The 144,179-nt window shown below is 45.0% G+C and overlaps 1 protein-coding gene across 1 annotated transcript; it reads left to right on the top strand.

Moving 5' to 3' along the window:
- The first annotated feature begins 34,928 nt into the window (after window positions 1-34,928).
- On the top strand, window positions 34,929-136,261 carry MAGT1 (magnesium transporter 1). Its single transcript, XM_069211073.1, has 10 exons — window positions 34,929-35,105; window positions 48,143-48,312; window positions 55,033-55,150; window positions 67,732-67,872; window positions 71,548-71,688; window positions 95,918-96,007; window positions 101,188-101,251; window positions 109,655-109,729; window positions 113,447-113,537; window positions 134,384-136,261. Exons 1-10 carry the CDS (start codon window positions 35,013-35,015, stop codon window positions 134,397-134,399), a joined length of 999 nt encoding a protein of 332 aa, XP_069067174.1. The 5' UTR covers window positions 34,929-35,012; the 3' UTR covers window positions 134,400-136,261.
- Window positions 136,262-144,179: the final 7,918 nt, after the last annotated feature.

Below are 144,179 nucleotides of genomic sequence, written 5' to 3'. Positions count from 1 at the left end.
ACTTAGGCAACTCTGCCTGCATGAAGACAAAAAATGTTGGAGAGCTTCTACCAAGCAAGTCTACAAATGGGGTGATAAATCTGGCAAGTTGCTTTATTGGCTGGTGACCCATGATTTGTTATACTGAGCGGTCCCGTGAGTGGTTGCACCAGATGGCACAGTCGCCAAGAAGGCTGCATCTATTACTTCCACTTATGCAGAATATTATCAGAACCTATTTACCAGACGCTTCAAGCCTGAGAGGGAATCCCACTGACCCCTCATAGCGGACATCCCATTGCCGATTGTTTCCAGGTCTGACAGACGCAGCCTAGACCACCCTACAGACAGTGAAGAGTTGGAGAAGGCCTTAAAGGATATGAATCCAGGTAAGTCAATGGGCCCTGATGGTTTCCCCTGGAGTACTACCAGGAATTATCTAAGCACATCTCAAGCCCCTTACTTTTCATGTTCAAGGAAACCATCCATAAGGGGAGTTTCACCCTGGACTTGGACTTTGTACACTAATGAAATCCTTCATAAGGAGGGGAAACCACTCAAAAACTGCTCCTGCTATCACCCCATTTACCTTGACAAATGCTGAATTGAAACTTTATGCTAAAATACTAGCCAAAAGACTACTCATGGTCCTCACAACACCTGCCCACCCTGACCAGTGCAGATTCATCCCCCGCCACAGTACATGACACTGCATTCAGAGAGTGCAGGCGGCACTGGCGCACAGACATCGACTAGCTGACCAATCTGCACTAGTGCTTATTGACTTTGAGCAAGCCTTCATGTCCCTCGATTGTGACTTCCTTGTGAGGATGCTTGAATGCTTTGGATTTGGACCACTCTTTCTTGTTATGTTTGAGTACTTTAGTCCCACCCTAGGGTGCAAGTCAGGGTTAATGGAGTATTGTCAAACCCCTTCTCAGTACATAAGGGGCACCCAGCAGGGCGTTACACCGGAGGGATGGTAAAGATGACTACATTGCCCTTTACGCAGACGTCATCCTACTATTTCTCGCACAACCTGCAGAAACTGGTCCAGAACTCCCTACACATTATACACCAATATGGGCAAGAATCAGAACTATGGGTAAATTTGGCCATGTCCCTTCTAGTGCCTTTGCCTGAGGATACGGGTGTATTAAACTGGTAAGACAGACTTTCAACCTGCAAACTTAGCTTCTAATGACTAGGCATCCATTCTTCTCTCCTGTTGGGCTTATCATTAAATATCATCCTCAAACTGTTGGTCTCCCAGTTGACCTGTGAACTCTCAAAATGGAAGAGCCTCCCTCTTAACATCATGGGAAGAGCGGCTCTGTTTAACGTGATGACAATACTGTTTTCTGTACGTGTTTCAGAATTTCACACTACTGATCTCTCAAATGGAAACGAAATTCTGAGCATTCCTATTGGTGAACCAAACCCCCCATATCGCATTTCACAGATGTGTGCGATCCACTTACGACGGGGGGTTGAGGGTGGTTGACCTACGTAGGTACTACTGTGCCTCGCAGCTCCTTTTCCTATATGTCTGGCTAAATGGGGGCTGGTCGGACTCCGCCTTCCACTTGGAAACCATCTCATTGGGATGTGATAGCATTATAGAGATGCTGTACAGATCGCCAATCCCCATCACACTACGGGTTAGGACCAAGGCGGTGCTCCTTGCCTGGAGGACGGCTCAGTCTTGGATAGAGTGGGAACGTAAGCTCACTCTGGAGACTTCCCAACCTCCCACGCCTACCTCCGTGCAGGGGTAGTGCTCTCAAACCAGTGGTGGGTTTGGAGGTCTTTGGAGGTTGGTATCAAATAGGAATGTCTACACTGGGGGATGTGTGGAGCGGGGTCTACCATGAAGTCATTTGTGGAACTGCTGGTAGAATTTCAGCTTCACACATTGTAGGAGGCTGGCCTGGCTTGTAGTGGGTACCAGAGGTATTTACACCTTGTGCCAGGTCCAGTTATCCCTTATTAGTGTAGAAGAGGTGTTTCTAGCAGCTTAGGCTGATAGAAGGTAGCTATGGCAAAGCAGCTTAGGCTGAACTAGGAGACATGTAAAGCTCCTACTATACCACTGGTGTCATATGCACAATATCATAAGAAAACACAATACACAGATATACTAAAAATAAAGGTACTTTATGTTTATGACAATATGCCAAAAGTATCTCAGTGAGTATCCTCAGTATGAGGATAAGATATATACACAAGATATATGTACACAAACCAAAATTATGCAGATAATAGCAAAAGGAAGTAATGCCAGCAACGTAAAGTTACAGTAGATTGCAATAGAAGCACATAGGTATAGGGGAAAGACAAACCGTATACTCCAAAAGTGGAATGTGAACCACGAATGGACCCCAAACCTATGTGAGCTTGTAGAGGGTCGCGGGGACTGTAAGAAAACAGTGAGGGTTAGAAAAATAGCACACCCGAGACCCTGAAAGGTAGGTGTAAAGTGCACCTACTACCCCCAGAGAGCACAGAAGTCGTGATAGTAGGATTCTGCAGGAAGAACAAACACCAGCAATGCAACAACAGTGGATTTCCGGACCTGAGTACCTGTAAGACAAGGGGACCAAGTCCAAGAGTCGCAACAGTGTCGAGAGTGGGCAGGAGCCCAGGAAATACCAGCTGAGGGTGCAAGGAAGCTGCCACCGGATGGAAGAAGCTTGGTGTTTTGCAAGAACGAAGAGGACTAGGAACTTCCCCTTTGGAGAATGGATGTCCCACGTCGTGAAGAAGCTTGCAGAGGTGTTCCCACGCAGAAAGACCGCAAACAAGGCTTGCTAGCTGCAAGGGTCGCGGTTAGGGTTTTTGGATGCTGATGTGGCTCAGGAGGGACCAGGATGTTGCCACTTGGGTGAGGAGACAGAGGGGGTGCCCAGCAAGTCAGGGAGCCCTCACAGAAGCAGGCAGCACCCGCAGAAGTACCTGAACAGGCACTTGGAAGAAGAGTGAACCGGAGTCCACGCGAAGTCACAAAAGGGAGTACCACGACGCCGGAGGACAACTCAGAAGGTTGTGCACTGCAGGTTAGAGTGTCGGGGACCCAGGCTTGGCTGTGTACGAAGGAAATCCTGGAAGAGTGCACAGGAGCCGGAGCAGCTGCAAATCACACGGTACCCAGCAATGCAGTCTAGCGTGGGGAGGCAAGGACTTACCTCCACCAAACTTGGACTGAAGAGTCACTGGACTGTGGGAGTCACTTGGACAGAGTTGCTGAGTTCCAGGGACCACGCTCGTCGTGCTGAGAGGGGACCCAGAGGACCGGTGATGCAGTCTTTTGTTGCCTGCGGTTGCAGGGGGAAGATTCCGTCGACCCACAGGAGATTTCTTCAGAGCTCCTGGTGCAGAGAGGAGGCAGGCTACCCCCAGAGCATGCACCACCTGGAAACAGTTGAGAAAGCTGGCAGGATGAAGCGATACAAGGTTGCTAGTAGTCGTCTTGCTACTTTGTTGCGGTTTTGCAGGCGTCCTGAGCAGTCAGTGGTCGATCCTTTGGCAGAAGGTGAAGAGGGAGATGCAGAGGAACTCTGGTGAGCTCTTGCATTCGTTATCTGGTGAGCTCCCCAAAGCAGAGACCCTAAATTGCCAGAAAAGGAGGTTTGGCTACCTAGGAAGGAGGATTGGCTACCAAGAGAGGTAAGAGCCTATCAGAAGGAGCCTCTGACGTTACCTGCTGGCACTGGCCACTCAGAGCAGTCCAGTGTGCCACAAACACCTCTGTTTCCAAGATGGCAGAGGTCTGGGACACACTGGAGGAGCTCTGGGCACCTCCCCTGGGAGGTGCAGGTCAGGGGAGTGGTCACTCCCCTTTCCTTTGGCCAGTTTCGCGCCAGAGCAGGGCTGGGGGATCCCTGAACCTGTGTAGACTGGCTTATGCAGAGATGGGCACCATCTGTGCCCATCAAAGCATTTCCAGAGGCTGGGGGAGGCTACTCCTCCCCAGCCTTCACACCTATTTCCAAAGGAAGAGGGTGTTACACCCTCTCTCAGAGGAAGTCCTTTGTTCTGCCTTCCTGGGCCAGGGCTGCCTGGACCCCAGGAGGGCAGAAACCTGTCTGAGGGGTTGGCAGCAGCAGCAGCTGCAGTGGAGACCCCGGAAAGGCAGTTTGGCAGTACCCGGGTTCTGTGCTAGAGACTCGGGGGATCATGGAATTGTCCCCCCAATGCCAGAATGGCATTGGGGTAACAATTCCATGATCTTAGACATGTTACATGGCCATGTTCGGAGTTACCATTGTGATGCTGTACATAGGTAGTGACCTTTGTACAGTGCACGTGTGTAATGGTGTCCCCGCACTCACAAAGTCCGGGGAATTTGCCCTGAACGATGTGGGGGCCCCTTGGCTAGTTCCAGGGTGCCCTCACACTAAGTAACTTTGCACCCAACCTTCACCAGTTGAAGGTTAGACATATAGGTGACTTATAAGTTACTTAAGTGCAGTGGTAAATGGCTGTGAAATAACGTGGACATTATTTCACGCAGGCTGCACTGGCAGGCCTGTGTAAGAATTGTCAGAGCTCCCTATGGGTGGCAAAAGAAATGCTGCAGCCCATAGGGATCTCCTGGAACCCCAATACCCTGGGTACCTCAGTACCATATACTGGGGAATTATATGGGTGTACCAGTATGCCAATGTGAATTGGTAAATTTAGTCACTAGCCTGTTAGTGACAAATTTAGAAAGCAGAGAGAGCATAACCACTGAGGTTCTGGTTAGCAGAGCCTCAGTGAGACAGTTAGGCATCACACAGGGAACACATACAGGGCACATACTTATGAGCACTGGGGCCCTGCCTGGCAGGGTCTCAGTGACACATAGACTGAAACAACATATATACAGTGAAATATGGGGGTAACATGCCAGGCAAGATGGTACTTTCCTACACACATATTAGGGTTTCGGTTTCTGCAGCTTCGTCACGCCTTACACTCACACAAGGGAGCTTTGGGGGAGGTGCCAGATGTTCAGCTCAGTGGGTCTACTTGGGAAAGTAAGCATTTCATGTATTTACAAATTCTTAATGAACCCGAACTCTTCTTGTCACTAAAATAGAAGTGGGGAAAAATGAGTGGACTCGTTAGACAACAGTGATTGGAGGACGTCAAAATGGCACCACGCACACTGTCCATATTCTCCCGCCTTTGGGTCATACAGCTAAAACATTTGCACATTGCGTACACGATGCCCCTGAAGGTGTGCAAGGACACAGAGACGACCATCCTCCACTTGATTGAAATGCCCAAGGCCGATGGGGATTACATCCACGTAGTTTGGTCATGTCCAAAGATCGCAAGGTATTGGTTGGCCATTTTTTCAACCCTATCACATGCACTGGGAAAGCAAATTACACCCACACCCCGTATTACACTGTGGGGAATACTGGAGGACATGGAGGCGACCACACTTTGGTGGGTCTGAGTACTTTGCTTGCAAAATGAGAGAGTGCTCGCTGCTGAAGCTCTCCAGATCCACGGTGGCGAGATAGCGCGCCGCCCTGCCCGGAGTGTGACGGTGGAGGAGTCTGTCTACAAAGCAAGAGGCTGCCCCAGAAAGCACAGCACAGTTTGGGGCAAATGGTGGAGTCTCTATGGACGGTGGGGTAACAGTCTGGTACGGACACCTGGTTGTCAGAGTGCTAATGCTGCATTATACTTGGATACACCCAAAGCTTGCATGGATGTGTTTGTCATGAAAGCCATAAAACGAATGCAGTTGTTTTATTAAAAAAAAGGATGACAATGCGGGTGGGGTCTCTAAAAGGGGCATGGCCAAAGAAGGAACAAGGGATTCTTTCGAAGAGACACGGCATATGTATTTCAAGGTGTTGCTTAAAATCTGTAAACTGAAATCTTGTGCTTCGGGCAGCACAACAGCTGGACAGGATTTCGGTGATTCTCTATGAGTTTTCCATTATTACATCGAGAATATGACATAATAATGACATATGAGTAAAATACGTCAGACACATTGGCCTTTCCATTACTTGTTAGCAATATCAAATAAACGAGCAACAATGACTTTGTTATGAATAGTTAGGCCTGAAAATGTTTCAATTCTGAAAATATGAGACTGAATCAAATATTACTAAGGTTTGTATAACGGGTATTGTTCTTCAGAGTGGCCCAGTCATCCCGTTCTCCTCGCCACATGCATCTATTCTGCAGTCTCTCACTCTGTCAGACAATTTCGCCCATTTCCTCCAAAAATCTTTTTAAATCCTGCCTCTGATTTATACCTTTCCTCTTCAGCATCGTCTTCTCATTCTCTCTTTCTGTATGTACTTCCTTTCATCCCCCTACTTAACCATCCTGTCCAACACACTCGGCCTACCCACTCAACTGTAAGCACTGAATTTTTCCTTTTAGCTCTGTATTTTGACAGCTCTGTATCACCTTCACACACTTTCCTATAGCATCAAAATTACAGGTGGCATCAGGATTAACACCTGGCTCATTTTTTACCTGCCTAAACTGCATCATTAAGCCTAGACCAGTAAAAGTGTTGGGAAAAGCGGTGAAATCTGGTATTTTCTTTCTTTTGAGAAAAAACGATAACAGCAATCCCATTAAGTAATCGGTTAAAAAGTATTTGAGAGATGTGCATGTCATTTCAGAATGATCATAGAGCAAACGAGGGATAATTGATGTGTTAGAAAACAATCTTGACAATCGTACACTGCTTCTTTTTCGCTTACCAGCTCTTGGCTGTTACGTTATTTTCCAATAAGACAAGTGGAAACCCTAATTGGTACATATATGAACACTGCTCTGTCTGCTCTGCAGACGCGTGTAGTTTGATCAATTTCATGACCCACAAGCAGGAACTGTGAGATACTGGCCCTGCCTTCAGGCTTAGTGCCAGAGCTTTCAGTTGTGCCTGTCTGGAGCACCGACCCACAACCTGAACACAAACAGACTCCAGTAGGAGAATTAGGGCCTCATTTAGAGATGGCGGAGGGGTTACTCTGTCATAAGCGTGACGCATATCCGGTCCGCTGCGTTACAATTTCCATAGGATAGAATGGACTCGTAATACGGCGGATAGGATATCCGTAACGTTCGTGACGGAGTAACCCCATCCGCCAAACGCTAAATCAGACCCTTAGTTAACAGCTTGCACAACATTCATATGTTGCATGAAAAAAACTACAGACACACGTCTGGAAAAGGCAAATATTGTTAGAGAACATACGATGAAGTAAAATGTGAAACGCAAAGAGGGGCAGATTCTATGACAGGGCCGGAGGCTCAGATTATGTGTTTTTTCCTTTACTGCAAAATACAGCAGCCAGTCAAAATATTTCAACCTATAAACTACATTTCCCATGAACACTGGATCATGTCATACCACAGTCCATCAATCATAATGAAAGCACCCCTCCAATGCATCAGACACCATCCTGCTGCCTCTTTCTTTGGGTAATCACTTCTCTGTAAAACGTCTTCTTAAAGTCTCAACTTCCAAAGAACACCAGAATCATACAACTCTGTCCAAAACAGTGATGATCCTGCAGCCTCAGGACCATTCACTTTGCTCCAGCTCTCTAATGCCAGAACGCCAAGACTGGAAACTCCAGATCATTGGGGTTGATTGCCATCCAATCTGTCTCCTCACCTCTTCTTCTGTTTGTTTCCTGAAATGGAGACCAAAACGTAGCTCTTGCCACAAATCAGTCTATCCATCACCTGTCGATTCCACCAACCTGAAATGCAGGAACTGCAGGAGTGAAGATGATCCAGCCAATCCCTCCATTAACAACCCTCAACATACTTGTAGCACAAATGCTGGCAATTGTTCTCAGAGGGAAAGGTGGTAGGGAAGGGAGAATGATGAGAGAATAGAAGACAGAACCTTCAGCCTCTTTTCACAGCTGGGCAATGTTTTTTTACTTGCAAAATGCTAGTCTCTTTCTGGAGATTTTCACATGAAATCACCCAATTGCAGTTACTCAAAAAACAATCATATATGCTTAAGCCTCAATCCGGAACACGCTTACCTTAAGGCAAATGCTGCTGTTTTCTAATGCTGGACAAGTTTACTGCACTTGCCAATTCCTACTTTCAGTTGTGATCTGCAGTTTTAAAGTCCATGTTCAGCTCGAGCCCACGAGTGAAGCCCCACAGACAAACTCCCTCAACAAAGCCAAGGCTCCAATTGAGCTGTGCGAACAAAAGAAATGCAAGCAGCTCCTGTTCCCCTCCCTGAATGTCTCTCAGCCCTTGAGCTGACATGTCGAAGGCTTAGTGCCCTGACCCACTCCATCCGTTCGTTTGCCCTCTGCAGGAACAGCACCCAGAAGATGAGGAGCCAGAGACAAGGCAATTCAAAGGACAGAGGGGAGGCATCCACATGGGACGGGACAGAAAACAGGACCCTACCGGAGGGAAGACTCAGAGCCAAGCATGGCTGAGAGCATAGGTGCAGCTTGTATGCAAAGCCATGCCCAAGATGGCCACCAAGTCTTGCATGATCTGCCAAATCTTGCAGGATTTTGGAAGAACGCGTGGGACTGCAGAGGAAAGGCCATGCATGGAAGGGCATGGGAGGGAAAGGGGAAATTGATGGTAAGACTGCCGCTGTATCCTTGGTTTCACTAAGGACATGAGCATGATACTGACTGTGTCCAAAATATAGAAACCTGAGAACCATTATTCTGGTTGTGGAGGGTAAATGTTTGCAATAGGATATAGGAACTGCTGCAAAAGGGTACGATAGGGTTACCTTGGGAACTTTTACCCTATTGGACAAGCATTACTCCCACTGACAGGCTAGTGCCAGTCATAATTGTGGCACCCCTGGGTACCCTTTTCAGAACACTACTGGAGCTGAGGAAGACAGAAAAAAGACTGCACCTGCTGTTGGGATGTGAGGAAGTCAACATATTCACCGGGACTCCATCCAATGGCTATGGGGCTTTGTGAAACCTATCTCCACCAGAGTCTGTTGCCTTGTCTCGCTGAGGATTTTTGACTTACATTTTAGAGACTAAGGGGGTTATTACAACTTTGGAGGAGGTGTTAATCCGACCCAAAAGTGACGGTAAAATGACGGATATACCACCAGCCGTATTACGAGTCCATTATATCCTATGGAACTCGTAATACGGCTGGTGGTATATCCATCACTTTACCGTCACTTTTGGGATGGATTAACACCTCCTCCAAAGTTGTAATAACCCCCTAAGTCAGAAAATAAAATCTTCCAATCGAACAAACCTGGTCTCTGTATCCAACATCACGGTCTGCTTTAACTCCCGCCCAGGTACTAGTCAAGCAAAACCAGAAGACCATGGGTAGACCTTAAATCTTTTTGGTGCTATTTTTATTATAAATGTTTTAAAAAGCATATCTCTGGTTCCCCTTATTTTTTGTCCTTTTAATGTCTTTTTGTTCAATAAAATATTCTCTATTGTTATAAATTGGAGTGGAGTTTTTACTGTGTTGTCTTTTTGACTTTTTGACTCTTTTGGTGCTTCTAAATGTTTCAAACATTTTCTTAAATTAAGTCTGTTTGATCTGTTCCTTAGCTACCAGGGGTTGAGCTCAGGCTTAAATTACTGAAAACATTACTGGACCTAACAAGAATAGTGCCATTATTACATGTGGTAGGCTATCACCCCTCCCAACTAATAATCTGCTTTCACCTAGAAGGTTTGGAAAATCTAATTCTACTCATCATTTTTCAAACCAGTGGAAGTTCCTAACTAGTTTGCAATAAATAGGGGCATGCCCTCCCGAGAAGGCAGAACAGGCGTTATTCACTGACAGGCCTGACACTATGTGGCTAACTCATATACAAAATGTAAAAACAAGTGGAATTCTGTCTCCAAGGCATCCACACTTCGTTTGTTTCACCAACTAACCCATCATTTGCAGGCAGGAGAATACTGTGTGCTGGATGACTAATATAAAATGTACCCTGGTGCAAAAGTCCTGGCATTTGCTATTGTCTTCCCAAATGCAAGAGCCATAAGTCTCCAGTACCCTGACTGCAATAGTGGGTCTACCTGACCCAATGGGACCTCAAAAAGATTCAGAAAAAACATAATTCCCCATAGAGAATCACAAACCAAGAGTACCAGATACCAAGGTTCTGCTCTCCACAACGGAGTCACCAGAATCAACTCCACCTCTGTCTCGGTACGTGAGCTGTGACCCTTGGAATCAGCAGGAAAGAAGGAAAAGCATAATGAAGGTCTCCAAACCAATCCTTCAGAAATGCATCTACGGTCACCATTGGTTTTGGCCTGTAATTGAAGCAGTCCTCCAGTTGCCTGTTCAAACTGGATGTAAGCATGTCCACCCTGCACGGACCCCACATCCGATTCAGTGATTGAAACACTTGAGGATGCAATTTCCATTCGGTATCATCTGTCAAATCCCTGGGATTCCAATTGATTATGAGATTCTGTTGTCCCCGAATGTACTCTGCCACCACTAAATTGTAATGTTGAAGGCACAAGTGGCAAAAGTCCTGTGCCACTGAGTTTGTTGCTGTATCGTATAGCAGAGATGTTGTCCATCCTCAAGAGAATACAACTCACTTTCTGAGGTGATAGGGTTCTGATGGTGAAAGAACCTGTCAAAAGGTCAAACCAGTTCATATGAAGGTTCAATTCCGCATTCGATTATCTGCTACCTGTGGACACTGAACCGCAATGTGCTCCCAGTCCCATCTACTAGCATCTGATTCAATTATTATCTCTGGCTAAAAGTAAAAAATGGTTCTGACTTCCACATGTTCCAGCCACCACACCACCTCCGTAGCGGCTTTGATTCACAGATGTACCTAATCTGCATAAGAAAGACCCCTTAGAAGGTGGTAGGTCCTTAACCATTGAAGGGGCCGATAGTGCAGGGGCCCTGGGAAGATTACATAGATCAGTGATGCCAAGAGGGTCACAATCCTGGCGAACAATCTCAAGTATAAACTCTGACTGGTCAATGCTGACCTCAATTCTCTTTTAATTCTCCTTATCTTATGAAGTGGGAGCTGCAGTTGAGCCTTCACTGAATCTACCTCAAACCCCGTAAACACAATATTTTTTCATCAGAATCAATACTGATTTTGTGAAGTTGATCACGAAGCCCAATTCTCGTGACAAGTGGATTATCTGGGATTAGTGCAGCCTCACTTAGTCCTGCTCTTGGGCTAGAACAATCAGATTGCCCATATAGACTATGCCTCATACTATCCTGGTTTGGATAGATTCTACCACTGGCTTCCTAAGTTTTGGAAAGCACCATGGCCCGATAAAAGGCCAAAAATTAAGACTTGAATGACATACTATTGATTTCCCCATGGGAACTGAAAGAAGAGTCTGAGTGCAAAAATCGGAATGGGAATGTAGGCATCTTTCATAACCAACCTGACCATCCAATTGTGCTATTTGATATGGGCCCTCAGAAGATGGATACCCTCCATCTTGAAGTGTCTGTATAAAATGCAACCATTAAACTCTTGCAGGTTCAGTACTACCCCGAAACCTCCTCCTTTTATACTTACAAATAAGATATTGCTGACAAACACCCTGGGATGAGGATCAGTATGACATATTGCATCCTTGGTCCAAAAATACAAAATGTCTGAATCTATAAAACTCTGCTCATGAAGGGATAAATGTAACTGTGTGGATTGCACTTGTTACCCTGGGGTGCCATGTAACTTGAGTTTGAAACCCTGAACAGTTTCTAACACACAAGCATACTGCATCATCAACTGCCAGGTCCCTACAAAATGTCACCCCCTGCCCTCCAAAATCACACTCCACCTAGGGATCGTTTTTACCTGCAAATCATGAGCCAAAACATCCCTTGGACAGTTCCTTGTAGCCTCCTCTGTGATTGTACTACTGAAGATCAATATAAATAATATTGACATACAAGAATATTGAGGACAGACTATTGAAGGACATAATATCAAAAGGTCAGTGCATATAGAGAAGTATAGATTTACTATTCCTAACTCCACACTGAAGTACCTTGAAGAGATATGTACCATGTATGTAAATATATGTGGAGTTAGGCGTGGAAAATCTAGACTTACTTAACTGTCAATAGTTTTTTAAATATTTTGTCCTCAATATTTAGTACCCTCAATATTCTGCCTTCGATATTTAGGATTCACATCCTCCTTTGTGGAATCTGCTGTGGCCTTCTCTGTTCCTGGAGGGGAAAAATGTCCCTCCACATGCACTGTCATAACAACTTGCCCTTCTGAGGGAATGAAAAACTCTGTGGAGGTCTTGGAAGAATTGGAGGCCTGATGATCACATCCTGTTTGTCCGGCCCGTCCAACAAGTACAGGATGGAATGTCTTTTTTAAAGCCATCTCTGGTTTATCTTATCAAGTGCTGTAAATGTGGTAACAAATTTACCTAAATCTTTCACAAACGGGTCTCCAAATAGCATACCGTCAGCTGCAGGACCTGTCGCCAGGGATGCCAACTCTGTGATCTTGGGATCAGTACCCATTAATATAGATTGTCTGTGCTCTGCTAAAATGGCGCAATTGTCATTGACAAGCTGAAAAATGGCCCTTTGTGTCCATCTGGCCAATGTATCAGGGTCTAATGGTAAACCGGATTCCTTCAGTTGAAAGGTTAGTTCTACATTTTTCAGCAAGTCTCAACAAATTCAGAGGGTTGTGCTGAAATGCCTGTCAGAACCTATTGATCCCCTTCTTGGGATCTCTAGTGAATTTGTGCACGTAAGTGACAATACTAGGATCAATATCCAGTGTGTTGGCTCCATTGCCCTGCAAAACAGACCTGAAGCTCTCTGCTGAGAGGTGACTGCGCACCACCTTGCCAAAGCTTTTGCGTAATCTGGCCTGAACATATTCTCCTACCTCAGATGCTGGAACCCAATCTGAGGACCTGGGATGGATGATATTGTCTGGATCAAAAGATAACTCCACAGAGTGTCTTCTGGGTGCATTTAGCAGGTGCATTTGCATGTATTCTCCTCTTCTTTTTCCACTGGATCAGCAACTCTTAGGATGAGTTTGAATGAGTGGGCTAATAAGAGCTATTATCAGTGTCATTCAGTTAAGTCAGGGTGAGTGACCCTGAAAGGCCTTGAGGGGGTGCCAAGGTCATGTAGTTGTGATTTGCAAGATATGTCTGAGACTGTTTTCCCAATGTCTCAAAATGAGGCCAATTTGTTGATTTTGCCTTGGCTTTAGAAGGCTTTCGTTCTGAGGCATTCTTCTCTGGGTCTGCAGGGGCTGGAGCATCTTCAGCCTCTTGAGTGTGTGCACACCACTTCAGCTGGTTTGTAAATGGTTTAAGGGCCACTGCCAACTGCCTGTTAACTGAGTGTTGGATAGAACTGAGATTTTATTAAAGTGCAGTTCATGGTATTTTTGTGGTGCTGTGTGCATTATAACGTTGCCTGGTTACTTCAGAAAAATGTACTTTGTGCCTTTGTGTCACAGGTAGCTGCAGCGCGATAGGCTTCGCCCTGAGCGCAGATTCATTTTTTATCACAGTCGGGTCCACCAGAGGGCTCTCTTTCACGCTGCCTCAGAGGCTTGTAACGCGTAGATCGAAATAAATCAAGTTGCGCAGGTAAGCAACTTTCCATCGGCTTTGTGATATGCGTTAAGGGGCAGGAGGTCTTTGGTAAAGGTGAGCATAGCTTCTTAACCCGTTCCAACCATCGCATGACACTGTGATAGCGGTACGTTTAGGCACGATCTCTGGCCCGTCCCCGCATTACCGCCTCAGGCAAGTTTTTTCTTCACAGGGGCAATTTAGGGCTGGCCAGAGTACAAACAAGGGGGCTGCCTGATTTAACTACAAGGCGTTTTTGTGTTTTTAAAGTTCATTCCTCATCTGTGTGTGCTCACACCTTCTAGACTATGCAGTCTCTACAAGACCATGAATATTCCCCACTATGACTATGGAGGAGGACCCCTCTCAGTGCTGTCTTCTGGCTGAACTGGACACTCTTCGGTCTCAGGCCATGGCTAAAGCGCTGGCCCCCTTACAAGAGAGTGTGGCCACGTTGACAGCCCAGGTCTTGACGGGCTGTCATGTTTGGGGATATGGGAGCTGGCCTAGCGGCATCAACTCAGTAATATCAGAAACGTAACGTGGGGCACCTGGAAGGCTTTGAGCATCTCACTGAAGCCTTCCATAAGAGTGTGCGAACGTTAAAACATGCACTATACTGGGGGATGAATGGCCGGGGAGATTGGCGACGAGGTCGCTCTCATGACGAACCCTGATGCAGGGTTGCCCTTTCAGGGAGAGGGTTACACAGGCGAGGATGCGTCCTCAGATAAGGACCGAGACATCACTCATGGTCTGGAGAATTTCAGGTGCAGAGGGGAAGACAATAGACATTTGGAAGGGGCTGAAAGATTCATCCAGAAGGTATGGGCCCCAGGGACTACTAAAAGATAAAGGTCCACCTTTAAACATTGGGTTCCTTGGTGTGTGGCGGAACACCTGTGTAGGAAGTTGGCTCTGGTTAGCAGGATCTCAGCACACTTTCAATCAAAACTTAGCATCAGCAAAGGCAAAAAGATAGAGGGTATCCATGCCAAGGAGGCATTTCCTTACACAACCCCCCTCCCCCCCAAACGAAAGAGGATGAGACTAACCTTTCCCAAGAGAGTCTTAATTTTCTAAGTGGAAGAACCTGGAAAGGCCATCAGCATTGGCATGGGCAGTCCCAGGTCTGTGTTCCACTACAAAGTCCATTCCCTGTAGGGATATGGACCACCTCAACAGTTTAGGATTTTCTCCTTTCATTTGCATTAGCCATCTGAGAGGTCTGTGGTCAGTTTGAACTATGAAGTGAGTACCAAATAGGTATGGTCTCAACTTCTTCAGGGACCAGACCACAGCAAAGGCCTCCCTCTCAATGGCACTCCAACGCTGCTCCCTGGGGAGTAACCTCCTGCTAATAAAGCAACGGGCTGGTAAAGGTCATCATCATTTGTTTGGGACAGGACTGCTCCTATCCCATGTTCAGAGGCATCTGACTGCACAATGAACTCCGTGGAGTAATCTGGAGCTTTCAAAACTGGTGCTGTACACATTGCTTGCTTCAGGGTGACAAAGGCCTTTTGACAGTCCATGGTCCAGTTCACTTTCTTGGGCATTTTCTTGGAGGTAAGTTCTGTGAGGGGTGTCACTACCGATCCATAACCCTTCACAAATCTCCTATAGTACCCAGTCAAGCCAAGGAATGCCCTGACTTGAGTCTGGGTTTTTGGAGCTACCCAGTCTGGATCTTGGGTTGGAGTGGCTGAACTTGGCCTCCACCTACAAGGTGACCCAAGTAAACCACTGTACCCTGCCCTATCTGATATTTAGATGCCTTGCTAGAGAGGCCTGCTGCTTGCAGGGCCTGCAAAACCTTCCTCAGGTGGACCAGGTTATCCTGCCAGCTGGAGCTAAAGACAGCAATATCATCAAGATAAGCTGCACTAAAGGACTCCAAGCCAGCAAGGACTTGATTAACCAAACGTTGGAAGGTAGCAGGGGCATTCTTTAAGCCAAAGGGCATCACAGTAAACTGGTAGTGCCCATCAGGTGTGGAGAATGCTGTTTTCTATTTTGCTCCTGGTGCCATTTTTATTTGCCAGTACCCTGCAGTTAAGTCAAAGGTACTTAAGTATTTGGCAGCACCCAATTTGTCAATTAATTCATCTGCCCTTGGAATGGGGTGAGCATCTGTCTTGGTGACAGAGTTAAGCCCTTTGTAGTCCACACAAAACCTCATCTCTCTCTTGCCATCTTTGGTGTGAGGTTTGGGGACCAAGACCACTGGGCTAGCCCAGGGAATATCAGAGTGCTCAATCACTCCCAACTCCAGCATCTTGTGGATCTCCACTTTGATGCTTTCTTTAACTTGATCAGACTGTCTAAATATTTTGTTTTTGACAGGCATGCTGTCTCCTGTCCACATCATGGGTACACAGGTGTGTCTGACCAGGGGTTAAAGAAAAGAGTTCAGCAAACTGCTGGAGGACTTGTCTGCAGTCAGCCTGCTGTTGGCCAGAGAGGGTGTCTGAGTAGATCACTCCATCTACTGTGGTCAGTGGACAGGAGATCAGGGAAAGGCTCACTCTCTGCTTCCTGGTCCTCATCTGTAACCATTAACAAGTTTACATCTGCCCTATCATAAAAGAGTTTGAGGCGGTTAACATGGATCACCCTCTTGGGGGTCCTGCTAGTGCCTAGGTCCACCAGGTAGGTGACCTGACTCTTCTTTTCTAGCACTGGGTAAGGGCCACTCCATTTGTCCTAGGGTGCCCTGGGAGCCACAGGCTCCAGAACCCTGACTTTCTGCCCTGGCTGAAACTCAACCATAGCAGCCTTTTGGTCATACCACATCTTCTGGAGCTGTTGGCTGGCCTCAAGGTTTTTACTTGCCTTTTCCATGTACTCTGCATCCTTGAACGTAGGCCTAGTACATAGTCCACCACATCTTGTTTAGGCTCATGGAGAGGTCTCTCCCAGCCTTCTTTTACAAGGGCTAGTGGTCCCCTAACAAGATGGCCAAACAGAACTTCAAAGGGGGAAAACCCCACTCCCTTCTGAGGCACCTCTCTGTAGGCGAAAAGCAGGCATGGCAAGAGGACATCCCATCTCCTTTTGAGTTATTCAGTGAGCCCCATGATCATGCCCTTCAATGTCTTGTTAAATCTCTCAATAAGACCATTGGTTTGTGGATGGTATGGTGTGGTGAATTTGTAAGTCACCCCACACTCATTCCACATATGTTTTAGGTAAGCTGACATGAAGTTGGTACCTCTGTCAGAAACTACCTCCTTAGGAAAGCCCACTCTGGTAAAAATACCAATGAGTGCCTTGGCTACCGCAGGGGCAGTAGTGGACCTAAGGGGAATTGCTTCAGGGTACCTAGTAGCATGATCCACTACTACTAGGATATACTGATTCCCTGATGCTGTGGGAGGTTCAAGTGGGCCCACTATATCCACTCCCACTCTTTCAAAGGGGACCCCCACCACTGGAAGTGGAATGAGGGGGGCCTTTGGGTGGCCACCTGTCTTACCACTGGCTTGACAGGTGACACAGGAGGTGCAAACCTCCTTTACCTTCTGGGACATATTGGGCCAATAGAAATGGTTGACTAACCTCTCCCATGTCTTGGTTTGTTCCAAATGCCCAGCAAGGGGAATTTCATGGGCTAAGGTCAGAATGAACTCCCTAAACTCCTGAGGCAATACCGCTCTCCTAATGGCACCAGGTTTGGAACCTCTTGCCTCAGTGTAAAGGAGTCCATCTTCCCAATAGACCCTGTGTGTTCCACTGACATTTCCTTGTTCTTGCTCAGCTGCTTGCTGTCTTAGACCTTCAAGAGAGGGACAAGTTTCTTGCCCCTTGCACAGCTGCTCCCTTGAGGGCCCCCCTGGGCCCAAGAGCTCAACCTGGTAAGGTCCCAGCTCCATGGACTCAGTTCCCTCAGGGGACAGAACTTCTTCCTGGGAAGAGAAGTTCTGTTTCTTGTTTTGTGCTGAAGCTGGTTCCCCAGTCTTCTTTCCTTTTCTCTTGGAAGGTTGGGCCATTATTCCAGACTCCAACATTTCTTTTTCACCCTGAGCCCTGCACTGTCCCCTTGTCTTGACACACACCAGTACAGGGATACCCAGCATGGCTGCATGGGTTTTGAGTTCTACCTCAGCCCATGCTGAGGACTCCAGATCATTTCCCAGCAGACATTCTACTGGTATAGCAAAAGAGACTACCACCTGTTTCAGGCCAGTGACCCCTCCCCATTCTAAAGTTACCATTGCCATGGGATGGACTTTAGTCTGATTGTCAGCATTGGTGACTGGATATGTCTGTCCAGCCAGGTATTGTCCTGGGGAAACCAGTTTGTCTGTCACCATAGTGACACTGCCACCTGTATCCCTCAGGGCTTCTATTCTACTCCCATTAATTAAGAGCTGCTGCCTGTATTTTTGCAAGTTAAGCGGCCAGGCAGCAAGTGTGGCTAGGTCTACCCCACCCTCTGAGACTAATGTAGCTTCAGTGTGAACCCTGATTTGCTCTGGGCACACTGTTGATCCCACCTGGAGACTGGCTATTCCAGTGCTAACTGGAGTGGTATTTGCTGTGGAACCTTTCTTGGGACAGGCCTTGTCTCCAGTTTGGTGTCCATGCTGAGTACAGATCCGACACCAGGCCTTTTTAGGATCAAAGCTTTTACCCTTATACCTAAATGAGGATTGTGAAGAGGCTTTGGACCCCCCATCCTGAGCAGGTTTTTGGGGCCCTGTAGAAGACTCTTTACTTTTTCCCTTGGTTGTCTCAACACTCTTCCCCTGGGAGGCTTTGTGACCCCTTTCTTTTGGTCATCCCCTGTGGAAGGCTTGGTCACCCTTGTCTTGGCCCAGTGGTCTACCTTCTTTCCCAATTCTTGGGGAGAAATTGGACCTAGGTCTACCAGATGCTGATGCAGTTTATCATTGAAACAATTACTTAAAAGATGTTCTTTCATAAACAAGTTATACAGCCCATCATAATCATTGACATCACTGCCATCTAACCAATCCAACCATCTAGTGTTTTGACTGAGAAGTCAACAAAATCAACCCAGGTCTGGTTCGAGGATTTTTGAGCCCCCCTGAACCTAATCCTGTACTCCTCAGTTGAGAATCCAAAGCCCTCAATCAGGGTAGCCTTCGTGAGATCATAGGATTCTGCATCCTTACCAGAGAGTGTGAGGAGTCTATCCCTACACTTTCCAGTGAACATTTCCCAAAAGAGAACACCCCAGTGAGATGTGTTTACTTTTCTGGTTGCACAAGCCCTCTCAAAAGCTGTGAACTACTTGGTGATGTCATCACCATTTTTCATATTTTGTACAATCTCTTTGGGGATTTTTACCATGTCAGTATTTTCTCTGACCCTAGCTATGTTGCAGCCACCATTGATTGGAGCTAAACCCATCTCTTGTCTTTCTCTCTCTATGGCTAGGAGCTGTCTCTCCAAAGCCAATCTTTTGGCCATCCTGGCTAACAGGAGGTCATCTTCATTGAGGCTGCTCTCAATGCTTCCAGAGTTACTTGTCTCCCCTGTGGAAGAACCAGTATCTCTGACTATCACTTGTGGAGTCAGGGTTTGAGGGACCCTGTTCTCCCTAGCTAGGACAGGAGGGAGGGAATCATCCTCCTGGTCACTAGCTTCCCCCTCTGTAGGATTATCCTCAGTGGGGTGGCCCTTTGCAAACTCTGCCAAAAGCTCCTGGAGCTTAACTTTGGTAGGGTTGGACTCAGTTTTTATATTTTTTAGTTTACAGAGAGTCCTTAGCTCTGACATCCCTAGATGCAGGTAAGGGGTGAGGTTGAGTTCCACCACCATCTCATCTGTGCTAGACATTATTTCTCTAAAAGTTGGGATAACTTTTTAAGAATCTAAAAACTACATCTAGAACTTAAATCCAAACTTTTACAAACTAAAAGAAATGCTAACAGGGACTTACACAATCCCCTAGCAGGAGTTTTAAAAATTTAGAAAAATAGCTCAAATTTAAAAAATCAGTTTCTAATGACAATTTTTGGAATCAAGTCATGTGATCGGGTATTGGCTGAGTAGTCCAGCAAATGCAAAGTCTTAGACCCCACTGCTGATCCACCAATGTAGGAAGTTGGCTCTGTATATACTATTTCAAAGTAAGAAATAGTGTGCACAGAGTCCAAGGCTTCCCCTTAGAGGTAAGATAATGGCAAAATTAGATAATTCTAATGTTCTATTTTGTGGTAGTGTGGTCGAGCAGTAGGCTTATCAGAGGGAAGTGTTTAGCAGTGTTGTACCAACACAGGCAATAAATGAGGAACACACACTCAACGACTTACTCCAGACCAATAGGTTTTTATATAGAAAAATATATTTTCTTAGTTTATTTTAAGAACCACAAGTTCAAGATTTGAAGTAAATACATAAAATGCAAGGTACTCCACACAGGTAAGTTAGGAACTTTGAATCAGAGCAATATCAAATACAGTCTTTGTTAAAATGGCAATAAGCTATTTTAAAAGTGGACACAGAGCAAAAATCAACAGTTCCTGGGGGAGGTAAGTAAAGGTTAGATTGTGAGGTAAGAGACGCTTACAAGTCTCAGTTCCTGGGCATTGGCAGTCCACCATTGGGGGTTCAGGGCAACCCCAAAGTTACCAAACCAGAGGCTCAGGGCCGGTCAAGTGCAAAGGTCAAAGAGGTGCCCAAAACACATAGGCGCCTATGGAGAACACGGGGTGCTCAGTCTGCAGGCAGGTAAGTACCCGCGTGCTCGGGGGCAGACCAGGGGGGTTTTGTAGAGCACTGGGGGGGGGGGACACAAGTAGGCACACAAAACACACCCTCAGTGGCACAGGGGCGGCCGGGTGCAGTGTGCAAAGCAGGCGTCAGGTTTTAGATAGGAAACAATGGAGGGACCAGGGGGTCACTCTAGCGGTGCAGGCAGGCACAGGGGGGGCTTCTCGGGACAGCCACCACCTGGGTTAAGGAGAGGGTTGCCAGGGGGTCACTCCTGCACTGAGGTCTGGTTCCTTAAGGTCCTGGGGACTGCGGTTGCATTGCTTATTCCAGGCGTCGGGTCCCTTGTTACAGGCAGTCGCGGTCAGGAGGAGCCTCTGGATTCTCTCTGCAGGCGTCGCTGTGGGGATCCAGGGGGTCGTCTCGGGCTACTCACGGGGTCGCAGTTGCCAGGGAGTCCTCCCTGTGGTGTTTGTTCTCTGGATCTCGAGCCGGGGGCGTTGGTTGCAGAGTGTGAAGTCTCACACTTGTGGCGGGAAGAATGAGTTCTTTGAAAGTTGCTTCTTTGTTGCAAAGATGTAGCTGGTGTTGAGCAGAGCCGCTGCTCACAGGAGTTTCTTGGTCCTGGGGGTCAGGGCAGTCCTCTGAGGCTTCAGAGGTCGCTGGTCCCTGTTGGATGCATCACTGGTTGCAGATTTTCGACTCTGGAGACAGGCCAGTAGGGCTGGGGCCAAAGCAGTTGTAGTCGTCCGTTGTCTCTGCAGGCTTGTAGGTCAGCAGTCCTTCTTTGTAGTTCAGGTCGCAGGAATATGATTTCCTGGGTTCTGGGGTGCCCCTAAATACTAGATTTAGGGGTGTGTTTAGGTCTGGGAGGGCAGTAGCCAATGGCTACTGTCCTGGAGGGTGGCTACACCCTCTTTGTGCCTGTGGGGTGGAGGGCACATCCCTAATCCTATTAAGGGAATCCTCCAAAAATAAGATGGAGGATTTCTAAAGGCAGGGGTCACCTCAACTCAGGGCACCTTAGGGGCTGTCCTGACTAGTGGGTGACTCCTCCTTGTTTTCCTAATTATCTCCTCCAGCCTTGCCACCAAAAGTGGGGGTAGTGGCCTGGGGGGCGGACATCTCCACTAGCTGGGATGCCCTCGGGCGCTGTAACAAAGGGGGTGAGCCTTTGAGGCTCACCGCTAAGTGTTACAGTTCCTGCAGAGGGAGGTATGAAGCACGTCCACCCAGTGCAGGCTTTGTTCCTGGCCACAGAGTGACAAAGGCACTCTCCCCATGTGGCTAGCAACTCGTCTGGTTGTGGCAGGCTGGCAGAAACTGGTCAGCCCCACACTAGAAGTTGGATTGGTATTCAGGGGGCATCTCTAAGATACCCTCTGGGTGCATGTTACAATAAATTGCACACTGGCATCAGTGTGCGTTTATTGTGCTGAGACGTTTGATACCAATCTTCCCAGATTTCAGTGTTGCCTTTATGGAACTGTGGAGGTCGTGTTTGACAAACTCCCAGACCATATACTCTTATGGCTACCCTGCAGTTACAATGTCTAAGGTTTTGCTTAGACACTGTAGGGGCATAGTGTTCATGCATATATGCCCTCACCTGTGGTATAGTGCACCCTGCCTTAGGGCTGTAAGTCCTGCTAGAGGGGTGACTTACGTATGACACAGGCAGTGTGAGGTTGGCATGGCACTCTGAGGGGAGTGCCATGTCGACTTAGTCATTTTCTCCCCACCAGCACACACAAGCTGTGAGGCAGTGTGCATGTGCTGAGTGTGGGCTCCCCAGGGTGGCATAAGACATGCTGCAGCCTTTAGAGACCTTCCCTGGCATCAGGGCCCTTGGTACCAGGGGTACCAGTTACAAGGGACTTATCTGAGTGCCAGGGCTTTGCCAATTGTGGACACAAAGGTACAGTTTAGGGAAATAACACTGGTTCTGGGGCCTGGTTAGCAGCATCCCAGCACACTTTCAATCAAAACTTAGCATCAGCAAAGACAAAAAGTTAGGGGGTAACCATGCCAAGGAGGCATTTCCTTACAACCTGTATCCCATGGGATCCCAGGTTACAGATATCTTAAATTTCTTGGCAGAATTGGCTGAGTCTGGCTAATCCTACTGCCCAATAAACTCTTTTAGGTCGCCAATATTGGCGAGTCACCATCCTTTTCACAACACACCGGTGGAGAGCATCCTTGAGTTCGCAAGCTGCTTAAGGGATTGAGGATGTTTAGACCCCCTGAACATAGATACTCTGGTGTAGGAAAGTACCATCTTACCTGGCATGTTACCCCCATTTTTTCACTGTATATATGTTGTTTTAGTTGTATGTGTCACTGGGACCCTGCTAGTCAGGGCCCCAGTGCTCATAAGTGTGCCTGAATGTGTTACCTGTGTTATGACTAACTGTCTCACTGAGGATCTGCTAACCAGAACCTCAGTGGTTATGCTCTCTCATTACTTTCAAATTGTCACTAACAGGCTAGTGACCAATTTTACCAATTTACATTGGCTTACTGGAACACCCTTATAATTCCCTAGTATATGGTACTGAGGTACCCAGGGTATTGGGGTTCCAGGAGATACCTATGGGCTGCAGCATTTCTTTTGCCACCCATAGGGAGCTCTGACAATTCTTACACAGGCCTGCCACTGCAGCCTGAGTGAAATAACGTCCACGTTATTTCACAGCCATTTTACACTGCACTTAAGTAACTTATAAGTCACCTATATGTCTAACCTTTACCTGGTAAAGGTTAGGTGCAAAGTTACTTAGTGTGAGGGCACCCTGGCACTAGCCAAGGTGCCCCCACATTGTTCAGGGCAAATTCCCCGGACTTTGTGAGTGCGGGGACACCATTACACGCGTGCACTACATATAGGTCACAACCTATATGTAGCTTCACAATGGTAACTCCGAATATGGCCATGTAACATGTCTATGATCATGGAATTGCCCAACCTATGCCATCCTGGCATAGTTGGCACAATCCCATGATCCCAGTGGTCTGTAGCACAGACCCTGGTACTGCCAAACTGCCTTTCCCGGGGTTTCACTGCAGCTGCTGCTGCTGCCAACCCCTCAGACAGGCATCTGCCCTCCTGGGGTCCAGCCAGGCCTGGCCCAGGATGGCAGAACAAAGGACTTCCTCTGAGAGAGGGTGTTACACCCTCTCCCTTTGGAAAATGGTGTGAAGGCAGGGGAGGAGTAGCCTCCCCCAGCCTCTGGAAATGCTTTCATGGGCACATTTGGTGCCCATTTCTGCATAAGCCAGTCTACACCGGTTCAGGGACCCCTTAGCCCTGCTCTGGCGCGAAACTGGACAAAGGGAAGGGGAGTGACCACTCCCCTGACCTGTACCTCCCCTGGGAGGTGCCCAGAGCTCCTCCAGTGTGCTCCAGACCTCTGCCATCTTGGAAACAGAGGTGCTGCTGGCACACTGGACTGCTCTGAATGGCCAGTGCCATCAGGTGACGTCAGAGACTCCTCCTGATAGGCTCCTTCAGGTGTTGCTAGCCTATCCTCTCTCCTAGGTAGCCAAACCCTCTTTTCTGGCTATTTAGGGTCTCTGTCTCTTGGGATTCCTTAGATAACGAATGCAAGAGCTCATCCGAGTTCCTCTGCATCTCTCTCTTCACCTTCTGCCAAGGAATCGACTGCTGACCGCGCTGGAAGCCTGCAAAACTGCAACATAGTAGCAAAGACGACTACTGCAACTCTGTAACGCTGATCCTGCCACCTTCTCAACTGTTTTCCTGGTGGTGCATGCTGTGGGGGTAGTCTGCCTCCTCTCTGCACTAGAAGCTCTGAAGAAATCTCCTGTGGGTCGATGGAATCATCCCCCTGCAACCGCAGGCACCAAAGAACTGCATCACCGGTACCTTGGGTCTCCTCTCAGCACGACGAGCGAGGTCCCTTGAATCCAGCAACTCTGTCCAAGTGACTCCCACAGTCCAGTGACTCTTCAGTCCAAGTTTGGTGGAGGTAAGTCCTTGCCTCCCCACGCCAGACTGCATTGTTGGAAACCGCGACTTTTGCAGCTACTCCAGCCTCCGTGCACTTCCGGCGGAAATCCTTTGTGCACAGTCCAGCCTGGGTCCACGGCACTCTAACCTGCATTGCACGACCTTCTAAGTTGTTCTCCGGCGACGTGGGACTCCTTTGTGCGACTTCGGGTGAGCACCGTTTCACGCATCCTCGTAGTGCCTGTTTCTGGCACTTCTCCGGGTGCTGCCTGCTGCTGAGAGGGCTCCTTGTCTTGCTCGACGCCCCCTCTGTCCCCTGACGCAATTTGCGACATCCTGGTCCCTCCTGGGCCACAGCAGCATCCAAAAACCCTTACCGCACGATTTGCAGCTAGCAAGGCTTGTTGGCGGTCTTTCGGCGGGAAAACACTTCTGCACGACTCTCCACGGCGTGAGGGATCCGTCCTCCAAAGGGGAAGTTTCTAGCCCTTGTCGTTCTTGCAGAAACCTACGCTTCTACTGTCCAGTAGCAGCATCTTTGCACCCACAGCTGGCATTTCCTGGGCATCTGCCCATCTCCGACTTGCTTGTGACTTTTGGACTTGGTCCCCTTGTTCCACAGGTACCCTCGACTGGAAATCCATCGTTGTTGCATTGTTGGTTTGTGTCTTTCCTGCAGAATTCCCCTATCACGACTTCTATGTCCTTTGGGGAACTTTAGTGCACTTTGCACTCACTTTTCAGTGTCTTGGGGTGGGCTATTTTTCTAACCCTTACTATTTTCTAATAGTCCCAGCGACCCTCTACAAGGTCACATAGGTTTGGGGTCCATTCGTGGTTCGCATTCCACTTTTGGAGTATATGGTTTGTGTTGCCCCTATCCCTATGTGTCTCCATTGCATCCTATTGTAACTATACATTGTTTGCACTGTTTTCTAATACTATTACTGCATATTTTGGTATTGTGTACATATATCTTGTGTATATTTACTATCCTCATACTGAGGGTACTCACTGAGATACTTTTGGCATATTGTCATAAAAATAAAGTACCTTTATTTTTAGTATGACTGTGTATTGTGTTTTCTTATGATATTGTGCATATGACACTAAGTGGTACTGTAGGAGCTTCACTCGTCTCCTAGTTCAGCCTAAGCTGCTCTGCTAAGCTACCATTATCTATCAGCCTATGCTGCTAGACACCCTATACACTAATAAGGGATAACTGGGCCTGGTGCAAGGTGCAAGTACCCCTAGGTACTCACTACAAGCCAGTCCAGCCTCCTACATTGGTTGTGCAGCGGTGGGATAAGTGCTTTGAGACTACTTACCACGCTTGTCATTGTACTTTTCATAAGAGAAAAATATACAAAACAAGTTCAGTGTATGTACACATAACTAAAAAGTTTTGCATTTCCTCTTTTCACTCTTTTCTAAAGTGCTGAAAAGTACTTCTAAAACTTTCAAAAAGTTCTAAAAAGTTTAAAAAGTTTTTTTTCTGTCTTTCTAAAAGCTCTAAAAACTTTTTCTCACTTTTTCTATCACTTTAACTCTCTCTAAAAATGTCTGGCACAGGCCAAAATGTTGATCTGTCCAAACTTGCATATGATCACCTTAGCTGGAAAGGAGCAAGGAGTCTCTGCATAGAGAGAGGTTTGAGTGTAGGGAAGAATCCTTCCTTGGAATTATTGCTTAACATGCTTAGAGAACAAGATAAGGCCACAAGGGCCCCATCTGTTGAAAAAGCAGCTAATGGTTCCCAATCTGATCCAGGGACTCCCCTAGAAAGAGATTCAGGAAAGAAACTTCCTAGCCTGCCCATTACTAGACAGTCTAGCATAGTTGGTACAGATGCTGGGTCACATCATACAGATGATGTGCTCTCACATTACACTGTTAGCCAAGCTGTTAGGGTGCCTTCTGTAAGGGACAGGTCTCCTTCTGTCCATTCTCGCCATACTTCTGTGTCTAGGAATGTCCCTCCCACCCACCCTGATGACAGATTGTTAGAAAGGGAGCTCAATAGATTGAGAGTGGAACAAACCAGACTGAAGCTCAAGAAGCAACAGCTGGATTTGGATAGACAGTCCTTAGAAGTAGAGAAGGAGAGACAGAAACTGGGTTTAGAAACCCATGGTGGCAGCAGCAGTATTCCCAATAGTCATCCTGCAAAAGAGCATGATTCCAGGAATCTGCACAAGATAGTTCCCCCTTATAAGGAGGGGGATGACATTAACAAGTGGTTTGCTGCACTTGAGAGGGCCTGTGTTGTACAGGATGTCCCTCAAAGGCAGTGGGCTGCTATCCTATGGCTATCATTTAGTGGAAAGGGTAGGGATAGGCTCCTTACTGTGAAAGAAAGTGATGCCAATAATTTTACAGTTCTTAAGAATGCACTCCTGGATGGTTATGGCTTAACCACTGAACAATACAGGATAAAGTTCAGAGAGACCAAAAAGGAGTCTTCACAAGACTGGGTTGATTTCATTGACCATTCAGTGAAGGCTTTGGAGGGGTGGTTACATGGCAGTAAAGTTACTGATTATGACAGCCTGTATAACTTGATCCTGAGAGAGCATATTCTTAATAATTGTGTGTCTGATTTGTTGCACCAGTACTTGGTGGACTCTGATCTGATCTCTCCCCAAGAATTGGGAAAGAAGGCAGACAAATGGGTCAGAACAAGGGTGAACAGAAAAGTTCATACAGGGGGTGACAAAGATGGCAACAAGAAGAAGGATGGTAAGTCTTCTGACAAGGGTGGGGACAAATCTAAAAATGAGTCTTCATCAGGCCCACAAAAACACTCTGGTGGGGGTGGTGGGCCCAAATCCTCTTCAAATCAAAACAAAGAAAAGAAACCATGGTGCTATTTATGTAAAATAAAAGGCCATTGGACAACAGATCCCAGTTGTCCAAAGAAAAGCACCAAGCCTCCTACCACTACAACCCCTACTGCTACACCTAGTGTCCCTACTAATAGCAGTGGTGGTGGGAGCAAACCTACTAATAGCCAATCCAAGGGAGTAGCTGGGCTCACTTTTGGTAATTTAGTTGGGGTTGATCTGATTAGGGAGACCACAGAGGCTGTGTTAGTCTCTGAGGGGGCTATTGATTTAGCCACGTTAGTTGCTTGTCCCCTTAATATGGATAAGTACAAGCAGCTACCCCTAATAAATGGTGTTGAGGTTCAGGCCTACAGGGACACTGGAGCCAGTGTAACTATGGTGATAGAGAAACTGGTTCACCCTGAACAACACCTACTTGGTCACCAGTACCAAGTAACCGATGCTCACAACAACACACTTAGCCACCCCATGGCTGTTGTAAATCTCAACTGGGGGGGGGGGTTACTGGTCCAAAGAAAGTTGTGGTAGCTTCAGATTTACCTGTAGACTGTCTATTAGGGAATGATTTGGAGACATCAGCTTGGTCAGATGTGGAGTTAGAGGCCCATGCAGCAATGCTGGGCATCCCAGGGCATATTTTTTCTTTAACCAGGGCTCAGGCCAAAAAGCAAAAAGGACAGGGAAGCTTGGATCCTGGAACAATGGACCAAGTGCTCCCTAAAGCTAGGGCTAGTAGAAGTAAAGCACTTCCTACTATCCCTCCCTCTACAGTGGATTCTACTTCTGAGGAAGAAGAATTTCCACCCTGTGCAGAACCTACACCAGAAGAGCTGGAAGCAGACACTGCTGAGCTTTTGGGTGAAGGGGGGCCTGCCAGGGAGGAGCTGAGTGTGGCACAGCATACCTGTCCCACACTAGAGGGTCTAAGACAGCAAGCTGTCAAACATGCTAATGGGGATGTCAGTGACTCTCACAGAGTTTACTGGGAGGACAACCTCTTGTACACTGAAGCAAGGGATCCTAAACCTGGAACTGCCAGGAGGTTAGTGATTCCTCAGGAGTACAGAAAGTTCCTCCTATCTCTAGCCCACGACATTCCCCTAGCTGGACATCTGGGACAAATGAAAACTTGGGACAGGCTTGTTCCCTTGTTTCATTGGCCTAGAATGTCTGAGGACACAAAAGAATTTTGTAAGTCCTGTGAAACCTGTCAAGCCAGTGGCAAGACAGGTGGCACCCCAAAGGCACCCCTTATTCCACTGCCTGTGGTTGGGGTTCCCTTTGAAAGGGTAGGGGTTGACATAGTTGGTCCCCTTGACCCTCCTACTGCTTCAGGCAATAGGTTTATCTTGGTGGTAGTGGACCATGCCACAAGATATCCTGAAGCAATTCCTTTAAGGACCACTACAGCACCTGCAGTGGCAAAGGCCCTCCTGGGAATATTTTCCAGGGTGGGCTTCCCAAAGGAAGTAGTATCAGACAGGGGAAGCAATTTCATGTCTGCTTACTTAAAGGCCATGTGGAAGGAGTGTGGTGTAACTTACAAGTTCACTACACCCTATCATCCACAAACAAATGGACTGGTGGAGAGATTTAACAAAACTCTCAAAGGCATGATTATGGGACTCCCTGAAAAACTCCGCAGGAGATGGGATATCCTTTTACCATGCCTACTTTTTGCCTACAGGGAGGTACCCCAGAAAGGAGTGGGCTTCAGCCCCTTTGAACTCCTCTTTGGACACCCTGTTAGGGGTCCACTAACACTTGTCAAGGAGGGTTGGGAACAACCTTTAAAAGCTCCAAAACAAGATATAGTGGATTATGTACTTGGCCTCAGATCAAGGATGGCTGAGTATATGAAAAAGGCCAGTAAAAACATTCAGGCCAGCCAAGAGCTCCAGAAGCAATGGCATGATCAGAAGGCAGTTTTGGTTCAGTACCAACCAGGGCAGAAAGTATGGGTCTTGGAGCCTGTGGCCCCAAGAGCACTCCAAGATAAATGGAGTGGACCCCACATAATTGTTGAAAAGAAGGGTGAAGTCACCTACTTAGTTGACTTAGGCACTGCCAGGAGTCCCCTTAGGATGCTCCATGTCAATCGCCTGAAACTCTACTATGACAGGGCTGATCTCACCCTGCTCATGGCAACTGATGAGGGACAGGAAGAAGACAGTGATCCTCTACCTGTTCTCTTCTCTTCCACAGAACAAGATGCTCTTGTGGAAGGTGTAGTTTTGGCTGATTGTCTTACTGCTGAGCAGAAAGACAATTGCATAAATCTCCTGGGCCAGTTTTCTGAACTCTTCTCTACTGTGCCAGGTACCACTTCTTGGTGTGAGCACACTATAGATACTGGAGACAGCTTGCCTGTCAAAAGTAAGATCTATAGGCAGCCTGACCATGTCAGAGACTGCATAAAGCAAGAGGTGCAGAAAATGTTAGAACTGGGAGTGGTTGAGCACTCTGAAAGTCCATGGGCCTCTCCTGTGGTACTTGTACCAAAACCTCATTCCAAGGATGGAAAGAAGGAAATGCGGTTTTGTGTAGATTATAGAGGTCTCAACCAGGTAACCAAAACTGATGCTCACCCTATACCCAGGGCAGATGAGCTCATAGATACACTGGCATCTGCCAAGTATCTAAGCACTTTTGATTTGACTGCAGGGTATTGGCAGATCAAATTATCAGAAGATGCTAAACCTAAAACTGCATTTTTAACCATTGGAGGCCATTACCAATTCACAGTAATGCCTTTTGGATTGAAAAATGCACCTGCCACTTTTCAAAGGTTGGTGAACACAGTCCTGCAAGGGCTGGAAGCTTTTAGTGCAGCATATTTGGACGATATAGCTGTCTTTAGCTCCAGTTGGGATGATCACCTGGTCCACCTATGGAAAGTTTTAGAGGCCCTGCAAAAGGCAGGCCTCACTATCAAGGTATTTCTAATGTTCTATTTTGTGGTAGTGTGGTCTAGCAGTAGGCTTATCAGAGGGAAGTGTTTAGCAGTGTTGTACCAACACAGGCAATAAATGAGGAACACACACTCAACGACTTACTCCAGACCAATAGGTTTTTATATAGAAAAATATATTTTCTCAGTTTATTTTAAGAACCACAAGTTCAAGATTTGAAGTAAATACATAAAATGCAAGGTACTCCACACAGGTAAGTTAGGAACTTTGAATCAGAGCAATATCAAATACAGTCTTTGTTAAAATGGCAATAAGCTATTTTAAAAGTGGACACAGAGCAAAAATCAACAGTTCCTGGGGGAGGTAAGTAAAGGTTAGATTGTGAGGTAAGAGACGCTTACAAGTCTTAGTTCCTGGGCATTGGCAGTCCACCATTGGGGGTTCAGGGCAACCCCAAAGTTACCAAACCAGAGGCTCAGGGCCGGTCAAGTGCAAAGGTCAAAGAGGTGCCCAAAACACATAGGCGCCTATGGAGAACATGGGGTGCTCAGTCTGCCAGCAGGTAAGTACCCGCGTGCTCGGGGGGCAGACCAGGGGGGTTTTGTAGAGCACTGGGGGGGGGACACAAGTAGGCACACAAAACACACCCTCAGTGGCACAGGGGCGGCCGGGTGCAGTGTACAAAGCAGGCGTCACGTTTTAGATAGGAAACAATGGAGGGACCAGGGGGTCACTCTAGCGGTGCAGGCAGGCACAGGGGGGCCTTCTCGGGACAGCCACCACCTGGGTTAAGGAGAGGGTTGCCAGGGGGTCACTCCTGCACTGAGGTCTGGTTCCTTAAGGTCCTGGGGGCTGCGGTTGCATTGCTTATTCCAGGCGTCGGGTCCCTTGTTACAGGCAGTCGCGGTCAGGAGGAGCCTCTGGATTCTCTCTGCAGGCGTCGCTGTGGGGATCCAGGGGGACGTCTCGGGCTACTCACGGGGTCGCAGTTGCCGGGGAGTCCTCCCTGTGGTGTTTGTTCTCTGGATCTCGAGCCGGGGACGTTGGTTGCAGAGTGTGAAGTCTCACACTTCCGGCGGGAAGAATGAGTTCTTTGAAAGTTGCTTCTTTGTTGCAAAGATGTAGCTGGTGTTGAGCAGAGCTGCTGCTCACAGGAGTTTCTTGGTCCTGGGGGTCAGGGCAGTCCTCTGAGGCTTCAGAGGTCGCGGGTCCCTGTTGGATGCATCACTGGTTGCAGGTTTTCGACTCTGGAGACAGGCCAGTAGGGCTGGGGCCAAAGCAGTTGTAGTCTTCCGTTGTCTCTGCAGGCTTGTAGGTCAGCAGTCCTTCTTTGTAGTTCAGGTCGCAGGAATATGATTTCCTGGGTTCTGGGGTTCCCCTAAATACTAGATTTAGGGGTGTGTTTAGGTCTGGGAGGGCAGTAGCCAATGGCTACTGTCCTGGAGGGTGGCTACACCCTCTTTGTGCCTGTGGGGTGGAGGGCACATCCCTAATCCTATTAAGGGAATCCTCCAAAAATAAAATGGAGGATTTCTAAAGGCAGGGGTCACCTCAACTCAGGGCACCTTAGGGGCTGTCCTGACTGGTGGGTGACTCCTCCTTGTTTTCCTAATTATCTAATTTTCCTAATTATCTCCTCCAGCCTTGCCACCAAAAGTGGGGGTAGTGGCCTGGGGGGCGGACATCTCCACTAGCTGGGATGCCCTCGGGCGCTGTAACAAAGGGGGTGAGCCTTAGTAACTAAGTGTTACAGTTCCTGCAGAGGGAGGTATGAAGCACGTCCACCCAGTGCAGGCTTTGTTCCTGGCCACAGAGTGACAAAGGCACTCTCCCCATGTGGCCAGCAACTTGTCTGGTTGTGGCAGGCTGGCAGAAACTGGTCAGCCCCACACTAGAAGTTGGATTGGTATTCAGGGGGCATCTCTAAGATACCCTCTGGGTGCATGTTACAATAAATTGCACACTGGCATCAGTGTGCGTTTATTGTGCTGAGACGTTTGATACCAATCTTCCCAGATTTCAGTGTTGCCTTTATGGAACTGTGGAGGTCGTGTTTGACAAACTCCCAGACCATATACTCTTATGGCTACCCTGCACTTACAATGTCTAAGGTTTTGCTTAGACACTGTAGGGGCATAGTGTTCATGCATATATGCCCTCACCTGTGGTATAGTGCACCCTGCCTTAGGGCTGTAAGTCCTGCTAGAGGGGTGACTTACGTATGACACAGGCAGTGTGAGGTTGGCATGGCACTCTGAGGGGAGTGCCATGTCGACTTAGTCATTTTCTCCCCACCAGCACACACAAGCTGTGAGGAAGTGTGCATGTGCTGAGTGAGGGCTCCCCAGGGTGGCATAAGACATGCTGCAGCCCTTAGAGACCTTCCCTGGCATCAGGGCCCTTGGTACCAGGGGTACCAGTTACAAGGGACTTATCTGAGTGCCAGGGCTTTGCCAATTGTGGACACAAAGGTACAGTTTAGGGAAATAACACTGGTGCTGGGGCCTGGTTAGCAGCATCCCAGCACACTTTCAATCAAAACTTAGCATCAGCAAAGACAAAAAGTTAGGGGGTAACCATGCCAAGGAGGCATTTCCTTACAACCTGTATCCCATGGGAGCCCAGGTTACAGATATCTTAAATTTCTTGGCAGAATTGGCTGAGTCTGGCTTATCCTACTGCCCAATAAACTCTTTTAGGGCGCCAATATTGGCGAGTCACCATCCTTTTCACAACACACCGGTGGAGAGCATCCTTGAGTTCGCAAGCTGCTTAAGGGATTGAGGATGTTTAGACCCCCTGAACATAGATACTCTGGTATCTGGGATGTTAACATAGTCTTACGCTTCTTGTCTTCGTAGCAGGATAACCAATACCACTCAAGAAAGGAGATCTCAGCAAAATTAGCTAGGCTGCTGTGCCTCATATCCTATAAAGGGGTAGCTGTAGACATTACAGCTAGAGTGTTTACACCGGAAGGAGTTACTTTTACAATATCTAGGAGAACCAAATGCAATACCAGGTCAGTTACGTACCCAGCTTTTGAGAGTTCGCCTAAGCTGTGTGTGGTCAGGTGCCTTAAGGCTTATGGGGAAATGCCGACCACCGGGGAGAGACAACTGTTAATTTTCATCAAGAAGCCATTTAAAGCAGTATCCTCCCCTTCTATTGCAAGGTGGATTATGACAGAGGCAGGAATCAATGTACAGGTCTTTAGGGCACAATTCACAAGAGGAGCCATAGCTTCAAAGGTCATACAGGTGAGTGGCAGATTGGAGGACATTATGAATTCAGCTGACTGGTCATACGAATCTACTTTTTAATGGTTTTATTTTAAACTGATCCACGAAGGAGCTGTTTTGGTGGTAAGTAAACTTTGAACATGCATAATCCTTGCCTCCGGTCCTGACATACAATGAGAAATTTCCTAGATATCATGAAGGAAAGTTTCAATTCTATTAAGGACACAGAGGCAAGGATTAACCCACCCGAAACAGTGTAGGTGTCCCCCCTCCAGGATGGAGAACATAGTAAGGACAAGTTTTAAGAGGTGGTATTGTGTTTTGATATACTTTTATAATGTACTCATCATTGTATACTGTTCCTATTTTAAACAGACTGCTACGAGTCTTTTGCATGAATTATTTCAGGACTATAAACTGTTCTTATAATACGAAGGTTAATGGATGATGTTATGAGTTACAAGCAGTCTTGGGTAGTAAATAAGAATGAGAGAGGTTTCAACAAATTACGTTGTTCTTCATAGGAGCCGATACCATGGCGAACTGATGGTGCTTGAACTTAACTAACCACAGTGAAGTCGAGGAGGGACTCGGAGAGCGGGTGATATACTCTCTTCTCTGGCTGTCAGATTCCTTCTGACAGCGGTGTGCGGTAGCCTCATTACTCCATATGCATTTTGGACTTGTTGGTTTTGTTTGCTTGTTGATCTGTGACTCTTTGTCACAGTTGAAGTTGGTTCACATTGTCAATTCTGCAATCAGGGGATATATATGAACGAGACTGATATAGGATTGGACATTAGTTACCATGGATACTGTTGTTATGCACCATGGGATATGTAGTGTTCTGTTTTTTTTCTTACATTGAAATTTTAACTGGCTAATTAATTAAAGTGAAGCAAGAAATGCATAATCCTCGCCTCTGTGTCCTTAATAGAATGAAAACTTTCCTTCTGGATGGCTAGGAAGTTTCTTAATATAACGCCATCCCATACAATGCCCCACCACCACCCCGGAAATTATTTTTTTAAATCCCCTTCCTGCTTTGGAAAAAGTAGCATATATAATATGGGTACCGAAGCCAAGCACTGACAGTTATACACCTCAGACAGCTCGATCCGGCTTAGTTTTTCCAGCTGTCAAACTACAACTCGACCCCGCCCCGGAAGTAGAGCGACCAATCATACTTTAACAGCAAGACAGGTCCTAAACGGTGGAAATCTGACCAATGGGACTCTCGCGACCCAGAACAAGGCGTCGTTGTACCAGGAACATCCCCGGCAATGGACATAGAAAGGGGATGCGTGTGCTCAGAATCTCCTGTCAACAAAACGGCCATGCTGAAACACTCATTTTTAAATCGTGTGAACGCATAAACTAAGGGTCTCCAAAGCACAGCACATAAATAGAGTGATAAACCTATACTGTTTTGGCGGCGTTTTCTACAAATATAAACTAGATAAATAAAACTCTGTAAGGTATGTTACAGACCTGTCCTAAGTTAACCACTTTCTTTAGACGCAGCAACACAAAATATACAAATTGATGAAAAACAATCATCCTTACTCCATGTACCATCTTCGAACTGCGGTGACATTACTTTTAGCAGAAGAGCAGCAGTTGAATATCAAATCTTCGAGTGCCGGCTTCTTCTTTTATTTCCATAGTTATTGGATACCCCAAACTGCGCCTGCGCAGCCGGCTTTTCTTGACGTCGCATGATGTCCTGCTCGGGAGGTGTGTCTTTTGCAATGGTGTGAAGTTTTGATCCTGGGTATACACGGAAGATGGCCGCCATGAGGTTCTTGCTGCCGGTGCTTGGCGTTCTGCTGTTGGTGTGCTGCAGCCTGCCACCCTCCAGTGGACAGAAGAAGAAAGAGGTGGGTGAGGAGCGGGATACGGCCTCCTGGCACTGAGATCTGACAGCTCGGGACCCGGAAGTGCTGGTCTCAATGCACTTTGTTAATGCAAGATGCTGCAGGGCACTTGCTGGCGTGAGTGATCTCTGTGGTGCGCCCCTAATAAGACCTCTTGGGTGATCACAACATGAGGAGCTCCATTGCTCTGGCTAGCAGATGGGCTGTCTGCACTGATTGTATGCTGGCAGCAGCGTCGTGCTTGCTATGTGATACATAGTAGCGCTCCCAATTATATTTAACAATTATGTGATTTTTAGTTTTTGCCCCATTAAAACCTGTTTCACTGTAATGCAGGGTAATGGATAAATACATTTCATGTAAGAGATGTCCTTAGTCCCCTTCCTAGATGTCCTCAAATGTCACTTTTTGCCACCAGTATCGTCGTTCATTTGTCCTTGCAAGAGTTAAGTGTGAGCCAGGCTTTATATAATGCTTGCCTTGATCGGGATGTTGCAAGATTGTCTATCCTACCAATAAAACGTGTCTGGTGTGGTACAAACTGGCGCCTTTGTGCACATTTGCATTGTCCAGTTTGGCAGAGGCTAGAGTTTTACCTGCTGAATTGCTTTAGTAGGTGGGCTCTGAAACTCGCATGCGTGGATGGTGTTTATCGTGACTGTGCTATGGTCTGAGCGAAAATAATTGATATTTTACATACGGCTCCTCATGGTTTTCCAAACTTGTCATTGTAGGTTTGCACTACACACTTGCAGGCTTGGCGTGTAGATACGGCAACGTGCTTTTAGTTGAATTACGTACCATATTTATCTCTGTCTGGTTGTTGTATAGTGCTGTGTTGGATGTTCCACTGAGGGGGGGTCAAACTCCTAACCAACTATTTTCCAGTACCCTTGTGCACATCATAATGCTGTGAGTTATGTTTAATGTGTACTGTTGTAGGCTAATGTGCAATTATTATTTGCTCCTGATATACGTTTGAGTTGGCAAATGCTTAGTCAGGTTGGAGTTCAGCTGTGTGCGCAGTAGTGCTAACATTGTGTCAAACGTGTATTATTAAGTTGGTGTTTGAATATAACTTGTTCTGGATGTTTAGCCGAGGTGGCAAACGCCCATCCAACTACATGGTTTAAAGTTTCATTGTGAGCACAAAGCGGTGCAACTCTACAGCCGCAGATTCATAGTGCAGTCATTTTGGTCAGGCCTAAAACATTACAAACCTTATCCGAGTAAGTAACATGAAGTTGGTCGCCCTTCTTTTAACTAAAAGGTGCAAAGTACAGAAACTCTACAAATGGGTCCAGCCCGCCGGAAAGTAGTGCTCAAAACCGAGACTGGCGTTATTTCTTCCTAGCAGGAGCTCTGCTTCAGATGCTCTTCATACATTGCATGGGCTCCCTGTTCAGAAAAAGATCTTGTTCAAAATACTTCTGCTCGTGAAGAGAGCTTAAGAGTGCCCCTAAATACCTCAGTGAACGGGTTTCCCTCGTCATTCGCATTCATTCAAAACTCGAGGTACAGCTGCCCTGTTGTGCTTCTCTCTGAAAGTGGCGTTTTTGAACATTCTTGATGGTAAGTACGTATAAAAGTTGCACTACGGACTGTAAAGATATAAATGCAGCAAAGCCGTACTAGACTTGTGAGTGGGTGTCACTGCAGCTTGATTCAGACATGCAGAAGAGTACGTTGAATTATTTTTTATGTGCGATGCGTTTGCTACTGGTTATTGTACGGTTCTGCAAACCGACGTGTACTGGCGGGTCGAAGGTCTCATGTAGCTCTGTGAACTGTGACTTAATTTCTCCCTGTTGGCCCTTCTTTAGACTTCAGTTATGAACCTGGTGGCGCGTTTCACGTGTTTACTTGATTTGCAATTCATAGTTGAGTTTTAGGCTGGGCTAACATTGCATCCTACCCGAAGTGTACACTTACTCGTAGACAAAGGTAATTGTTTCCCCCCACAATTAAGTTTTGCAGAGACTGATGCTTGGTGGCAAGTGGTAATCAATTGCTGGGTTACATGCTCTTTTCCTTGAACAGTCATCGAGTCTTCTGACTCTTGTTGTGGAATCTTATCAGCCTTCCATAACTGGGACAATTTTTTTCCTTTTGTGTCTCTCGAAGGGAGGGAGAGAAGGCAGGCGATGGAACGATTTGTATGTATTTTTCGGCAATAATATGGCTAGTGTCCTTTTAGAGGACTGTGTCTCTGATCCAAAATGGGGGTTACACTGAAGTGAGGGCAATCCTTTCTGGCTTCTTCTTCCCACCTCCTCATAATGTGGCTCTGACCTGGCGTTGCCTTTGTGTTTCAATGCCTACCTCGGACATCCTAGTACAAGTACCCCAAGCCTTCCCAGTAGTAGATCATCTGGTGCTATGTGTAGACCCATGTGTTTTCCCACCCCAAAAATGTTGCTGTCAAAAGTAAAGCTTAATGGATCTACCCAGCAAATTACTTAAGTTTTGTGGATCCAGTACGCCTCCTGGGCCTTTTAGTGGTTGTCTTGAACATCCTTCCCGCTTACTGTGAAAAAAGCACGAGAATATGTCATTTGCTTGATTGGGCGGCTCCTTGAATTTCAGAGTTAATCTGATGATTAAGCCGCCAATGCCTACAACTTTGTCTGTACGTGCACTCCTGAGAAAATATTTTAGTTAGCCTTTAACTTCAGGATACGTTATCTAATTGTTATCATAGGAACCCAGACCCCAAAGGCCCAATTAGAATGGCAGAACGTTATGGTGCACTGTACAGCTGTGTTGATACAACGGTTTAGCACTTTTGCCACGTTTTTGGAGGCATTGGTTTCAAGGGATTTGCAGGAACGAAAGATACATTTCTTTGCCCAAAATAATCCAATAATAAGGGCCTTTACCAAATTAAAAAAATATTTATAGTAGGCCTTGATTTGAGTTTTTAAATCCCACATACTTACTTTCCATTCCCTTGACATAAAATCGCTTTGTGCGCTCAATTTCTGATGTTCACACTTTTTATAATATGTGAATGCTTGGGAGTAAATATGTAAGCTAGAGTCAACCCATGCTCAGAGCTACGTTCTTGCTGCCAAGATGCATATAAAGAGGAATACCTATCTAACGTATTGCTTCGGATAATGACCACCACCATTGGTCTTTAGACCTATCCCTCCTTGTAACACACACCATCCGTGATGTGCTTCAAGTATTTGCTTAAAATGGCAGCATAAGCTGCACATCACGTGAACCTGCCCTATCACCATCCCAGACGATATTGCTTAGATATGTATTGTTGCGTGAGGTCCCTGGAATGTTCCTCTCTGTGCTTCCGAGTACGTCACTCTTTCCCCTTTACAGTAGCCATTGGTGGTAAGTAGCATTAACTTTGCTGGGTGATAGTCAGGGCGAGAGTAAGTTTACTCAATCAAACTGCTAATTGCATGCAAGGATGCCTTTTTTCTATGCTGTCTACAGAAGAAACTGCTTCGGTAGAAAGTGAAGAATGGGAGACTACCATAGCTGGAATGTGAACAAAAAATAAGTTTTTTTTTCAAAACAAAATTCATACCACTCTCAAGTTTCATTAAGCAAGAAAGCAATAACACCCACTGAGTCTGACCCTCATCTATGCGTTTTTGGACGGTCCTCCACTTTTCCTACCCCTGCCCTCTTCCCAAGAACAGTTTGGGGAAAATCGTCACAAATAGCTGACCCAGACAATCTATTGGTATTAAAGTTCTTCTCCAGACGAGTAAATTACTCTTTCCATGCTAAACACCTCCATTGGCTTAATTCCTCCCGCTAATGTCGCCCCTCCCCATTAGCTCACCACCCTCCCTTGCTTCAAATCTTACTTCACCCTCCTTTCTTGTTTTGTAGCTTTTTATAATCGCCCACACCAACCCTTTTATATCTTTGGCTCATCCATTACCCTAGCCCGTCGTTCTCTTTTAGAAAATATTATACCTACCCCCCATGTCTCCACAATGGTGTCAGAACCATGTCACATTATTTCAACCTGTGTACAGGTGAATTCATGTTGTATGATAAGTCTTTCACCAAACAGCCATTCATTGGTCTATGGCAATTTCTTTTATCATATTGACTTTCTTGTTCTCTGTGAGGTGTCTTTGTGTGACCTTATGTTGTTTATATGTACATCGTGCTGGCACTCTTCCTTTGCACTTGGATTCTATGAAATGCAAACATTCAATTGTCGCATTTGTACTCGCTTTCAGAAATTCAGAAAGACACACAAAACTGAATTAACTCCACTTTTAAAACTGAGGAATAATACAGGTAAACAATAAGGAAGGTGTTAATGCTTTTGAGAATACCTTTGTAGAAGAGATGTCCTAAAGACAATTGGAAATAATATGACATGCATTTGCTAAGTTTACCCATAGGTGATATAGACAGAGTCTGTGTAGGGAAGGGGGCTGTCAGAACAAGGTTCAGAAGGCCACTGTGTAAGTAGGAGATACTGGGCCCTGCTGTGGTGGCTGAGGCCTTTTACTCCGATGCCCCGAGTCTGCCCAACTATGGATCCTGCTCAGCTGTGCCAAGGACCCCTTCTACACCTGACTCTAAGGTAGCGTCTGAGGAGCAGTCACAGTTCCTTTAGGGGGAAGCACAGATAGAGATGAGTAAACGTGCAAGCAGCGCAAACAATAAACAAATGCCCAAAGACTTGTTTTTATACAAAAATAAGTATTTTAATTCTAATTCTACCCATGCAAAGATAAACCACATTCAAGAGCAATATTCCAATCCCCCTTGAGTTGAGGTCGGGGCTCTAGTAGTTGTCAGGCCACTCCCTTTCCCACTAAGTCTGGTGCAACGGGTTTAGTGTATTCCCCATTCACTGATGGTCGCATCCAGGGAATGTGAACTATTAGGCCATACTTGAGTTCTCTCCTCTGACTCCTTTTGGAAATTCATCATAAGAGTCTATGAGGCTGTAGCACCGGTGGCGGTGTGTTCCCCAGGTCCTCAAAGGGCAAGTTCATGGTTTACCCACTCTGGCAGTATGGAATCCTTCAGAAGCACAGCAAGGTACTGCTCTGGATCGGCATAGTTGGACTGCATATGGTCATAAGCAGCAGCACCCGGCATGCGCAGGTTTTCTCATCGGAGCCATGCTGCCGGCTGATTCTAGTGATCGGTGTTGTTCCTGTTCCAGTGATCGCACATTAAGTCATATTTCCGTTCGTGTTGGAGGAGGGAGGGGGGGAAGGTTGGAGCTTGTGGTTAATCTCTGTGCTCTGGCGATATCCTTTGATCCTCGGTCCTCCTTCGGTGCAGTTCACAGAATGCGGGTTGGACCCACCTTGGTCACAGCAGCAGTTTCTCGGTCCCAGGCGACAACACAAACCGTTTGTGTCCGCGTCTGCCGGCTCTTCTTGGCATATGGCATGGCAAGGGATTGCCACCATGGCACTCATAAGTCTGGTCACACTGTCCGGTGTTGTTCACTGAAACCACCTCTCTGGCACATGAGGCCAACTACCACAAGGTCGTGCAGGCCTGGGCCCATCCACACAAACCTCGCCCGCCTGGCTCAGTCCACAGCAGCCACTCCTAACACACAGGTTTCGCCGAAACAATCCAACACAGGGCTACAGTCTTTCAGGTGTCAGTGCAGATTCCTTGCACAGGGAGTCCTCACAGTAGGACTTCTCCCTGGAACTTGCTCCTTTCAATACTCTCCTCTTCCTCACAGGAAACAAGCAGGCACCAGTGCTGCAGGCTCTAGGGCAGGTGATTCTGGTTTCCCTGGGTGATGTTATCTTACCCAGCAGGGAGACTAGCAGGCCTGGGCCACCAGTCCCGGTCACAGGCAGAAGTCTTGCAGAGCTTCCCTTCTTCACACAGCCTGAATGGCTGCTGAGCAGAGGACAAAGTTTGGGGTCTCAAGCTCATCTTCTTATAGTCATTTTCCAGACACAAAATGCAATTTAGTGTCGGAGTCTTTGAGGTTTTATGTTGGGTTTTGTTTATTTGAAATGGTCATCTTTCCTCTTTCTTCTTCTTCCTGAAAAATGTCTGTCATAGCAGGCAGGACTCTGAAGCTGATTAACCCACAATAAGATTCCTGGGTGTGGCCAGAGCTCAAACCTGGATGTCAACCACAGCAATATGTGCATCAAAAGGCGAATCTGGTGCTCCCAGTACTACTCTTCACGATTCCCTTACCAGCCCCATCTCTCTCTTCTTGAGAAGTGTCTAGCCCCTTACTTGTGATCTATCACTGATTCAAGCAGCCCTTTGAAATGCACACAGAGAGCCTGGCTCTCCCATTCTCCAGTGCAAGTGCATGTCCCTCGCAGCATACAGCAATACTGCAGTACACAAATCTGTCTGGGGAGATTGCTCCACTCATGTTTTCCACTTGGCAGTCCTGGGCTTCCCTAAATGGAACCCAAGGTCCTTCATGTAGCGTACCAGTGCAGACACACTTGCACACAGTGTATATCCACAGCACATGTACTGCACAGCACTGTTTTCCTCATGTTTTATGCCACCACAAGACCATGGAGCAAACGTATTCACTTTGCGCACACTGTTCAGTATCGCAGCCTTTCTGTATTGTACAATAGTGTGTTATTTCGAAAACACACACTGCCAGCATGAACACCCATACCATGCTCATGCTGTGCCACACTTAAACCCTTGTGTGATATACTTTTTTTCAAGCACACAAGCACCCAGCACGTTTCCACCATGCACGCCCTTCCACATCTACCTAATGTAGGCCAGGCGTGAGTAAAGGACACATGAGTGGAACTTTTAAAGTGACCAAGAGTGACTAAGGTCACACAGCAGCAATGGATCGACGCCCTCGGCACCTCACAGCCCAGCGTCACCACCAACTTGGATCAGGTAGTACAGAACTTTAATGACTGGATCATCAGCGGGGCCGACCTGGTCGCCCCAACCAAACCAGCCAAGGCCCACAGAACCACCAAAAAAGTCAGCTGGCACACCCTAGAACTCAGCACATCAAAACACAGGTGCAAACAACTAGAGAGAAGACGGCGCACCAGCAAGAACCATGCTGACCGAGTCACCTTGAAAATAGTCCTCAACGACTACCCCCGCCAGGTCAAAGCTGCAAAAAAAAAAGGCCCTGACCTGCTGGATACAGAACAGCGCCAAACAAACCAAGGAACTCTTCACCGTCGTCAGAGAGTTTGCCTGCACATCAGCCATCTAAAACTCCCCCATCCCTCCACAAGAACTCTGTGAAGCCCTCGCCGACCACTTCCACAACAAGATAGGAATGATCTATAGTAACTTCGATTCCCCAACCCTCTGTCCTCCCTAGTATCTCATCAGCCTCCACGCCAACCACGTGCTCCCCGCATGGGGCCAACGCCGTACACCAAACACAATCATTTTCATGAACCTCCATTGCCTCCACAGGATCTTCAACCGCAGAAAAAACAAGATCACCACCATCTTCAACACCTCGTTATCCACTGCCACTTTTCCAGAAGCCTCAAAACATGCAGAGATCAGGCCCTTCCTCAAGAAGCCCTCTGCAGTCCCCACTGAGCTCCAGAATTACCGCCCAATCTCTCTGCTCCCATTCCCCACTAAAGTCCTGGAGAATGCCATCAACCTCCAACTCACTAAACACCTGGAGAGAAACAACCTGCTAGATCCTTCCAGTCAGGCTTCAGAGCCAATCACAACACTGAGATAGCTTCAATTACCGCAACAGATAACATCCGTGCCCTGCTTAATAGAGGAGAAGCGGCCGCTCTGAACCTGCTTGTCCTCTCTGCCGCCTTCGATACTGTCTCCCACCACACACTGATTAGCCAACTACACCAGATTGGGATCACAGACAATGCACTCAGATGGATGGCATCCTTTATCACGGGATGCACCCAGAGAGTTTGCACCCTCACCTCTCATGTCAAGCACACCTTCTGTAGCATCGCCCAAGGCTCCACCTTAATCCCAACACTCTTTTAATGTCTACATGACACCACTCGCAGACATTGTGAGATCTCACAACATCAATATCATCTCTTACACTGATGACATGCAGCTCATACTCTCGCTCTCAACAGACACCACCAAGACAAAGGCCAACTTCCACAACTGTATGAAGAATGTTTCCACCTGGATGAAGGACAACTGCCTGACGCTCAATACTGACAAAACAGAGGTTCTGATCTTCGGCAAACACTCAAACCTCTAGAATGATTCCTGGTGGCCGGCAGAGCTCGGACCCACCCCACACCGAAAGATCACACCTGTAACCTCAGCATCATTCTTGACAGTGAACTCTCCATGAAATGCAGGTCAGTGCCGTTTCCTCAGAATGCTTCCAAATGCTCCACAGGATCTTTAGGTGGCTCCCCATCGGCACAAGGAAGACAGTGACTTATGCCCTCATCACCAGTTGACTGGACTACGGCAACACATTCTACACAGGTGCCACCACCGAAGTCATGCAAAGACTCCAGACGATCCAGAACGCAGCTGCCAGACTGATCCTCAACCTGCCCAAGAGAACCCACATCACCCAGCACCTGAAGGACCTCCATTGGCTCCCGATCCAGAAAAGATGCCAATTCAAGCTACTGATCCAGGACTACAAAGCCTAATATAACCAAGGATCTGCCTACCTGAACTACCTCATTCACCTCCACCAACCGACCAGGAACCTCTGCTTGGCACACATCACCCTCAAAGATACCACTCATCCGACGCTGCCTCACCAGAGGACACTCCTTCTCCCACCTCTGTGCCAAAGCCTGTAAACCCCTCCACCTCTGCGCTCCATCCTTGCTGACCCACTTTTTGTTTTTGAATAAACACCTGCAGCAAGCGCCTGGATACCCACTCGGGTGACAAGCCTCTCTATACAAATAACACCTGATTGATTTTAAAAAGGGAAGTGAGCCTGTAGGCCTCACTCCAGTGACACAGGGTAAAAAGGTACTGTTCACTACACGGTATGCTGCTAACACCACACTTGTGCTGCTTAACTCCTGGTGAAGGTATAATATATCACAAGGACAAGTCTGTATGCCCACGACGACCAGGCTGAGGAATAATTATATGCACAGAGTCCACTGTGAGTCTCTTTTCAAAAGGAGTATCCCTGCTGTGTATATCTGGGGACATCTACAATGAATGTATTATTTAGGCAACCTAGTGGTATGTTCACAACTGGGATGTATACACAAATAACATAATCGGAGGGATTTTGAAAAGAGACCCATGGTGGACTCTGAAAATAAATCCTGGTATAGGCAGTAGCCTTCCACTACTATGAGGGCAGCATGTTGGACGTCCCTCCAAGTCCACAATCCATGAGACAGGCCTATGTCATGGCAAACACACATGATCCGTGTTCGCCTATGACAATAACATCAGCATTAGGGATCAAGACAAAAGCGCATTTGGGCACTCAGGGCTGTCAAGAGCGATCAAGCCCAATAGTTTTGGGACTGAAAAAGCTAATGGCGCCATAACTACAATTCAAGCTAGCATAAAAAGGCAATACAGAAATACATTACACGCTTGGAAGGGAAACAGAAACAAGTTACTTTAGTCATGATAGAGGGATTTCTTAGAATGAACAGGCTTCCTGTGCTGTCACATGATACAGTACTGAGTTTGAGTTAGGACTTCAGAATAAACAAATAATTGAAGAAATCAAGGATTTGCAAAGGGGAAGGGTCCGAGAGGAGATGGCCTCCAGGTGGATTTTAATTATGCTTACACAGGTCAGCTGTCAGACATTATTATTGAAGATATATGGGGACGCTACATCACATTACACGGAACGCTCCCAGACATTAGAGAGGCCAATAAAATAATGATGCTTAGAACAGAGAAGGACCACTGGACTGAACTTATGATTGGCCATTATCAATGATTAATTCAGACACTGAAAAACTGAGCAAGGCACTGACCTAGGCTCCTTACAGTGATAAGCTGACTTGTATATGAGGACCAGTGTGGCCTCCTACCTGGGTATAGATTCCTCTTGAACCCAAGGAGGCTTAGGCATGCATAAAATGCCACCACTCAGTTGAAAGATAATTGGGTACTGTTTAGGCTTCACACAAAGAAAGCCTTTGACACCCTCTTGATTGTGTACCTTGTCTTTGACCCTAATGACATGGGCTCAGTGCTCCTGCTCTATGCTGAGCCAATGGTGTAGGTAAGGTTGGAGGGGCTGGTATCGGAGGGATAGAAATTAGAGAGAGGATCAGAGAGGATGGCCATTTTTCCCCCTGCCGTTTGCTCTCTCAGTGGAGCTTTTGGCAATGACTCGGAGGTCCTTATGCCAGTGGGACATCAGGTTGGCGGTGTTGTCCACACACTGTCATTGTAAGTGGACGATACGCTTGTGCATCCCAGAAGACCCACAGACTCTTTGCCAATCCTGCAGCAACTGGACAAATTTGATACTGTTTCTAGTCTGCAGACCACCCGGTAGAAAAACAGGCTTTGGGGAGTATGGTGGGCATGGCAGTAAATAATTGGCCAGACTTAGGTCTTAACTGGCAGTCAGAAAAGTTTTTATAGATACTGGTAGCACATTCAGTACAAATACAGTATGTGCTGAGTGCTTGAGAATCTGGCTAATTCAGTGTGGTTCTGGAACGTCTTGCCACTTTCCATGATGAGGAGAATTACAGTTGGCAAAATAATCTTCTGCCAGCAATGCCATTATTTTTCCTGGAACTCGCTGTGTCCTTTAAACAGGTCAACATTTGAAGAACCGGATAATCTGTGATATCCCTGGTTTGGGCAGGTAAACACTTAGGGTTAGCTTAGAGGCAATCAGGCTGGACTGGGGGACGGGTGGAGTACAAATGCAGGATCTGAAACTATATTATATAGCCTCTCGATTGGAGCATGCATTGAGATAGGTAGAGGTTGATGCTAATGGGGAAGAGCGGTTAGTAGTAGATACCTGGGATGGTAAGACTGTAGTAGAACTTCTAATCATAGATAGGGCCATCCTGGGCCACCACACATCCATCGTATGGCAGACGGGGGGCCAGCTTAGGTGGCTGCTGTAAGGAGGGCTCTTCAACAACCCCCTTTTGTCAGTCCCTTAGAAATTTGGTCTTTATGGCCTTTCAGACATAAGCCGTGACACATGCCTAGGTGGCAAGAAGGGATGTAGTACACTGAGTGACCAAGGCTTTTTCATAACATTTGCAGAACACAAGAAACATTCAGGGTCAGGCTGGACCAATTCCTCCAGCACACCAGACTGTCCAGAATAGCCAGGGAGACATGAACTGATTTCCCAAAGGTCTTGATAGAGTTAGGCGGGAGTAGAGGCTGGTCTTGCTTTGTAAATGACCTTGAAGGTAAATAAAAAGAGTACACCTCTAAAAGTGAGGAAGCAATCGCATGGTGGCCTACAGCAAGCCATCCTCTCAAAAAATGGGGCATGGTATGCTCATAAGTAAAATAAATAAAAAAAACACGGAGCAATGCTAGATTAAGGTTAACATATTTATAATACCTGCTCTGCACTTATGACACAGCAAAAGCTTAATGGGATAAACTCATAGAGGACCTTTACGTGTCCAAGGCGCACAGTGTTCAGCCTCCTTTTTTTATATAAGACGTGGTCCTGTGGTGTGATAAGTGATTATTTGAATGCCTGGAATGCACGGTGCTCATCCAAATAAATAGAATTTGTTTGAGGTATGGATTGCTCTTTAGACTTCTCTCCCTCAGGACTAACGGCTGCAACATTGTATTTCCAAGTATGCAAAATCTGTAGCCTTATGTTTTGCAAATTTGCAATGTTTACCACAGATTATACAAAATTATAAATCGAGATCTTAAAAAAATGCATTTGTAGTTTTGTACCACATTTTTACCGTATTTGCTTTTAGGTCTAAGAAGAATGTTGGCTGCAAAGGGAAATAATAGACAAAAGTACCAAAGCTCAAGTCGTCTGTGATGCCACTTGAAATTAGGAAGTGAAAAATTACATGTAATGAACAGATACCCACTTAAAACCGTATGTTGTGTCTGACCCTTCAAATCTCTTACCCAGTGTAGGTCAGCAGCCCAGGGTAGAGGGGCCGTGTAAACGTGTCCTTGCCTCCCTCAGCCCTACCCTAAAAGTACCTGGCATCCTGCCAACCACCCTACTACCCCCTGGCAAACGTTCCCTTCACCCCTAATAAAACAAACATGCCTGGCATCCTATAACCCTCCCACAACACCCTTGGGGGGACACTATTCTTCCCTGACCAATCAAAAACACACTTGAAAGCATTCACCAATTTAGGAGAATACTTCCTAACAGCCAGTCCAAAAAATATATATAGTCTGTGTTGTGCGACCCTCCCTCATCAGTACACTCCTCCCATCCTCCTCCCCTATCCGAAAAACGGTACCTGGCAATATGTCATGCTCCCTTACCGTTCTCTGCACCTCGTCCACCCTGCACAGACCATTCTGTGAAAGCTGCCACTGTGCTGACCGCCTTTGTGTGAGAAGTGCTTGTCAAGATGGCCTTCTCATCCCATGGAGTGCACAGACCTGCAGCTGACAGCACAGCAGTCGTGGCATAGGGGCACCGCCTATGATGACCCTGCTCCATCGGTTCTCTATACAGAATAGGAGTAGCAGAGGATCAGCGCCCGCCGGAGCATCATCTTAATATTTGGCGTTCCATGATTCAACATCAGAACAGTGAAGAATTAAACTTCTTTTCTTCACTGCACTGACACCCCTGGAGTGTGTTAGTGGGTTTTTAACCTATCACTTACAATGATGGTTGTCAGCGAGAGACATACACACAGTAATATTTTGGACGTTGAGAGAAAAGAAAGTGAAGGAGAAGCCAATCAGTAATGTACCGGGTGCAGGACCACAAATGCAGTCAGGACCAGGCACACTTGTGGCATTCAGTAGCAAAGCACTGCAGTCCCATCACATACTGGACATCCTGTGTGGTATTGGAAAAAGTCATACTTAATATAGCCTCTCCGTCTATGGCAAGTTAGATTTTTATATGCATATTATTTTAACACTGTTGTATTTGTTTTCAGATGGTATTATCAGAAAAAGTTGGACAGCTGATGGAGTGGGCAAGCAAGCGAGCGGTCATTCGAATCAATGGAGATAAGTTCCGGCGCCTGGTGAAAGCACCACCAAGGAATTACTCTGTCATTGTCATGTTCACTGCTCTGCAGGCCCACAGACAGTGTGCTGTTTGCAAGTAAGAAACCCAACAATACCCATAACCCTCAATTGAGTTGTATCATTTAACCAACTGGCTTACTTAACTGTCTGGCAGATGTTTTATCACATAGCGGACTGACCATGTGGCTCCACTCGAAGTCACCTCTTACATTGCTTGGCTCGATTAGGTAGATTTCAGCTTGGGTGTTGAAAGGAATTTGTGGAATTCTGACAAAATGCTTTGCGTTTTATAAAAACATTTGGATGGATCTTTGTTCAGGAAAGACTTAGGTTATTTAAGCCTCTGCAGTTAGGCTAACTACCAGCTGGGGCGGTAGAGGCAACACTTTCACCACCACATTTACAGATATCTGCCAGGCTAATTTATGTATTTATTGATTTATTTTAACCAAAACTGCTTTCACTGACATGGCGATTAGTAGTTTATGCGGAAGCTTGCAATACAAGTTGATCTGCTGTTCTGGTACACTTTTTGTTTTCCAAACACAAATCTTCAAAGAAGTGGGTTTATTGTGGAAAAGAAAAAAATACAGTGTTCCTGATGCGCTGGGAGATCTGTCCCAGTGAATAGGGAGCATTGCTTATCCTGCAAAATGCTGCAATGCTGTCACAGACAATGCAAACCATGGCTGACTTAGCCTTGGAAGTCCTCCCTTATGGAGTCATCTGGTGGTTTTGCTGTCACCAGAAAGTTACTGATGGTGGAGTTGACCATCACAAACACAGCACCTCCAGGAAACGGAGAGGTTGGTGATATATGGATAGCAGCCAATTTTTGGCAAAAGCTTAATAACCACTAAGTGTAAACAGGAATGCTTTTTTTCTGCTCCTACAATGTAATATTGTCTCTAGGAGGAGGAGGTTAAGGTTGCATGAAATTTAACTTTAAAAAGTGGATTTTTTGTTTTAAAGGCCCCAAACTCTACACAGAGAACCAGACATCTCAAAATTTGATTTGCTAATTCGTTTTGAATATATTTTCATTGGTAGCGTCTATTTCTTTGAGGTTAGTGAAATATTTAAAGAGTTAACATGTTCCATAATTCATAATATTTATAAAATGCATTAGCCTGCAAATTAAAACTATGAAGACAGCAGCCATCACCTGTTCTGCTGAAGCTTCGTCTTCAAGGCTGTGAGTAACACAAGGGTACCTAATACTTCAAATATCGATAGGCATTTGAACCATGAAGATCACTGTAGAAAACCATCATATTTCCTAGAGGGTCTCATCGTTATTTCACCTTGTAAATTGATTCCTATCCTTAGGTCAGTAGCAGCTCTGTCTGACGCAGCATTTCATCATAATTATGATCATGCCAAATGTAATAATTTCCACTGTACTTACGTAATCACTACTGTTTGTAAACCACGTTTTCCATAAGGAACAGTGGACTAAGGTAATTCTGTAAAAGGGGTCCTTAATACTGATCCGCCCTCCAACACCGATGTCAGGCCATGTGCTGTTTGTGGTAAGTAAACAATAGAGATCGTCGCCCAAAACACAAAAATACATTCATATTTCATAAATATGAATGTAATAAAACCTTAAAACGTGTTTTGGTTTTTTATGTTCATAATTGTGTTTTTATTACTATTTTGAACAAAAAGAGCTAATGTTATAGTATGTTTTACCCTCTTTTACATTTTCTAACAATGTTAAAATACATTATCGGTTCCAAAATGTGTTAAAAGCATCTGGATTTGAGTATTTGAGCATGTTAATATAGTAACATGCCCCAACATGGGCCCTTGGAATGTGGAAAGTGGTGTTCTTACTTTTTGTGCAAAGCATTTAGAATATGTTCGCTACGCAAAATTGCCACAAGGTTGTTGTTGTTTTGCTTGCGCTGAAGGGAAATTTTCAGTTTCTGTGCTGCCCCATATATTTACTAGCTGCAGTTAGGAGATCATTTTCTTTGGTTGCAGATTGGCCTTGCTCAGGCCCTGATTTCTGCACCGAGTTCAGAATTACCTTGCATCAGCGTACCTGGTTTCTTCATATAAAACCATTGTGTTCGGCTGAATGCTGCTAAAGTTCCGAGCGAGAAGGCCCTCACCAACTCCACAGAAATGCTGTGGAGAAATGAATATAATCTCCATAATTAGAGGGGGCAGAGACAGGTTGTGTAACATTCTGCCTTTTGGGACATTTAACTGAGTACCTGTCAGTCCACAACTGATATACAGGAGGTACTACTACATGTCATGCACCAGATCTAGACTAATCAGTTAGGGACGTTTTATGAAAAATATCTTATTTATCATTATGGTGAGATTCCTAATTTATATGACTTATTTTAGGTTAGCCAATAATAGACATTAATTGTTATAACATACTCAAGTTTGTATGTGTGCTGATTCTTTGTGGTTCGTGGCAGAGTCCATGTCCTACAAGAATATAAGACCCGGGTGGGCAGCCTCTGTCTGTTTTCCGGTTTTCCACTGAGGCAAGAACAGGCTTTGGAGGGTAAGGGAGACTACTAGGATCTGACCCTCAGTTAACAGAGGTTTCTTACTGCTTTGGAATGTTATTATCAAGCATTCCCTGCTCCAGAACGCTCCACCGCACCAGACGTCGCCTTCATCACTGAGACCTGGATGAACGCCTCCTCGGCCCCCGACATCGCCATAGCCATCCCCGCAGGCTACAAGATTTCCAGGAAAGACCGCACCAACCAAGTAGGAGGAGGAATCGCCATCGTCTTCAAGGACTCCATCAACGTCACCACCTCCACCGAAGACACCCCCCTCGCCGCCGAACACCTGCACTTCCAGATCTGCACAGACCCCAGGACCACCCTCAGAGGATCTCTCATCTACCGTCCCCCCCGGACCGCGCGCCCTCTTCAGCGACTCCATCACCGACTTCATCTCCCCGCACGCCCTTGCGTCGCCGGACTACATCCTCCTCGGCGACCTCAACTTCCATCTGGAACAGAACAACAACCCCAACACCACCGCCCTGCTCGACAACCTCGCCAACCTCGGTCTCAAGCAACTGGTGAACACCCCCTCCCACATCGCCGGACACACGCTCAACCCCATCTTCTCCGCCAGCAACCACGTATCCTTCAGCCACTCCTCCGCTCTACATTGGACCGACCACAGATGTGTCCACTTCACCTTCCGACGCGAGACTCGCCACCTCCGCACACAACCCATCCCACATCGACAGTGGAACAAAATCCCAGAAGAACAGCTTCTCTCCACTCTCATCGACAACCAACCCACCTTCTCCTCCTACCCCAACGGCGCAGCCCTCAGCCTCACGAAGTGGATCACCAACTGCGCAGACAACCTCGCTCCCCTCAGACACCTCCCAAGACAGACCAACACCAAAAAACCTCTCTGGTTCCCTGACACCCTTAAGGAATCAAAGAAAACCTGCCGCACTCTCGAGAAAGCCTGGCGTAAGGACCACACCGCAGATAACATGACTGCCCTCAAGAACGCTACCCGCTAACACCACCACCTGATCCGCGCCGCCAAAAGGAATTTCTTCACAGACAGACTGGACAAAAACAGCCACAACAGCAGAGAACTCTTCAACATCGTAAAAGAGCTCTCCAACCCCAACGCCATCACACCCTCACAAGACCTTTGCAACTCCCTCGCCACCTTCTTCCATCGTAAGATCACCGACCTACACGACAGCTTCGGACACCAGACCCAGCCGACCACCACAGAACCCACAACCCCAGCCATCACCCTCAACGCCTGGACCCACATCAACACAGAAAGAGACCAAAGCCACCATGAACTCCATCCACTCCGGGGCCCCCTGGGGCCCCTGCCCACACTTTATCTTCAACAAAGCCGACGACATCATCGCCCACCTCCAGACCATCATCAACAGCTCCTTTTCATCTGCTACCTTCCCCGAGAGCTGGAAACACGCTGAAGTCAACGCCCTACTAAAGAAACCTACGGCTGACCCAAGCGACCTGAAGAACTTCCGCCCCATCTCGCTCCTCCCCTTCCCTGCCAAAGTCATAGAGAAGACCGTCAACAAGCAGCTTACCAACTTCCTTGAAGACAACAACCTTCTCGACCCCTCTCAGTCCGGATTCCGAGCCAACCACAGCACAGAAACTGCCCTCATCTCAGTCACAGACGACATCAGAACCCTGATGGATAACGGAGAAACAGTCGCCCTCATCCTCCTCGACCTCTCGGCTGCCTTCAACACCGTCTGCCACCGCACCCTAATATCCCGCCTCCGCTCCACCGGGATCCAAGGACAGGCCCTAGACTGGATCACCTCCTTCCTTTACAACTGCTCCCAAAGAGTCTACCTCCCACCTTTCCGCTCAAACCCCACCGAGATCATCTGCGGCGTCCCACAAGGCTCCTCGCTCAGCCCGACTCTCTTCAATGTCTACATGAGCCCCCTCGCCGACATCGTACGCAAACACAGCATCATCATCACCTCCTACGCCACGACACCCAGCTGATACTTTCCCTCACCAAGGACCCCACCAGCGCCAAGACCAACCTGCAAGACGGAATGAAAGACGTCGCAGACTGGATGAAACTAAGCCGTCTGAAACTGAACTCCGACAAAACGGAAGTCCTCATCCTCGGAAACACCCCGACCTCCTGGGATGACTCCTGGTGGCCCACGGCCCTTGGCACCGCACCGACCCCCTCAGACCACGCACGCAACCTCGGTTTCATCCTGGACCCACTTCTCACCATGACCAAACAAGTCAACGCCGTATCATCCTCCTGCTTCTTCACCCTCCGCATGCTCCGGAAGATCTTCCGTTGGATCCCCGCCGACACCAGAAAGACCGTGACCCTCGTCACGAGCCGCCTGGACTACGGCAACACCCTATACGCAGGAACCACCGCTAAACTCCAGAAACGTCTGCAACGAATTCAAAACGCCTCCGCCCGCCTCATCCTCAACATACCCTGCAACAGCCACATCTCCGCACACCTGAGACACCTGCACTGGCTTCCCGTCAGCAAAAGGATCACCTTCCGACTCCTCACCCACGCACACAAAGCACTCCACAACAAGGGACCCGAATACCTCAACCGCCGCCTCAGCTTCTACGCTCTCACCCGTCTTCTCCGCTCCACCAGCCCCGCTCTCGCCGCCGTCCCTCGAATCCGCCGCTCCACGGCGGGTGGGAGGTCCTTCTCCTACCTGGCGGCCAAGACTTGGAACACCCTCCCCACCATCCTCAGGACCACCCAGGACCACTCCGCATTCCGGAGACTACTCAAGACCTGGCTTTTCGAGCAGCAGTAACCCCTTCCCCCTAGCGCCTTGAGACCCGCACGGGTGAGTAGCGCGCTTTATAAATGTTTATGATTTGATTTGATTTGATTTGCACTTGTAGGGTAGTTTCTTAGGTAGTCTTCTCCAATTTCTCGTGGGAGTAGAAGGGCTTCTTGGTACATTACCCAGCTTTCCCGGACTCCTTGAGCAGGATGTCAAGACCCCAGCTCCTGGCCCCAGAGCACTACGTAATCTAAAAAGAAAGTTGTCCTCCCAAGCCTTCTCTAGTGTCTTGTGGTGGCTTGGCTGTAGAATCAGGCCTTTAGCTTAAATGAGATGGTGTGAATATTAAGACCTGTAACAATATCACACAGTTATCACAGCTGCAAAAAAGATGGAGTGTCCTACCAAATAGTTATTATGTGTGTAATAATATAAAGCACAACACTAAAATTTGACCTTAAATAAAATCACTAGTGAAACACAGTATCAACACTGGACACCCAGAATATACTAAATATATAATGTCCATGATTGCTCTTCTGTCCCAAACACTGTGCTGCTCGTACATACGTGTGAGCAGTGAAGGCCATGATCGTGTTCTCCTTCACCCTTCAAATCAGTTCATTCTACTAAGCGGTTTGCAATCCCTGTTAAATTTAACACAACACTACCAATGTAAAGTATGGAATCTGTGAGCAAAGATCGTAAGGTTCTAGTGCAGTAACATCAATTGTCTTCGTGTTTGCTGTGAAAAACACTTGATCACTCGGCTTTGTCTCCTGGTTTATGGTTAAACAGTAGCTTTTAAAGTATAAAACAAAGATAGTAGTGACTCCGTTCCAGCTATTCCATCAATGATGCACGTGTCTTTTTTATTGAGAACGCATCTTAACCTTCTGGGAGGGTTAGTGGGGGATTTAGAGCGTGCATACAAACACAAGGAACACATCTAGCTTTTAGATCTGGCTAGTGATAACCTTCTTAAAGCACAACCAACTCTCCTGTCAGCACAGTTCTTCTATCAGCTAATTCTTCAAGTTTTTAATTAAAGTAGCATAAACCTTGTGTTTGCAAAGGAACATGCCCAGTGACCTAGTAGTTGCTTGCCCCTGTAGTAATAGATTTTTCTATACAAGAGCTCAAACACACTCAAAACATCTGCTTCTGGTGGGTTTGTAATACATTTTAAGAAAAGTTAAGATGGCTCTAGCAATAGTCATTTTAACATTCTTAAATAAGTATGTTGAACATCCAGCAGTGCATCTGCTGTGTGTTATTTTGCTAAAGGAATATTGCTGGAAATCCATGACAAGCAAATGGAATATTGTTCTTCAAGGTAATGCATGCATGGTATAAAATATACTGTACATCACAGAACCTCATGATTTTAACTGCTGAAGTAGGCCTAGATCAGGTTTAAGAGATTGAGTAAAAATCGAAATGTATTCATGATTGCCGTTTGAGATGTAGCTTTATTGATGGTGTCTTTCATTTCTTAAGGCAGGCCGATGAAGAATTCCAGATTTTGGCAAACTCCTGGAGATACTCAAGTGCGTTTACAAATAAGGTTTTTTTTGCTATGGTGGATTTCGATGAAGGATCAGATGTTTTTCAGATGGTAAGGCATAATCTTTTGTATTTATCACTCAGGCCGTTTTGGAAATATTGTTTAATTCTGGTTGTGTAAATGTAAACGATGACTTTTAAGAACTTTCTCCTGTAGCCTTGTGTGTTTTTTAAACAAGTTCACGACGGACGCTTATGTCTTCAGGTACATCTAATTGGCCATCTCTCTGTATCAGAGTTGGATGTTGTAGTTGGTGAATTTTACGCTGGAGTCCTATCTTTCCATAGCACATAGAACCTACTTGTCAGTTATACTGACAGTGGTTGGTTGTAGTCAGATCTTGACTTACCTTATAACTGCTACCCCTGAGCTGTTGTACAAGATCTTTATTCAAGGTTGTTATGAGATGACCCAGTGTTGAACCAGCTCAATTGATCAAATTGCCAATGTCACTGGAGGAGATTTTTTTTTTTAAAGATCTAGAAAGGCAGTAAAGGTTGCCTGATTCTTCAAATGGAGTGAAACATTTGTCTGATTGTTTGAATACTAGACTATTTAAGGGTAACGGTGCTGTAAAAATCGTTTTTCACTGTACTTTTTTAAAGTGTTTTGCAAGTACAAATCTACATATGTTGCAGAATGGCAAGATTTTGATACACCAAGCTGTGAAACCAATGAGCGTCTTCACCCAGCCCAAGTCTCTAACCCAATGGAAGAGGAAATTACTACTGGTAGAATAAACCTTGGGAAAATAGAGGTTAGGGAAGAGAGAGAGAGACACAATGCTTTCTGGTGATGGAATATTTACAACTATCTTTCTTGCACAGGACAGGACTTTAGCGCAAAAGTATGCTGGTCTTCGCACTAAAGTAGATGTAAATAATTACTAACAGACCAACAACATTCAACGGAATGGCAATAAAGCAACCAGAATACCGCTTATCAATCTCCAAAGGAGCTAGACTGTTGATGAACAATTTTCAGAGCCTTTTCAGCATCGCAGAAACGTAGTAAACAGCAGCAGCTGAAAGCTGGTAAACACAGTAAAAGCGAACAAAGGCTTCAAACAAGAATACAACAGTGAGAGGTAAAGTATAGGAAACTGGGAGTAAACAAAAGCAGGAATCAAAAGGGAGAAACAAAATTAACATGCAGGAAGCAGAGACCATGTCGAGTTAAAGCGATGCAGATCACCAGTGTAAGTATGCAAAGCTTTTCAAGGTGAAGAACTCGTGGCGAAAAGGCTTTTTGGGCTGCAGGTACCCAAAATACCTTGGAATTGTAACCAGGAAGTGTTTGCTCATGGGAAGATTAGCTGTCTAACCTTTAAGAGGTTTGATAACTTTCCATCTGCTTGACTCCCAAACCCTCCAGTCTCTCCCCTTAAGGGTGTAATGATGCTGTGGGTTATAACCAGAGAGTGTGCTTATTTCCTTCCATCAAATTTTATTTTCCTTTTTTTTCCTTTTTGCCTTTTATTCACATCTTGATGTCAGTTAAGCCAGTTTCTTTAATTTGTTGAAGGATTACTTTAAGCTTTAGATTTTTCTCTATGATCATGGTGTGCGTTATTCTGCCGTTTACTAGCCAGGACTTAAAGCTTTGTGTGTAAAGATTTTCTTTTGGCTTCAGCGGTACGAATAGGTGTATGAATAATGACATCGCTTGGAAAACGTTGACTATATTTACTTGATTTATTTCTGCTATTAGATGGGTGCAAGGTGATAAAGAGAAGGTGAAATTACTTTTTTCACCTGCAAGTCATTTTTGTAATGGTTTCCTAGCTAAATTTCACTAAGCAGTAAAGTCACGGGAACCTTTCAGATACTCCAAAGATGAGTATCTCCATAAGAAATGCTGTTTATCATGGCAAAGTCTGTTATTCCGGACACTGAATGAAACGGCAGTCTTCAGGCTTTGTTTCTGCACTTCCAAGACGTCCTTTCTTTTTATTGGCCTGCTCTTCCCCAAAAGCGCCATCTTTCGAGAAATCCAGGTGAGATTGAGGAAGAGTTCCCACTGGATTGTAGAGTGTTGTATTCCACTCTGACAAGTCACAAGATTTCCCACGTATACTCCACGTTACTACAAAATAGTCTCCTCTCACTGGACCTATTGTGGGAAAACTGGGAGGGAGACCTAGGCAGAATAGAGGACTATGACTGGACCCAGGCATGCAGTTATCCCAGAGACATTACGATTTGAGCCGGTTTCCGCCTAATCCAGTTAAAAATTCTCCACATAGCATATTATATCTGGACACGCCTATTTCGCATTGTGCCGGACACGAGGCGGCGATGTCTCGGGGGATGCAATATGAAAGGCACCCTGATATACACACACTATGGGACTGTCCAAAACTGATGCCATACTGGGTGGGGAAGTGGGAGAGAATCTGAGATTGTAGGTGAGAAGGTAAAACTCAAGCCCCCCCGGTCACACTGGGAGTATGGAGCGAGTAAATGTGGGACCAATACACTTTTTCTCTAATCTCGCCCTGATGGTGGCTCACAGGGATCTACTGAAAAGTTGGGGGGGGGGGGGGGGGGAACCACTGCACCCTCACTGCGGTACTGAGAGGAAGGTATAAACTGGTGCATGGGAGCTGAAGAACTGGTGTACCAGGCAAGGGGCTGCCAGCCTAAAAGTGAAAAAATATGGGGCCCATAGAGTGAATGGAGGGATGAAGGACTAAATAACCCAAAGAGATGGAATAGAGGCCAGGCGTCCCTAACATGTGACAAAGAGAATCTTGAGCCTTTTGGGTCTGATAACAGGGAAACAATACTGTCCGAGCAGCTGATCCTTGGCTTCGACTGGAGCTACATGATGGAAATGTTTGTACCAAATATGTGTTTGACTTGTGTGCCCTTGAATGTTGGGGGGAGTTCCAAAATGTTTGAATTGTTTTAAATTCAATAAAGAGAATATTAAAAAAAAAAAGTATTTGTTGACATCTTTAAGCATGAGCTAAAGAAGACTTTATTTGTATTACCAGTTTGCTATGAAAATAAGGGCTTGATTTACTGTTTAAAAAGAAACACTTGATAGCTGAGTCTGATATGCATGCCTCAGACCTCTGGGACGTCTGAAATTCAAGGTTAGAAAAGTGTAATCTGCTCACCAATTCCAGTGGAGAGGTATTGAGTCAATGTCAGTATGTATATGGGTTTCCTATGGCAAAAACATATCTTAAAGGATGTGGGGTGTTGTTCCAAATCCTAGGTGCATAGATGTAACAAGACTGCTGCCTTGTTTTTTCTTCTTTACACAGTCTGCAACCTGAAGGTTCCTTGCCTGTCCCTATGTGTGTGCTGAAAACAACCAGCGATGATGAGATTGTCCTCAACACAGGCAGGGGTGTTGGTCTTGATGGTCTTGTAAATGGCACAGTTGAGAAGGCTTGTTTATTTCATCCTGCAGTATGTAGTCTGTAATCTGGGGATATCAGAACTCCTCCTATGGTGTTGATGTCTGGATATTGTTTGTTTGTCAGCTAGATAGATTGGTCTCTCTGTAGATAACCTTGTAAGTGATGTAGCTGATCTGGACTTGCAAGAGGAGCCCAGGCAGTTCCTTTAGTGCACGTGTGATGTGGTCCATTTTCTTCAGCCCCTTAATGAGCCGTACTGCTACATGATGGATGCCTTTCAGAGTAGCCATGGTGATCTCTGTAATGCATTTGGGCAAGGAATTGCTTCCAGAGAGGTGGGAAAGGACCGGGGTTTGGCCTTTTATGAGGTCTTCTACTGGGAGAATAGGTTTGTAAGTGTTTCATATGACTAATACACAGGGGTGTAGCTTCAGGAGTGTGTTTGAGGTGTGACACCCCCCAACAAATGTATTTTTAGATAGTTGGGTTCAGTTGCTTTCAGTCGCCTATTGTGAGGTATTTTTACATACAGACAGACAAAAGCACATGCACACACACTCTCTGTTTTGAAAGTCTTCAAAGATTTTGTTTATTTTGTAAAAAATATTGTATTTTCTCACTTAGTACCCCTACCAATCTGTGATCTTCTCCTTGTCTGCTGACCCTTCAGCTCCCTCATGCACCCCACTTGTCGTGTAATATATTTTAAAACAATATGCCAACGTGAGTGTTGGAAAATCTGACATTCCATCCCCCTCCCCACACAACCAATCCTTCTGACAAAACTATGTCCTTGCTAAAACAGTTGTTCAGCTTTGCAGCATTTATCTAGCACTTACTTTGCCTATGTGGCGCACTGAATCTCTTGTACACATGAGCAGCAAGGTGCGATGTGTAGGGTCTGTGGTTGGAGGGGTGTTGTCTTTGTTTTTGGTCCTATGTAGGAAATGTTTCCGTGTCACACTTGATGACCACTGAGGTACGGTTATCATGTTATGTGACGCAGCACTTAACAGTGTGGTGGATGAAAAGATGTGGGAAAGAGACCAACAGTTTATGGTTTTCTGTAGACTGGCAGCTTTGAGCAGCTCTGCAGGTCCCTTTATGGTGTTTGTTATGAGCATAATCTACTTAGTGGGTTACTACACTGAGTTATCCAAAGTTAAAAGTTTTGGTCCTGAGCAGGTATGGTTGGAGAAGGAAGTGGTGAAGGAGATCTGCTGGCATGGGGTCTTGTTAGGAAAACAGCATTTACCATGCAATGCTTTCACCACGCATGGTAAGTATATAAGGTGACTGTATGTATGTATGTATATATATATATATATGTATATGTATGTGTGTGTGTGTGTGTATGTATGTATATATATATATATATATATATATATATATATATATATATATATATATATATATACAATTTATTTTTATTTTCATTTTTTTTTTTTTTTTTTTTTTTTTTTTTCACTTCAATCGGTCTTGAGCAGTGACGCACTCTGGCTGCTGGTGCAGGCGAAGGGTTAAGACCAGGACCCTTTGAATATAAGAAAAACAAAGAAGCACTGCACTCCCGGAAGCTTACTCATCCAACTTCACTTATTTCATGCAGATAGATTTCTATCGGACCCCACGACGCGTTTCAAAATACTGTCTTTTTCCAGTGGTTTCGTCTGCTGTTTGCCCACCATTTTCACATCACAGCCTTTTATATTGGATTCTGGGAATGATAGTTAATCACTTATTCACACCCGAGCCTGCTTGTTGCTTAATTTTAACGTTTCAGCAGGATTCTTTTGCTCTTATATTAAGTAGTAAATGAAATGTAGTATGTCTTAACTGTGCATGAATGGCAGATAAAATCACGTAATGGACAGAAAACGGACTGACAATTATTTAAATGACTTCTGAGTCTGTGGAGCGATGTGAATGACCTTTTGAAATGCACAAAGTGCTATAAACAATGAACATTTCTGTTCTTGTCTGATGGTTTTACCTAGACACTGAATAGGATTTTTACTCCTGATTTTAAAGGTTCTAAATTTTAAACAAGTGAATACCTCACTGCTGTACCTTCTGATGCTAAAAGATGTTTATACCTGAGGGAATGTCGGGTGCTTTCTGAGTAGCACTATTAAGCTTCGAGAGGCCTGACCTTAATTTGGCTTATGGCCTTTGCACCAACTCACAAGGCAACTCAGACGTTTCCCTTTACAGCAACATTATTTGCTTTTGTGTCCATTGTCCCTGTACTCTTTTTATACATGTCCTTTGTGCCCATGCTTGCCTCATGATTTTTTTTTTTCCGTTTGCATCACAAGATATTATTTGGTGGTACATGCATTTATTGCATTTCTGCTCCTTTGCAAAATAACATAGTGGACCCTAGACACGGGGTTTTGTTGTTTGGAATTCATAGGTAATCATGCTTGTTTTGTATTCTTTTGCTCTTTTTTTTCTTGAACTGTTACCCTTCATCTCTCCATCAATTCATTTTACAGTTTGGATCCTGTATGACAAGAGTATCAATTGACTTTGTACCTCAGTGGTCTTGGTTTTTCAGTGTTTTAGAACTTCGACAGCACTTTATAACAAATTGAACACTTCAACACTCCAGCCATTGCACTGCCTCTGTTATGCACTTTATTCATTTGAGGTATCTACTTTAAGACGCAATTTTTACATTTGATATCATTTTTAATCTAATGCCAGCATTGTTAGCAAGTCCGTTAGGTCGTGAACTCATTTATGATTGCTGTGTTCTTTATGCTTTTATTTTTACATTCAAATAAAGAACTATTACTACTACTGGAGAATGACTAGTATTCGAATTGCACAGAACTACAGACGGGGCTATTGTTTGACACACATAATAAACTATATCATGAATAATTAATGTTTGATTTGGTCAAAATTCCCAGTGTAACTTAATGATTTAATCATGACGGAGTATCGCAGGTTGAATTTGACCCCATGGGAAACTGTGTTTTTGTCTTGCGAGATATAGGCTGTGGTATCAAAGATAGGTCTGAATCTATGGTTACCACTAGTTACTGACTTCTCTTGATGTTGTTGGAAGGGCTCATGTTACTTGGGCCATATGACTGGTATTTTTGTCACTGTCCCACGGTCATGATTTCTGTGTTTGCCATGTTGAGCTTTAGGTGTTTGCTCATCATTCATGTGTTAATGGCGGAAAGGCAGTTGTCAAGTTTTGAGTTGTAGAGGTTTTTGTGCCATTACATTTCAGAGTAAATAGTGTGACATCTGCATAGTTGTAACCAGTGAGGTTGAATGATGTAGTCAGGTTTGGGAAGGGTATTAGAAAGATTTTGAATAGAGGGGACACTATTTCCTTTTTTTTTTTTTTCATGACCTTGTTTTCAATACAATGCAATTTTAATTTCTCTTAATATATTTTTATTAGTTTTTAAACAAAAATGACAAAAGATAGTCTCTAATGTTCACAAGTATCCTTGCATCGGTTTTTGTGTTTGCAGATATTAAATCAACGTTTTCAATAATCTTTACTTATACACTCTCTTAGTCGTGGCACCCTTCCAGCCATACCATCATGCTGCTTCTCTGTTTGACCATAAACTAATTAACCAGTTAGTCATGTCCTCCCCCTTTCTTCTTGCACTCAAACATCACCCTGAAATTCTGTCCAAGGGCCTCAAATCTTGATGAATTTCTGTAGGCAGCCCACATTTAATACAATGTTTCTTCTACTTGCATAAGCAACTCAATATTCATGGCCCATTGTTGAAGAGACAGGGTGGACTAGCTCCCCCACAGTCTCATAGTGTCTCTTCTTGCCACCATTAATGCTGTATTATAAAACAACAAGGTATATTTTGATTGCACTTGGTCTCTCCCTAGCCCTAAGTGTGCTTAGTATGCAGATAGGTCTAGTTTCTCTCCTGTTACACTCAAGATCTGTTGACCACTCTTGTCCAAAACCACTGTATTTGCAGACAGCCCCACAGTATATGAACCAGCACGTCTGCTTGGTTACATCCCCTAATGAACATAAAGGGGTCTACCCTATTAACCCCACTATACCTGGGCAATCCTAGCAGGATCCCGGTTCATACAATTTAAAATAAGACATTACGTATATGATAAAAGGACCAGAATGTTAAAACTAGGCAGGGCAGAAAACTATAGCTGCCTTAGGGGATACAGCCCCACAGTGTATAAAACTAGCACGTCTGCTTGATTACATCCCCTAAGGAACAAAAAGTGGTCTACCCTATTAACCCCACTATACCGGGGCAATCAGAGCAGGACTCTGGTTCATACAATTTAAAATAAGACATTATGCATATTATAAAAGGACCCGATTGTTAAAACTAGGAAAGGCAGAAAACTATAGCTGCCTTAGGGGATGTAATCAAGCAAAAAATAACAAGTTTTATAATAGTAGGGAAAAATGCAATCATCAATATAAAAAATGAAACTGTAAATCAGACGTAAGAATAGCCTATAAACATTATAAAACATATTATAAACATAAATACATATACAAACAAAAAATGAAAAAACATCCGTAAAACATATAGTTCTTCGATCATCTCCTCATTTCAAAGCAATGTGGTTATAAACAATACTTTCAATGTTAATCCACATCTGAGAGATGGTTGCATTATGCACACATCTCTATATCGCCATTATTTTGATACACGTTTGAAGAAAGATGTGTAACCTAAGATATCCTTATAGGTAGTATATGAAATTCCTCGCAACCTTTCCTTAAGTACAAAAGGTCGACGCGTTTCGGCCCCCTCAAATCACGGGCCTCATCAGGACTATCGGCGAGGGAAGTACCTGCTTCTTTTGAATTAGGATCAGTCCTAAACTTTATCCCAATGGAATTCTTCTTGTATTCGAGCCAAACATCACATCGCACCTCCTCAGTGACGCAATTGCATATGTAGCATCTTGTTCAGGGAAAACTCTGATCGTTCATGTATGAATGAGAGGCCTGATCAGTGGCCTCCGAACCATGTTCTTAGCAGTTTACCACTATTCTGGATTAAATTATCTAGTATTTCTAAAAAGTGCGAAAGTCCAGGGCTGAGGGCAGGGGTTCCCATCGGAATGGTTCAGATTGCCATCCAGCGCAGTCCGCTTCACTCGACCACAGAGCGCGATGATGCTCTTTCACATTTAGCATAAATGGTGGTGGACCTCTTAGATGATCATCTGGAGAAAAGGTGGTGGTGGTGTGGGGGAGGGGGCAAGTCGCAATTTGTTTTGGGCAGTCTCGGGCTCTTGTATCTCTTTTAACCTCTGTAGCACACGCGTTGACTCACCTCCGAGTAGGTTATGGAGCTGGCGAGCACGTGTGGTGGTGGAGGAGGTGAGTCAACACGTATGCTCTTTATTTGTAACATGGTGTATTTATGGAAGGGGATCGGCAACAATTGTTTTTTTTTTTTTGTATTTAGTCTGTGCATGTTTTACCTGCATATACTTGTACTTCTGACTCTGTCAACTCAAACAGTTTTTGTAGTTCCTCAGACAGGAGGGGACGGGCAGCATCTGTAGATTGTGGCCCAGCCCAATTGAAATTCCATTAATATAGTGCCATTAAACCAAACTCTCACAACCTGAATCGTATGCAAAAGCTCAACCCAGGCCAAAAACGCATGTATGAAGTCCATTGTCCCTGGAACCACCTGCAAGTAAGGCCATTCCAGGGAGTCAAATGCCTTTTTGGTGCCCAGAGCCAGTAACATTGCTAACTCTTGTGTTTTATTCAGTCTTGCCAGGCAGTCATGCAAGACCTTGAGATTGTGGTGCATGGATCTATGCAGCATAAATCCTGATTGGTCCACTGCCATTTGTTTAACCTTTAAGTTGTGCAGACAACTGGATTGCTGTCATGGTAGGCTCCTCTCTCTTCTCATGTTGTATAACATGCATCTAAGAGGCCACTCCTCCCAACTTGCTACTTGGCCAATTAAAGATTTCTGGCAGTAAATGATTAGGCCCTAGGCGTTTTCCCACTTTTAAGTTGCTTAATTGCTTCTATAAGTTCTTCGATCAAAAAATAGAAGTGGAATAGTTCCCTGTCTTCTTGGGACAGGGGGAGGGAGGGTCGGGATGTCCCTTCTAAATGTCCCCAAATCTTTAATGAAGCATCCCAATCTTGTTTGGTGTAGCTGTTAGAGGTACTCTACAAATGCCTGCGCTATCCCTTCTGCTGATTATACTACCCCGCTTGTTTTGGTTTTGATCCATCTCGGACTTGACTCCCCTTCTGTCAGCCATGCTAAAAGCTTGCCAGCTTTGTTGCCCAATCCTATTAGTCTATGTTGGTTTATCCAATAGAATGCCCTCTCCTTCCTCTCCACCAGCCATCTTTATTCGTAGCCAACGCTACCTGGTTTCACAGGTCTGCCTCTGGATCTTAAGGTTGCGCCATCCCCATCCCATCAGTTGATGCTTTAAGTCTCTTTCCTGTCATGGTGAATATGAGTTACCAGCTAATGACAGTTTTATATGTCTCCCAGATGGTCACCCTTACTGCACCGTCCCTTCAGTTTCTAGTAACTAAATCTGTCACCTGTGTCAAACATTTTGTGGTTTTTCAACCCCCATGGGTCCAGTCTCCAAACCATTGGTTTCCTGCCAGCTGAGGTTTCAAGCCTAGTGGATAATGATCCAATATTCCCTTTTGCAAGCAGTATGTGTCCCTGTATATCTCCCCATTGGGTCAGTAGCACAAGAATATAGTCCCGACTGGATAATTATTTCATACAGTTAGAAACATATGATTTCTGTTGTGTGGCGGGGTGTACCTTCTACTGTAAATCCATCAGCCCCGGGGCTTTCATGAAGTTGTATAACCACTTATCTTCCATACACGTCTGTTTGTGGTGACTCTATTCAGCTCCTCTCTGCATTGTTAAGTTGACCTCACCCAGTAATTGGGAGTGCATCCGGAGACTGTAGTATCCATTTCCCTCTGGAAACGTAGACAATTATTCTGTAGTAAATGGGGAAGAACCGATAAGCTAATATAATGCTCTTCTCATTCCACTAACCGCTGCATAGCAGCTCTCCAAACCTGTCCAAGTCTGACATACTAATTATAGAAATGATTTATGGGCATCATTTCAACAGCCCCCACTGCCCTTTTCCTCCCCCAGTGAGTTAGATGTAAACACTGAGTGTGCCAGATCCTTGTTTCTCGGCCAGGAACCCAGTTATTGCCTACAAAGTGGATCGTCTGCAGGAGTACTATATCAGGATTGTGTTTGATCAGAAATGTCATTACCACCCCTTTGTTCATCTGGGCGTTGACTTTCCAAATCAATACATGAAAGCCTCCCCCTGAACTCCTATTGTTAGCGGTGTGGTGATTGGCTGTGCTTTCTGTAATCTTCTCTACTTTCTCCCCTGATGCCTTTTCCTTGTGTACCTGCTAATACAAATTTGCATACCTACCATGAATTTCTCCCCCAGCCTTGTGCCGGTAGTTTAAAACTACATGCTTCCCCAATGCCTAAAATAACTGTTGCTCCCCCTGAGACCGAACATCAAACTTTTGTTTTACAATGACAGTGTTGATTGTTCTCTTACTCCATCTAGAATGGGGAGATAATGGTCTTTCTGGGTGTGTCTGGTTGCTTACCTCGTGCCTTTGGCATTCTCCTGCATTTGTGGTGCATCATGCTCCATGCTCCAGCAAAGAGTCTTCAGGGCTGGTGTGACTTTGCCTCAGATTGATTCTTCATAGCCAGCACCAACCAGCCACACCACCAATCTCAGCTCCCTTTCATGGCATCCTCATACTGTGGTCCTTGTATTGCACATTGTTTTTGCCTTCAACTTTCCCACATCCCTCCAGCCATTCCTAGGTCTCTTCTGGCATCATAAAGAACCATGATCCCTTATGACAAGGCCCACAGCTTTTTCCAGGAAGCATCATAATGTACTTTGGATCCCTTAAGCACAGCACTGCTTTCACACTGGCAAACTATAGTCTTTCGGCTTGTACTTTTTAGGTGTAATCTGGGAAACAGCATGATCTTATTTTCAAATTGAATGGGACCATTTCGGTGTGCCACCCTCTGGATTGCGTTGTGGTCTCTGAAGTTAAGAACACAGGCGATGATGGGTCTAGATCTTGTTCTTGGTTTTGGTGGTGCCCCTGGGACGCAGTGAAGTTAATTTCATCATTATTCAAGTGACAAGCTGAAAGTAAGAGAAAATACACAGGATGATGAGTATGCATTGAGTTTGTTGTGCATCTTTTTAGTCATTTCCCCCTCACCTGCTCCCTCCCCCCCCCCCCCGAACGGTTCACAACCTTTACTTCAAAAATTTCAACAGAAAATATTCTTCCATACTTTGTTTTATATCAAAAATAATTCTTTCTTTTTTGAGTATACCAAACAAGGGTTGGAGAGACATGTTATCAAAGTGACGAATGCAAAGTTTTTAAATCAGTGTTATCTTTTTATAGATTCAGTAGTTGTACATAGGTTTCATGTAAGAAGCTGTTGAGGTTTGTGGAACTAATGGGTAGCTTTGTTTCATAGTGACACATGGGACAGAGGCCTATTTAGTGAACTTTGTGAGAGGTAGGACTTCAGTTACCAGCTATTTGTTTCATTTCCAAGAATGAATATTTCTTAAACCACGATAATCTGTGCTTTGTAATTTAGTTTTGTGCATATTCGACATCCATTTCTTTGCTTAAACCCCTTGTGATGTCATTCATACTGGCATGATGGAGGTTCAAGAAGGAAATGACAGTGCAAGATTACTCCACATGGCACTGTGAGACCATCAGTGAAATATACGCTTCAACCTGCCTCTTCCCGACCCGCGGCATATGGCAACCACTTACAGATTACTTATTACTGCAAGAGAATCCTGATTCGGACTAGAGAGACCGCTGTTATATCAGACATGTATCTTTGATGCTCTCTGGTTTTGTTCCGTCACTGCTTGTTATGTACCATCAGACCTATATGACACCGTTGTTGAAGTAGCCTATACCTCTATGGTCAGAATATATATATATTTTTTTACATCTCCCAAATCGCCTACAATAATACTACTATACCGTCCGATGCTTCGCGGCATTTAATGAATGCTCAAATGACAACACATCATACATGTACTTCCCATTGAAATTGTTTGTACTGTCAGTGACCTGTTTAATACAAAATTATAAATAAAGTAAAAAAAAAAAAAAAAAGATTACTTCACATTTAGACCACTTGTGACCTTCTTTTCATAGTTAAATATGAATTCAGCACCAACATTTATCCATTTTCCTGCAAAAGGGAAGCCCAAGAAGGGGGACACATATGAGCTGCAGGTGCGAGGATTTGCTGCAGAACAGCTTTCACGCTGGATAGCTGATCGGACCGATGTCAATGTAAGTACCAACACAATATTTTACTTTCTTGGATACTAATTTTAAAATGTATCAAAACGATTTTAGGCAAATATACTTTTGTTCTAATTATCTTGGTTTCTATAATGGACTCCACAATCAGATTCTTAAAATAGCTTATCATTTGGGGGCATGTGAGATCCTTTTATTTTTGGGATGGTGAGGCGAAGCACGCACAAGGCTAGCCTATTTTTGGCTGGATCATGAAGTAGGTTTAGAAATAGATGCCGCAGACAGTCTATAAAAGCCCAATTTTATTGAATGCTTTTTGTGTTCTTTGGACGCTAAAGCAAGTGGGCATGGCCAGACATGCTTTCTGTTAACTCCCAACCATTATAATAAACTTTACAGTAAGTACCTTCAGCAAGTAACATGATGATTGGTAGCTGAAGCTCTGCTGTAGCTAAATTGTTATAGAAAAGTAAGACTGAGGCAAGGTTGACAGCAGATTGCCTGGGCTGAAGAAACTGACTCCTGTCTGATGTCAAGCGACTGTCAGACAACCGGAATATATTTGGAAGCAAATGTGCCTTACATCAGCCTATATTATACAATTCTGCTTGTCTTCCCACCTCTTCCTTTGCAGGAAGGTGTATCTTTTCTGTGAGCGAACTGTCCTTAGATTTTCACTGTGGTGGGTTATGACGCTTGGTAGGTTATGACTCTTGATAAAGAGACCTGTAAGAGGTTGCCAAGACATTTTGAGAACCAGGGGTGCAAATATTGCCTGTATTGACCGAGTATGAAATGTAGGAACCGTTAGTAAAAGCAGCCACTTTGAGTACATTTGAAGGCAAAGTGACTGAGATGCCCCTACCTCATCAGTTGGCCTGTTTGTGTTGCAGTATGGTGAACCTTAATTTTTAAGACCTAGAAACTATCAAGGATTTCCCATAAAGCAGCTCACATGGGGGAATCCGTGTTGGCCATGTTAAAGTATAAAGTTGCTTATGCATAGAGTAGTTGAAAGTGAGTTATGCGGCTGCAGGTAAAGACATACAAAGGTAGAACATCTATGCAGTTAACAATATAGTACAGTTCTCTATTTGAAGAAATACATTTGTCCTTCTACTCCCCTCTGCCCCCAGCCCCCCCAATTTTATTTTAGAATTTACCACTCTGAATACCAAGAAAGTTGTTCAGGAGAGAATTCTGTGACTAGCACATTTATGCAACATGTGAGAAATAAGAAATTTCAGTGGAATCTTCAAAGTCTCAAGTCTTAAAATCAATATTCTGACTAGTGTAAGAATATGGGCCTGTTGCTAGAATAATGCATATTAAAACACATTGGTAACGTATTTGCCCACCACTTTGCATTACATTTATTGTTGACCTGAATGGTGGCTGAAGCATTATGATGCTTGTGAAAAACATCAGTACTGCTAGCCAAATTATTGCTTTCACATACGTTTGTGCTTTGAGGTCCTCTTCGCACTAAAAATACACAGGTTAGGTATCTGATTTTCTTCTTCAAAACTTGTTCCTTCAACATCAAAGAACTGACGAGCACTCAAGACCATTGAATAATAAAACCATAAGTGTCATGGACGACGTAGGAGAATGTCCGGCACAGGGCTGTGGGCGTGCAGTCTCTAAAATATAATCAGCATGATAGAGGCACCCAACTGAGGGGGCCGGGGAAAGTGTTGATGGCATGAAGTAATATATGCGTAGAGACAAGATTCAAAACAGTATTTCAAAATACAGTCAATAAAACAAGATAGACTCAAATTGGGAGTTCAAGAGTACCTGGTGGACTACCTATTCATTTTTGAAGCATTGTTCTCCCTGTTTGATTCAGGAGCAGGCTGGAGTGCTTTTTATGTTTCACTACGTTGTGATTAATTATGGTATTGCTTAGTCTTATTGTTACACTCATGATTCTGGGGAATAGCCTATTTTATACACTTCTGTGAAATTGTGTTGAGAGGTTACAAGGATTAGTTGTAAAGTTAGGGATCCGATTTTCAAAGATTTTTCTTGAACAAGATATATGTAGTCTGAGTTTACTCGAATTTCCAGGCCTAAGGGCAGAAATTGCAAACCGCATTTTGGAGTAATTAAAGTTGTACTCAAGTAGTACTGTTTACTAACAAAAAGCAATTTACAAACATATGATGGCAATCTCCCCCTTTCCTGTCTTTTCTGTGGAGATATCTCCATGATAATGTCAGGGATTTCTGCACATGTAGGTGTACATTTGTGTAATAAATGTGGGTGACAGTAGAGGGAGTGATGGAAAAATGGGGAATAATACCTACTGCATGGGTGGGATTAATGAATAACTAAGGAGGGGTTGGGGGGCACATGCTAATGGATAAATAAAGATAAATAAATAGGAACATTGCAGTTTGCAAAACACGCACTTAAAGGTGCTGATAAGAGGCTGAAACCTAATCCAGCTCAGTTTTGGATTAAGTCGAGCACTGCACATGGCTAACTACAGGTATTACAACACTTCCAAAGAAAATAGTGGAGGCTGGGGATTAAACTAAGACCCCATGGGAATTATTGTTGAGTTAACGAAATTAATTCCTAATTTAGAATCTCTATATATTTGATTTTAGTGATGAGATTTAAACGTGCATATTGATTTAATCTCATTATTGTACATTTAGGGCCTGATTACGACTTTGGCAGAGGGGATTACTCCGTCCCAAAAGTGATGTACAACCCATCCGCTGTTTGCAAGTTCCATAGAACAGAATGGAACTTGTAATACGGCGGGCGGGATATCCGTCCCGTTTGAGACGGAGTAATCCCCTCCGCCAAGGTCGTAATGAGGCCTTAAATTAAGTTAAAATTGTTCAGTTATTTTTTTTATATATTTTTTTTAATTATAAAACATAATTAAAAACATCAGTTTTAACCAAGTTGCAAAATAACAAAATGTATTATTATAAATTAACTTAATATATAAAATGTCTTTCACATAAACAGTAAAATGGTGTCATTTTTCTTTTAAACTTTAATAATTTCCTCAATGTTTTCCCCACACAGAGATCTCCCACCCTGGTGGCATAGAGCGCCACACACATGTACGAATTGTATTTTTAAAGTCATAAAATGGGTTGTAACAGGCTCCTCCCACTCATAAGTAGTAGTGACATGTAAGTCTATGCCTGGGTGTAAATCTTCATTCGGAAATGGTGAATAACAAACAAGTGGAGATTTATACCTAGGTGTAGAAGTAGATTTACTGATGGCAATTTAGCTTTATGAATCGGCCTCCCTGTTGCACATACTCATGAAAGAAAACAAGTGAATGAGTGTTTTGGGATCCATCAGCTTGACATCTGTTATGTGCAGGAAAGTGCATCTGTAGAGGTTATCTGTGCTGGTTTAGTAGCATTAAGAGGTGTCATGTTTCCTTCCTTTTGATGGCATTCTGCAAACTGGAATTATAATAATAATAAAGATTTAAACAAAACATCACAGCGTGTACTGCAACCTGTATACAAAGGCTCGCTTTTTTCAAGTGAATACACTATTGGCTTAGATTTTCACCTTGATAAATGCTGACAACAGTGAACTGATTTGTTATTTTCTCTGACTGAATGATTTAACTAAAAACTAATACATGTATTGTTTGAGTTTAATTCTTCTTTAACTAGCACAATATGAAAGGGAGTTAAAATATTATTGTTCTGTTAGATTCGAGTGATAAGGCCTCCCAATTATGCTGGACCTTTGATGTTGGGTTTGCTGCTTGCTGTGATTGGTGGACTTGTGTATCTTAGGCGAAGCAACCTGGATTTCCTCTACAACAAGAATGTCTGGTCTTTAGCAGCCTTGGTAAGTTACCCTACAACTAAAGTAACAAATTTAGTATGAGTCAAATTTATTTTCTAGGATATATTTAAGTGATGTTCCCAGTCAGAAATATTCCTGTGTGCACTGTGCATTATTACAGAACATTTTGCCACAATAAAGTAATCATTTTCTGTTCTTTTTATGCAAGTGATCATTCTAAGGGTACATTTATTTTGCCTTTTTAAGGGAAGTAGGTAACTATGACTGAATAACAAAGTGATCAAATAGCCTTACTCTTGTTTCTTAAGAGGGCAAAGTTAAAAAGGACCAAATGAAAGTGGGCAAATTCGCAGAACAGTTTCTTACTGAATAAAACTGTGTTACTCCTTAGAAATAAACATGAAGCTCCACCACTTAGGAACTCATTGTAGTGCAGGGACTGTTCAAGACCAGTTCTTTGTGATGGCTCCGTCTCATGAGAAGGCTATTGATCACTCAATTCTCATTCCATTATTTACATTTTTTCCGAGGAGGATTTCTGGAGAGTGATTATGAAATCGGAGTTGGTGCTCATTACTTAAAACTAGGATCTCCTATCAAAGTACTGTATTATGCTTAAACACTTATTAAAATTCCAAGCACACCCCATGCGGGTCCGAAATCTATTTGTATTCTTAATAGTTATTGACAACACAGGAAAGTAAAAAGATTAGTAGCTGAGTAACCATAGTCGGCAAGTGGAAAGACTTACCCGCCTATATGTTTCTGCCCTGGATAGGGATCCCAAATTTTAAGGTATCGTATAAGCTTACCTTAATCTGTTAAATAGTTGAACTGTACAGATAAATCTTTGAAGGCTTATTCCAGTAGAATAGTAACTCTATGTAGCTCGTATGAAGAGCAGCCTGAGTTTAAATTGCAAAATCTTTAGGGTCTTTGGGTAGCGTGATGAGGCATGTGCAATTATTTGTGCAAGCACACACTGCAAAGCCATTGTTGGATATTTGCAGTCAATCTAGTTAGCGTGTATATATGATTGTACCATACTCTACTAGGAAAAGAAAAATTGAAACAAAAATCTATGAAAATTAAAACTATACCATAATGAATATGCACAAACCTCTGTGCTTTGAAAACAGAATTAATCTTGAAAATGTCAATGTGACATGGAACCTTCCTTTGATTGTCATTTAATGTCTATAAAAGTACAGCGCATATAATGCATATCTAACTGGTGAAGCTTTTAAGATCATCAATCATGTAAGCGACTTCAACTGGAACTAAAGTTTAATTTCAAAATGGACTTTTCTGTACCCTCCACTGCAGCAGAGATGGAAGGGTTACCAAAGTGAATCTTGAATGTTTCATATCTTTAAAATGTCTGTTAGACAATTGCGCTATAGGTACCTCTTGTAGTTGTCCTAGCTGTAGTTGTATGTGAGTGGAAGCAAAATATAAAATTATGTCATTGGTATACAAGTACAGCTGAACATAGGGTCCAACTGAAGTCACCAGACTGCGAGGACGCTTCTTATCTTTTTGAAGCACCACTTAAGTGTTTTGTTTCTTGGCAGCCAGTCATCTCAGAATTATTGAAATCAAAAACTCATTTTAGTAGAAAGATGTGTTAATATTTTGATTGAGTGGAATAATAAACTTGTGAACTCTCTCCAACAGCTTGGTGTTATTTCATTGTACTTGCCTCTTTTAACCCTTTGTATGTTATCTTGCTTTCCGACCCACCGTCATTAAATCACCACATTTACAGTGTTACAAAAGTATTTCTTTCAATTGTAACCCTTAACTTCTGATGGATACTTCTAACTGCAGATTTCACGCTTGTAGAATAATCCCCAGGTGTCAAACTGGATGCTGAATCATTTCACAGTATGGCTCTTGTGCATCCATAGGTGGTGCCCTGCAGCCCTGCATTGACTTAGTTCCGCCCTAGAAGTGACAGAGAGGAGCCAGTATTGGTTCGCTATTCCTGTATGCTCACATCCATTCCTTGCTTTCTGTGCCTTCAGATGTGGATCAGGAACTCTGATCTCCCTTTTCTTTGTCGTTTGACAATCTTTTTTTTTTGTTTGTTGCCAAAATGAAAACCAGTGTACAGTCGAACTAGGTCCCCTCCGAAGTCTGCAGAGTTTAAACCATGCAGGGAGTGTCGCAAACAGATGCCTGGGATGGACCCCTGCCAGGTACCTTTGGTGTTTGGGCACAGGCAACAATTCCAAACCATGTGAGGAAATCTCCCTCATGAACCAAAAGGTGATCCAGGACAGTGAAGTGAAGCTGTACGTCACCAAACACCAGAAGAAACCGTGCAATTCCTGCTCCCATTTGAAGTTAAAAGAACAGACCCAGGTCCTGAGGTTGTTACCGAAAAAAGGTTCTCGTCGTGCTGGAAGTCTTCAGGTAAGTACAAATCTGAGTCAAAGATGAAACGCAAAAAAGCCAAGCAGGACTCATCCCTGTCCCATTATCCTATCTCCAGAGAAGTTGTGGGTGTGTCAGGGTGCCACTAATTCTCTCTCACAGTTCTTAGAGTAGCTAATTGGGCTATTGATCTCAATGCACCCCGAATCACCCAGGTCATCAGTGATGCTGCAACAGATGGAGGCCTTCAGGAAGACCATGTTGCACATCTTTGACATCTGGTCCCTGAGATCTGCAGGGGCCTCCTGTTGGGTAACCACCATTGAAATCTATCTTCAGCACTGTCTCCTTTGAGCCCATTGATCCTCAGGAGCCTCCTGTCTGGTTACCGATGGTGGATCCATCATCTGCGCCATCTGTGTCTCTCTGCGTCCAGTTCCACACAGACATTGGTACCAACTTAAGTCTGGTTCCAAAATTGCCACCAGCTCCTTCGACATCGATGCCACTGGAGAACGACCCTATACAGATTTCTGCGTCTGACTCTGAGCCACACCCATTTCAGACTCCCATCTGGACTCTACATGCTGTGTCCCCTTCCAACTGATTCTGTCAAAACTCTTCCCCTACCATAGAGGAGCCCTTGGGTGACCTACCATTTTTTGGTTCAGACTCCGATCAGAGCCTCCAGCCATTTGCATATGACAGTGCTAAAGATGGAGATGTGTTACCCCCCCTTCACCACCAAACTAAGATGAGGATAGTTCAGCATGCCTTGCAGGAGGAGAGTGGGCTTGATACATCCCCGATACAGAATTGTTTTCTCCCCTGGACCGCAAACTGAAGAGAGAGCTTCCTGCACTGTGGTCATTAGACCTTCAACAGATATCTTGGACCTACAATGCCCCTCTGTCGAGGTCAAAACTAGCATCCTGACAAACGTTCTGCAACCTGAGAAGGCTTCCTAGGACCCCCTTGTTGCCTTTTTAAAGAGTTCTTGGCTGTTACTTTGATAGGCATATGGAAAAAAACTTGTTCATGTCAAACAGTTTAACAGGGAGATTGCCAGACTCCACAGGCTAGTGGCAGGTGATTTTATGACTTAGGATCCTACATCTGAGAGTTTGGTGGTTCAAACTTGTACCAGCAAAGTGAATGGCAACCTTTTTCATATGACTCCCCCGAACAGAGTTGAAAAGGATTGAAGCAGTCTGGAAACATATGTCCTCCTTAAATAGCTTAGCATTGAGGTAGGTCAAAACCAGGTAACTCTGCCGATATATGCGCTCCTTTTGGGACATGATCAGCATGATGTCTCTAAAGACCTTCTGTCCTCCTGGCATAAACCATTCATGATGGCCAGGGTGGTGCTAAATATGTAATTTGGTCTTGCTTGGCTACTGCTGATTGCTTAGGATGAGTAGTTGGTACTGGCATGGTCCTCTGCTGCCACATTTGAATGAGATCTAATGGTGTTTCAGGGGTTGTCCAGGCCTTCCTCATGCGTATGCTGTTTGATGGGTCTCACCTGTTTGGTGAGAAAGCAGGTTCTGCACTGGAATGTTTTATTGAAAGCCATTCTCCAGTGTCATCATTGGCCTTTAAGCTCCTACAACACATTTCCCTCAACAAACGCATCCCTTTCGGGGCTTTTTCAGAGGTTTAGCATACAGACCACGTCAGGCTGCCACAACAAACACCCTCAGTCCTTTTAGGGTAAGAGACAGGGATCAGGCAGACAACAGGCTGGTCAACAGGGATACTGATCTCAGTACCCCAGCCATGCACCAACAGCCTCCAGCCCACTTTAGCTTACCCTTAGCAGCTCACCACCATCCTCTGAGAGGTCCGATCCAGCGCTTTTTTCAGAGGTGGCAACCAGTTAGGGGCCTCATTACGAGGCTGGCAGTCCGAGGACCGCCAGCCTTGTGGTGACTATTGGACCGCCGCAACTGGTGGTCTGACTGCTACATTACATCCCTGGTGGGCGGACCCACCAGGGGACTGTCGTCCCCACCTGGAACATGGTTCCCGACATGGTGATGGCAGCTGGAGTTGTAACCAACCACTGTGGTGCTGAACTCCGTACCGCCTGGCTGATTACATCCCTCCCCACTTTCTGCCAGCCTTTCCATGGCGGGGACCCCGCCATGGAAAGCCTGGCGGTAAGCCAGTGTAGGGGGTGTACAGGAGAGCCTCCTCACTGCTCATGGCATGGGCAGTGCAGCCTCCCCTTCCCCCCCCCCCCCCCCCCCCCCCCCCACTGCACCTTCAGAATGTGCACTGTCTGCTTTGCAGGCACTGTGCATTCCGAGGGTGCTAAAGTGCTTAAGGGAGCCAAGGCCAATATCGTAGCACTGTTCCTGCAGGGCAGCCCGTCTGGAACGTGTATTCCAGTGTTCCTGACGTTCAGCCCAGGATGATTCGCTTGGAGGGGAACATCACTGCCATGGCGCTGGTGTTCTCCCTGTGGCTTTGGCGGTCCCAATCCAATGGGGCTATACCCTACCACTAATTTTTTTAACTCACTGCATCTTTCCCCTACTTCAGAGTGGTCTAGAGGGCCACCTAGCCGTCTTACTGTAGGTAGTGCAGGCCCTCTTGTCCAGAAGGGCCATCGACAGGGTGTCGGCCTCTCTACTATGGACTGGGTATTATTCCGGCTATGTCATGTTGCTGAGCAAGGATGGAGGCCTTCATCTAAATTTGAATCTTTGCTCTCTGAATGCCTTCCTGCAGAAAGACAAATTCAAGATTCTCACATTGGCCCATGCTCTGTCTGACCTGGAACCAGGTGTCTAGATGGTAGCCTGGGCCTTCAGGATGCGTATTTTCATATACCTATCCCCCAATGCCAAAGACATTATCTGTGTTTTAAGGTAGTTCCAGGAGCATTTCCAGTTTGCTGGGCTCCAATTCGACCTTACCAGTACCCTTTGGATGATGGCGGTGATTGCAGCACTTCTTCAGTGGTCAGAGCTAGCGGTTTTCCCCTGCCTCGATGACTGGCTCTTACAGATGGGCTTGCCACAGTCCTTCTAACATCATTGGGATTCACTATCAAAGTGCCAAAGTCATACCTGACTTCTTAGCAGAGGCTCCTGTCATCAGAGCCATTCTGAATACAGCGTAGTGTCAGGTCTGACAAGTGCAGGACATTCAGGCTATGGTCCTGATATTTCAGACTCTGGCCTGGGTCACAGTGAGAGTGACTCAAAGGCTTCTAAACTTATTGGTATTCCTAATCCTACTTGTCAACCGTGCCAGCTGGCACATGCTGCCTCTACAGTGGGCTCTGATGTCTTGGTGGGCCCAGCACCAAGAGAAACTGTCAGATTCTGTCCAGTTTTCAGATGAGACTGTTAGAGATCTGCAGTATTGGCTGCTTTACTGCATTTCCAGCTGAAGGCCCTTCACCCTTCCCCACCCAGTGTTGACAGTAATGGTGGATGCATCGCTATTGGGTTGAGGAGGTCATCTGGGAGAGGTGGAGATCAGAGGACTGTGGCAAATATCAAACTCTACATTAGTCCATTGGAAGTACAGGCCATCCATCTGGCATTGAAGGCCTTTTTGCCATCTATCAAGGGGAGGCTGTTGCCGGGTCTCAAGGACAACAGTACTCCCATGTGTTACCACAACAAGCAGTATGGAGTATGGTCCTGTGCCAGGAGGCTCTGTGCCTTGAGTGGGCTTATTTGTCAGAGCATATCCCTGGTCGTACACCACCTTACAGTATCTTTTAATGCCAGGGCGTACTAACACAGCATACAATGCCTGGCTGATCACAAATGGTGATTATTACCGTAGGTGCCCCACAAAATATTATAGCAATGACTGGTTAGATCTTTTTACCACCATAAAGGATGTGTAGATCCACAAATATTGGATGTTTGTCTTCCCAAGAATCCTCTCTCCCTATAAAATGTATTCAGGCTAGAGTGGAGCATGGGACTCCTGTATGCCTTTCTTCCACTGCCTGTCCTACCTAGTGGTATGAAAAAGATCAGTGACGACTGGGACCAAGCCATCCTAGTGGCTCCGGATTAGGCCAGGAGAGTATGGTACCCAGAATTCCTAGACATGAGCATCTGTCCCCTAGTCAGACTACCACTTCAGTTAGACCTCCTGTTGCAGTAGCACCAGGGCAAGGTACTGTACCCAGGCCTGCACAATCTACACCTTCATAAGTGGGGAGTGTGCGGCGGCAGTTGACTGCATTTGATCTACCTCCTGAGATTGTGAATAGTATCTTTGCTGCTCAGCTCCCCTCTACCAAATCCATTGATACAGGCCGCTGGGACAAGTTTGCGGCCTGGCGTGGAACCTGCAACATTAACCCATTGCAGGCTAAACTTGTTGATGTATTTTTTTTCTATTTCCTTGTCCAGCATGGACTTGCAAAAGCCACCTTTTAAAGGTTATCTGTAGGCCTATTCAGCCCTTTTGCATTTATCGGACCAGCCGTCCTTATTTAAATCACCTGTTGTGATGAGGTTTTTAAAATATTTGATAGCTATGTTTCCTCCATAACCCTTTGTAATTCCACTGTGGGATATCAACATTCGAGCCGGTGCACAGCTCTTCATTGCGTCCCCTAACTCTGAAAATTGTTTTCCTCATCACACTTGCTACAGGCCCTCTCAGTGCAACCGCTCTAAACCACCTTTTTTCCTCAGACAAACTGGTGTTGAGGACTAGAGCTGCCTTTTTGACTAAAGGCGTGGCTCCTATTCACACTGGGCAAACCGTCACAATCCCAACGTCCTTTGCTCTGCTTGACCCCTTGAAAGGGATGGCCCTTCTAGAGCCTTATGCTTTTACATTGATCACACCAAAGACCATCAGGTCGCCCATGAGCTCTTTGTGGGTCTCTTGGGGGCAAAGAAAGGCAAGGCTGCGCAGAAAATAACTTTGTCCAGGTGGATAGTTTTATTCTGTTATGTATTGGCTAAGAACCAGGATTGGGAGCTCATTCCACCCTGGGCCAAAGCTGCTACTGCTATATTGGCACAGGGAGTGCCATTTCTGGGCATTTGTCAGGCACACATGATAGCCAAGTCTCACGAGAGGGGCATTTGGCCCATTTGTTCCTGCAGGTTTTTTTTTGTTGGTCTGAGCCTATCCACAAACCCTCCACCTTTTGGTATTTATTCTGAAGTTAAGGAATCTACGGTTAGAAGTATCCTTCATATGAACAAGATAGTATCCTTCATATGAACTAACCTTTGGTAATGCACTTTCTGGTTATACTCTATCTAACCGCAGATCCTCACTGCCCTGCCACTTCCAAGTTTTGTTAAAAAGGTACCCAACTAGAGATCTGAATATTGTACCTCTGATTAATTTTTGGGTTGTGCATCTGTGGGAGCAGTCAGTCAAGAAAGACGTTGCCATCCCTAACAGACGCACGGCAGGCCCGGAAGGAGGCAGGTCTGAGAGCAGGGGAGCAGGAGGTACAAAAGGTCATGCTGGGCAGTAAAGGGAGTTTGTATATATGTTGTGGTGACCTCTGAATACATGTGCCTGCCAACCTATGTATATAGCAGGTGGACTGAAAGTAATGTGATAGAAGCCAGACCAGCATGCCTCATGAAGTTGTTTGCAGCTAGTAGTTATGGCACTTGTTCATATATTGGAAATCTAATAGAAAGAATTTAAAAACAATAAGAAATTGCCATATGCATGCAGCGGTGGTGCCTATATCTCCTTTTTTCTGTCACCTCTCGGGAACCAAGTCAATGCCTAGTTGCTCAGTAACACCTATCTGTGTGCAAGGGCACTGCTTATAAAAGCTTTCAGATCCATTTGGAGACCTGAGGATTAGTCTAAAAGTGAAGAATCTGTGGTAAGATAGAGTATGCATCGGAAGGCAAGCAAATTGTTCTTTAAAAATCTAGTCATCTACCTTGTCTTTTGTTTCTTCAGAAAATATACTGCAAACAGCTGATGGGTTTCATCCATTTATGTATACCAACACTTTCAAGTACCTTGTTGCTTGGCTTTGGGCAAATTTTGTGCTGTCATTGACTTTGACATTCCTGGTCTTGTGAATGTCATGGCTATTAGGTTACATTGAGAATCATCTTTTCTTTTTTGGGACTGGTTTCGTTTTCTAATATTAAGCATTATCGTGTTTACTGAACAGACTGAAACATCACAAGTCCTAAGGCATGTGCAGGATTCTCTTGGTAGGAGATCCCACAGTTTCAAGTTAAAATCACTTGGTAGAAGGGTAGCCTGTTAAACTTCAAGGCAGAAAGATTTCTTGGTTCAAGAGTCCACGACAATCCACATGTATAATGCTAGAGGATACCATCAGGTATGGCAGTCACTTTCATATTTTCTTTTTTTTTTTTTTTCCTCCCCATATAGGCTTAAGAAAAAGTGGGTGCATTTATAAAGCACCCTGTAATCTGTGAGGTTATCCTGGCACTGAACAGGTGTGTGTGTGTGTGCGCCCGGATAATTGAAAAGCCAGAGCTTCTTGTGGAATTAAAGAAGGAATGTGTAGTGAAGGGGAAGGGAGGCGGCGTTCCGCGCTTTAGAAATGATGTAAGAGAACAGCCATCCTGCACATCTGGTTCTGTGTATGCATGTGATGTGTGCGAGTGAAAATCCTGCAGAGATGTCTGGGTGGTTGGTGGAACAAGATGTGACTTCCAAGGTAGGTGGGGCCAGAGTTGTACAAAGGTGGCATTTTTCTAGGTGTCCAGGAACGTGGCTGAGTCGATGGGGGCGTTGAGGATGGGTGTTGGTGCTTCCCTGATCAGTAGGAGTCCTTTGGTGAAGGTGTGATGGAGGACAAGGGTCAGATGAAGCCCCCAAGTGGATGGTGTTCATGGTAGCACTGATTGTGACTGTGATGAACGCAGGCAATGAGGTCAGGGTTCGTTCATAGGCTGTGATGGGAAGTTGAGTTGTGCCAGTGATGGAGTCTGTTTGAAGGTTGATGTTGGGAGTGATTTTGCTACTGAAGAATTCCAAAAGTTAGTAGCAAAGGTTTTGTGAGAGAGTGATGTTGCTGGTGGCTGTAGGAGGCACGGTGAAATCTTTGACGATGGCTAAGAGTTCCTTGCAGCTGTTAGTGCTGGCTTAAATGTGATCTACAGGAGCTGTATGCTTGGTGTGCAGTATTTGCTGGTGAATATTTATGTTCCTGTGGTGTCTCTTCTTGTTCTCTAGTTGCTTGCAGTGATATTTATTAATTCTGAGTTCCTCTGTGTACCAGCTGCCCTGTAGTCTGGCTCTTGCCATGAATTTGAGCTTGAAAAGAGCCACAGAGTCAGCACATGCGGTGATCAAGCTGTTGAGGTTTTTGATGGCTTTAAGTAAGTTGCTGGTGTCCTTGAGATGGTGCTCTGAGAGGGTGGATGCACACTGCTCTTCTGAGATGTTTTTCCAGCTGCGGCAGGTGACTCCAGTTGTGATACTTCTGTGATGGTGCAGGAAGGATTATACTGAAACTCACAAGAGCATAATTTGTCTAGGTCATAGTTGCTGGTGTGTCAAATGTGATGTTGCTGATTGAGGAGAAAATCTGGTGCAAAAGGTGTCCAACGATATGGGTGGGTTCAGTAACTTGCTGGGTGAAGCCAAGGTTTGTGAAGTTTTCTAAAGAGGCTGTAGAGTTTGGGTGGGTGCAGGCTACCAGGTGAAAGTTAGGGATCCAAAGGAAGATGATGGTGTTGGCATTGATGGTAAGGGGTGCAACAAAGTCCATGATGTTGCTGGTGAAATTGGTGTGGGGTCTTTGTGGTCTGTATACAAAGGGCTACTTGGGAAAAGTTGACCGTTATGCAGATCTTGAATGTCATTTGTTCATGTAGCTGGTAGGGGTGTCCTGTAGGTAGTGCAGCTCGTGGTATCTTTGAATATGATGGAGACTCCACCTCCATGCCTGTGCGGACGGTCTTTCCTAACTATTGTGTATCCGGAAGAGATGGCTATAGCGATGTTCTGTGCTGAGGTTGAGTTTAGTGATGTTTCTGTGTGACAGGGCAGGTCTGGAGCTTGGTTATGTAGTAGGTCTAATATCTCAGTGGCCTGTTTTTGTGAGCAAGCGGGGGTTGAGAAGCATGCATCTGAATGTGGAGGTTTGTTTGGGTGGTGTCTGGTCTTTGAGTGGGTGGTTGGTTTGTGTCAGTGTGAGCGAGTGGGGTGCTGTTGTTGTGTAAGTGGTGAGTGTATGGTGTGGGAGAGTGATTGAGAACTTGCAGGAGGTGCTTGTAAATGCTCCTTCTGTGTTACAGGGCTTGGTATGGCAGCAATGCAGTGCACAGCTACAGCATGAAGGAGCCAGCAGAGTATCAATGGGTAAGGGGAGAACCAGAGTTGCTGGCACTGTCCAGGCACAGACAGGCTTGCCTTTCAATCAATCAATCAGTCATAATACTTGTAAAGCGCGACTAGTCACCCGCTAGGGTCTAAAGGCGCATAAGTGAGAGGTCGTCAATGAACGGAGGGGGATCAGGAGCAGAGCCAAGTTTTGAGGTCCTTTCTGAATTGCGATAGAGTGGGAGATCTTCTGAGGTGGATAGGAAGGGAGTTCCAGGCCTTGGCGGCATGGTAGGAGAAAGATCTTCCTCTTGCTGTGGCCTTCCAGATGCGTGGGACGGTGGCAAGCGCAAGGTCGGCGGAGCGGAGCTGTCTGGTGAGTAAGTAGAAGTGGAGTCTTTGGTTGAGGTATTCTGGTCCGGCGTTGTGGAGGGCTTTGTGGACGTGCACGAGAAGCTTGAATGTGATTCTCTTGTCTATTGGGAGAGAGTGCAGGTCTCTTAGTAGAGCGGAGGTGTGGCTGTGTTTGGGGGTGTTCATAATGAGGCGGGCTGAGGCGTTCTGGATGCGTTGCAGTCTTTTCTGTACCTTGGTGGTGGTTCCGGCGTAGAGTGCGTTGGCGTAGTCTAGGTGGCTGCTGATGAGAGCCTGGGTGACTGTTCTTTTGGATTCGGTTGGAGTCCATTTGAAGATCTTCCGGAGCATGCGCATGGTGTTGAAGCAGGCGGAGGAGACTGCGCTGACTTGAGGGTTCGTCGAGAGTGCTGAGTCGAGGATGAAGCCGAGGTTGCGGGCGTTGTCGGTGAGGGCCGGAGCGCTTCCGAGTGCAGTGGGCCACCAGGAGATGTCTCAGGCTGAGGGGTTGTTGCCGATGACGAGGACTTCTGGTTTTTTTGGTATCAAGCTTGAGGCAGCTCTCCTTCATCCAGGCGGCGACTGCCCTCATTCCGTTTTGGAAGTTGGTTTTGGCTGTGTGCAGGTCTTGGTGAGGGAGATGATTAGCTGAGTGTCGCCGGCGTATGAGACGATGTTGAGTGTGTGGTGTCTGGCGATGGTGGCTGGGGGGCCATGTAGAGGTTGAAAAGAGTGAGGCTCAGAGAGGAGCCTTGCAGGACGCCACAGATGATCTTGCTGGCCTCTGAGTAGAAGGGGGGGGGGGAGTCTGACTCTTTGGGTCCTGTCGGAGAGGAAGGAGGTGATCCATTCAAGTGCTTTGTCTCGGATGCTGGCGTCATGGAGACGAGTCTGTAGCGTGCAGTGGGAGATGGTGTCGAGGGGGACGGATAGGTCGAAGAGGATGAGAGCCACAGTCTCACCCCTGTCTAGGAGAAAGCGGATGTCATCAGTGGCGGCGAGGAGGGCGGTCTCGGTGCAGTGGTTGCTCCGGAAGCCTGACTGTGAGGGGTCCAAGATGTTGAGTTCGATGTGTCTGGTGAGTTGTCTGTTGACAGCCTTTTCGATGACCTTAGCTGGTAAGGGGACCAGAGAGATGGGTCAGAAGTTCCCAAGGTCGCACTGGGTCTGCGGTGGGTTTCTTCAGTAAGGGCTTGATTTTGGCGTGTTTCCAGATTTCTGGGAAGGTGACGGTTTCGAAGGAGCGGTTGATGATGTTCCAGAGTTTGAGTGCAATGGTGCTGCTTGCTTTGTTGAACATGTGGTGGGGGCAGGGATTGGAGGGAGAGCCGGAGTGGATGGAGTTCATGATATTGAGGGTTTCTTCGTCAGAGATGTTAGACCAACAGAGTAGGTGTTGGGGGTTTGGAGGAGCTTCAGTGGTGGATATGCCAGTGGTGGACGTGGGAAGGTCCTGAGTCAGGAAGCTGTCGTAGATGTCTGCTATCTCGCGGTGGAAGTAGGTGGAGAGGTTATTGCAGAGTTCTTGTGAGGGGAGGATATCCATGGAGTTCGCTCTGGGGTTGGTCAGTTTGCTGATGATCGCGAAGAGTTCCTTGCTGTTGTGTGCGTTGTTGATGCGTTCCTGGAAGGCGTTTCTCTTGGTGGTCCTGATGAGTTGGTGGTGTGTGTTTATGGCTTTTTTGAAGGCTTTGTGGTTGGCCTTTTTTTTTTCTTCAGATTTTATTATAACAAACAACAACGGGCCGAAATAGTTGAGCAGCATGTTCATACAATAACTAGTTTCCCCTCAAGCATCTCTCATCTATCCTTTGAAAAGGAGTATTACTGAAGCATATTATACATTACAATCATATAGGTTCTATCGACTAAAGGAAAACCTTTTCCTAATCAGTGAAATTACTGTTAGAGATGCATCTTAATACTGATGTCACACTGCATCAAACCATAGGGCGAAAGGAACAAAATTAAGAAGGTTCGGAATCGGAAAGGAGAAAGGGCCTACAACTCCAGCAGCGCAATTAAAGTTTTCAGTCCACATTTCAGGGGACATTGCCACATCTAATTTCATCACAATGATTCCAGAAAGGAAAGTAAGGGCGCCCAGATGTCGCGCGGGCGAGATCCCTCCGGGTCCAACTCCCAGTAAACAGTCAGCTGCTCCTGACCGAACACAGCGTCTCTGAGCCAATCCGACTCGCACGGAGCCCTGCCGCGTCCCCAGCACACTGCCACTCTGCGCTTAGCCAGAACGAGTAGCAAGCCCACCAGACGTCGCTTCGCTATCGGCCATCCATCCACTATTCCAAGCAGCGCCATCGTAGGCGTGAGAGGTAGCACTACCCAAGTCACTTCCTCAATCACATGTTCCACCTTCATCCAGAAATCTTGCACCTTTTCACAGTTCCATGCTAAATGTATAAAGTCCGCGCTTGGCGAGCAGCACCTCTCACAGTCCGCTGCCATGTGCAGCCCCATTGCATGCAAGCCTTGAGGGGGTATAAAATAGTCGATGTATAAATTTAAAATGTATAAATCGCAGCTGGTAATTTGGCGAGTGCAATCTCATGTGCGTGCAGCATTTCTTCCAGGTTTCATCCGAGATGTCCTCCCCAATATCCACCTCCCACTTCGCTCTAGCAGTCACAACTGAGGTACTCTGCTGTTCCTGTATACAGCCGTATAGTTTAGTGATGAGTTTCCGTGGAGACTGCGCTTTCCACAGTGTTTCCAATGCAAGACAGGTCTTCGGAGGCGATTCAAGTTCTGTGAATCGCGCGCGGAGCATGGCTCCAACTCTTAAGACATATAGGCGGTGCAGTGCACTATCAGTTCCCCTCCCAATCGCAGATTCCAAGGAGATCAGTCTACCTCCCTCAAGCCACTCCCCCAGGGTTGTTAATTCCGACCCGGCCAGGAATTCCCTCAACTTCCCATTCCCGGGACATCCTCTCATCTGCTACAGCAAGCACTGGCATCGAGGGGGCAAATGGCTCACTCATCCCAGATCTACGCACCAGTACAGCCCAGGCTCTGGAGGTGCATGTCACAGTGTTTATATCACGGCTCCGGGGGTGGGTCGGATTCCCAATGATTCTCTGCAAATCATCCGGCCAGACCATCTCACTTTCAGGAGCAAGATGAGGTAAGTATCTCTCCGGGCGAATCCAGAAGTATGCAAACTGTGCCTGTGCACAGTAATAGTAAAGTCCCATATCTGGTGCAGCTAATCCCCCCCACCATCTCGAAGGGCAGCGTCAGCTTCTCCCAGGAGATTCTGGGCTGTCCACCCGCCCAGACCAATCTTATCATAGCTGAGCGAAGACGTCTCAAAAAACTTGCTGTTTGCATCAGGGGAAGGTTCACGAACTAATACAAAAAATTGGGTAACACTATCATTTTGGCTAGTGCTATTCTTCCTACAAGTGACAGCAGCAGCGACCGCCATGCCTCAACTCTGTCCTCCAGCCAGGTCATCAGTCTCCCATAATTGGCAGACCATAGCGTGTCCATCTCACAGCTTAGCCAGATGCCTAAATATGTGACCGGGCCGCTGGCCCACCCAATCGGGTATCTGGAAGAGAATCTTTTTGTCTCCTCAGTGAGGGGCAATATTACTGATTTTGACCATTTTATCCTGATGCCGGACAAGGAGCCGAAGCGAACAATCTCATCCAGCAGAACATCTAAGTTTGCCCCCGGGTTCCGGATGTACAACGCAATGTCATCAGCATACATTGAGATCAAAACTGGCCGTCGCCGATACTGCAGTCACCTCTCGCTGTGGCGCTGCCGAAGGGAGGCCGCCAGGGGCTCCACTGCCACAGCGAAAAGCAGAGGGGACAGAGGGCAGCCCTGGCGGGTCCCCGCAACACAGGGAAGGGATCAGACATGCTGCCATTCAGCCGCAATCGAGCGACCGAGTACGTGTACAGTAATCTTATTAATTTCACAAATCGCATACTCATTCCCAGTCTGCTCAAAAGCACAAATAGATATTTCCATTCCAGTGAGTCAAATGCCTTCGTAGCATCTAAAAACACCGTCGCAGCTCTCGTATCTTTGTCTATCGTGCCCATGGTCGTGAAGAAAGTTCGCAGGTTGTGCATTGTCGACAGACCAGGGATAAATCCCACCTGGTCCGGTAGTACTAGCTTTGGCATTAGTGGCTGTAATCTAGTCACTATCATTTTGGCTAGAATCTTATTGTATATGTTAATCATTGAGAGAGGGCGATATGAATCACAGCTTTGCGGGTCCTTACCAGGCTTAAGGATAGTGACTATCAGCGCTTCCCTGAGGGAGGCGGGGAGAATCCCATTTTCCATTGCTTCAGTGTAGACCTCCAACAGTGAGGGGGCCACGATACTAGAGTATTCTTTGTAGAATGCAGAAGTGAGTCCATCCAGGCCTGGTGACTTATCACTAGGCAAGCTGCGAATTGCCGCCTTCACCTCTTCCAAGGTGAATGGGGCATCAAAATAGGCTCTATGCGCATCGTCGAACCAGAGTAGACTGATTTCGGAAAAATAGTTTTGTGCATCGTCTTCACTCAGCTTGGTGGTTGTGGAATATAGATCAGTAAAAAAATTAGTGAAGACCTTCATAACTCCCTCTGTGCCCGTTACCCGCTCACCCCTTGGTCCTTCTATTTCAGTAATAGAGCAGCCGGCCCACGGCCTACGTACCATGTTAGCTAGTGTGCGTCGGACTCTATTGCTTTCCCCATAGCATCTCGCTCTGGCGTGTTTCCCCAAAAAACAGATTTCTCGCATGGCGGCTTCCTCGTATTGAGATACTGTGGTTCGCATCGCTGCCAGTGTATCCCCCGACCACTCCCGAGTCAGCTCCGACTCTAATTCCACTGTGCACGCTTCTAATGCAGCCAGATCCCCGCGCAGCACCCCATGTTTTGATAAGCATACCCCACGAATTACCACCTTAAAGGCCTCCCACAGCACTCCAGCAGAGTTCACCGACCCCCTGTTCTCAGTAAAATAGTTAACTATGGCTTCGCGCACCTCTTCGCGGAATGCCGCATCTCTGAGCGCTCCCTGCGGCAGTCGCCAGGTAAAGGCTACATTTATGCCTCTAGGTATCGCTAGCTCCAGCACCACCGGAGAGTGGTTGGAAAGGGTACGTGCGATATGTTTCACCGATCGTGTCCAAAGCTCTACATCTCGCGCGCCTAGCCATCGATCCAATCGTGACCAGCTGTTATGTACATAATTTACACAAGTGCCTTCTCTACTATCCCCATGTTTCGCTCTCCATATGTCAATCCGATCTCCGTCCTCCATTATCGTCGCTAGGGCCCTAGCAGCAGCAGTGTTCCGTGTCCTAGCTGCTCTCTCTCGATCTTTCTTTTGATCTAATATCACTTTAAAATCTCCACCCCAGATCACAGCCCTTGCGCCTAATGTATTTATCAAACGCCATATTTCGCAGAAAAACTCAGGGTCATCTATATTAGGGCCATATATCGAAACAATTCTACAGGGCCTGTCTAGTAATGTTCCACTCAGCAATACGTAGCGCCCATTCGGATCCGCTATTACCCTCTGCGTTCGCCACTGCAATCCCTTTCGTATAAGGATCGCTACTCCTCTAGCATATCGCGAGAAAACCGCATTGTGACATTCCCCAACCCTTCCAACCTTTAAATAATTCAGGGTCTCTGTTACTAGATGGGTCTCTTGCAAGAGGCATATATCTATATTTTGGCGCCTGGCGTATGCAGACATAAGACGCACCTTGCGTCTGTCATTCAGGCCACGTACGTTCCAGGTAAGGCAGCGAACCGATGTCATCCCCACCATAGCCATTTAAGTTGCCATTTCAGAGCATTGCACCCTCGTCCCCCTCCCGAAAACCCAACCGGTACAACAAACAAATAAACATAAATTGAAAAAAAAAAAAAGAAAAAAAAATATTTAAGCAACCTGCAAATAACTCCTTCCCCCACCCACGCAGACCCCCCAAACGGGTCAAAGCTGAAAACCTCCATCCCCTTCTCAAACTTCCCCCTGTGAATAACCAAAAAAGATTAACAGGACTCATCCAAGGGCCGTAAGGCTAGCGACCATCCCTCCATCCGAGAGGATAGGGGAGGTGGATCGAGGGGCAAGCGCTAAATGTATAATCAGGTCGGCAATCAGAAAAGGTGTACTGTCTTGATACATCTCTGTGTCGGCCCCGGCCGCCGGGGCCGCCGGCATTACAAGTCTCTAGTCATTATCGCTGAGGTCGGCGCGGGCGCCCCTCGGGCCATCCGCCCTCTTAGTCTCAGCTTTCCGCGGAATAGTCTTGACAAATTTGGCACCCATTTTAGGGTCTGTAAAGAAATTAAGTGTACCACCATGCTGTATCCGAAGTTTAGCAGGGTAGATGAGAGAGAAACGAGCGTCCGTGAGTCCCAGCGAGCGTTTAATCAGTAGGAAGGCCTTCCGCGCCGCCTGTACGCTAGGTGTATAGTCCGGGAAGAAGTTTAATTCAGTGTTCTTATACAGCACCGGGCGTCTTTCTCTGGCCAATCTAAGCACAGTGTCCCTGTCTCTGTAGTTCAACAGGCGGAGAATTATGGGCCTAGGCGGGGTCCCCAGGGGGGGCCGGGGCCCAAGTGATCTGTGGGCTCTCTCGTCCACCATCATTCGGGACAGCTCTCCCGGGAATAAATCAGTTAGCAGTTGTTCTATAAAGTCCTCCATCCTACCCATATCTGTGGATTCCGGGAGGCCAATCATTCTTATGTTGTTTCTTCGTGATCTTGCCTCTAGGTCCTCATTTTTATTGCGTATCACTTCTAATATGCGCTCCATCTGTAGCAGCTTTTCTCGTTCTCCATTGCGTTGATCCTCCATCTCCGATGTGCGCAATTCTAGTTGTTCAAAACGTGAGTCATGGACATCTACCCTTGCCTTGATGCGGTCCATTTGTTCAGGTAGGTGGTCTAGTTTAGCATCTATGTTCGTCAGCCTACTCTTAAGATCCAGGAACATAGCCTTGACCGATGTGTCCTCTAGACCCTCCTCCGCAAGCGTATCCCCTGACTGGGACCACTCTTTTTCGGGCTCCCATGGAAGGAGATCTTTGCCTGCCTTTGCTCTGCTTTTCCCATTTAGGGGGTTTACTTATGTCATCCAAGGCAATGTTCACGCTATCAGCACAGCGGGGGGGGCAGGCCGTCGCTTTTAAATCAGTATCAGCTGTGCAGTCATTTCTTTCGCACCAAAACTTCCTTTTTAGGAGCCGGGGGACAACTAGTCGCAGTAGACAGTTCTCCACCATCAGATATCACCCATGCGACTGTGGACTGCCCCACAGTCTGTTATAAAACTAAGAAGTACCTTGGCTGGCTCTCAACTGTCCCCTTACTTCTTCCCGGCGTGATCCCGTAGTCAGGCCTCATCCAACAGCCCTTCTCCTCTGATGCCGGGGCCTCTCCACTCCAGCCCCACCAGGTCCCCCCCAGCCACCTCGATGTGACCGTCCGTCCTCTTTCAATAGGAGGCGATCCCCCCCTCTCTCCTCACCAGGAGGGTGGCTTTGTGGTTGGCCTTTGGTGCACCTTTAATGTGCCTGCTGGACATCCGCACTATAGCCACCATTAAATAGGTCCTGGGAGGAGGGACGAATGCAGGGTACCAGGTGCAGGAAACCAGTGATGTCATTTCCTGTGCAGATGGATGATAAGAACACCAGTGATGAGACTTCCTGTGCAGATGGACAGTGGGAAATGAAGCCCTTTTGTTTGGTTTCTTCTTAAAGACTGTTTAGGTGGGAAACCAGTGATGCCACACTTCCTTACAGATGGTCAATGGTTGTCTAGATCATTATTCATAGAGCCAGGTGTAGAGGCATTCCATAATACTTGCAGAGCCTCTGAATCCATTGCAATGGTTCATATCCTAAAATGCTTGCAGTGATGAGGATTTTTTACCAGAAGGGCTTCAAAATTATTTTTGAGCTTCCTGTGCAAGGCACAGTACAGATGGGAGGTGCACAGTGTGATAACATTCTGATTGTGCTAGCTTCTTGTAAGCTGCGTGCTGCCATGCCAGCATGTGCTCAATCCAATATGGTGAAACATATATCTTTTCTCTGCTTTATTTTTGCTTTATGTATCCAACAGCAGCAACACTGCACATAGGGGAGGGGAGTAGAAAACAACACTAAACAAACATGTTTGATACTATTAGTAGTGGAAATGAAACACAGTCAGTGAAACTACAGATACAGGATCATACGTATTGAGTGTCCTATATTTCATCATGAACACCCATCCAAAAGTCATTACTGAATTCTGGAGATTAGGGTCCAAGTTATTGAAGACTGTTAAATTGGGAGAGCCAGCCCAACCACAGGGATAAGCAAAAAGATCTGTAACCTTGAAGTGTAATCAGCTGCCTCTCACCTTCAGTCTCTCCTTAGCCTTCCTAAGGTGGGAGACAGTAGTCTTGTTTACTCTGGATAGCTTGTCAGGCAGCCCTGGTCCGGCAGAATCTAGCTCTGTTGGGGAGCTGCAAAAAATAATTATTTGGAGCACTGTTTCAAATGCATCTAATGAGGTACGATGAAGGCCATAACTGATTTCCAGCAGTTGCATCCCCTCGAAGTTTAGAAGGGCCATTTAAAAGCAAAGTCTGAATAGTTACATTTTCAGAAATTTCCTGTAGCAAATATGATTTGCTTCTGATCTTCAGAAACAGCTGAGGTCGTTTCACAGTCTTGATCTTTGAACACCCAGCCTTGAACACCAACCTTCTTCATCTGCTTGGTAGATTGCTACTAGGTCACGTTTGCAGCTAATGAGTGCAGATTTCTGGCTGAGTTGTAGCATGGGCTTAGATCTTGTCTTCAACTAGTAGCCAGTTGAGAGCTTCCAGATTGGCTTCGATATGTCCCATTTGCACAGGACATGCACATTGTGGTTGCCTTGTTTGGCTTGTGTATGCCTGGAAAGTGTTTGTCACATGTAGTACAGGGGAACATGAAGAATTAAAAGCGCTTGAACTTAACAAGCTTAGAAGCAGTGCAATGAAGCTTAGTCCTCAGAAGTGCTTAGTAGAAAACATATGAACAGCATCTAGCTTTGTAACTTGTTATAAATGCTGGAATGTTTCCTGTCATCGAAACAAAGTCACCTTAATAATGATGGAGTGATGGACTTAGAATATTATTTATGGCTTCTTTTGGAAGCCTTTAGCAGAAAAACCAGGTTTTAAATCTGCCATTAGCTAGAGGCTTCTCCGGAGTAGAGACTGGCCTAGGTAAGAAAGGCAATACAAACTGGGACTGATGAGCCCCTTTACTTCAGTGGTCATGTATCTCTCGACCACTTAAAGAGTTTGCACAGGGAACCATTGAAGAACTTACTCCAAAAAGGACTGCCTCTTTTCAAGGTATGAAGAGTATCATGTGGAAGAGATCGAGCAGTTGGTCAAACATTTGCCAAAGGCATACCACAAATGTGGTGAAGAGTTGGTGCAGGAGGGAGGAGAAATCCAAATTTTGTCTTAAATTTCATCAGCACATCATCAACATGTTCGCAATTGGAGACTGATGGAAAAAACAGCTAAAGCCATGGGAGCACTCCAAATGCAAATTGATTTGACTAGTTTTTGGTCAAACGGAGAGGGGGTGATAAGTATGGAGCAACACATCAGCGTTCTGGCTTTTAGAAGCATCAGCTGCTTGCGGAAGGGCAGTCTTAAATGATCTATACCAGAAACTGCTTCAGAGGTAATGGCAGAGGAAAGGGATGAGGTGGCCAAGGAAAGTGTGGCTCTTCCTCCAAGCAGCGACTTGCCTACCATCCCCTGTCTGTCAGGTGAAGGATCAGGCTATTCATTAAACAGTGGGAGGGGTAACCTCAGACACGTAGGTCCTGCCAGTTGTCCAATAGAGATAATCCTTGTAGTTCCACATCACACCACAAACATCCCACCTTGCTGTTATGCAATCAGAGACTGCTACTAGAAGTGCAAGCCCTACTCAACAAGGGTAACTTTTCCTGTGCACCAGTGGGATCAAGAGGTATACTCCCTGTACCTTCTCATCTTAAAGAAGGATGGCATGCTCCAGCCTATCATCAACCTCAGTCTGGTAAACAGTTACTTACTATTGGAGCGTTTCAAAATGTCACTCTACACTGTGGCTTTCCACTGCTGTGCACGGAAGAACATGCTGCAGCTGTCAAACTCTGACACCTGCCTTCACACACCCATCCATTCGACGCTTCATTGCTATGTCAGATTCGTGATAAATTAACACTTCAATTAAAATAGTTTCACTTCAATGTCCACAACTATTTACCAAATATCTAGCATTGGCAGCAGGATATCAGCACCAGACAACCATCCATGCTTTTCAGTATCTGGACAACTGGCTGATAGATAGCAGCATTAATCATCAATGTCTAACACACACTTCTTCACTTCGCTTCTTTACAGAGTGGATTTTGCAGCCAGTACTTGCAAGTCACATCTCTGCCCATAGCAGATACAGCCATTTTTAGGGGTGATATTGAACACAGTGACAGTTAAAGCCTAGTCCAGCCAGGAGAGGTTTATGCTGTTTAAGAGGCTCCTCCCTCTTTATCTCTAAGTTAGAATGATTGTTAAGTTGCTTGGGATGATGTGCATTGCGATTGTGTTGCGTGCTTGGCTAAAACTGTGCCCACTGTCCAGACAGGAGTCACAAGCAACAGGTCATTGGGAAAATCTATTGTTGGTAGAACCCATAGTCCAGCACAATCTCAAACATTGGAACAATAGTTGATCCAGTACTATTTTATCTCTGAAGAATGTGTTCTTTTTAACTTGTTCCCATGCTTCATCTCAGCCAATGTTTTTTTCTTTCTTAAAACCTTAGACAAGTTCCTGCCAAGTATGGGGCCAGCTGTGATGTTGGGTTTAGCCTTGGCCTACCGACCATGCTCTATGAAGGTCACAACCAGGGAACTGTTCAGTGCACTGAACTACATTGGGACAATCGGCTGCTGTTGTAGGTGACAAGGATACTAGAACATAATCTTGCATTGAGGCAATAACTAGACAGTGTGCACCAACAAGCAATGAGATTAGTTTACAATTAGGAGCTTTACTCTGTCAGGGTGGGAGACCTGATACTATTCTAATGTGTAGGCTACTGTGATACAGGCTCCTGAAAGCAACTAGCCAGCAAGGTGTTCGTGTGCAAGGATTTTTGATTGACTACAGCAGGAACCTGTAAGGAGAGTAATGTTTGATTTGTTCTCATAATTAACATGACCCTAGCCCTTTGGGGGCCTTAGAAAACGTGACATAGACATTTGAATTGTATGTGTGCTTCAACTCATAGTTCATCGTTGGAACTCTATCCCACAAAGTCTTAAGCTTACCAGCAAGTGTTCTGCCTTCAAAACGAAATTAAGAACCTTCATTGTTTCTGTATGGTAATATCAGTATAGTCAGTGGGAGGCTTAGACTTTTAACTAACTTTGGTATGTGGCAGTGAGGCCTAGACCAGTGGTCCCCAACCTGTGGTCTGTGGACCCCTAGGGGGTCTTCAAAGCCTCCTCAAGGGGCTCTGCGACTGCTTAGAAAATTAAAACAATATTAACAGAGTAGGTCCTCAGCTTTCAGTAATGACTCGGTGGGGGGGTCCCCGGATTCCAATAACGATTCACTAGGGGTCTCCGGGTTCCAGTAAAGTTGAGGTCTACAGAAGTCAAAAGCTTGGGAACCACTGGCCTAGACTTAGACATCAGCCTCTGTACGTGTCAAAGCCCCAGGACCTTAAGTTAGTCTTAATTTGGGTCACTGATTTGCAGGTTACTACGTTAGCCCAATTATGTCTTAGGGCGGCCCAGGCCCTTGTGTATCGGTAAGTCCTAGGCCTTTAAGTGAGCCTCAGTGTGTGGCAGTGAGTCCTAGACCCTTACGTTGGTTAGGGTATGTGTAAGTGAGTGCTAGGTCATTAAGTTAGTCACCGTTTATGTCAGCAAAAGCTAGGTCATTAAGGTACTCTGTATGTGTCAGTGGGTCACAGGCGGTTAAGTTAGCCCCCCCCCCCATATGTGTCAGTGAGGCTCAGTTTATGTCCATGAATCCTAGGCCACTAAATTAGCCTTAGTGTGTGTCAGTGAATCCTAGGCCCTCAAGTTCGTCTATGTATGTGTCAAGGGGCCTCTGTCTCCTAGGACTCTTTCATCATCAGTAAGGCCAGTATTATGGTACCATCTGTACCTTTTGTAGGGTCGCCTTGGCCAGCCGAGGTTAGAGCCTGTTGGCGTAAAAGTTGTGAGTTGACTAAGGCTTTCCACTGTTGACTGGATTTCAATCGATATTGCATTGATCACTCTCCTACGTTGAAAAACGCGTAACACATTGTTTGTCAGATTCTTAATGTATTTTCCAGTTACTAGTATCCCGAAAAAAAGAAAAAGAACCTTTTCTTTGAGTTGGCTAGCATTATTTTCTGGCCAAGGAAAGTATAGATTGTTCAGTATAGCCAAGTGAGGCGGTTCCAAACTCTGTTTGTCAGTTTTGCTGGCATTATGTTAGAGCCAGCTTTCGCTCACCCAGCTTTCACTATCTGGCAACTATTGAAGTGTAACTGTGAAGCAGATCTGGTTTCTCTTTCAGCCATCTCAGCTGCTGGATGGTGTTAGCATATAAAAAATAAATGAGAATATGCCACTAACTCCCATAATTAGTAGATAACCACTGTGATGAACTGTCTTCTTCTGAGAGAGGCATTGCAGTTGACCCACTAGTAACATTTATGCTCCAGAGAATTGTTCTTCAAAAGGACTAATTGGGCCCTAACCATTTGTGCCATATCCCTGCTGAAAAGCTTTCGAGCTACTCATTTTTTTGCAATTTCTTCACTTAGGTTGGTTCCCATAGAAGCCAGTCTCAATGGTTGCTCTCCTTGACATTTATTAAAAACAGTTATACTCATTTATTTTACTTTCCCATTATTGTTTCACCTGCATTTTGTGCTGATCTGGTAAATAAAGAAAAGCTGTTCTCTGCTTTCTGGTGTCGAAAAAAGGAATCGCCTACAGTAGGAGATCTGCATCTGTTGTTGGGAAGGCAGCCTGTTGCATTCTTACAAACGGCACGTTACCGTCCATTGGATTTTTCTAATGCTGTTGGTATTCTCTGAATAAAGCAAGCTTCTTTCTTGTCAAGGATGAATGGCACTTATGGAAATCTGGTTGTGCAGCATTGCAGAATGATATTTCATTTTCTGTTTTCAATTTCTGTTTTTCTAGTGCTTTGTACTTGCAATGACATCTGGACAAATGTGGAATCACATCCGAGGGCCTCCATATGCCCACAAGAATCCCAGTAATGGACAAGTGGTAAGACCAGGCTTTGTCTACTAAATAGTTGTAGCTGTGGCTAGTGAACCTAATCAGTGATGTGTGATTGCTGCTGTATAAAATATTACTACGCAATCCAGTCTAAACTGATTGACAAGTTTTGTTGGCCTAATTTAAAGCCATGTTACAGCAGATGTATCATTCTGTAGTAGGCTAAAGTGCTTTTATAATATTCCTCTGACTGTAAAATGCTCTAATCAGAATGCTAGGGGATCCAGACTGCTTCCAGCTTTCTCCAGAGCCACAGGTAGAGTGAAGGAGGAAACGTAATATTCATTGCTAAGACCACTGCCTCTTCTCCTAAGGTAAACTGGCCATCTCCAAGCTCTCTGTGCATCGGAGGTAGGAGCTGAGCAGTTACTTACATATAGCCGTGGTTCTCCATTATAATATCTGACTTTGTAAATGCAAACAGATTTTAGTGTTTAGAATTTTCATGTTTGAACACTCTAAAAAAGGAACCCTTTTCAAAGAACACAATAGTCGCAGTTTCTCTGTTTAATAGGACCAATTTGATCAAATATTGACAACATTAACACATCTATGTGAATGGCCACTTTAACTTGCCCCAGAAAAGACGCAGTGGAGCATGAAATAATCCACGCAGGCATCACCTTGAAGGGTACAACATTGGCGTTGGTCTTTTAAGGAATCTAGTTGCTCGAGTGCCTCAACATGCACATCCTAGTCAGCTTATTTTGATGCTGAGGTCAGAGTATGAAACCATTCGAACCAATTTCCAACTGTGCTCTTAGTTTAACTGGGAGGAAGGATAAGTATAGCTTCCTTCTCCATCACAGAATCCGCTTTGATAGTAATAAAGATTAGACTAAAGTAACAAACTCATAATCTGTAGTTGTGTAAACTAGAACAGGCGGCAAAAAGGTGAGGATTTAATCTTAATAATGAGGTAGAGTGGCCTGACCCACTAATAATGTCAGTTTTGTACTCAAAGTAGGTGCAGTAATGCCTTGCAGAGGTGTGAACTGATCTCCAGGTGATTAAATCACAAATCTCCAAGATCATCAGTAACTGTTGCGAGTTGAGACTTGGGGCCTGATTTAGAGTTTGACAGAGGGGTTACTCCATCTCAACAGTGACAGATATCCCATCTGCCGAAACCTAAACCCCATTGGATCCTATGGGATTTAGATTTTAGTGGCCAGGATATCCGTCACAACGCGTCACCGTTGTGACAGAGTAACCCCTTTGCCAAACTCTATATCTGGCCCTTAGTTACCTAAAGGGGTTATTGTAGGTTCTTTCATGAACGGATAGCCAGATTTAGCTAATTAAATGGTAATGTGGTCTCTGAGTCAGTTGCTTCTCCATGCACCCAATACAGACCTGATTCATCTTGACGTTATACAATATTCTTGCGGAAAAAGACTTAGCATCCTTTAGGATTTTCAGGCAATTGGAAGGAAGCTGCTGATAGTCATACTGCAGGTATTCTACAGCCAAACCTTCAAGGACAGTGGTGGAAATCTCTGGTGACTGACCTTGCCTGACAAACTGGGTACGAGATAGAGCATGGGCAGAAACCTCCTGTATGATTCTCCAGTCAGGAGAACGTCTGGATACCACCATTGACCTGGCCAATCGGGAGCAGTTTGGACTCCTTTTGTGTTATAAATTATTGCCTCATACAGAAGAGGGAAATGAAGTGTGGTGAATAGCAACAGATACGTTTCTAAGCTGTGTATCAAAAGAGCATTCATTAGGAGCTTGGACTCTGATAGCCTGGAAGGGAAATATTTTAATTCTGCTATTTGTGGTGGGATAATGGTCATGGTGTGGGGGCCCCATTTTGGAAGAGCCCCGTCCATTATTCAGCATTCTTTCATGGTCCCCCAATGGATTCCTGCTACGGTAACGGATGAAGAGCTCAAAACAGATTCCAGTGCCACATTTTGAGAGGCACTCACAAAAGCATCCTTGATTTTGTTCCGCTCTGCTTGAAGAGGTAATACATTGTTGTGATATTGTCGCCTCTGTCAAAACGAAGCCCTATATTATTAGGAAGGACAGATTTACTTTAGAGCTAGGCGAGTCGTTCTAGCACATTCATATGTTAATTTTTCTCTGGCCACCCATTTTCCTTATGCTGTCAGTTGCCATCCATTACAGTTGTTTGTGAGGAAGATAGTTTTGGGAGATGGTGCCTTGAAAATGTTTTCTTCCTGCACATGCAATGGAAACTCAAAGACTTACTGTAGATAGGCTCAATCTGTGTCATGTTCATTGTCTTTTCTGGCACCTCTGGTCTCCTGGGGATTCTGACCTGAGTGCGGTGCTGTCAAGAATGTGGTACTATGAAGATAAATGAATGCAAAGATTTGCATAAAAAGAGGAAATCTGTCTGGTTATTGTGTGAGGGATTTCTGAAGTTGAAGACATTTTCACTGTACAGAAGAGTCTGTCTTTCAACTGATATGGTTTCACTAGTATTGAATCCAGAAGTGCCTCCAAGTATTGGACTATTCTGACTGGTGTTAGGTTTATTTGGAGGATTTCAGGCCCTTTTTTGGTAAACTTGAATTACCTTCTGACAAGAGTGTGCCGTAGTCACCCTGTAACCCACGTATGCCTAGAAAAAAAAATCTGATGCCTTGGAAAAGCTGACACCACTTCCATGAACTTGTTTAGGGATGCGGGGCCCAGAGCAGGTGAAAAGCATGCTTCTGTACTGATAGTGCATGCTTATTTTGAAGCTAAGGAGCTTCCTGTACTTCTTAATGATTTGAATATGCATATAAATGTCTTAAGAGTTTATTGTACACATCAAATCCTATTATTGTAAATAAGTTACATTTGGTGTATCACTCCCAGCCTGAATTGTTAGTTTCATATCCAGTTGTTTGCAGTTTTGTAAGCTAATGTGGTCGAAACCATTGCTTCAGGTATTTTTGCCTTAAAGTACTGGAGTACATCCTCTTAGTTGCTTTATATAACCCTTTTCTGCGTCGAAAGACTTACGTCCTGCATCAGCTTGTTCAATGAAGAACCATAATATCCCAAGTGAAATGTTGGGTGGGAACTTACTTGACTATCTAATCTTATCACTATTCTGTACAATATGAAGCAACCATTTGTCTTTTGTTACACTCAAAAAACGTAAAAGTGATTACATATGCTCCCTCCAGGGTGCTGAGCAGATGACAGAATGAGAGAACTGTTAATCAGTAGTCGCTGAAGCTTTTAGCTTTATCGTCCTTGCTGAAGATTACTTTTTTCTGCTGCTTGTAGACATTTTCTATGTAGGCCTACCAACTGTAGCTTTTAATTTAGTTTTCGTCTTATGAATTTCCTCATCAGTGGTAATATTTTCCAAGAGAAAGAGGCATCTGTTATTTTTTGTTGAACGTTTGGTGAAAATTAGTTGAGGCTGAGTCACACCAGTTGAATTAAGACACCTCGGCAGTACCTAGGAGCTTACAGCTCGATTCAAGTCTTTGGCAGAGGTCATTGCTTGATCTAAAGTGATTTTCCTCTCTTGATGTCATAGTTATGTGTTTGGAATCCAGGAAGAACTAGAAATTGCTGTATTGGATCTCATAGGACACAGTCATAGTAACCAAGGACAGCTCAGGAATACGGTGTCCAAAGTGATGTGGCTGATCTGTAGCCAATGATGAAGAAAAAGGAGTCTCTTGCATGAAACAATTTTCCCAGATTTATTTGAAACTGTTAGTGACACTAGAGGTGTTTCTGGAGGTTTCATAAATCTAATATCTGTAATTGGAAAACCATCACGTTTCCTCTCTGCACTACTTGTGACTTGATGAAAGATCACAGTATTTCCAGTGGGAGACTTTATGGATTTAGGAGCTTCTTGGATATGTCCTATAGTTTGAGAAAGTGATGTCTACCTTTGTCCGGAGTCACTGGACCATTAATGTTGCATTGCCTCAAATGGCATCGCCAGAATGTGTTGGCTGATGCATCTGCACCACAAAAGATGGGGCACAATATGAAATGTCATGAAATCTCACTACAGATAAAACATTTGAGAGGTGAGCAGCTGTCATTATGGTGAGTATATTACAATGTGAAAAGAAGGTTTTAACATTGATTCTAAAATTCATATCCAGTCCTAATGTTGTAAATTAGGGAAAATTTAGTGAATCGGCCTCAATGTAAATTTTGCTTTTCATATCGACTTGTGTGCATTTTTAAAATCTAATATTACTATTTTTCAACATTTATCACAAGAAAATGAGAACATGACAACAAATTACAAGTACAAGAACATACTCAACCACGTTGTATCGTAAATATTATTGAATAACACTTAAAAGTGATGGGATGACCCTCACAGTTTTTCAAAGACAAACATATTTTATATAGAACTTTCTTTCTGACAGGCTTACCAAAGTCTTTAGCCACCCCTCCTATGTAAGATTGTTTGATTTCAGTCTTATAGTTGCTTATAAAAATGCACACCATTTCCATTATTTCCACTGAAAGAAAGATTTTAAACATCTTTGGATTGGAGCTAAGGATTTAAGCTAATGGTCATCTATTGAGATAAATTTTAAAGTTAATGTTCATTCCTAAAGATATCGAATACAATGTTTGTTTTTCGCCTTTTCACATTAGAATACTGAAGGTACGCTTTATGTTGATGCATGTGCAGCACACTTATGTCGCCAAATGACCATTGATAGTGCTCTACTAAGCAATATTAAGTCTGAAAAAGTATATTTTGCTATGAAAGTTTGAAGTGTGCACTACCTTTGATAATACCTCAGTAATCCGCCTTTTAAACATTTCAACTCTCAGATATTCTCTGAAGAACTTTGTATTCTTCCAGGTATTTTTCTGGCTCTTTTTCTCTGAAAGTGATGAGATTATGTTTCTGTTTTGCTGCTTTAGTATTATTACTTCTAAACAGTGTGAGCAACTCTTGTCTTAGCCCTTGTAACTTTCAGTTCATTGATGCTCTTCTATATATGAGGGCCAGAGAGTATACAGATATTCTTATACTCCTTAATAAAATCATCATTACACACCAATAAGACGCTGTTTGTGGGTTAAAGATACTGGCATTCCTCTTGAATTGTTGTCACTGTTTGTTCATTCCTGTACTTATTGTCAGGCTATTTGTTTCAGCTGACCTACCCCAATTAATTTCTTGAAATGTCTTTGTTTTTCAGAACTATATACATGGAAGTAGCCAAGCTCAGTTTGTGGCTGAAACACACATTGTGTTACTGTTCAGTATCCTTTATGGTTACACAAGCATGCCAGACTGCACAAACTATACGTAATCTTCTGCGCTCCAACCCTTCCCCAATAACTTTTTAGAGTCATCAAGTCATTGTGGGTATACATTTTCTTTGGAGTGCCCAAATGCTATTTTTTGTAGCATTTTTAATTCCTTGGATGCCCTTGTTGTTGTCTAATGGCTGGGCCGCAGTGTGTGTATATGTGCTTGTCTATGCGTCTTACCTTCCACTTGAGCCTTGTGAGGAGATTTGAGGAGACTGACATAAAGTTGTCCTGCTGGGTCCTTAATGCAGCTGGGGCAAGGAAATACCATGAAATATATCCACTCAAACATTTATGTACTAGAGGAGCAGAATTAATTTTCAGAACGTTTCTTGGCAAACCAGTCAGGAGACAACATTTGTGCCACCCAGTTCCTCTTCTGCTTCTGAATTTGTGTTTCCCTATTGTAGAGTAATGTGTGCCCCTTACTGTGGATCCACCTCTGCTATTCAAGTGCACATCTCGGAGTATTCTTTACTGTTCAGGGGTTATGTGAGATAATTTGTTTTGAGATGAACATTTCAGAGTGGCCATTATTTATAGCATACGACCCAAACGTGACCAGTGTCTATGGATGCACAGTTGTTTCATATTTTTAAAGTGTCTGAAAGGGGGTTGCATGTAGAGTCTGACCATAGGTAATGAAGGGTTCCAGCACGCACTTTTTTTGTATCATTCGATAAGGGTGATGCATTGCCATAAGATGCAGAATTCTTCCTTGTAACAAGTTGCAAGCAAGGGGGCGGGGAACCACCCATGGCTCTGGTTAATAGTGCGGAATAGCATACAGCACACAGGAAACAAAGCGGGCATAGTATTGGTTCACTGAAGAGCAGGCAGGACAGTAGGAGAGCAGTTAACAGTCTGCGGCAAGAATGGCTAAGAGGGGGTGGGGGGGGAGGATGGAAGTGGAGAAGGGGTTCATTTGGATATATGAAACAGCAGGTGTCCTGGCCCCTTACTCACTGGCATTCATCAAGTGCTTAAATGACCATGTGGGCCATGAATATATCTTGTATGTACTAGTTTCATATTGTGACTGGAAATCTAAATGGTTTTCCAGAAGTTGGAGACCACATTTTTAAGATGTGTTCTGGATTATGGATCTGGGTTCAGGGATTATGGTCTATCCCACCTACTTAAAGGGATTATCAAAAGGGATTCATGCCACCCTAAATCGGGGAGAGATATACTGACAACCACCTGATATGAACCTTTTGCTTGCATGTATATTTATTTAGTGTCTTACAAACCACCGGTATATCTTTCAAGTATCTAGTAAAAAGATTCAAACACATTCTGTGGCAGTGTGTCTTTTCACTCTTAAGTTTAAAAACACATGAGAAGTAATTGATTGAGGGCTTTGTAGATTGATGTATACCATGACAGTGTGACCTGTGCACTTTGTCCATGTGTTCCAAGCTCCTCACTCTGTGTGCACATGTAGTTTCTTCACCAGTTCATGTACTACAAGCTTCTCGTATTATTTGCCCCATCCCCTGATTCAAGAGGGGCTATTACTCTCCTGCTTTCCTTTTAGAGAAAAGAATCATAAGCAGTCTTACATTTATACCATTTTAAACAATTCCTTATTCTAGACAGGTACAAATGGTACTCAAGTTAGCCATTACCGCAGTGCATTGGCTGTGTTCATTAGATCTGGGGAGACATCAGCAGCTCAGCAGGAAGTCTTTCAAATGCCTGATAAAATTTGTAGTAGTGAGTGTGTTAATTAATAGCCTACTCCTCTTCAAGGACTGTGTAATGCATAGCTGCATTCTTCACTTTTAAAAGGCTGGGGCTCAAATAACCTCTAGTTAGATCACCCTTCTCTGTCTTCATCCTCCATGTTTCATTATTGAATTCTAGTTGTCTCAGAACGGTTGATTTATTTGCGCTAAAATAGCAGGATATCAGTATTTTCAAACCATTTCTTCTTGGTGTACCTCTTTCAATTTATTTGCCTGCTGCCAAACGTGGCTAATATTGTTAAAAAATGCATTAATCTTTCACAGTCATATAGTATACAAATACCTGTCTAATAGAAAGCTGATCTTGGCAGCCTGTTAAAAATAATATAAGGCTGCTTACACTTATTTGACAAATACAGACTTATTTAGATGCTTTCATATCCTGATATGTTGCATAAAATGGTCACATTCTGCTTCATTCTGTCCAGGTTGTCCCCCACCTACAGGTTTTCAAATCTAAAAGAGGTTTTAGATGGCTTGAGACTGGAGGTTGAAATGGGCAGGGGCACAGAGCTTGCTTAACATATTCAATAGCTTTACAACTATTGAATGTGCCACTCTCCTGGAAAAAAAGCCCCACGAGAGTCACAAAACTTGGTGATAGAATATGGTGGTCCTTTCCTGTTGGACATAACACAGGTGGCGGTGCTAAAAAGGTTTCAGCCCCTCTGGGGGAAATATCCTGTGGAGTCCTGCACCTGCAATGATGGCCTTTGCTTGCACTTTCTTATGTCTTTATAGTTGTATGGCATTATTTCAAATTTTGCTTCCCCGCATTTACTTGAGCCTTGTAAGGAAATGCCTCCTTGGCATGGTTACCCCCTGACTTTTTGCCTTTGCTGATGCCAAGTTATGATTTGAAAGTGTGCTGAGGCCTGCTAACCAGGCCCCAGCACCAGAGTTCTTTCCCTAACCTGTACCTTTGTTTCCACAATTGGCACACCCTGGCATGCCAGCTTGTGTGTGCTGGTGGGGAGAAAATGACTAAGTCGACATGGCACCCCCCTCAGGGTGCCATGCCAACCTCACACTGCCTATGGCATAGATAAGTCACCCCTCTAGCAGGCCTTACAGCCCTAAGGCAGGGTGCACTATACCATAGGTGAGGGCATAGGTGCATGAGCACTATGCCCCTACAGTGTCTAAGCAAAACCTTAGACATTGTAAGTGCAGGGTAGCCATAAGAGTATATGGTCTGAGAGTCTGTCATACACGAACTCCACAGCACCATAATGGCTACACTGAAAACTGGGAAGTTTGGTATCAAACTTCTCAGCACAATAAATGGACACTGATGCCAGTGTACATTTTATTGTAAACTACACCCCAGAGGGCATCTTAGAGATGCCCCCTGAAACCATACCCGACTTCCAGTGTGGGCTGACTAGTTTTAGCAGCCTGCCACACACCAGACATGCTGCTGGCCACATGGGGAGAGTGCCTTTGTCACTCTGTGGCTAGTAACAAAGCCTGTACTGGGTGTAGGTGCTTCTCACCTCCCCCTGCAGGAACTGTAACACCTGGCGGTGAGCCTCAAAGGCTCACCCCCTTTGTTACAGCACCCCAGGGCACTCCAGCTAGTGGAGTTGCCCGCCCCCTCCGGCCACCGCCCCACTTTTGGCGGCAAGGCCGGAGGAGATAATGAGAAAAACAAGGAGGAGTCACTGGCCAGTCAGGACAGCCCCTAAGGTGTCCTGGGCTGAGGCGACTAACTTTTAGAAATCCTCCATCTTGCAGATGGAGGATTCCCCCAGTAGGATTAGGGATGTGCCCCCCTCCCCTCAGGGAGGAGGCAGAAAGAGGGTGTAGCCACCCTCAGGGCTAGTAGCCATTGGCTACTAACCCCCCAGACCTAAACAGCCCCCTAAATTGAGTATTTAGGGGCTCCCAGAACCTAGCAAGATAGATTCCTGCAACCTAAGATGAAGAAGGACTGCTGACCTGAAAGCCCTGCAGAGAAGACGGAGACAACAACTGCTTTGGCACCAGCTCTACCGGCCTGTCTCCCCACTTCAAGAAAAACTGCAACAGCGACGCGTTCCACAGGGTCCAGCGACCTCTGAAGCCTCAGAGGACTACCCTGCATCTAAAAGGACCAAGAACTCCTGAGGACAGCGGCTCTGCTCCAAAGAAGAAACATCTTTGCAACAAAGAAGCAACTTTTAAATAACACACGTTTCCTGCCGGAAGCGTGAGACTTTGCACTCTGCACCCGACGCCCCCGGCTCGACTTGTGGAGAAACAACACTACAGGGAGGACTCCCCGGCGACTACGACCCTGTGAGTAGCCAGAGTTGATCCCCCTGAGCCCCCCGCAGCAACGCCTGCAGAGGGAATCCAGAGGCTCCCCCTGACCGCGACTGCCTGCTTCAAAGAACCCGACGCCTGGTAAAGACACTGCACCCGCAGCCCCCAGGACCTGAAGGATCCGACCTCCAGTGCAGAAGCGACCCCCAGGTGGCCCTCTCCCTTGCCCAGGTGGTGGCTTCCCCGAGGAGACCCCCTTGCCTGCCTGTTTCGCTGAAGAGACCCCTGGGTCTCCCATTGAAACCTATTGCAAACCCTACGCCTGTTTGCACTCTGCACCCGGCCGCCCCCGTGCCGCTGAGGGTGTACTTTTTGTGCTGACTTGTGCTCCCCCTTCACCCCCGGTGCCCTACAAAACCCCCCTGGTCTGCCCTCCGAAGTCACGGGTACTTACCTGCTGGCAGACTGGAACCGGGGCACCCCCTTCTCCATTGAAGCCCATGTGTTTTGGGCACCACTTTGACCTCTGCACCTGACTGGCCCTGAGCTGCTGGTGTGGTAACTTTGGGGTTGCTCTGAACCCCCAACGGTGGGCTACCTTGGACCCAACTTTGAACCCTGTAGGTGGTTTACTTACCTGCAAAACTAACAAACACTTACCTCCCCCAGGAACTGTTGAAAATTGCAGTGTCTAGTTTTAAAATAGCTTATTGCCATTTGTGTGAAAACTGTATATGCTATTTTGCTAATTCAAAGTTCCTAAAGTTCCTAAGTGAAATACCTTTCATTTAAAGTATTGTTTGTAAATCTTGAACCTGTGGTTCTTAAAATAAACTAAGAAAAGATATTTTTCTATATAAAAACCTATTGGCCTGGAATTGTCTTTGAGTGTGTGTTCCCCATTTATTGCCTGTGTATGTACAACAAATGCTTAACACTACCCTCTGATAAACCTACTGCTCGACCACACTACCACAAAATAGAGCATTAGAATTATCTCTTTTTGCCACTATCTTACCTCTAAGGGGAACCCTGGACTCTGCGCATCCCATTTCTTACTTTGAAATAGTGCATACAGAGCCAACTTCCTACAAGCCTGCATTTACTTAGCTCACCAATCTGTAACATTAAAAATGCTTCACTTTAATTTATTTTGCTTAATTCTAGCTTCAATTTGCCACCCAGACTGTACCAGCATGCTAATACATTTTGAATTTTACTTTATTTAATTATTTTTAAATGTTATTAACTGTTACTTTAACCTTGAACTGAATTAAATTCCCTTTTTATTCATAAAAATATCAGTTTAATTATTCCAAATCAACCCTAACACCTTGCCTACGTGAAATTAAAATATTTTTAGTATATTACACAAGTAATAACTCTAATCCAAACCCAATATGTTCATCTAATTAATTACATTAAAACATAACATATTTGAATCCTAATGCTAACTCAAGCCCTGTAATTCAACATATATGCATTTGTTTGAAATTAAATCTAATGAAAACATATGGATTTATTTAATTCTTACCCTAAACTATTCTTGGGTAATGTGCTGTGCTGGTTCTCCTCCTGCATGTCCAACCAAAATCAATGTGTCCACAAAGTGGCTTCCAGATCACAGATACTGCCCACCCCACCTGTGGAGTCTGCCAGTCATCCATCCTGCCCCCCATCGTCTTTAACTTTTATATGGTACCCTCCAGCACTATGCTTACAGATAACAGAAATGTAATTTGAAAAAAAAACTAATGACGCACAACAGTACTTGGGTTTTGGCCTGTGGGTACAGCTCCTACTTGAATCTCAAACTCACCAAGGGCAAATTGTTGCTGTTCACCACCAACAGCAAACAGCTAATCAGAAGTGGTTCAGTGACCTGAACCTAGGATAATTTTATCATCCAATCCAAATATCATTTATTCACCATCCATACCGACCTTGCACTCGAGGCACACTTCACCAAGACATCCATTACTAAAGAACGTTAAATAGTTGCCACCGCAAAGTGACATCAGGACTGCCATCCAACACACTTACATATCTGGATGATGGCAAAGCCCTTCTACTTACCCTCGCAGACCCAACACCCGCCCACCTGCCTGAAACACATCCTAAATACTGCATCACACCTCATCAAGGGCCTGAAGAAATTAAACCCCATCATGCTCACATTAATAAAACTCCATTGGCTCCCCTTATCACTCTATATTCAAGACAAGCTGGGTTGTCTACTAAGCTATCCCGCCAATCAGAAATGCATGTCGAACTGAAAAGCTTACCAACACTGCCAGAGTAGAGATAATAAAGTTTTAAAAGTTTTACAATTATCGGAAAAACTCCTTCTCCATCTATGAATTTAGGACCTGGAGGAACACCTCAGTTTTCATCAGGACCATCCCAACACAGCTTCTTGGTAGTAAGAGCTGAAGAAACAACATTCCAGAGAACACTACACCTCAACACCATAGACAGTCCCTTTTGCCCACAGAATTTAATTCCCCCTCACTCAGGAAATTATTTCTGTTTGTTTTCGTTTGTCTGTTTGGCCCTGTACAGAGGTCCGTATTTAGCTTTGCACTGTGTAAATAGTACATACATACATATAACTGTTCAATGAAATTACATGACAGTAATTATAACCATTATTCTAATGCTAAACACAACTCTATTTTTAATTTGATTTCCTACAATTTACAGTTTTAATACTAAGGCTCACACCAAACAACTGTAAAAAGTGATTAGTTCATTTCAAAGTAAATCTATTTAAACTAAAAACATCATGCTATTGCTAACCTTTAATTTTATTGAAATTATTTTCATTTGCAGTTATATTAAGTGTATCTCTTAGAATAAACAAAATTACGTAATATCAATTTGTTACTAATAACCCTAACTCTGAATTACAAGTTTATTTTCCTGATGCCTTTGATGTGGTAGTGTATCTCCGTAAATGCAGGCACAGTAAAGGTACTGCCAAAGTAATTGGAGGGAATACAATTTGAGTATTAACTGGGAAATGTAAAGGTTTGATGTTGTGTACATATGTTGTCACTAGTCAAGTGTTCTAACTCTTCTGATGGTGTCAAACCTCTGTTGGAAATGTTACTGTCTTACACAGTGAAGTGCTGAACTTTTAAATTGAAAGAGTCTCAATTACTTAATGATGAATCCCTCAAAGATTGAAATCAAGGTAGTGGGGTCCTATGATTCGCTGTCGTCCACTCAGTTTGGTGTCCTACCAATACCTGTCAACAAAGCAAAAAAAGTGGTAATGGACAACAGTGGCAATGTAATGAGAACGTATGGCATTTTTGAATTCCAAATATCTTTGCTATTTTATTTAAAATGTATGTGTAGCATTCAGTAGACCCCAGGGTAGCTAGGACTTGGCAAGTAACAAAAAAGGGAGAACATTGGAGAGGGATGCTCGTGAAGGGAAGAGTTTTATAGGCTGAAGAGCAATTGCATGACTCAAAAGAAAAGGATGTGTTTTTTGAGGTTTCACTGAATGATTGTAGTTCAGCCTGATAATTGTTACAAGCCTTTTCCATATCTAGAACATGGGGCATTAGAAAGCTTACACTTGTGTTTTTGTTTGTAGGCTTTTGCAATTTCCAAGGAAAGACCTGCTTGTTTCGGTTGGATCTGGGGCTCTCTGCGGTGATTGGTTTGTCTTTCAAATAAAGTGGTTAAGTTAAATTAGTATGCTTGAAAGCTACACAGAAAATGTGATGAATACTACTACTGGGAGTCACTGTATTTAATCTGAGTGGTAGTTAAACACCCTTGAGTCAGCCTGTGAATGCTGGATTTAAGATTATGGCTCTCCATTTCACACTGTGTTCTCATAACATATTGAATGTGTGTAAACCCATTTTTAATTTGTCTTCAGAGGGCATGCTACTTCTAGAGATGCCTACAACAAATAGAAAGGGAGCAGGTGGAGGATTCTTAGCTGTGCAGGATGAGAAGCATTTGCATCCCCAATCTGTAGCATTACATAAATTGACCACCATGATCCTATTCAGGAACCCGATCACAACCTTGCTGACATAGCCTCACCTTCCCTTGGAATGTCACTTCTAAGGCTTTAATGTCCATTTTGTATTAGTTGAGTGCCTTGCAGAAAAAGGCTGATGAAACTGGTGATAATGAAAATGATGAGATAGAACTATAAATAAATTAGGTAAATCTAAAGAAATTCTGTGATTAGACTGAGAAACCGAGTTCAGTTACTTGATGCAATCAGATCTTCATCTTTTGGAGTAATGCACAGAACTAACCTGTGTTGATTGAGTTGCAATGGGCACTTACTTTGTTTCAGTTAAGTCTTAACCAGCTTCCTCAGATGGTGGAGTTACGTTGGGAATGGTTCTTCTTCATGAAGCTGCCACTTCTGACATGGATGTTGGAAAACGAAAAAGTGAGTACCCGTCTTAAAGAAACCTCTGACTTCTAAGAGTGGGGCTTCACCTTAGTGCTGAGCACTGTTTTTCATGTTGTGTCCTATTTAAATGCAGACCTTTTCAAATGTCTTTCAGTTATTCTTTTTTTCTTATGTATAATCTACTTTGATAATGTATCGTTTCCACAAACTGGTGATTGTAATAATGTCTTTTTCGATTTTAATCTCAAATTGTCAAAATGAGTCTCTTCATCCCCCTATTTTAAATGTGCAAAAAGGTATGCCTGTAAATGGCATCGCCAGGTGATGAGGCTAAGCTCAATGTTTTCCCCTATAATTTAGAAATAATAAACAAAGTGTAATTTCTTCATACTTTAAGTTCTCAGCAGAGTAGTGAAGTGGGTATGTTCTAAAATAAATCTTCTGTGTTGAAATTTAATAAAGCATAGAGTTGCTTGTTGGTGAGTCCCGGCACTCTATTGGCTTTACTTTGAGCATACATATATACATTTCATATGTTTCATCTAGAACTCCATTATTTATTCTATGTCCACCATCTTTCATTTAGCTTCAGAAAATGATTATCTGCTGGTTCCCACCTTTCTAAATAGATTTGCTAGTCAACGGGGTTGACCTTGGTCACAGTGCCTTGTCCCCCACATTCTAGAACAGGTAACTACATCCACCAGCTTTTTTAAGTATATGAAGTTGTTTTGAGTATTTGTGAGTAAAGTCCTATTGTCAGATATGTTGACATTTGATTAAAGAGACAAGATTCCCAGATCAGCAAGATCCAAATCCCTCACCTTCCATGCACACAACACAGCGTTTTTCTGGCAAGGTAAGATGCGTGTAACCAGAAGGATCAGATTAGCAAAGGTGCTTTGTCCCTCTACACACGGAGGCATTTATGTCAACTGCCCCTGCATCTCATACTTTGTTCATCTCGAATCCCACCTGTTTACTCTCTCTTTCTACTCTGAAACCTTCCCAATACCTTGTTCACACCTCAGAAATATAGTGATTCATTATAGATGTGCCTCTTGTACTACTTTTGACATCCTTGCGTGACTGATGTGACCACACATGGGTAGCATGTATTGCCAGTCTCTTTAGCTTTGCTGCCCTCAGGGTCCAAGTCCACTCAATTTTGGTTAACCTTGATAAATAACACAAGTATGCAGTGAAGGTCCGAGACTGTCACTAGAACCAGTAGCAATTTTAACTTAGTTCAGTTGTCAATTAGAGCACTGTCCGGGATTTTAACACAGTGAATCCTTTTATGAGGCTTTCAAAGCTGTTTATGAATGAACTATCGTATCCTCCCTCACGTTGAGGTTAGGATAAGATGAATTATGCAAAACTGCAAAAGTACAGATTGTAGTATTATGTCTGTGCTGGGGAGCACTAGGGAATGGATTTTGAGCTTGCCATTCCCATTATTTAAAACAAATGTGTATTTTCTTGGTCAGTGAACATGCCAATGAAAGGGAACTTCTGTAATTTCAAAGTGTCTTCTTCTCAATCCAAGGGGAAGAGTTAGACTTTAAAATCAGTATTAGGTAATGAAGTCTTGAACCCCCCACCTGGTGAGGTCAAAGAGATGTGTAAGATCTGAAGTCAAATCGGTGCCTCCTTTTACAGCAAAAATATTTCAATTTCCAGATTGGATGTGTTTGTTGAAATTCTAAACTTGCTTGGATGAGATAATTTGTAAAATGCTGAGCATAGGAGTAATGCACAAAAAGTCTCTCACATCCGAAATCTATAGCTCACATTCCAGTATGTTATATTATCTTACGTCTGTTTGTAGAGCGCACTAATCACCCATGAGAGTATCATGGCACTTCAGCAGGTGTGTTGGCGTGTGGTCTCCTGTGGAGCTATTCGAAGAGCTGGGTCTTCAGCTTCTTGCAGAACTCAAGAATTAAGGAGGAGGCCCTGATGCGCTGAGGAACGTTGTTCCATGTTTTGGGTGACATTTATGTGAACGAGTGACTTCCTGTCCTGTTTTGTGATAGCGGAGATGTGTGTGTGCGAGTGATAGTGAGATTGAGCATTGGTGTCTGGTCGGCTGGTGAAAGTGAATAAGGCTGTCAAACTATGTTGGTCCAATGTTGTGTAGGGCTTTGTATGTGTGAGTAAGGAGTTTGAATTGGCTGCGTTTATAATTGGGGAGCCAGTGGATCTCCTTAAGGTGCAGTGCGATGTGGGTGCAGCATGGGAGGCCATTATGATTCTAGCAGCGGCCTTCTGGATGGTCTCAAGTCTTTGTAGGAGCTCCTTGGGTATTCCGGCATAAAGTGTGTTGCCGTAGTCGAGCTTGCTTGTGATGAATGCTTGTGTGACAGTCTGTCTCGTGTTTTGTTGCATCCACTTGAATATCTTGCATAGCATGCATAAGATGTGGAAGCAGAGGTGCTCACTACATTGACCTGTGCCGTTATGGAGAGTTTGTCATCTAGGATGATCCCCAGGTTTCTTACATAGTTGGTAGGGGTTGGTCCTAGCTCTGACGGCCACCAGGTGGCGTCTTATGGGGAGGTCTTGTTTCTGAAAATCAGAATTTCAATCTTATTGGAACTAATGCCTTTTTTGGGGGGATTCCAAAGCAACCGGATGCCAAAAGATAGAACATCAATTTCAGGAAAGTAATAAAGAAGACATAAAGTGGGATTCATTTACTAGGTTAATTAAGAGAGGGTGTATAGTTGGTACAAGGAAATGAACTGCAGGATGGTTTCGATTTTCAATGTCTTTCTCAAGCTTTTCATTTGAAGTCTCACAATAGTCGCTCCTCTTGAGTACTTTGGCAGTTGTCTAATCAACATCTAGTCATCTGTAATGCAATGCACAGAAAGTTCTCATACATTGGGTAGATTGCATAAATGAGAAGCTTATGGGCAAATCATCGTGAAAAATTCAGCGATGTAACACGTTGATACAAATTAAGCCGTCTCTCTCTCTCTAGGGTGGGAAACTGCCTCATTTTTTGGGTTGATGGTGTAGCATTGAGTGCCATTTTCTATGTTCTAAACGAGAAATTTTAGTATCTTTTTCAAAAATTGAATTTTTGTGTTATCAAATATTGGGAGTGTATATGTGTGTACAGTTTTTTCTGGATTATTGTCACCTAAATCAGGTCACTTTTTTAATATTCTGTTTCCGTTGATGTTGGAGACTTGTCCGACTACATGAGGGATTTTTTAAATCTTCATGATATACATTTTTTTTTCCAGTTTATAAGTAAATTAACATTTCACATGCATGAAGCTAATTCTTCCTTAGAGTACATGTGAATGTGTTTATAGTAGGCTTGTATGCAAATCTCTTAACTGAAGTGTCCTTCTTGGGGATAAAATCAAAGAGCTCATGAATATGTTATCAGGATGTCACAACTGATGACCTTTCAGACTGGATTATTGACTGGTGGTTTTTAGGTTATTTCTTTTCCTGGGGGATATAACTCAAGAACCAAGCAGACATTCATTTTCGTTTGTGGACAAATGACAAGGCAACCCAGCCTTTTAGATGGTTATGAATCCTCCCTGCTTAAGTTTGGCTAGATTTAACATCTATTTAGCAATACTTTGTAAGCGAAATCTCACAAAGTAGAGTACAGGCTGTTATGCTTGTAAGGTCTGTACTCACCTTTGTTAAACCTAGCATTCCTTGTCTTGTTGATTTCATTGATGGCTTGTAACTGACCTGCTTTTCTTATTTCCATTCCTTTAGTAATGTGCATGGCTGGCATAGGCTTGGTTGTACTATTCTTCAGCTGGCTGCTGTCTGTCTTCAGGTCGAAGTACCATGGGTACCCATACAGGTATGTAGATTGTTCATGGCTGATTGGTATTTTGCAAACAGAGTGGAGGAAAATGAGCAATTTTGGTATTCCTTTTCCAGTATGATGGTGAGTTTCTGCCTAGGATGTGCAACGTTATCTTGAAATGTATTTTTATATTAAATTGGCAATTGTAGAGGGCGTTGCTGTCACTTCAAAGACCATCTAGTCCTTGTCCTATTGGTAGCTAGTTAGGAATAGCAGGCATCTTTAGTAGATTGTGTAGTTGACCTATTCCCAGTGTAGGAACGGTTGAGGGGCCAGTCTTGAAGCTACAAGTAGGCATGCATATATCACAGAGGTGTATAGGAGACAAAATTGTGCCTCAAATTAAATTAAATGCCACCTGACCATTCAAATACATGTGATTTAACAGTGCAGACATAGGAACACATTATGGAAATGATGATGGTAATAACAGTTGGTGGTAAGTGCCAGACATTACAGAAAGAAATACTGTCAAGTAGGAAAATGCACATGCTTGTTTTCCGGTGGGGGCTGAAGTTACTGCATCGTTAAATGCATTAGGATCACTAGTAAATGCATTAATGTGAGCAGTCTCCAGCAGGAAAAATACTGCACTCCCCTGAAATTGAAGTACATTTTTTCTCTTGGGGAAATTGTACCCTTCTGCATTTTCCACCAAAGGTTATATATCTGTCAAATGCATGGAAGTAGTCCTGCAGGCTATTTTGCCAGTGGTAATGTATTAATTGTAATACTACTGGACATTAATTCTGGCAGACTGTTAATTTTAGCTGAACAGCCATTTAATGCAGGTGGTTAGTTTATGCAACAATGGCCTTGGTTTGTATTTTTCCTCAAGAGAGCAATACAACTGTAGATTACAATAAAGCATTTTTCTTGTCATTGATGAAGTTCTTAAAAAAAAATTTTTAAAAAAATGTGTAAGCGAGGTAAATGGAACTCTTTACCACAAGAATGTCTAAACCACTGTTTTTGATGCTTAAAGTAAAAACTAATTGCAAAAATCTTACCATAGAACATAGGTTGCAGAGAAAGGGAGAGCTCTTTTTAACACGGTAGCAGAAAGAAGATTTTTCTGGTGGATACTTCGTACAGATTCTTCACCTTGTGAATATTCCTGTTGTCCGACTGTATCCAGAAACCCTTGAAAGCAATGGCTCCCAAGTGCTGTAGGACTCCAGATGTGGCTTCAACTGCCTATATACATTGCCACCTGGCAGACTAGCATTGTTTTCTGGTTTTCCAAACCTACCAGGTGCGGTTTTGGAGCTTCTGTTTGAATGCTAACAAATTCTTGCAAACGGTTGTACTTCATCAGCCAGAAGCTAAGCTAAATGTCTCCAACTTGCATGTCAGGGCTCGAGAATAGCTGCACGTGCTGTAAGGTAAGGCCCCCTATAACTCGGATGACATATCTATGTGGTATCTGGAACCTGAACATGATTCATCATCTTGCAATGAGTGTTTCCTTGCATCAGAAGGCTAGGCAGTGAGGCCAACCTCTTCTTGGCCTAGGCATGTAGGGAGATGCCAAACAATTGCTTTTACTTCCTCGGGAAGAGTCATGTGTGAAAGCAATTCTCCGATAAGCATAGGAAGAAGCACCAGAGGGACCAGTCTTTTTTTGTTGTTGTTTTTGTAATGAAATAGTCCCACTGTTGAGCTTGTTTGGAGAACGCTAGCACTGTTCTCCAACCCTGGCAAATTCCTCCTCCTTTTAGGAGTTGCTTCCTTTCCTGAAAAAGCTTAAACGGAGTTCCAGCCCCTACATCCAGTGCCTCTCAGAGTCTTTTTGTCAAGCCATGCTAGATATGTTTCAGTGTATTTCTCTGGCTCCCAGGGGTCATTAGTGAGATGGAGGCCAAAATGTTACTGGTTATGTTCCGCATGGAGATGCTAAGCAATCCCTTTCACCCACAGATAAATCCGCTGTAAAGAAACAATCCACCAAAAGACCTTCCTACAAAAATGCAAGCAGCACCATAGGAAGGAGAAGTCCTAATTTTACTTGAAGAAACTGCCCTGTTCCAGGTACACCATGCCCCTATCCCAAAACTTTCCTTCTCATTGGTATAGATGCCAATGCTGACAAGAAGAGTGCAATTTCTGGGTCCATTGGCCACACAGAACAGCTCTGTCTTACTATGCTGGATCTGCTCATGAACTGCCCCTGCCACCCCCTGAAAGAGGAGACCATTCCTGCAGGCTTGGTTTCTTCAGCGGCTCTGACACTTCCTAACACCATACCCCCTACTGCCCCCCCCCCCCATTTCTCAAAGTCTCAGCCTGCCAAGGTTCAGTCTACTGTTTGATCAAAGTTTCCCTTGTCACACATGCAGGCATTGCCAACAGAGCCAACTAAGCTCTCAAATTTATTGATGTCAGAAGACATTACCCAAAAGCCAAGAGAAACAGTTAGGAAACACTTTGTAGATGTTCCCTTGTAAAAGCACCTCCTGAAGACTCAGAGACTTGCCGGAGTTCAGGAGATTATCAGGATTATCAGATCCAATTTAGATGCTTCACAGTGCCTAATAAAGTTTATAGGTTGCAGAGAATGATGATCAAGAGACTGATAATATCCTTCCTAATTATAATAGTGATGATGGCTTATGTCTGGTCTTAAAAACTACAAGTGGCCAGGAAGGCACATCCCTTATCCTTCTAGCCCTGATTTGTTACTTATGGCTGTGATAGAGAAAGCAGCTAAAACCTTGGAATCGACCTTGATCTCTGTGGATGCTAAGTCTAGTATTTTGAGGGAGCTCTTGCATCCCTTCTCTCCATTAGCGCAGCCCTTGCTCCCATTTATTGAGGCCCCCTTGCATCCTGTGATGCCTGCATATGAGAAACCTGTTTCGGGGCCAGCAGTTGAAGAGGGATTGCCAGCCGCACAGGCCTGATCCCCCTATCTTCCACTTTTTTGTCCGCTCACCCATCACCAAAAACTCTGGTTGCTCAGATGTCCTCCTCAAAAACAGAAACCAAATGCTTTTCCAGTGAGCATTCTCATAGAGTACAAAGAAGGTAGCTTTGTACTGAAATGTCTTCCCTTCTTGCAGCCTGGCTTTCCGCGCTGCTAATGCCACTTGCCTTCTAGGATAAAAAGCTGATATTTAAACCAATTCAATTATGGGTTGGATGCATCCAAACAGATCCTGAAGTGTGTGATTAATTCTGGGGACACATTTGCTGGATCCATAAGTATAGTAGGCTGGCATGCTTGGATGAGTTCCACGTATTCTGGCGATGTCCAAGGCATGCTGATGAGGCATGCCTTTCAGTAATGATCAGCTGTACACCTAGAACGCCAACTCCCTCGCCCTCCTCCTCCATCCCACTTCCCAGAACACGTTAAATACTGTAGAGCTTATAGCTTGCACAATGGGTCTAGACTTCCAAGTGCATGAATTCCACCAACAATAATAAAACATTTTGTGGCTACTCCAGGGCAGTATAGTTCTGGCAGAGATCACCTTCTCTTCCTCAACGACTATACTCCTTTTTGGGGCAAGAGTGAATCTAGGGAACAAAACCAACAGCCACTCTCAAGCATCCTCTGTGGGCTTTGCTGCCTCAAAACTCTGATTCCAGAAATCCATTATCATCTAGTTGATGTTGGGGGGGGTATGGGTTAGCATGTGCTTCTTCTCTATGCATGGTTGCGGAGGCAGCATAGACTCTTCAATCCCATGTGATCATCCAACCGTGGCCAACTATATTAAGTCAAAGCCTGATGATCCCATAACATAAAATAACAAACTAACATGGAGAAAACAAAATCTGTGATCAGTTATTGTTTTTTGTTTATTTAGTGTGCAAGACTGATTTACAATCTGAGAATCATCTACTGAAGACTTTCAGAAAGCTGTATGTAAAAACCAGCATGGGGCTTTCAGAGACGCAGGAATATGAATCCTCTAACTTGAATAATCAGGAACCCTCTGTAAAGGAGGGACATTTTCAATTTAAGTTGCAACACTTAAACTACAATTCTAAATTCAAAACAAAATACACACCTTATTTTTGTAAAGTCTTTGTCTCCTAGTAATCAAATCGGCAAACTTGGCAATTCCCCCCCCCCCCAAAAAAAATCCTAGACCTAAGGATTTATGAAGTTGCTTGTTGCATACCTATTCCAGTGCTTCACTGTGGAATATGCAAATTCACAACCGGTCCAGTGAATTCACAAAAAATCAGGTTCTCAAGTATAATAGGTTTAGACAAATACTACAACATCACCAGCATTCCTTCACTCGCACATTTCAAGTTCCAAGTTAATTGAATTACAATATTAGTGACATGCTGCTCTGACATTCCCTTTTGCAAATTCAAGGTACACCAGTTTTTTGACTTAGGATGACAAAATGCTTTGAAACTACAAACATTCTCTTTCAAGTTTCTGCCACCAGTGTACTGTGGATAGTCAAAGGCAGATGTTGTGAATTACGTTGGCAACACCGATCTGGATTATTGGAGTCCTCTATAAAGGCTCTGGAAGAAACTCTTCCAAAACTGCTGAATTCCACCTGTAGAGTTTCTTAATGTGAAGCATTGAACTTCAAGGATGTGACCCAAGAGTTTGGTACAGGATCAACAAGAAGCACATATCCTTGCAGCGTAGTTCTCAGAGCTGTTGTGGGTTGTATAAAAATGCATAAAGATAAGTAGTAACAATATACATGACATGGAGGCTAACATAAATGCAATTGTATAGCACCAACAGTCTTTATGCAACATGCCTGTAGATACAGCAATCTGCTTTTACCACAGTACACACACACTGGGGTGGGATGAGGATGGCACCAATTCTATAATACAACCCAGGTGGACATCATGGACAGAGAAATAAAAGTATTGAAGACTGCTATCTGGTGGACTCTAAAGGGCAAGGTTGGAGAACTTAGCTCTACCACAGTATGGATTCCTGACACAGGATCTCCATTTTTTCAGCAGCTGTGAGGCGATCACGACTAATCGCAGGGTCATGCAGCTAATCTGTTAGGGTAGCACCCTTCTTTTGTTGTCCCTTCCTCTGGACCACCGTCCTTCTGCAGGATGTGTTCTCCATCAGACACCTCAATTCTGGAGCTGAAAGGGCTTGCCCTGTTAAGCAAGGGAGACATAGAGGTGGTGCAGTTACCAGAAAAAAGCACAGGCTTCTGTTCCCTCTATTTGTTTTATCCCCAAGATGGCTGGAGGTCTGAATCCCATTCTTGATCTTCACCGTGTGAACTCTTATTCATTTGGTAGGGCAAGTTGAAGATGTCCTTCATTCAAGCATTATTGGCTCTGAATGTAGGGGAATGGGTGGCATCCCTGGATCTTTAGGTTGCCTACTTCTATCTTCCGATTCATCCCACTTTGATGTTACCTGAGGTTCAAGGTGGGATCCCAGCACTATAGGTTCATGGTCCTACTGTTCTGGGTGACGACTGCTCCATGCATCTTAACAGAAGTGCTGGCAGTTGTGTGACTTTACTGGGACAGTTAGGAGACCATGTATTTCTGTTGTAGGGCGACAGGCTGGTGAAAGCAGAGTCCCTTGTGCTCCTCAAGGATCACCTTCAGCGAACGGTGACTCACCTCCACAACTTTAGCTTCACTATCAAAGCTCAAAAGAGCCATCTCCCTCCATTGCAGGATTACATTTATAGAGGCAGTACTGGACAAAACCCTATATGAAGGCTTTTCCTTCTGGATGATCTAGAGATGATTAAATGTTTCTGGCTTTGGCTGGCATCCCAGTTCTGCCAGTCTTGTGCCTGTTGGGCCTCATGGCCACACACATCCTATGGTTGCCTTGCACCAGATAGCAGATAATGATCTGTCTATGGTGTCTGGGGCATTAGTCCTTCCAGGATCAAGAGTCTCAAGCCTCAAGTGCAGATCTTCCACTTTGTTCATCTGAATTTGCACTGGCTGATGGACCCCTCCAACATTTTAGTGGGTTCTTCCTTCAGGCCACAGCAGACTCCAGATACTTTGGTGACAAACCCCTTCTCCCTGAGATGGGGGACATGGCAATGCAGTGACATTGGTCAGTGTTGGACCATCACCTACATATCTATATGAACTTGAGCTGTGGACAGTCCATCCTGACTTTGAGGCTTTCCATCTCAAGGACCTCCATTCAGCATTCCAACCCATCTTTCTTTTGCCCAACCTTGCCACCACAAACTAGACTCAGCCATATGCAAATCAGGTTTGGTTCTGCTCCAGTAGGACAAGCCTGAACTGCCAAGCCAGATCCTCTCTGAAACAGCACACAAGGCACCTAAGACCAGTTTTGAACTGATTGGGCCTTTTCAGTCAGGTTAAGCTTGATCGTGGTGGCTCAGTGAGCAAGGGACCCACTTCTGGGCATACTAGGAGATGCCTTTAGATTCACCTGGTTTCAAGTCTTTCTTGTGTAAGTCTGCCTGTTCTCAAACAAATGTACTGTAGAACGTGTGGGATGATCAAGTGCAGACCATCATGATCACTCAACTGGGCTCAGAGCATATGGTACTTCGATTTGTTGGCACTCCTGCCCCCTTTTACTTTACTCTGCAGAACGGACCTGCTCTTGCAACACCATGCAGAGGTCCTCCAGACCAAATGCTGCAGCTGAAATACTAGAGATTGAGTGCTGCAGATGATCCCATTTTCCTTCCTGATGATGTTATGGATATCATCTTGGTGGCCATGAATCCCACAACCAAATCCATGTAAGTAGATTGCTGAGCTATGTTGATCCAGTTGTGCAAGTTAACACTTCAACCCCTTCAAGTCTTTCCTTTCTGACATCCTGAGATTGACATTTTGCCTTGAACTACAGTGGGGACAGCTATAAGCAGACCCTTCCTGCCTTCACTGGTTTGCCTGATCTATCCTCCCTGATTAGATCACCACTTTTGGCACATTTTCAGAAAGTTTTGCCCTATTCTTCTCCTTCATTCAGATTACTGTTTTTCGGATCTAGTCTTGTTCTGACTCTCCAGATGGCATTCTTGTTTAACCAAATGCACAGTCGCATGGCTCGGGTTCTTACCCTGAAGACCATCCTTTTGTTGGCAATATTTTGGAGCCTATGGTCAGAGACTTCCTGATCCCTATCAGTGTGGCCAACCTTTACAGGTTTCCACCCAGATGTTAGTTCTTCGCACATATCTATCCATCTTACCCTAGGTGGTTTCTGAATTTCATATAGTTTATTCTGTTATTGTTCTATCTTTCTACCCTTCCTCATATTCAACCAAGGAAGAGAATTAACTTCACAGACGTGGCCCCAGAATTACAGTGACTTTGTCCATGTACCAAACTCATCAGGACAGAGTGGATTATCAGCTTTTTAAGGGCTATGATGCAGGAAAAAAGGGCAAGGCAGTGACCAAACACACCAATTCACGCTGGGTAATCCTCTGTATGTCTGTTGTGCCCTGGCCAAAAAAAGACTTCTCCATGGCTGTGTCTACCACCCTCTTCATCAGTATCCAACTTGCCAACTTGTGCTGGGTAGCTACGTTGTCATTTTTGCAGCATTGTTTTTCCAAGCAATACAGTCTCCTGTCTCAGGCATGCCGTGATGCGTGCTTTGCTAGAGCTTCTCCCTTCTGAGGTAGGGCAGGTGTGTAACAGGTTCTCCCTAGTTTCAGATGGTGTGGGGAAGGCAGGGTTTCAGTTGTATGTTTTGCTGCTGATTTACTGTCCTTATCAGGTTTCTCCTCTGGTCTTATCAGTTGGCACTGAAAAACTAAGGAGACTGATTCTCGTGTGCCAGGCTGTTTGTAGAGCCTAATGCCATCATATATATGTGGGGATTTTTGAAAAAGCAGGTAGAGTTGAGCAGTTCTGGAGAGCTTCTACTTTCAAGGGTTTCTGCATTGAATCTGGCACCTGTAATACAAATAAGGTTCAGAATCTGCAGATAGCTAGAGAATCCATCAGCAGCAGAACATCTTATGTAATCAATCAACGTATCAATGCATACATAATTAATCCCAATATTTTACCTATTTTGTACCTTTAGTGTTGCCATCTGCTAAGCGAGGACCATACTTAACGCTTTTTATTGCACTGTGAGGGAGCCAGTTACTCACTGATATCTCTATTGCCCCCTGTGTCCCAGTTCATCCAAATTTTCCTAAACCGTTTGAAAGCACCTATTCTTTTTGCTTATGAATACTCATGAGGTTCTACCGAATCCATCTTACACCACTGAATGACTGTCGGTACAACCGCTGATTTCCAATTTGCTAGAATAAGAGATTTTGCCACTAGAGTAACTATAAAGCTAAACTGATTTTGCTCGGTGGAAAATCCCTTGCCCTGGAAATAATACCAAAAAAAAGCGTCTAGTGGATCGGGAACAATTTCTTGTCCCACACGCTTCCCAAATTCTCTATAGATATTGATTCAGAATCCTGAGAGTCTGGAACAAGTGAAAATCGTATGGCAACAATCCACTTCTCCTCTCCCACACCTGAAACAATACTGCTTCTGCTCCACCATTCATCTGCTCAATTCTATCCAGTGTGTAATATATCATCCATTTGCAAAAAAAAAGGCCATTCGCTTAAAGTTAGCTGCTCAAAATGGCTTTACTGCTACACTGATTATAGTAGCTTCATTGAGCTGGAGCCATTTCATCGCCTGAACCAGCTGCTATCTTACTCGTATGGGGCAGGATTAGCCATGGGTTGATGCTCTGGAGTTAGAACACAATACCAGTTCCCCACGTCAGGTAGATGTGAAATAAAAAATGCCCGTTTCATTTTTTCTGTTATTTCACTTGAACCTGTTGAATAACTGGAACAGAGGTGTATTGTTTGAGTACAACAACAAAACAAAACAATTTTTTTTAAAAAGTGTGGGGCTTACTAATGGATGCTCCTGTCAAAAAGTCTACTATGAGATGAAATGGTTATTGCAAAAAAAAATCTTTAAGCCTGACGCAGCCTCCTGTGGCCCACTGATTAAGCAGTCAGTGATCCAGATTTAACCCCAGCCTTGCACAGTCACTGAGTCTTATTAAAGGGCGCAACCTAGGGAGTTTGTATTACTGCAAGATTAGATTAAATCGGTCTGTCACAGCTCAAGGGGGTCTTATATCGAGGTCTCTTTGGCTATCTAGGGATCTATAAAAAAAAAAAGAGGTGGAGTCTATCTGCGCGGTCTTTAACGTCTTATTCAAATAGTAATGATCTGTACAAATAGGTCGCTTGGAGGCGAACGTCAGCCAGTTCAAAAAAGCGGCTTCATAATATATTTTAAAACATGGAAATGTCAGACCACCTTCCTCCTGTGTTAACTGGAGAGTTTTTAACTTTACCCGTGGTTTCTTGCCTTGCCAAATAAAGGTACGCATTTCAACTTCTATGGCATCAAAAAAGGACTTAGGTTATTTAATAATTACGTTGGAAAATGCGAATAAGAACAGTGGTAGCAAGTTCATTTTAATAAGCTATATCCGTCCTATAATCATAAAGGAAAGCTGCCCCCATTGCTTAAGTAGTGTGTGCACTTTAGTTAATAATGGGGCATAGTTAAGAGCGAATAAATCATTGAAAGTTTTGGTGACCTTAACCCCCAAATATCGCACAGGCCGCCCAACCTGACATGTCACACGCATCACCGGAGGGAGAATATCTGTGGGACAATTAAACATAAGGGCATCCGATTTCTTCGATTAATTTTATAACCACCGATGGCTGTAAACTCGGCCATTTTGTCAAAGGTTTGTTAAATATTTTTCTCGTCCGCAGCTAAGTATAGCACAATGTCATCCGCATACAATTTGAGATTTGGCACCCCTGAATAGGTGTCCTTATATTATGATTTTGGTAAATCGCACAAGCTAATGGCTCTGTGAAAAGGGTGAACAGGATAGGAGACATTGGACTTTCTTGACGGGTGCCCTTTTTAATGATTATCTCCCTGCTTTCACATTATTTATAATGATACTAGCTTTAGCCTCGGAGTATAATGCTCTCAGCAAATGCGTGAAACTCTGTGGAAATGCCAGTTTCTGAAGGATTGCATACAGCACATCGCATTCTCTTAAATCAAAAGCTTTTACCGCATCAAGCATTATAAGAACAGCCTCTGAGCCCTGACTGGAGTAGAAATCGATCGCTGGTGTCAAGAAGTTTGTGTTGGAGAAGATCTACCGCCCGGGAAGAAATCCATTCTGATCTAAATGGATAAGTGACTGAGCCGCATCAGCTAGCCTATGTGCAACTATTTTAGTGAACAGCTTGTAATCGCAATTAAGAAGGCTTATGGGATAATGTGCATTGAGATCCGTCTTGGACTTAACTTTCTTAAATAAGCGGACCGCAACCAATTCTGTAAAGGAACTAGATATCTGGCACCCCTGCAATATATGGTTGAAGAGACACAAGAAATGGTGCTAATTGCGGAGAGAAGGTCTTATAAATCTCCACTGGTATCCGGTTGTGATCAGTAGCTTTGACTTTAGGTAATGATTTTATCCCCTACTGTACTTCGGCCAATGTTATTGGTAGTTAAGGCCTCGATTTGTGACATCGTCAAAGTTGGCATATTAATCCCCTCTAACCAGTCTGCAATTACCTCGGAAGAGCTATTCTGTGCTTCAGAGTATGTCCTGGCGTAATGATTGAGAAATACCTGCACAAAGGGAGTAAGTGAATATTGTTAGTCAGGGAATCGCATATCATTTTAATGACATTCATATTAGCTCTCTGTGTGACTGACCAAGTTAAATACTTGCCAATGAATTCGCTTTACTTATATCTCTTCTGAAGATATGAAATATGATTTACTATTTCTTTGTCTGTAACAAATGTCTGCCAGTTCAATTTAGTTTGGGCTAAGGCTGTCTGTGTGGTCTTATCAGGGGCCTGCACGTGCGCTGTCAAAGCTTCCTCCAATCGAGTTTGTAGATTAGTATGCAGAATCTTTTCCGCCTCCCTGCAAGCTGCCAAATAAGAGATAACCTAACCTCTAAAATATGCTTTTAAGGCTTCCCATACATTAAAATCAGAGGCGGAACCTCCGTTAAAACTCAAGAATTCCGCTAAGGTATGCCGCATCAGCTCAACCCAGAGATCTTCCGTTAGCAGTGTTCAATTAAACCTCCATCTTGGTCTGTGCAACTTTACTGCTGCTAATTCAATGTCGATGCAAGTCAAAGAATAGTCAGAAAAAACATTTGCTAAAATAGTGGCATCTGCCCAGGGTACAGTGTGAGAAACCAAAAAAAATCTATCCGTGAGGCTGAACTGTAGCGTTTGGAATAACTTATATTGATGGACGGCAGGATAATTAGCCCCCCAGGGATTGATTAGGGCCAAGTCCTGAATTAAGGCTTGAAGGGCCTTGATGGATTTAGGCTTATTTTGCTTTATATCCATACTTGATGTATCAAGGGCCATGTCTTGAATTATATTGAAATCTCCCCCTAATATCAAATGTCCCGGCACCTGTTGTACTAAAGAATAAAGATCTTGAAGGGCCAAAGGTATGTCCTCGATAGTTCCATAATAACTCATGACGTTATAGAGTTGATTATTAGTTCTAGCTTGCACCCAAATCCATCTGGCCCCTGGGTCGCGTACTACTCCCAAAATGTCCAATTGAGCTGTGTGCGTAAATAAAACTGCTACCCCGTGGTGGGAGGCCTGGGATGAAGCAAAATATGAATACTGAATATAAGCCAGCATACAAGGCTGGCGGCCTTATCCTTCAAGTGTGTCTCCTGTAAAAAATATCACACCCACATCTAGGGACCTAAGCCAAGATAAAAAATACCTTGACACTTCAGTCTGTTATTCAAGCCATTCACATTACAAGATACAATTTTCAGTTTGTTACTAGGCAACATTTCCAAAGTACTCTATTCCAAGTTGCCTGCTGCATTTTTCTTTTATATCTTTCTCCTCCTCCAACTACAGATCCATCTCATCACGTGTCCCTACACACCCAACCCTCCCTGCCTCTCCTCTCCACTCCCCAATTCCCAGAGTCCCTTCCTGTCCAGATCCCTGAAGGGAGATGCCCACCCTCTCCTCCCTAGTGCTGCCACCCACTTCCCCCCTCCGTACACTCCCCTTCCCTTGTTGATGGCATATTGGCTTGGCACCAAGGCAGGAACCTTAAGGAGCTGGAACACGTTCCCCAACACATTTCGCAACACAATTTACATTAATCGGAAAAAAAAGACCCAATTGCACTTCTGGAATTAGTAAGCTACCATTGATCATGCCTCAGCTTTCCATTAAAAACAATCAATCTGTGTCAATCTGATCTAAGAACGTCTTTGCCTGCTCTGTTGTATGAAAAATGTGTGCATGTCACTTGTAAAAATAAAAACATAAAAAATAAACTTCCAGCTTGGATTGTTGGACAATGGCTATTGGTGCACCAAGAGGCTTAAAATTATCGATCATGCCTCTTAGCACTTTCCTCCGTCTAGCTGCCAAGATAGACCTATCGGAAAACACCCTGAAAGAAAAATTGTGTGGTACTCCCTGTCTTTAATGGCTTTAGACAATATCCTCTCCCTTATTCTGTACTCAGCAAAGTTGACTAGAATAGTTCTCGGATGCTGAAAAATTGGGGTTCTAAGTGAAGGGGACCCAATGTGCGCGCATAATGGTGAAGTCCGAATCCTTGGAAGACATGTCAGGGCAGACATACTTGCTGATTAGTGCTGCTGTAACAGTAGAACTGTTCTCATGCCCTTCTGGGATGCCAATGAAGCGCAGATTTGAACGCCGTGATTGATTTTCCAGGTCGTCAAATTTCACCTATAGGTTAAGCTGTAGTTTTGCAAACGCTGGATCCAGCTTGACCTCCTAGTCTTCGACATCAGAGACTCTCTGGTCTACTTACGATACTCTGGAAATTCAAAAGCTGCAAATTGGCACTCAGTAGCCCGATCTGTTCATTAGTTTTCCTATTAGCTTCCTCCTGTGAAAGCTTCATCTTGCGGATCTCATTCAATAACCGCTGCAGCAAGGTCTCTACAGAAGATGTGGATGAGACTGAAGGGCTTGTTTTCTGCCCCGGACCCTCTGTATGTTTCACGTAGTCGGAGATACCCCTGTCGAGGTCAACCAGTGTCTGCTGGTTCTCTTTCTGGTTCTCCTTCGCTAGTCTGGCTTTGAGATGTCACCAGCCACTTGTCTCTCATTGTCAGGATCCCCCAAGGATTGATTTGATCGATGGGGTTGGCTTGGCTGAGTCCGCGAAGCCCGCAAGCTCATGTTCATGTTATTTACCCCAAATAGAGGATATGTTGGTGCTGTCCTGGATAAGGCGTCCCCCACTGCAGGTTTGGGGCTAACGTCATCCGGTATGAATACCTGCTTGGTGACCATGCCAGCTGAATAAGGACCTGAAATTTCTCCTGTAGATGCTTTGCCCAGTGCCCCAGACTCTGTCTTTTGAGGGTATTGATAATATTTCTTTGGAGAGATTATTACTTACAGGTGGAATCCCTTCCAACTTTAGCAGGGGGATTGGTGATGGTGTTGTTTAATCAGACAGGCCACCTAAGCTACCAGTGCTATCAGTGTGTTGGAAAATGGGTTATTGGTAAGGGCAGGTAAGTACCTACACTTAACAATAGGCCACTGACCCCCACTAGGTTCAGTTAGGTCGCAATAAATTAACCCCAGCTCAACCCTTAGTAGCTTGGCAACGAGCGACCAGGCTTAATGTAGGAGACAAAGCATAAAGCATTCAAGTATCACAAAACAGTAATTAAATAAAACACAGGAAACAGTTTAAAAATCCAAAACCAATTTATAAAAATAGGAAATATTTTTAGCTTTAAAATGACACCAAACAAATAAAACCAGATAAAGGGAACCAGAGGTCTGAATTTTTAAAGAAGTAATGTTTTTTAGTGCTTAAAAACGAATAGCACCAATCTGGTCATCTGGTCGCACCTCGACTGGGGCAAAGTCAAAGTTTAAGGCCAACAGCGATGGAGCCCTGCTCGGTTACAGCAAGCGCGGGAGGCCTCGATCAAAAGTTTACCTTCACACTTAGTCATTTTCTTGAAGATTTTCTTCAGCTGGATCAAGTCGCCAGTCCAATCCGACCTCCTAGGGCCCTTCCTCAGATACTGGTCGCCGAAGCCCTCGGTGAAGATTTCTACATTCAGACTTTCATGATTTTTCGAGATGAAAATCCTTCGACTGGGGCAAACCTGAATCTTGATCCGACGTTCCTCTTCGGATACACTGCCTGGGAGGTCCCGGTCAACTTTTTGTGTTCGGACGTAGTCACTTTTTCTGAGATTTTCTTCACCGGGACGAACCTGCAAGTCAGGCCGCGTGCTGGTTGAGGCAAGCTGGCCAGAGTTGCTGTGGCGGGTCGGTCCCTTAATGGAGCTTTTTTTCAAAAAGTTCTCCAAACTTTTGGATCGTCTTCCCGAAGGTCTTTTAAGGTTCTTTTGGTGTCTACAGCTCACCCCAAAGTTCCAGAAGCTCTGAGTTGCTCCTTGAGGGAGCGGACTACAACTCCCAGAATGCGCCTGGCGTAAACTCCAAATTGGCCACTGGACAGTGGTCAGCTGGTCAGTTTCTTCAGGAGTTGGTGCAGGGGACTCTGGTTAGCAAGTTTTCACCTGTAGCAAACAGGGAGTCCCTCCTTCAACCAGTTGAAGCCAGGCAACGTCCTTCTTGTGGTGAAGCCCAAGTGTGCAGCTGGTGCAGACCTTCAGAGTGCAGTGTCCAGGTGCAGGTCAGGGGTCCAGCAGGGCAGTCCTTCTTCTGTTGTTCTTCCTTCTAGGGATCTGAGGTGTGGGTGCAGCTCTGCCAGTTTTATCCTTGCTCCTGGATGACAAAAAGGGGGGTCCTGGTTCTCCAATCAGATGCAGAGTCCTTCCCCCTGTGATGACCACTTCCAGGTAAGTGTGGCAAAAATCAATCCCAGGGAGCAACATTCCTCAAAAATCCATCATGCCTGAAACAGATTTTTGGAGGTTACATCTGGCTGAGCCCACTCACTGGTGTGGCTAAACATCCTAAACACACCTCTCTCCTGCCCTCTCCTAATCTAATTAAGGGGGTGCCTAATTGTCTGGGTTTGCAGGATGTGAGGGAGGTGCTGGGTTGCTCCAAATGCCCTTCCCTGCCTTTGAAGACCAGTTGGCAGCCCCCCCCCCCCTTCCTGCTTCTCCATCTGCTGAGGGGAGTTCTCCTCCCCTAGGCACATCTCTTTGTGTTCAGCCCATGCCACTTCACACCTCATCAAGGCAACCTGGCCAATCAGAGAAGGGCACTACAGGGCTGAAGTTGGCAACTTTTTAGGTAGAGTTTAAAACTCTTTACCTGAACACGTTATATTAATTCCAACAAATGTCAGTTGTGAGATGTATTATAACAATTAATTTGATACCAAACTTGCGTTATCTGACACTTAAGGGGACTTGGTAATTTAAAATAAAGTCTCCCCATTCTAGCCTATGGAGGCCATTTACTACAGTGAGGGATAAACTAATTTGGCTATTTTCCCTCACCAGGGCTTATAATTTTTTTTTTATAAGGGCCCTGGTTATAGATACATGGCACCCAACCCTAGGGGCACATACACACCGTAGGGATGACTTATTTGTAGAAATAAGGTAGTTTAAAGTATTTATTTCCAAAGTCGAATTTGCATATAACTTTTAGTTTAAAAGCATCCAGCAAGGCAGGCCTGCATTTAAAATGACACTGAGCACCTCAGCAGTGCACCTATGGGAGAACTCCTATGCTGGGGTTCCTAAACCTACATGCCATACCATATACTAGTGACTTATAAGTAGGTTAATATTGCTAATTATAATTTGCATATCCAGTTTACACAGAGCACTGGCTCTGTCCCAGGGACTGGTATGCAGTACCCAGGGCACAGCCAAGTCAGTGACCACCAATATCTGTCCAAAAATATTGGGGGTGATCAGGGCAAAAAGGAGGACCTACCTGCACAGTGCATTTACATTTACGTTTTTGGGAGTTAAAGATTTGCAAGACTTAAAAGATTTTGGATGCTTCGAAGTCTTGCTGCCCAATTGCGTTCGTAATGGTATATCTCTTGACAGTCTCTTCATTCTTGCTTGTTACCAGTTGCAGCTTGTTCCTCTACTCACTGTGCCATATACGGGTGTCCAGGGGTCACATTGATAAATGCAGACATGGATGCTTTCGCTGCAGCCAGTAGGGATCACTTATATTGTGCTGGAAAGAGTGGATTTTTTTTCCCCCGGATTTTGCAGTGGTCTATCACCCAGTGGAGTAACCCCAAAAGGCACCTCGGCAGTGAAGTCCAGAGTGTTTGAGGATGTAAAGTCCAACCAGTATATAATTTTAACGGGGCCAGGAAGGTGAGTCTTAAAAAGCGCTTAAAAGGCGATGGTGACCCTTGAGGCGCTTACAGGGAACAGCTTATGTACGCTGTAATTGCGTTAGAGCCTGACTAGTTTGAATTTTAATGTCTGTTGTAAGGCGGGATGAGAGAAGCGAAATTAGGAGGCACTTGCTGCACAGTTTGCATGAATTACTGCTATGGCCTTGTATTTAAAAAACACAACATTAATGCCACTACACTCAGTCCTTTTGCCATGCTCCATCAAAACCTTGCTGTCACGTTGCTTCTGTTGCCTTCTATTCGCCTCAGGGCATGGGTATGTGAAGATGCATTATAGCACTGGAATCCCACTGAACAGCTGCACAGTCTCTCCCCTATTTGGGACACCTTGTGCAAAGCTATGATCCCTACTGGCTCTGCTTCGCCTGATGCAATTGAGTGTCATTGCGGGGCTCTCTCCGAAGTGCCTTTGGCCCCTGAGCTCCGCAGGCAGGACCCACCTGGGAATGTGTCTCTCCTTGCATGTCACCTTCCCATCGTTACTGCTTCTGCCTTGTATCCACAAATTTCTGGGCTTGAATCGCCGCACCACTCCCCACACCTCAGGAGTGCATCTTTATGGGTGTATTCTGCTATTCTCAGTGCCGCAGTGCTAAGTGTCTGGGCCGGGTTGCAGCTGCTCTCATTGTCGGGGTGTCCGCCGCCATGTTGGGATGCCCTCCTGCCCCCAGTCTCCGAAAGTAGGGCTGATTAACTCACTGGTGGTGGTACCTACACTCTGTCCACCTGTAGCAAGACTTCAGGCATGCTTGTCTTCTGTTGAACCCTACCACATTCAAGGTGACCACTTTAGCCTTTATCTTGTGCTCTACTTTGGTGTGAGTATGTGTAGGAAACTGGCTCTGGATATACTATCTCAAAATGAGAGATAGTGTGCACAGAGTCCAGGGGTTCCCCAAGAGGCTTGACAGAGGCAATAATAGATAATACTAATGCTCTGTTTGTGGTAGTGTGGTCGAGCAGTTAGGCTTATCAGAGGGTAGTGTTATTTATTGCTTGTGTGTACAACAAATGCTTGAGAACACACACTCAAAGACTTAACTCCAGGCCAATAGGTTTGTAAATAGAAAAATATTCTTTTTTTAATTTATTTTTTCGAACCACAAGATTCAAATTGCAGGTAAGTACATTAAATGCAAGGTACTTTGCATAGGTATAGTTAGGACTTTGAACCAAAACCATAATGTACTCAGTTTTTTAATAAGCTATTTTAAAAGAGGACACTGCAGAATTCAACAGTTCCTGGAGGAGGTAAGTGCAGTTAGGTTAAAGTGGTAAGTAAAGCACTTACAAGTTCAGTCTCTGGGGCATAGGTCGCCCACCGTTGTAGGTTCAAGTCAACCCCAAATACCCAGCACCAGGAACACAGGGCCGGTCAGGTGCAGAGGTCAAAGAGGAGCCCAAATAACATGGGCGCCAATGGAGACAGGGGGTGCTCCGGTTCCAGTCTGCTGGCAGGTAAGTACCTGCATCCTCTGGGAGCAGGCCGGGGGGGTTTAATAGAGCACTGGGTGGGTCCCAAGTAGACACACAAAGCACACCCTCAGCGGCACAGGGGCGGCCGGGTGCAGTGGGCAAACAGGGCGTCGGGTTTGTAATAGGAATCAATGGAGGGACCTGGGGGTCACTCAGACGTTGCAGGCAGGGCACAGGGGGGCTTCTCGGGCCAGTCACTGACTGGGCAAGGGTGAGGGCTGCCTGCTGGTCACTGCTGCACCGGTGGTCGGTTCTTCATAGGCCTGGGGGCTGCGGGTGCAGTGTTTCTTCCAGGTGTTGGATTTTCTTGTCCCGGGTAGTCGCGGTCAGGGGGTCCTCAGATTCCCTCTGCAAGCATCGTCGTGGGGGTGCAGGGAGCTCAGCCCAGGGTGGACACGTCGTTGGAGTTGCCTGGGGAGCCTCTCTGGGTCGTTGGTTTCTCTGGACACGGCTAGGGGCGTTGGGTGCAGAGTGGGGACTGGAGTGAGAGTCCCTTTAAAGATGGTTTCTTCTTGCTTGGTTGGACAGGTTCACTGTCCACGGGAGTTTCTTGGTCCTTTGTAGTTGCAGGGCAGTCCTCCTGAGTCGGCAGAGGTCACTGGGCCCAAAGGATGCGTTGCTGGTGCAGGTTCTTTGAAGTTGGAGACAGGTTAGTAGGGCTGGGGCCAAAGTAGTTGTCGTCTTCCTCCTTCTCTGCGGGGCTTTTCAGCTAAGCAGTCCTTCTTCTTAGTAGGTTGTCAGGAATCTGATTTCCCTGTTTCAGGGTTGCCCCTAAATACTACATTTAGGGGTGTGTTAGGGCTGGAGGGCAGTAGCCAATGGCTACTGTCCCTGAGGGTGGCTACACCCTCCTTGTGCCTCCTCCCTTTGGGGAGGGGGGCACATCTCTATTCCTATTGGGCTAAATCCTCCAAAGCAAGATGGAGGATTTTCTAAGGATGGGGGTCACTTCAGCTCTGGTCACCTTAGGGGTGGACCTGGCTGAGGGGGGTGACTCCTTGTTTTTCTCATTATCTCCCCGGACTTGCCGCCAAAAGTGGGGGCTGTGTCCGGGGGGGTGGATATCTCCACTAGCTGGAGTGCCCTGGGGTGCTGTAACACCAGGCTTGACCCTTTGAGGCTCACCGCCAGGTGTTACAGTTCCTGCAGGGGGAGGTGTGAAGCACCTCCACCCAGGACAGGCTTTGTTCCTGGTCACAGAGTGCACAAAGGCACTCACCCCATGAGGCCAGAAACCTGTCTGGAAGTGGCAGGCTGGCAGAGACCGGTCAGCCTAGCACTAGCAGTTGGGCTGGCATGCAGGGGGCATCTCTAATTAGGATTTATGTGCAACCATAATGTCTCATTAACTGTTTTTATGTGACATTCTTAGGCTTTCTTCTCATGAGAATGTTAGTGTTTGCAGTACCAAAAGCATAATTTTATATCAAATGTTTGAATAAGTGCATGCTCTCATTCATAGTTGGATTCCTTAAAATAGACTAATGGTGTCCTGGCACATGTTCTTTGTGATGCACTTTTTCCTAAATGAACCTGTATTGCAAAGAGTGTCTTACCCTTAAATCCAACAAGAGGTGCAATTTTGATGGGCTTTTAATTAGGATTCTGAAACAAGATGTCTAAGGCAATTTACAGAATTTTTGGATTGTTTAGCTCTGGGACAAGAAAATACTATCAATGTGTCGATGGAGGAAGAAGGCTTCAACTTATGCAAAATAGTTACTAGATAAAAAAGAAGAAAGATTTAGAGATTTCCCTATTTGTGGGGTTTAGGCAAATGGCTGTATTACATAAATAGTGCCCCCTGCCAAATACTTAATTTTTGCTATTTATGCAGCAGAAGAAGATATGTGGTACAGTTGGGAGGGCCGAAGGGCATGCTCTGTTATGACTAGTTTTACGATGTCTGGACACAAATAGTAGGATGAAATTGCTTTATTAAGTTCCTCTGTAACAACCCCTGAACATGTCCTCTCTTCACAGCAACTGCCTGCTTCTCTGCTGACTTATATTCTAGAATCCGCAGAGAAGCATCCTGTTGCCTAGATAAAACTAGTGTGCTTGCACATTTTTACGAGTTGGTTGCCTCATTGGCGAGAAGCATTCCACAAGAAAACAAGGGTATTCATTTTACCCCTGTTTATGTGTGTTTACCTTACCAAAGCACGGCTGAGGCAAAAACTGCACAGTAAGATTGGTGCTGAAGATTAACCACCCATGAGAGTTTTAGGAGGAGACATAGCGGGTCTAAAGATATTCCAGTAAAGTTAAAGGGGATGGCTCATCCTGAAGCCATGCTGAGACAATATTAACAGTTCCACCCACTGAGGCTGGGCATGGTCAGATCCTACAGATGGGATTTAGCCAGGTGCACTTGGTTAAAAAGGGGTTGCCCAGTGGACGTTGCTAAGATTGACACAATATAGTTCACCCTCACTGAGAAAAATTAGAATGAATTTGCACAACAGAACACTGCTCTGCCTCTGTCCTTAGGCATCAGTTATCATGGTGCTGCTACTGCGTTCATACTGTTTTTATTGATCAATAAAGGGAACTGGTAATGTGAATACATACAGTATGTAAGTAGCCAATGGGCCTATGATCCCCAGATGTACCATTAGTAAAATGTGTACTGTGTATATTGTGTTGACTAAAATGATCATTCAGCCAACATTTATCAAAGTTGTATTACTAGATTAACTGTAAACCTGTGTATTGTTTCACTTAATTCTGCTTTTCAAGTGGATTTTTCACTATCCTAAATTATACAGCTAGGCAATCCTCCTCTCCTTTCTCTATTGTTTGTAAGCGCTGAGAAATTAAGTTGGAAATGGGAAGAATTTTCTTTAGGGCCAAAAATATTTTGTCAGGCTCTTCTAAATGTGGTGGTGATCAGAGTGCATGCCTGGGTTGAAATTTAGATGCTTCAAATTACAGAAATTCTTTGTCAATATTTAATCAAATATGTTTTTTTTCAGCTTTTTATTAAGTTAGAAAAGTGTGAGAGACGGATCTACAGGAACCCTGCAACCTGAACTTGTGTGCGTGCATGGATTTATTCAGAAGAGCTAAACATCTTTGGTTCAGGCTACCTCTTTTGAAATGTTTGAGATGGTGGTTTTCAAGAAACATTGCACCAAAGAATGCTCAGAAGTGACACCTGCTATTGGCCACATAATCGCATCCAAACTGCATGATGAAACCCCAAAGGTTCATAGGAAACGAGCTGTGAAATTAATGAATTGATCCCCCTTGCATGCTAGTGCTAATGTGATGCTGTGCCACTTACCAAGGGTCACTACTGTGTGCAGCGCCTCTCTAAAAGAGCAGTAAACTTATTTGAAAGCCACACAGAGTATTATGAATTTGTCCCAAAATACCTTAGTTCATATTACAATTAATTTTCTATGTATTTGTCGACTGTATAATATGTTATAGTACTGTCGCAAGCTCAAGCAATCCTCCTTTGCTATATGAATTAGAAAGTACAACAATGCTAAAATATTTCATGTCTTCAACGACAACCATTTTGGATACATTGTATTCATCTTATCCATGCAGTTCGGAAACCTTGTCAATCAGGGAGGCATTATTATGCGATTAACCATTTAAAAAAGGAGCACATTAATGTTTTTGAGTAAACTTGAGTCTTCCCCTGCAGTCCCCCATCACTAAAAAGTTATGTTTCTTTTGGTTTTATTAATGTGCAGTAATCTAATCACACCATTCTTAAGAAAAACTTGAACGATGTTTTAAGTTAGCAGTGCTGGACAGTTTCTTCTGATTGAAGAAAGAAACTTGCTCCATGGTTCTCAAAACCAGATTTGCTCCGAGCTTCACATTGAGGGTTATGTTTAGAGACATTGGGATTTCTACTTAATAAGCTGAGTAACAGGCACCACTGGTTGTGTAATGCAAAATGGGTCATCCGCACGTGTGACCAGCAATCTCCCCTGTGATTAGTAATTTCCTTGTAGCCATATCTTATTCAAAGATTTGGACATGTATAATTTAATAGTAATGCTACTTTCAAAGATCTCTTCACTCTGGAGAGTAGGTAAACACAGAACAGACCAGTAAGGAAAAAGGAAACAAAATGAATCCTCTTCAAATAAAATAAGTATTTTTTTTTTTAGGAATTGATTACGTTTTACTGTACAGTGACGTCTCCCAGAGGAATGTGTATAGCAACGAATATTTAGTAGCTGGTTCACCCCATTAAACTGTAATATTGTATATTTGTGTTTCTCTTGTCATGCATAGTTCTAAGGCAAGCAGTACTTAATTATGCCTTTGCTAACATGGTAGGAATACACATTTCCACTATGCAATCTATGCAGATTATAACATACGGAGCCCTTTAGTCATCTGCTACTGCATAAGAAATTTAAATTCTGCAAACTGAGATACCGAAGCTGGACATCTTTTCTACATTACATATTGTATGAAAATAGCAGATTGCAAAAGGGTTAAAGCAGAATGTAGTCAGAACACATGAAAAGTAAGTAAAGTATGGAGTCTTGAAAAAAAGTGTACTACCCTGGGACAAGTTTCAACAATGACTAACATCTATTCATTTGTTTTTTGTTTTGTTTAGTGGTTTTTATACTGAACAGTTTGTGGAAAATATATAAATTGACATGTAAACGTTATTTTTATGCAAGTTTGCTACATGTACTTACATCTGAAGTGCCTTAACTGCATAGTAGAGGTCTTTCATTTAAGGGCTTTGTTTAAAAACCTAGTCAAGATGCATACTTGACTTATACTTTTCATAACTTACAAACTGTTGTTACGGAGGGAGAAAGTGCTTAACTAGGTCTGGATAATTTTCAATAAAATCATTTTACACTGTGCTGCAGTACTATTTTTTTGTCCTTTTGTAAATAATTGATAATTAGCATATGTTCATGGCAATCCAAAAAGCTTTTTTATGAATCTGCAATTTTTTTCTCTTAATTTTGTAAATATGTGCTAGCACTGTTTTAAATGGTGATTTCTCTTTGCAAATCAAAAGTACAGTCATGGACTGCTTTATCCTGGTGGTTGCAAAATTCTTTATGTGCACACTTACACAGTCATGCAATTGCTGTGCCAGAATGCAAAGCTCAACCTACTAACAAAGTTGCTAAATATATAAGGGCATTCATGGTTATCAGCATACGAATGTCAAATGGAGGTTAACCACTAAAATATTCTGGAAAGCGACTGCGGCCAATTCTATGCATGCCAGAGGTAACGGATTGACTTAAATGGATTTCGCGAAATAAACTTCTAAAATGAAAGATACATTTATGATGGCAGGATTTAGTAAATATTTGATAGGTAGCACAGTTGGGAGGACCGAGAAAAGTTAATTATATTGTTTCTTTTATTTTAGATTGTTCCATAGAGTCACTTTGATAGAATGACATTGCTGTGGTTTCTATTGAAACAAAATGTAATGATGGAAGTCTCAAATTTGTATTTACCTGTCATTGTCCAAGATTTGCAACTGCACCTTGCCTGAAACGGAACACTCACCACAACATTGACTCGTAATTGAGCCGGCAGCCGTTGTTCGTTGCCGTAATTCGGGCAGTGAAATGCGCGATGGGGCTGTGCATGGGGGCCCCTGCACTGCCCATTCCAAGTGCAGGACCCCCCCACCCCCCGACACCCCCATTCTGCCAGCCTTTCCATGGCAGTGTTTACCGCTATGGGAAGGCTGGTGGATGGTGACTCGTAATCCCCGCGCCGCCCTGGCAGATTACAATCGCCAGGCTGCAGGCTGCAGGCTGCAGGCTGGCGGTGTCAGCGGTTTGACCGTGGCGGCTCTGCCACAGTCATAATGGGGCGGACAGACCACCCTGTCTGCGGCGGTCCGACTGCCATCGCGGGGCTGGCGGTCTTAAGACTGCCAGCCTCGTAATGAGGTCCTTAATGTCTCTGACCTTCTGTAATATAATCTGGTGCTCATGTAAAGCAGGTACTTGTATCAACTCTGAAGAAAGAGCTACTATACACTTGCCAAATATTCAGTAGTCCACTTTCTAATATATATTTGCTCTCCTCCCCAGAGGATAAAGCATGGCCAAGCAATCATTCACAGTTTACATCTTCAGTTTCCTAGCATGATGATCCTTACTACTGTTGAGATATTACAGACCTTAAACTATAATGATAGGAGGAGTCATGATAAATGGGTTAGTGAGGAGAACTGCTAACTTATCAAGGGATCTTCACTCAGTTGGGGCGTGGCCAACATGGCGGCCAGAGCGGTCGCATAAAACACAGCTCTGCTCTCGGCCCGCATAAAAATCCTTCAAAAGACGCCTGCAGTGCTTAAACACGGTAGGCGCCGAACGTGCTGCCACCGGTATCTTCCGGCGGCCCTGAAACACACCTTGGATGCCACTGAGAAGCGGTATCGTGACTACGGAGACAGACGCGATGGCCAATCGCTAAGACGGGCGGCGCGGCCACCCGGACTACGTGGCCCCGGCGCCCCGGACAGAGGTGGAGCTAAAACGAGGACAGAACCCGCGTGCGGGCTAAAGGAGCTAGCGAGGAGGCAGAAGCGGCAGCACAAGATCCGAGAGACAGGTGAGAGCTCCCGGAGATGGCGAGGAGAGACCTCGGAGGCCTCCCGGACAGGCCATGGCGGCCTAAGATGGCGGACCTGTCCCCGACCAGCCAATGCACACGGGGCCTGGCCTAGTGAGAGGCGCATCCAGCCCACGGTTAGCAGCAGCAGCGTAGTGCGAACATAGAGGCAGGCAAGAGAAGCCCGAGCTGCGCATCAAATATTTAACGCTTGTAAAAATTCTTCACTCCGAGTACCATAACTGCGTGCCCTATCGGCGGCACTGACCGGGCCGCAGGGCCCCCCAAGGCGCATCAGACACCACACAGGTGACTAGAAGACGCAACAATTATCCCGCTACAGCGCGGTGTCTGTAAAGAAACCACATAATGCACAGTGGTTGTTCACATCAAGCTTCGCACCAAATACGTTTGTAAATAACATATACCTCGTGGAGCACAACGGCGAGCCCCTCCAGCGGCACTGAACGGACCCCAGGGCCCCACAATGTATATTAGACACCAAACAAGTGCTTAGAAGACGCACTATTGGTCGCACAGCAACGGGCTGTCCGTTAAGGCACCATACAGCGTACTCCAATAACTACTGCCCGCTACAAAATAAAAGTACACCGTGTGCGCAACATTCAAAAGCATCAAAAATTCTACGAGGGATAGGCTCTGAAACGCACCCTGGATGCCCCTGAGAAGCGGTGTTGTGATAGCGAAGACAGGCGCGGTGGCCAATCGCCAAGACGGGCAGCGTGGCCACACGAGGAGCCGGACTCCGTGGCCCCAGCGCCCCGGACGGAGGTGGAGCTGAAACGAGGACAGAACCCGCGTGCGGGCTAAGGGATCTGGCGGGGAGGCAGAGGCGACAGGTGAGAGAACCCGGCGAGGAGAGACCTCGGAGGCCTCTCGGACAGGCCGTGGCGGCCTGGGATTGCGGACCTGTCCCCGACCGCCCAATACATGCAGGTCCTGGCCTGGCAGGCGTAGCACCCGACCCATGGTTGGTACCAGCGACGTAGCGCGGACATAGAGGCGGGCAAGAGAGACCCGAGCTACGCATCAAATATTAAACGCTTGCAAAAGTTCCATAACTGCGTGCCCTAACGGCGGCATTGACCGGGCTGCAGGGCCCCCCAAGGAGCATCAGACACCACACAGGTGACTAGAATAACTATCCCGCAACAGCGCAGCTGTCCACAGTAAGCTACGCACCAAATATTCAACGCCTGTAAATAATTTACACCTAGTAGAATACAACTGCAAGCCCTTTCGGCGGCACTGATTGGACCCCAGGGCCACATAACATATGCCAGACACCACACAAGTGCCTAGAAGACGCACCAACTGTCCCACAGCAACGGGCTCTCCACTAGAGCACCATACAGCGTATTGCGGCTGCCCACATCAGGCAGCTTCCAACAACTACCGCTCGCTACAGAATAAAAGTACACCGTGTGTGCAACATTCAACAGCACCAAAAACTCTGAGGGACAGGCCAGACCATCATTGCTGAAGTAAAAACCTGAACATAACGGAACTAGAAAAACATCGACGAATTTGATCAATATTGTTCTCGGACCGACCTATAAGTGCCGCGCCAATTCACTAGCAACAAATCAAACTATACTCGCTCCATTAATGGGCAAACCAAAGACCCCGCTAGTGCCACCAAGCAACATGGAATCAAACGAGCCTACTCCACCGCCGGGCTCCTCTGTCACACACCAGACACTCCAGAAGCTTGAGACAACCCTACAGTCGCATACTACACAATTCGAGAAAATACTACAAGCCATCCTAGATACCAAATCTACATTGGAGGCAAAATTTGGAGCGATCACGGAAGATGTTAACCTTCTATGCACGGACCAAAAAGCATTGGCGGAAAGAGTAACAACGATCAAAAAGAAACGGCACGGTTAACGCCATCGATAAATGACCTTAGGCAACAACTAATGACAGTAACAACGGAAGTTGAAGTCCTAAAGCGCAGAGCCGAGGACGCTGAAGGCAGATGGGATTTCCAGAACGGGCAGAAGAACCCAGCACAGAACTATTTATTGAACAATGGCTAACGAACACAATACTACAAAATAATATTCCAAAATTTTTCTCAGTGGAAAGAGCACATAGAGTGCCTGGAAGAACACCCCCTCCAGGGGCCCAGCCCCGTCCGCTTATTGCAAGACTCCTTAACTTCCGTGATAGAGACCTTATCCTGCAACTGTTCCGTAAATCAGGCCCTGTAAGCTTCGAAAATACAGTGAGCACGGCCTACCCAGATTTCACTGCGGAAGTGCAGAAGAAACGCAACTCCTTTTTTAAGGTCAAGGAAAGACTGCGTGAACATAACATAAAATATGCCCTTCTGTTTCCTGCAAAATTGCGTATCCAAAGTGACAATCGCACTCTCTTTTTCAATACTCCTGAGGACGCCTGGACTTGGTTACACGCTAAAGGCCTGGCCGATCAAACGAATTTGGGAAACACAGCGGAAAAATGGTCATCACATAAGTCTAGGCGCAAGCCACGAAGGAAACAGGATGTTAAACCTTCACCTGAACAATCCCAAGCAGAACGCTCTTCATTATTACAGGCCACAACACGCTTCATCAACACATCCCCAACGTCCCAGTCCATCCAAAACGAAGTCGAACCAGACCTCGACACACAATATGATTCCACAGATTCCAACCGCGGCCCTAGCCTGACTCCGCGCACAGCAGATGATATTTGCTAAACAGGAAGGTCCAAAATAACTTTACAGTCAGGAACAGTTTTCCTCACAGTGTAAAAAAACCACCTAGCCTGATGACTAGCAAGGCAGCGGAGAATTGCCAGGCCTGGACCCGCAGCCGCCGGAGGTGCCCGAAGGGACGCACCAGTACAGGGAGCAGAACGGGCCGAGAAGCTTGACGACTCGGATACATTTGTCCACAGCGCCCCCCACTCCATATGGACAGATTCTTTAAGAAGGCAGACACAGGCTTTATTTCAGCCGTGTTGTATGCACAGTTACAGTTATATATAGTTGTTGTTTCAAACTTTATTAGATGTGATTCACTCAAGGCACATATCGTAACCCATGATTGTAGCAATAGGCGTGGTAAACAATCATACAACACAAATATTGTATTCGTTGCTAAAGTCGGTAATATCCTAATTATAAAGCACAATTGGAAATGCTGGGTAGAGCGCAACACACAGACAATACATCCCCCTAACTTGGCAAAACAACACACATACCATGGCACACAAACACAACTTAAACACTCCACAATATAAAATAATCACATGGAACATCAGGGGCATGGCAGCTATACGTAAACGGCAACAAATGTATGCGTACCTTAAGCGACACCGGATATACATAGCCTTGCTGCAAGAGACCCACCTCAACGGGGCCTTACTAGAAAACCTGCGCGCAAAATGGCGGGGCCAAATATATGGCACCATTTTTTCATCCTACGCCCGAGGGGTGGCGATATGGATAGCACCAGGGTTCCCGTTTGTAATATCCTGCACGCAGATTGATTCAAACGGAAGGTATGTGATACTGGAAGTGGAACTAGATGGTCAACCATTAGCAATAGTTGCTCTGTACACCCCGAACACAGGCCAACTCGAATTTTTATGGACACTCAACAACAGCAAACTCAGAGACCCATTTGAGCCTAGTATATGGGGTGGGGATTTTAACTCGGTGTTAGACATACACATGGATCGATCAATTCCCCCACTGATCACTGCACCAGCCAGGCGCACAACTGCCGACCTAGTAGAATGGGCTGCAAATAATGGCCTGAAAGAAACATGGAGGGCGGGACATCCCACGCATCGCGAATACTCTTATTATTCATCAGTACATAAAATACACACAAGAATAGACATGCTATTCGCAACGCCTGCCATAATTCATAAAATAAATAAATCAGAATACCTAGCTCGCACTATTTCGGATCACAATCCACTGCATGTCACAATAACATGGGGACGCACACATGCCCGTATTCCAACTTGGCGCTTACAATCAGAAGCCCTCACAGACCCCCCCCCCCTTCAAAGCAGAGTTATCCAAATGCTTATCAAATTATTTTACGGTTAACAGAGACACCGCCTCAACACGCGCTACTGAATGGGATGCCCATAAAGCTGTGACCCGTGGCCACTGTTTAGCGGCCACAGTAGGAGTCAGAAAAGTGCTCACTAAAGAACTACAGGAATTCGAAATTAAAATGCGCAAGGCGGAGGTCGAGCTCTCAATAAATCCATCCACACTGCATACACTGAGTGATCTCAGAGCAAACTATAAAGAAACAGACACCAGATGTAGGAAGTTGGCTCTGTATGCACTATTTCAAAGTAAGGAATAGTATGCACAGAGTCCAAGGGTTCCCCTTAGAGGTAAGATAGTGGCAAAAAGAGATAATACTAATGCTCTATTTTGTGGTAGTGTGGTCGAGCAGTAGGCTTATCCAAGGAGTAGTGTTAAGCATTTGTTGTACATACACACAGGCAATAAATGAGGAACACACACTCAGAGACAAATCCAGCCAATAGGTTTTGTTATAGAAAAATATCTTTTCTTAGTTTATTTTAAGAACCACAGGTTCAAATTCTACATGTAATATCTCATTTGAAAGGTATTGCAGGTAAGTACTTTAGGAACTTTGAATCATTACATTAGCATGTATACTTTTTACATAAAACACAATAAGCTGTTTTAAAAGTGGACACAGTGCAATTTTCACAGTTCCTGGGGGAGGTAAGTTTTTGTTAGTTTTGTCAGGTAAGTAAATCACTTACAAGTCTCAGGTTTGGGTCCAAGGTAGCCCACCGTTGGGGGTTCAGAGCAACCCCAAAGTTACCACACCAGCAGCTCAGGGCCGGTCAGGTGCAGAGGTCAAAGAGGTGCCCAAAACGCATAGGCTTCAATGGAGAGAAGGGGGTGCCCCGGTTCCGGTCTGCCAGCAGGTAAGTACCCGCGTCTTCGGAGGGCAGACCAGGGGGGTTTTGTAGGGCACCGGGGGGGACACAAGTCCACACAGAAAGTACACCCTCAGCAGCGCGGGGGCGGCCGGGTGCAGTGTGCAAACAAGCGTTGGGTTCTCTGTAGATTTCAATGAGAGATCAAGGGATCTCTTCAGCGGTGCAGGCAGGCAAGGGGGGGGCTCCTCGGGGTAGCCACCACCTGGGCAAGGGAGAGGGCCTCCTGGGGGTCACTCCTGCACAGGAGTTCCGTTCCTTTAGGTGCTGGGGGCTGCGGGTGCAGGGTCTTTTCCAGCCGTCGGGAAATGGAGTTCAGGCAGTCGCGGTCAGGGGGAGCCTCGGGATTCCCTCTGCAGGTGTCGCTGTGGGGGCCCAGGGGGGACAACTTTGGTTACTCACGGTCTCGGAGTCGCCGGAGGGTCCTCCCTGAGGTGTTGGTTCTCCACCAGTCGAGTCGGGGTCGCCGGGTGCAGTGTTGCAAGTCTCACGCTTCTTGCGGGGAGTTGCAGGGGTCTTTAAATCTGCTCCTTGAAACAAAGTTGCAGTTCTTTTGGAGCAGTGCCGCTGTCCTCGGGAGTTTCTTGTCTTTCTTGAAGCAGGGCAGTCCTCAGAGGATTCAGAGGTCGCTGGTCCCTTGGAAAGCGTCGCTGGAGCAGGGTTCTTTGGAAGGCAGGAGACAGGCCGGTAGGACTGGGGCTAAAGCAGTTGGTGTCTTCTGTTCTTCCTCTGCAGGGGTTTTTCAGCTCAGCAGTTTTCTTCTTCTTCTTGTAGGTTTCAGGAATCTAAATTCTTAGGTTCAGGGAAGCCCTTAAATACTAAATTTAAGGGCGTGTTTAGGTCTGGGGGGTTAGTAGCCAATGGCTACTAGCCCTGAGGGTGGGTACACCCTCTTTGTGCCTCCTCCCAAGGGGAGGGGGTCACATCCCTAATCCTATTGGGGAATCCTCCATCTGCAAGATGGAGGATTTCTAAAAGTTCGAGTCACTTCAGCTCAGGACACCTTAGGGGCTGTCCTGACTGGCCAGTGACTCCTCCTTGTTATTATCATTATTTCCTCCGGCCTTGCCGCCAAAAGTGGGGGCCGTGGCCGGAGGGGGCGGGCAACTCCACTAGCTGGAGTGTCCTGCGGTGCTGGCACAAAGGGGTGAGCCTTTGAGGCTCACCGCCAGGTGTGACAGCTCCTGCCTGGGGGAGGTGTTAGCATCTCCA

The sequence above is a fragment of the Pleurodeles waltl genome, chromosome 2_1 (genome assembly GCF_031143425.1).
Source record: "Pleurodeles waltl isolate 20211129_DDA chromosome 2_1, aPleWal1.hap1.20221129, whole genome shotgun sequence".
NCBI classification, from domain to species: domain Eukaryota; kingdom Metazoa; phylum Chordata; class Amphibia; order Caudata; family Salamandridae; genus Pleurodeles; species Pleurodeles waltl.
This window is presented reverse-complemented; position numbering and strand designations above follow the sequence as displayed.

Bases quoted from the DNA above. Each gene is read 5' to 3' on its own strand.
- MAGT1 (XM_069211073.1), top strand. From the start codon at position 35,013: ATGGCCGCCATGAGGTTCTTGCTGCCGGTGCTTGGCGTTCTGCTGTTG. The intron at 35,106-48,142 runs GTGGGTGAGGAG...ATTTGTTTTCAG, and splicing joins GTGGACAGAAGAAGAAAGAG to ATGGTATTATCAGAAAAAGT. The intron at 67,873-71,547 runs GTAAGTACCAAC...TTGTTCTGTTAG, and splicing joins CTGATCGGACCGATGTCAAT to ATTCGAGTGATAAGGCCTCC.